The sequence below is a fragment of the Pararge aegeria genome, chromosome Z, assembly GCF_905163445.1.
Source record: "Pararge aegeria chromosome Z, ilParAegt1.1, whole genome shotgun sequence".
NCBI classification, from domain to species: domain Eukaryota; kingdom Metazoa; phylum Arthropoda; class Insecta; order Lepidoptera; family Nymphalidae; genus Pararge; species Pararge aegeria.
The window spans coordinates 17,462,968-17,577,977 of NC_053208.1; the positions used below are offsets into that span (position 1 = coordinate 17,462,968).

Below are 115,010 nucleotides of genomic sequence, written 5' to 3' on the forward strand. Positions count from 1 at the left end.
TATAGCAGATAGCAGACGCTCAAGCACTGATAAATAACTAGAAGCCAATAAATATAAAAACCTGTTGAAGGTACCGCGAAGGATACTTAGGTAGCGGGCGAAACACTTCGATAGCGCGATCTAGGTAGTACAAATGACGCCATCCAGTATTGGAGTAAAACAACTTCAATATTTTTACTAAGTATATAATAATAGTTAAAAGGGCATTAGAAAACTGGGCCGACCAAAGGTACGATGGGCAGATGAAATTGAATGTGGATGGATTTATCTTCACAACTCAATTTGTCAAAAAAAAAAAATTATCTAACTAACAAATTTGCAAAAGCTTATATTCTTATCTATTTTTATTATGTTTATATTTTCAATCAAAGAATAATAAAAAGGCTTTTTTATTACAGTAATATAGTAATTTTAAGCATATTTTAACTTAAGTAAATTACGAGAACTAAGTAATAGGACAATACTTCATGATTAAAAATATTATTCCTGTCCTGACTGGATAAATAACACGTCCCAGGTTTGACACTTGGATCTGTATAGCTAAAAGGCACTGAGGTTTTTCTATGATGTTGACAAGGCCGGATTTTACGAAATTCAATCCTCAGGGGGGTAAAATTGGGGATGACAGTTTTTGCTTTAAAGCATAGCTCAGTTAATAAAGGAATTTATCCAAATCTACCCTCGGGGAGTAGTTGGATTCATAATAAATGTGTTGTTTCTTTTATACAATTTGGCCAATAATATCGGTTTTTACATGAATACTTATTTATGAAGTATTTTTCAGTAACCTCCATATGGAAGTTTCTTATGAACGCCGACGTACGAAGTAGCAGGCATCTATCTATACATAAAACGAAACCTACTAAACCGATTTTGAGGTTTACTGTTTGCCCGGAGCCTGCTAGGGTAAGCGTGGGCGATTTCAGGTTTTTTTTTTTTTAATTTTACGGAAAATCTCTATGGGACCTAGTTAAGCACAATAAATTGCTTAACTTATCGTTTTAAGAAGGTAGGGCTTCCTATAATGTGCGCCTTCAATGCTACTAGCAGAATAACTATAGTTTCAGGTTGAGCCAAGTGCATAGTTTATAAGTAGGATTAGTAAATAGGCATACTTATTAGAACTGTTCAACATTAATAATAGGTATAGTAAAATCGTAGACTAGCCGTGATACAAATATTGTCCGCACACACTTGAGCCGATTGAAGAAATAATAGTTTCTTTCCTTCCTTTATTTATCTAAATATAACCGGAACTACCCAAAACAGATAATATTCTGGAGCAGTTGTTTTAAGTGTGAGGTCCTGTCCTGCGACTCCGGGCGTGCAAATTATAATTCTATATAAATTCTTAATATTCTCTGGTCTGATCTGGTGAGAGGCTTCAGCCGTCGGTAGTTACACTACCGACAAAAACGTGCCAACAAGCGATTTAGCGTTCCGGTACGATGTCCGAAGATTACGGGTAGGGTTAAATATAACTGTCATACAGGTCACAATATTTTCATTAAGTTCTTTGTGAAAAAGAAAGCACTATTTTCGGACCTGTGAATTTATTTTACAAATTTATGAACAAACAAATTTCCAACAATGTGTTAAAAGACAAAATGCATTTCGTGTCATACAGAACAAAGTTCTTGTATGTACCAACAATGGTGCTAATTCTACCTGGACCTTGTTAATTTTATGTAGGTAGGATATAGATAAGAGATTTTTGTACAATATCAAGGTATGCTTGCCAAGCACAAATTTCTATTAAGGTAGATGTTTTGTAGCGGAAAAAAATACATTTTGTAGTAGTCATAATGGTTTATTGGAAAATAAAATTAGACTTAAGACATAAAAAATAACGATAGTCAATACATCGATATAAATCAAATAATAAGTTTAAGTTATCAATAACAGTAGTATGCATACGTAACAAATAATAAATGTTTATACAAAAGTCAACAAACTATAAAGAATTTCAAAGCCATTCATTTTTGAAAAATACACAGGGCAAGGTACATAAAAAGATTTAAAAAATATGGCCATCTGGCTCAACGACAAATTATTACTGTACATATTTTTGAGCATTTTGAATTTATAATTGATAAATGAATCCCTACTATAAAATAGGTACATCACCATCTAGTCCAAGGAGCTTGTACTATATGTGTTGTTTCAGCAGAGGTCATAGGCAAGTTAAAAAATGTGGGAAACAATAACTTGATATAATAATCAGTAAGATAGGCTCGGTACTTTTTTTAAAAATTAGATAATTAGAAAGACCATCTTTTGCAAAATAAGACATTATTATTTAAAGGAAATCAATTTATAAAAACAGGAGCTATAATTAATACAAAGCTTGTAAAGAAATAACGTGGACGTCGAAATGATATATGTACATATTATAAGAACTGAATTTATTGTTGTGACTACACAAATCTGGTAATACTTACACAAGTCTTATCTATTCTTGTCACAGCTATCATATTATACACATGTATCTCAAATGTTGTCAACATTCGTATTACGCTCGCGTAAACTCTTGTATTTTTCCGAACAAAGTTATGATCCATAAATAAAGAAGAGTCCGTTAATGAAGATTTGCAATCTAAATATTATAATCATGTTTTATTTTTCACAGGGACTACGTGCCGTTTAAAGCCACAATCTACGTAGCGACAAAGAGGTGGCCACGCGGTAATAATTACAAATGTCGTCTATAATTGCTGCCTAGTAGTAGATTACGAATACTACGAATATTAGATATCGTAATCCTTTTATAATATGTAATTCTTCGATATGTTACGGGCAAAGTTTTTAATGAGGCATTATTCATAATTGAGCGTCAACGCTTTAACGCTCCCGTCACTCTTTTGTGTTCTTTTGTTTTTATATCTCGATAACAATAAGTGACCCTAATTTCAGTCAGGCTGTATATGACCAAACGAACTATGGAGATGAACATCATTCTAACTCTACCAAGACGTACACAATTCTAATTGAGATTGATCGTTTTCAATGCCATAGAGAAAATACTCTTATGAACACCTACACAGGAAATGCATTGTTCTTTTCGAAACGTCTTTATTCAACTTTGTCATCAAAGTTGGGGCTGCGAGTTTCTTAAGATTTTGTAAGATATCATTGCTAATAATTAAAGCCCAGTAAAGACTTTTTGTATTAATTGTATGACCTACTTACTTGTGTATTATTTGAGTTGCTCGCGATATATGAATAACGCACGATTAATCACTTTGTCTGATATATAAAAATCTTCCACGATACGTGACGATTCAATAAGCACATTTGCTACCTATATTTTCGACTAAGAACGTTTATTCTATTATAATCGAGTTTCGTGTAAGGTTTCGTGTGAGCGATCATAGGAGCGGTGATCTGCGGGGTTATGCTGCATGTTTTCAAAGTTTTGCAAGTTGCAGTTGTTGTTGTTATCGTAACTTGTAATCTGATACGAAACTGTAGGTGTATCCAAGCAATTGCCAATATCAACATTTAATTTTTGTGTTAGATGACAAGTTGTGACTCTAGCGCGAGAGTCTCTCAAGTAATCAAAGGCGTTACGAGGAATTTCAAATAAACTCTGACTAAACGCGATTAAGAAACGGCTCCCTAGCCACCTTTTCTCGTAATCCATAATTTATTTTATTCTGTTACTTTCATCTTTACTATAACAGTCCACTGTTATACACAGACTGTTATATTTTGTCTCCCAACGGGAGGGTTTGCCCCAATTCACCACGCTGGGCAGACGGGTTGGTGACCACAATAGATGGTAGTACAAAGGCCGCTGCTACGTTTTCCCCTTTTAGTCCCATAGTCGGCCTCATAAGACACACACGGGAAGACACACACACAGAGTGCCTTTACTTCAATTATGTTTATTTTGCCCAAAATGTAGTATACTATTTACGTTAATACTATACAAAATGTTATTATACCCATCATTATGGATTTAAAAACAATAAAATTAATGACAATGTTTGTTTGGACGATTTCGCGGAAAGCGGCAACCTTTGTGAAAAAAAAAACACACAGCGTAACCCTGTTTGATAGACGCGACCATTCGCCTTAATACTCTCAAAAACTTTACAAATGACTGTTATACTAATAAAAATATAGTAATATCTAAATATGGGTTCTAGAGCAATAAATAACAGAGGGATCATCTTCCGGATTATGTTTGTATGGAGGATCTCGCGGAAAGCGCAATCTTTATGTCAAAAACATAAGTCCGATGACAGATGTGACCAATCGCCTTAATACTCTCAAAAAAATTACAAATGACTGTTATACTAATAAAATGATACCTATATTTTTTTATTTAGCTAAACTGTCGTTAACATTTTAGGGTATAATGCAAATATTTGGTGTTCAAACAAATTTCTTATTAGAAAGTAAATAACTAAATTAGCGTTTTGTAGTTCTTATTGAAGTCATATTGCTTTTCTAAACATAATATAGATTTTCCATTGATAACTGTAGCTTATATTTACCAAAATATTGATTGCGTTTATTAAAATATGGTACTTTAATATTAACTGTAATTTTCGGATAAGTGCCTTTTGGCTTAATATTGTCATTTGAAATATAGATATGTATAAAACAACAATTTGCCGTCTTCTTCCGAGCAAGGACATATCCGATATCACTGACATTCGATATATTCTGTTAAAATACTTAATCTTTAAGTGTTTAAATAATATCGTTATTCGGAAAGAAGCTTGTTGACATACGTATTTACTAATGGCAAGTTATTAAATGTGCTAAAAGGTACTTGTATAAGATAAGAATAGTCAAATTAAACTGTTTGTGAATTTTCGTAGTAACATAGAACCGAATCAGTGTATATTATCTTGCTAGCATTTGTATTTCACTGAGGAGCATTCTTATCGACGTGTCGAAAGTGAAGCAATGTTCTTAGTCGGTTCGCTCCTCGCAGGGCAGTTACTTTGGTCGTTAGCACGTTTGCCCATTTATCTCCACTGTCTGACAGCTGTATTTCTCGTGCTCTCATGTATGCGAACGTCCAAAGCAAGAATTTAACGAACATGGTTTCAGGAAGCTAGAAAGGTCACTATACGGTGGCACTTTCAGGAGAGTGTCAGACAATAATCTCAGCATAATTTTATCTCGAATTCCTTAGCATAATTTCCACCCATGCTCCCTTTACACGGTGTCTGACTTTCCAATAATATAATCTGTGTGGTGTTCTGAATTTTTCAGCAGGTTTTGCATCACATGGCTAACTGTCTACCCTTGCTTCTATTGCGCAATGTTTATACGATTTTTCAATACATAAATGCAGAGTTTGCACGCGTTGTACTCGTACCGTCTTACTCTGCTAAAAATCTCTGGGTCTAACAAAATCACATGGCGTGCTGTAATTGAGTGGCTAAGGTTGGGAAGAGGAGAGTCTGCCTTATACCCAGATCATCGTGATCTTCTTCGGTTTATAAACTTCAGAAAACGTCATACAATTACTATCTTTAGTATAGTTCTCGTAACATTCAGAAAACTGCTGATGCGAGACCCTTTCACCTATTTCAGTGTCTTACCCTCCCAGAAGTAAGTTTCTAGTTTAGAATCAATTTATCTTTTTTTATTTTATTGTTGCGGATGTTCTGGTGTTATACTTATGCTCGCGATAATTACTGTCATAAGTAAAGTAATACCGTATCGTTTTCCATTACACGGTGCGTCCTATTTGAACTAAAACAATGTTCTACAATATTCTATTTGTAAATGGTTAAATTCTTGAGATGGTTTTATGCAACAAGAAATACTTCAACAACTTCGAGCAAATTCAAACATATTGCTTTTTGTTAAAACATTTGTAATGATTCAAATGCGGCAAGTATGGTAGCACGGCTTACAAATGTGGGCACACTGGACAAAAGAACTGACTTTTTCCAGGTCTGCCCACATACGATACTAACTAGCTCCTCAGTCAGCTATCTAGGAATATATGGGGGCCATTTTGAAATATTAGGATAACATTATAACCTCAAGATTCTAAATCACTTGGGACCACTATGTGAACTATGGCGGAATTCGAAGTTAAGCTGCCCGACTAAAAACTTTGTTGTTAAATATGTTACAAATGTTTTACTTGCATGGAGGCGTCAACAAAACGCAATATGTCGAATATGTTTTACCACAATGTTTTTTTTTTTTAAGTTAGGCGCGCCATAACGATCTAGCTAGAATCCATTTATGCGAGTGAGGAGACGAGGGGATTGGTGCAGAGACGTGCAGGAATAGACCTATAAGGCCATTTTCAGTTCCACTTCTTTCTATTCAAATGGCCTTATTCTAATTAAAGGTGATTATCTATGCAATGTTTCTCAATAATTTGTGATTCGATTGGAGAAGCAAAACAAAACATTGCGTAACAATGCAACCACTTTACAATTTTTTTTTAACAAATTCTATGACTTGACTTCTGTCAACCACAGATTACAAAAATAACTACGTCACTGATCAGTACTACGACTATCATTTGTGAGGACGCGTCGCAGATGAATCACATTATTTGCACAATTAACGGATTGGTCTATTCGTACACGTGTCCTCTGAACATAAATTATATCCTTACACGTCCTTTCCAGTTTCGCGCGTTGTACCGATCTCTAGTAATAAATGTTATACTATAAATTACTAAAAATAATATTAGCTGCCATAACTAATACACGCAAAGAATATTGTTTAAGTAAGACATTTTGAGAACTTTTAATGTGTGTTTAAAAAAAAAACTTAGCTCGTTAATAGATATTCCTGTCTTCATAAAATAACGTACAAATCTTTCATTTACCGGTTCGTAAGTGCTTCCAAAAAAGGAAATACCACTTTTCTTCTCCGTACAATGTCTTTTCTCCTTATCTATGTAAGATTTTATTTCACTCGTCGTAATTTATTATTATTACCTAGGTATACTATAGCAAATTATTTACTTATTTTTATTTGTTGTTATATTTTAATTTATACACAGTTTATGAAAAAATAAACGAACATTATTCATATTATTATAAGCTAGGTACTCAAGAAATCAATATTAAGATTTGTTATAAACGTAATTATACACGTCTAGGTACATGAATTTTTTCAAAATTATTCTCGGTGTATGTTGCCATTAAATAAAATTAAAATTTGTTGGTACTTGACATGCTTACAAAGTCAGTACAATTAATCCGTCTTACCAGCAACGTGTTTATGAAATAATGTCAGAACTAGATAATATTGTTTACCTCAATAATTTCATGGCTTCCGTGCCATAATTAGTATTTATATTTTTATTCAAGTGTTTTTACCCACATCTCAAATATATAAATTTTAAATGCATATAAATAAATCGGAAATTAAACGCGAATCGCACCGGCAATCGCAGCCTTAGCCAATGTCAACAAAATAGTTTAAAGGTATAAATATTAATTAAGGCAATAAAAGCTCTTGCCAATATTATTAAAGGTTTTTTATCAGCCTTATAGCGATTGTTTGCCGCAGAGATGTGGCTTAAAACCCTGCATAGTTCCAAAATTTTGATATGCATTTTTAATTAATATCTTTGATAAATATTATTAAATGCTAAGCAATTATTGTATTCGTAGGTAATTTTTAAACACTATTTATACTTATTTACATTAGCTATATTTATACTTAATATTATTCTATTTTGATCCGTGATTTCGTTTTCATCTATTTTTGGAGAAACCTAACTACGGTCGCTACTTTGTATTTATGATTCGTTTATTTTGGAGGAGATCTTTAATAAATGCCGAAAATCTTCTTTGAACCTCCAATTTCAACGTTTACAGAGTAAAGTACAACTGTCGAGACTTTTAAGTTAAATCAATGCCTGCTCCAATTTACTTCTTGGGCACTTCACTTCGTTGTACTGGACTATCCAGGGCCAATGTTGGTTCAACATGGAGACAACCCCGAGTTAGATTGTTCTTTAGGTGCTGTGTATTCCATATAAAGGTTAGTTTATGTTAGCACAAATATAGTTTTTTTTTTTTTTTGTAATATAATAAAACTGACTCTCGTAATTTGTCTTAAACTATGGTGTTTTGTACAACTAGTCTTAAGCTATTTTCTGAGCCGCGAATTAGGTAGATATTTATAAATAAATATGATGATACCAATTAGACTTGCGTAAGATAAAAAATGATTATGTATATTTTTAGTATCGGTGTTTATACAATTGTGTCGATGGTAAAGTAATATAGAGCTTAATCTTTACCCTTATATTGCAAAAAAAAAAGCTTTGGCACACTTAGGCACACAACTAAAATTTCCTCTCATAATATTTATTTTTATAACTACTTAGGTATTTTTTATGAACATTTTTTTGTATTATATTATATGGTTAGTATCTATGTATTTGTGTTAATGTATGTATAATGTATACAGTCATATCTACTGTAGTTTACTGCCCTACTTATACTCTTATTTTTACCATTTGCATAAGTCCTACTTTTTATTATTGTTGTACCTATTCAAATGCCGAGGGTCACTGGATTAGAGATAAACACTTCTCTATAAGAGTATAGAGAAGTGTTTCCTAGTCCACAAATATTCTTGTTTATGATTATGTCATACCTTTCGTAATTATATTACATTCAGAGGGATGGGTAATTTAAGCTCATAACGCCAACAGCTTTCAGCTATGTTTGAGAAGCTCCTTAAGAAGGTCATGATTAATATAGTCGAGGACAACCTTTATGAGGTTAATTGTAAGGGGGCGTTCATAAAATACGTGAGATGTTCAAGGGGGGGAGGGCGTCGAGTCAAATCTCATCTAATCTTACGTTAGAGGAGGGTGGGGGGGCAAATATCTGATTAAAACAAAAAAAAATTATACTATTTTGGTCCATTGGTCTTTTTACAATAACAATCTAACGCGTAATCGTTAGAAACCCACATTTTGAAAAACTCACGTGAGATGAGGGGATGCAGGAGAGGGTTAAATAAAATGTCACGACATCTCACCAGGGGGGAGGCGAGAGGGACAGAAAATTTAAAAATAGTGAAGGCACATCTATATAAAAAGGAACCATCATTTTATAAACATAAGATGCATCGAACTTATGATATTCAAATGATACGTAGGGACTTTTCCATGACATTTAGCTGGACGGTGTTGGTGGTTAGAATAGATACCATAGTTTGCCCGTCCTATTTTTGCTAAATCGTACATAAGTAATAGGAAAGTAGGTTCTGTTATTGCGGGTGTCCGTTAAAGATCTCGTAATTGAATCGTTTCAAACTTAGTACACCGTGAGCAAGCAATTCAATGACGAAATCTATAACGAATGCATAGGTATAATGACGTATAAATAAAAACACCTGAGTAAGCAGCTGTCAAAACTGACAGATGTTTAACTTGTTGTTCTCAGTACAAAACTAATAATTACGCGTTTGGCATCTGTAAGTATATTGCTGCGAATTATTTCTGAGTATTACGCATACTAAGGGCTTACTATCAAGATTTACTTTTTGTTTAAAAACACCGAATTAAACTACAAGGTTAGTGTTAGTTTCGATCTAAAATTACCGGTGATACTCCCTTTAAATTATACCACTTGAGTTGACTGATACTCTTTAATCACTCGGTCTCTCATGACAGTTTCGTAACCACTCCCATGGCGAATAATCTTTCGGTACCTGATGATATCTTCATCAGGTCCTATTCCAGGCCGTTTGTATTGCATTTAAGAAGCTACGGGCAATGTTGACCGAGTTGAAATCTGCCACGTCGTCAGCCTGCCTCATTTTGAACTATTATTGACTTTCAGTGCTCTCGTTTCCGCGGCGTTTATAATGTCCAAAATCATGAGAGATACAGTAGTAAGAAGTTGTTAATCTCGAAATGTGATAGAATTGGTGAATTTGTGTCCGCTACACTGGTAGTCTACTGTACGCGTTTGCCTCATGCACCAAATATCGAACGTATCAAAGAAATATATATAAATGCACTTTATAGATGAGAAATATTGCAAGGTTGTGATTGCGTCTAATTAATCGCGTCATCCGTCCCGAATATCATATAAACATGTTAACGTCTGAAGAATACCATTACGTCAAATAAGCAGCGCGTTCGCAACCTCGTTAAGCTAAGAACGGTTTTAGAATATCAGTTTCACTTAATCTATGCCAACAAGTATCTGTAAACCTGCTTCTTCGATGAATAATACACTTATTCATAACGCTCGCTTCCGACTGTGTCCGCGTACTTTTGAATACGTCCAATTCTCCCATATAAACAAAAAGTCTAGATAAACTCTTTATTTGCGGAAAACAACGCACAAAAGGAACCCTACCTTCTAATTTTGAAAAACATGGGATCCTCGTACAATCCCCATTTCAACCACTTATAATCAATCCCCCGTTACACAGTACAATAATTAAATCGTAGCAAGAATGATTATACTGATCCCCCTCTCGAATCATCTTCACGAGAAGTAGCAGAAAATGTAGTTCATTTGTTCACCTAAAACAAATCATAATAGTTAAGACATAATGGGAAAAAAAACTATGATAGTAAGCCCATAGAGCATTGATACATATTGCTACGCTGTATTTACAATAATTAATAATTAGAGCTAACAAAAGCACTTGTATTCATTATAAGAAATTACTTACAAATTATATTGACTTATGATTAGGCAATAAAACTTAGAAGAAAGAACGCTTATTTTGTACGCTTGACGAATGAGTAAACTTTTTTTTATTTTGTACGCCGTAATGCAACATGAGAATAGCCAGATATGTGTGGTAGGTTTGAGGTTATAGGTTACTAAAGTTTTCTTGTTCATTAATTCCCTATCAGAAAGTGTAACTCTTGTTACCTCGATTTTTACTATGCGCTCGCTGGTTGTATGTGTGAATCTATTCAGTATCTCAGTGGACAAAATAACGTTGGAAATGGAAAATTCTCACGAACTACCATTGAGTTACAGATTAAAACTACCGGATACCGGTACCGGTGCTTAGACAACGATATCTACCTGGCTATTCTCATACACATGTTAGTGAACAGTAGTTGTATATTGACGATTTTTGTTTAAACTAAAGTAGATACTAATATTTTAAACCATACCGTTTGCCAAAAGTTTTGTATGAATGCACTCTGATAAGTAATGCGCACTGAAGTGATGTGTTACAATTTTATTATTAATTTTATTTTTGTGTGCATAATCTTTTTATTAATGTATGTAAACTAATGTGGTTTTTATTAATAATTATTCAATAAAATTACTAACTCATGGGCTGTTTTATTTATATATTTTGCCATTTCTCACTAATATAGTTGCCAGTCATTCAGTCGCAAACAACGGCCGAAATAAACATATCGTTGATCTTAGAATATGACTGAACGAATTTGAATTTATAAAATTATAGCTACTAATTTGAATAATAAGTATCCTATTTTTTAATCCGGAATATCAGCTAAAAAAACTCGTGCACTTAATGTTCCTCAACATTGTTGCATATTCTAAAATTAAGCCATTTCAGTAAGTTTTACAATAAGCTAAACCTATACTAATGGTACACAAATATGGTACGTGGGACAGAGCAGTATACTATTGTAATCTTTGGGCAGAGCTGAGAGCAAACATTGGATTACGATCTGTCCAGCGAACGTCTCCTAAGCTATAGCAGATAGCAGACGCTCAAGCACTGATAAATAACTAGAAGCCAATAAATATAAAAACCTGTTGAAGGTACCGCGAAGGATACTTAGGTAGCGGGCGAAACACTTCGATAGCGCGATCTAGGTAGTACAAATGACGCCATCCAGTATTGGAGTAAAACAACTTCAATATTTTTACTAAGTATATAATAATAGTTAAAAGGGCATTAGAAAACTGGGCCGACCAAAGGTACGATGGGCAGATGAAATTGAATGTGGATGGATTTATCTTCACAACTCAATTTGTCAAAAAAAAAAAATTATCTAACTAACAAATTTGCAAAAGCTTATATTCTTATCTATTTTTATTATGTTTATATTTTCAATCAAAGAATAATAAAAAGGCTTTTTTATTACAGTAATATAGTAATTTTAAGCATATTTTAACTTAAGTAAATTACGAGAACTAAGTAATAGGACAATACTTCATGATTAAAAATATTATTCCTGTCCTGACTGGATAAATAACACGTCCCAGGTTTGACACTTGGATCTGTATAGCTAAAAGGCACTGAGGTTTTTCTATGATGTTGACAAGGCCGGATTTTACGAAATTCAATCCTCAGGGGGGTAAAATTGGGGATGACAGTTTTTGCTTTAAAGCATAGCTCAGTTAATAAAGGAATTTATCCAAATCTACCCTCGGGGAGTAGTTGGATTCATAATAAATGTGTTGTTTCTTTTATACAATTTGGCCAATAATATCGGTTTTTACATGAATACTTATTTATGAAGTATTTTTCAGTAACCTCCATATGGAAGTTTCTTATGAACGCCGACGTACGAAGTAGCAGGCATCTATCTATACATAAAACGAAACCTACTAAACCGATTTTGAGGTTTACTGTTTGCCCGGAGCCTGCTAGGGTAAGCGTGGGCGATTTCAGGTTTTTTTTTTTTTAATTTTACGGAAAATCTCTATGGGACCTAGTTAAGCACAATAAATTGCTTAACTTATCGTTTTAAGAAGGTAGGGCTTCCTATAATGTGCGCCTTCAATGCTACTAGCAGAATAACTATAGTTTCAGGTTGAGCCAAGTGCATAGTTTATAAGTAGGATTAGTAAATAGGCATACTTATTAGAACTGTTCAACATTAATAATAGGTATAGTAAAATCGTAGACTAGCCGTGATACAAATATTGTCCGCACACACTTGAGCCGATTGAAGAAATAATAGTTTCTTTCCTTCCTTTATTTATCTAAATATAACCGGAACTACCCAAAACAGATAATATTCTGGAGCAGTTGTTTTAAGTGCGAGGTCCTGTCCTGCGACTCCGGGCGTGCAAATTATAATTCTATATAAATTCTTAATATTCTCTGGTCTGATCTGGTGAGAGGCTTCAGCCGTCGGTAGTTACACTACCGACAAAAACGTGCCAACAAGCGATTTAGCGTTCCGGTACGATGTCCGAAGATTACGGGTAGGGTTAAATATAACTGTCATACAGGTCACAATATTTTCATTAAGTTCTTTGTGAAAAAGAAAGCACTATTTTCGGACCTGTGAATTTATTTTACAAATTTATGAACAAACAAATTTCCAACAATGTGTTAAAAGACAAAATGCATTTCGTGTCATACAGAACAAAGTTCTTGTATGTACCAACAATGGTGCTAATTCTACCTGGACCTTGTTAATTTTATGTAGGTAGGATATAGATAAGAGATTTTTGTACAATATCAAGGTATGCTTGCCAAGCACAAATTTCTATTAAGGTAGATGTTTTGTAGCGGAAAAAAATACATTTTGTAGTAGTCATAATGGTTTATTGGAAAATAAAATTAGACTTAAGACATAAAAAATAACGATAGTCAATACATCGATATAAATCAAATAATAAGTTTAAGTTATCAATAACAGTAGTATGCATACGTAACAAATAATAAATGTTTATACAAAAGTCAACAAACTATAAAGAATTTCAAAGCCATTCATTTTTGAAAAATACACAGGGCAAGGTACATAAAAAGATTTAAAAAATATGGCCATCTGGCTCAACGACAAATTATTACTGTACATATTTTTGAGCATTTTGAATTTATAATTGATAAATGAATCCCTACTATAAAATAGGTACATCACCATCTAGTCCAAGGAGCTTGTACTATATGTGTTGTTTCAGCAGAGGTCATAGGCAAGTTAAAAAATGTGGGAAACAATAACTTGATATAATAATCAGTAAGATAGGCTCGGTACTTTTTTTAAAAATTAGATAATTAGAAAGACCATCTTTTGCAAAATAAGACATTATTATTTAAAGGAAATCAATTTATAAAAACAGGAGCTATAATTAATACAAAGCTTGTAAAGAAATAACGTGGACGTCGAAATGATATATGTACATATTATAAGAACTGAATTTATTGTTGTGACTACACAAATCTGGTAACTGAACTCAGTCGACATTAAAAGTATCATGCTTAACACTGTTCTCTATGACAAGGGATACAGGTATTTTAGGCCCGTCAAATAAATTTAGTTCAGAGATTTGTGTTCCCCCAAATTTTCACCAATATTTCAATGTAAGTTAAACTTCTAATATTTTTTGTATAAATTCTTTGTATAAAAAATAAATTGTAAAATTTGTATTTTTTTTATATTTATTATGAGACATAATTTAATATGTTTTGTGCTAACAGCTAACTTGCCCAGAATGGGTTGTATAAATATTTTGATGGAAAGACTTTTAACGCGCGTTTTACTTTTTTTTTTAAAGTCCAATCACTGATAAAATATGATAATAGAGGCTATCGAGTGTTATACAAGCTATGGAAAAAAAGATATACTTATTTATATTTCTATTAACTTTTTTGCTGTGGCGTTTTAAATGTACGTTGAGTTATAAAAAAATTTAAAAAGTGCAGGTTATGATTTAAGAATATATTTACTACGGAGTTAAATAATTGACTCGCTTAATCCCACTTTTTTGTTGCTTATGGAGGAATTACATGATTGTCCTTAAAAATAATTATACTAAAACTATCCATATGATTGAATGAATACAATATGGCGTCTTGGAACTGGGCTCTTGTTGATAATACTTATTTCATGTACCTGAAAATTAAAAGACTTTATTAGATAAGTGTTATATATAAGTGTGTTGCGTCTTTGGCTTCTTTTGTTAACAGGCCTTCCCATTACCGACACAAAGCCGGATTCTCATTAATATTGTGTGCGACACTAATATCAATTCTCTATTATTGGGATAAGAGTAATATTGGTACTTATTTAGTTATCCGCATCATACATTTGATATGGAGTTATGCACAGTACTTGTACGCTTGCAAACAAAATATATAGTACCCGATCTGGTAATGAATTACAGCACAACCCAATACTCTTATGTGAATCCAGCTTTTTATCCAGCTAAAAGTAGGTGTAGAAGAAAGGTACTTTTAATAAATCTCTAGCTCTTCTGTCTTTTTTACTATTACTACATAATATTATGTTTATACATGTCATCCGGAAGGTCTGTTACCATTTTTCTATTTGAGCAAACATAAACTCTTGGCAATTCGATATTAGATTATTTTTTACGGTACATTGTTATTAAAATTGATTTAACCATTACTATCAAGATATTGTGTAACATTGCAAACCACTTATGAAGAACAACACATTTATGAAGTTAGGTATCATTTTTTGTTTGGCGATTTAAAAATTATTGTGCAGCCTGTAGATTTAATAACTTCATCATATTCAAGTTGTTAAAATAACATAAGTACTTTTGCTAGGTAAGAGGAGGAAGTTTGTGGAATTTTGTGTTTCTTTCTACAATGACGGTCGATATTTTTTTGATATAGGTTTTCTTTTACAGTTTTACCGCAAGGCGTGAACTTAATTTTAACGACAGTTTGGATAACTTAAGGTCGCCGCTAAATCGATATTATAAGGACGAGGACTAACATTTTGTCAAAATTATTTATGTACCGTTATAAGTATCTACACTATTAGCTTGTGAGTTCATAAAATCGTGAGGGGTACAAGAGCGCGAAGCATTTACCTGCATGAGCTCGGTCTCGTAGGTTCCGATCCACGTATTGGATATGATACAGAATTGATCACGACTAGGAAACACTGGCGCTATTAACTATGACATTTCGAAAGCACCGGAAACGATACAACGAAGATTTGGTCACTAAAGTGTCCGGAGAAGAATAGAAGCTCAGCTCGTATTTGCTCGAGAAGGGCCTGAACCTGAGAAGACTTATCTTCAGGACTCTGCCCCAAAACGGACCAAGCCCCAGCTCATGTCTTGAGTGGACTGTTTAACCAACAAGTTCCAATATGTGCAATCTGGAGCGGATAATCTAGCACTATTCATACGCCCATGTTCCCTAGTTTAACATGCACATATACTCATTATTAAAGTAGACGACTATATAAAGTAACAGCGGCAACTTTTTTCATACTTTGTGTGAACTTCAGGGCCTTGAATTCTAACCTTGAATAACCAAGAATGCATCCTAATAATTTGTTATAGATTTGTTCCAGACAAGTCTATATCTCACCAATCCTGGACAAACGCGATTGATAGTAATGGACAGTCTCTAGCAGTAAGCTTGAACATCGCGAACGCCCTTAACCTGGTAACCAACCTTCTCCGAGTAACCGTTCTCCAAGAAACTGTAATTGGATAAGCAAATCAATAGCAAATTTGTCCTGAATTGAGTGTTCCCTGCACCTAGTATCCTAAAGGAGCGCACAAAATATTGCGCTCTACGGACCCATCAAAGTCAACTTCGCATTTACTGCTGAAACAAGACCCCTTAGCATTTAGCTCGTGATTTAGTTTACTGCTTTAAAAAAATCACGAGCTAAATGCTACTTTGCGCTCAAGAACCAACTCCACTACTGTAGAGCCTACTACTACTGTGCCGACTTCTGTCAACTTTAGGCTTGGGCACCTCAATATCAAATCCTTCTAATTTACCGGATACAAAAGCGGGCAGTTTAACTTGTTAATGGCATAAAAAAAACACGCTACTATCATGGCATTTTTATGTTATTACCACCACGCACTTTTAGGAATTGTATACAAGATACTGGCATGATATTTCAGTATTTACATATTATCATCTCCACACCGACTCCCAGTAAGTGGCTTGCTAGTCATGTCTCGCATGTCATCTTTAGGTATATGTTTATTTATTACGGCCACAAGCCAGGTACACATACAAAAAAGTTCCCGGTTATATCGAGTAATGTTTTAAAACATACAGAAAAGTTATGAAATAAGACTTTTTTAGAGCATTCCCATATCGAAAACAACTGCATTTTTAAGTGAGAAGTTTATTTAATTTAGGTTGTTTGAACGAATTAGGAAAACCGGTTAATATTTTTATGCATTCGCGGTTATTAATTAAATTGCATCTTAGTGGTTTTCGTATTTTTAACCGATTTACAAAAATGGAGGAGGTTCTCAATACAGTTGTATTTCTTTGTTTTCTTTTTTTTTTTAATTTGTTATTGATTGATTTCAATTTTTTTTTTGTTTGAGACGGTATACTTCCCTTGTTGTCCCATTTTCATTAGGTCAAGATCTGTTGAAAGGATCCTGCCGAAATTGAGAGAACTCTTCAAACGTATATCGATTTGAGCATTTTATAAACTGTTTGTATAAAATATAAAACTGATGGTGAAGACAACGGAACCATCGGAACTTCGAATATTATTATTTTACACTGGTTGCGTTTCGATTATTGTATAAACAATTTATGCTCGTCACAATAAAGGAGCTGATGGTGAAGTGCCGGTAGAACTCCTCAAGCATTAAAACCCCGGCATCGGGAAGCAATATTTTGTAGCAGTTTATGCAACAGTTGACATTCGGCTATTATCACTGAGATATGATTGCAAACCTACCCATAATAAGCGTAAAAAAAACTTTTTGTATAAAACTAAAAAGCAAGAAATAAATATTTTCTACAACATTTTTAAATTGGTGCCATATAAAATGTAAAAAATTACTACCGTACCGTTATTTTTTATTTTACACTTATTCTAGCAGGTTTTTTTCATTTTATACTATCTTCCTATCCTTGTCAAAAACCTTGTACACGCCACAGCTTTATCATGTACTCCAAATTTATTAAAATTAATAAAAAGAACATTAAGGACGTTAACAAAAGCGTACGTCTAAAGCACATACCGTTAAATTACGATACAGAAACTTAGCATACAAAGCAGAAAATAATTTCAAGCATACATAATTTAATAATATTAAGTTTATTAATAAAAGCGTTGGTTATTATCAATTAAACGAGAGTTCGTGGTGTAAAAAATAATAATAAAACAAAAAAAAAACAGTTAGGTAAGTAACAATATTGCAACTTGCCCTCCACCGAATAAGCTTACAAAAGACTTATTGTAACTGACCTTAACCTAGATCTAAAGTTGACTATCTCTCCAGAGGCGGTGAATCAGACTGCTTAAATGTAAGACAAATGCATTAGTTTAATCATATAAAATTACATGTCAGTTTCGTGAATGAAAAAATATCATATAGAAACACAGCTACTTTTCCGATGGATGTTTCTCAGTCTTAAAATGCATTTTAGGGTTCCGTTAGCTGCATAGTACAAACTAACCCTTGTGATGCAACTTTATTCATCTTATTTTAATATAATTTTAAAATTATCGATTTGGTAATAATAATTGTAGATAATGCTTTGCATAGGAAAAATAAAAGCACCTTTGTTTTCATTATAAAAGTAGCAAAACGGGAGAATTGAAATTTTAAGATTGGGATACTAATATTAAAAATAAGATGGGGCTGTCCCAAACAAAGTCAATTTAAATTATAGGTTTGCATAAAATTTAAGTATACCTTCGGGGATGTTTGCCATACGAAAATTCAGAAATAAGTAGTTTTGAAATTGAACATTATAATATGGTTTTTTCGATCTTTGTGCCCCGAAACGGAGGCTGAAGATAAGCCACTAGGATTACAAGCGCTCAAAAAACTTTAAAACTTAGTTCTTAAGCTTAATCTAGTATTAAAGTACTATTTATTTGAACAAGTTTACGTGATCCTTAGACATCAAAAAATATTTTACGAGCTATCACAGTTTTTTACAGAGCCTGAAATGGGTAATTTTTTTCATAGTGGGTATACTAGATTAATTGGAGTTCTATATTATAAAATACAGGTTTACTATTTATTTATAACCCATAGATTTTTAATCATCATAAAGCTGTCATACAGCTTATTTGCAAATGTGACAGTCTGACAAGTAGTGTGTATATCACAGTAAAATGAACACCATGTCTCTACATAGCAAGAACTCTTTACCAACCTAATTTATATAAGTGGTTAGGAGTCGAACCTGCGGAATAATTAAATGTTTAAATAGTTATTGGGTCAAGAGCCAATAACTATTTATAAGTTTCGTTCCAACTTACAGAACCCTCAGTGCGCGCGAGTCTGACTAGCACTAGCCGATTTTATTTCAAATCTCTTCTGGAATGGTTCCTCTACAGTATAGAAGAATTTCTAAAGTTTATTGATTGCCTAACATAATATTTGCATTTTGTATCATTAATGAGTTTAAATCTACTACCTGAAACCAGATCATGATCCCTACTATGTAAAAATGTTTTAGCAAATATAAAACTTTGCTGCCATAAAATACAAGTATAGTGTGTATGAACACTATATATTTTATGATAGCTAATTATTTATTGATGTGATAATTCCGTTCTCACATTTTATAATATTATTTACTATCGACTTAGACAGAATTCAGGGTATAAGAATGGGGAAGACTATTGATTATTATATTAGGTAAGTAAAACCAAAACACGAACAGAAAATTAAACGTCAAAACAGTAATAAAATACTTCGGTAATAAGCGCAGGGTTAAGTAAAAATCTTATTTGACATTCGTTCGAAAACCCTGTTTTTGTTTTCAAATAAGCAAACCAACGCGCGCCTGCGTTTTCCCCAATGGGACTCCCCATATGAGAGCAATAAAAAAGCTTCGTGCTCCATCTACGACGTTTGCGGTGGGTCATAGATCTATACGCCACAACGGACTTTAGTATCCATATATTATCTTCTCTGACCTAATGATCTCATTATTGAATTGATTATTGAATTGATGAAAGTTGTTTTTGTTGGAAATACCATATTAGATACAACCCAAAGAGATATTATGAAAAAAAGAATTAGATAAGTAGAATAGATTACAACAATACTCCTCCGCTGAATTTTTCTAAGTGCTCTGATCATTTGAAGCGGTTTTAAGCAATGGATAACAATCTGAATGATTCATCCTGCGATTTAAACTTCTAATTTATATTTCTAACGGTTTGTATAGTAGAATATGACAAAACGTGAAGAGTTATTCTGTCCAAAATGTTTTTTTAAAAGCACACAACTCTATATGATCATAAAGAGTATACGTATATATGGTATACTACGATTCACCCTCAATAACAAAAAAACTATCACAAAATTCTTTTTTTTTTGATTCAAAGATTTAGACAGAAGACTTGGCAGGGTAGGCTATGTACCTAAAATAGGGAATAGGGGAGTAGGTAACTGTAACATCATATAAATGCGCAGTCTTATACCTATACTTAATTATATCCCTGTAATACAGTCATGTATCTAAAAGTAATGATAGTGTGTGTGAGAATGTACCTAATTATGAAAAAGGCAAAAAAACTGGTTCAACTTATGTGATGCATTGTTCCTAATATACACTCTTTTTCAAGTAGGCCCTCTGTAGCACGAATATTAAAGTTACTAATATTGCAAAACCATATACCTAGTTCCTTCCGGCTTTTTCATAACAATACCTTAACGATATTAATTGTCATCTATACCTACTAATATTATAAAGACGAAAGATGTGTTTCGTATATGTAGGGTTACCGAAATCAAAAAAGATATATAGCTATATCCGGCTGATACTAGGTATCCAGAAATACGCGCATTCAAAAAATAAACAAAAATACTCATCAGATTTATTATTATATGTGTATAGATATCAAGTACTCTAACGTTGTTTAATAACAGAGTAAAGTAAATTTTCCTAAATGAACTATGTTTAACTTAAATTGTTTAGAAATAGGTTCTTAAATAATAGGTAATATATTTTTAAGAGCTTTTAATTTACTCACTAGATAGGGACTGAAAGAAAATCTTATAGTTGTGATTTCAGACTGTAGATGTTGCTGTAAGCATTGTCAGAAAGTATGTCACTGCTTCAGGTTTTGACTTGAAGGTACGAGAAAACTAAGCAAGGTTCTGTTTTACTGTCAAAGTGTTAATTTAGTTGAAAAGTCACTTGCAGAAATACTTAATTTCGGATAAAATAAGTGAACTACTAAAACAATGTTTAGAAAACAATAAAACAAAAATTGCAAGGCAACACCAAATAGCACAACATTAAAAGATGTGGAACCAGTTATTAATTTTATATTAAATTTGTTAATTGTTTAAAGTCTGCCCTAATAACATAACACTATAATTGCTAAATTTCTTGTTTAAAAGTTATCACTGCCACTTAAATTTTTCTGTTTCAGTAATAGAACTAGGTTATGTAAGGATGCCAACAAGGATGCCTAAAGTTTTTGAGCATATTAAAATCTTGTCATGTTTACCTTAGCATAAAAATATATACAGGACAGATTAAATGTCTTGAGGCTGATACTGTGTCACTGAGCATATTATATTAATAGTTACTATAGACAGAAATATTGCCTGGTTGATACATTACAAACATAAACAGCTAAAATTTTTAAAATAGTGAGGAGTAAGATCAATTTTACTTATAAAATAACTGGATCCACATTACAGATATCTAACATCAAATAGCAATTTAAATGAACCCCTGTTATGCACAGATTATTATAGTGAATCTAGTGAAATTGTTTAGTCATTTAACTGTTTGTTATACTTTACCCCATGCTTGTTTGTATCTGTGTTTTCTAAGTAAGTGTCTAGAAACAAAACATTTTATAACTAAGACAAGCATAGTAAAAAAAAATATGTACAGGAAGCTTAACATCCCAATGTGCAGGTTGGAGAGTGGGCTAGGTGACCCCGCTGCTGACTCTGTCGTGAAATCTTTAATATTGTTGGCACCATAGATTCTCTGCAAATAGTCATACACCACAGGCAAGTTCCAAGCTCCCCTATCTTGTCTACATTCAGGACACTCTGTTACACTTGGGAACTGTATTTTGGGATGTTTTGGATCTTCAGTTACGTCACCCGTAAGTCTCAAGTTAACTTCATTGTGCGAAATCCACAGCCAGAGTACTGCTTTATTATTATCTTTTACATCTAATATTCTATTTCTGAGAGACATGGCTTGAAAATGTTCTGCACATTCAGTACAACCAAAGAAATGTTTAACATAGCCATGTATAGCTCTCAGAACTCTTGGGCCTTCAGTGCCTGGTTTTTGGGCAGCATTAACTGTAAGTGTGTGGAACAGAGTCCAAAGACCACAAGTATATCCACGATAACCTGCTTTACTACCTTTACACCTCACGTAATCAAGATCTGGAGCAAACACAGGGGCATGTGTTGCTTCTAGTCTTATCACTAAATCATATACTTCACTTCCGCTCCATTGGTTCTTGCTACTAAGATTGCCACGTAAGTCTTCAATATATTTCTTAAGGTTTTTTCTGAATGGAAAAGCCAAGATTATGACATTTAAATATTCTATGAGCGCTTGCAGGGGCTCATTATTTAAAGTCTTGTGCCTCGTAATCTCTGTGTGTAAACTAGTTTTTAGTGTCTTTTCTAAATCACTATAATAAACCATGTTAGGATCTAGCATTTTAAATTCGTTGTTTTGATATGATTTTCTGCTTTCTTCGTGGACAATTTCTCTTAATGGGAATGAATAGTTTTTTAATTTTAAAAATGTATTTATTGCTTTCAGTAAGTCTTGCTTTAATAAAGTTTTTGGACTGAGTACATTGTTTTCCATATTTGCTCCCACTGCAACTAGACCAGGAAATTTTCTGACTCCAACAGTATCAGCCAATTCACTGACATCATATACCCTCTTAACTATGACATGCTCATAATCATTCATATCAAGAGCTATCTCTGAACCAATTGTTGAGTTATCATTCTCAAATATTAGGAAAGTGTAAATGACATCCTTCGGATTTTTGCTTAGAGCATCTGTTAATTTTGTATATGATGCAATATTAAGTGCTGGTGCAAAATCTAAACGGCCCATTGTTTGTTCATTTTGCATTTTGTTTATTAACTGTATTTTTAACTGCTCAGCACTGTCAGTAGGCCGAAATTTGTCACCCACATTAGCATTGCTTTTTACATAATTTTCATGTAAATATCTTAGGGATGGATAAGCCATAACTTCGTATTGCCGGCATATCACATTATTTTCCTCAATAGAGCAATCAAGTGCTGCCAGCTTTACTATGCTTTTCCAAGGATCCAATTCAGCTGCTAAGCTTTTAAATTTTGGTGCAAATGCTCTACAGTGACCGCAATAACTGTTATAAAATTGAAGTATAAAAGCATTTCTTTGCCCATAAATTTTTTTGTCGAAATTTTTATTAGTTAATATAGTGACATGATCCGACTTACTGTATAGTCCTTGTTCGTCAATATCATCATTGTCGGGAATAACTGCCGCTATAACAAAGAGACCGGAAAAATTTGTAATTACGAGTAACTGCCACCAGTACATTTTTAGCTTTACGCTTTAACAACATATACACAACGCTGGTGAATGGCGATAGCCACTTATATTTTTCAACAAAGCACTGCCGCGGGCCACTAACCACTAACGAGTAACAAGAAATTTATTAGCAAATAGCAATTATTCAATTCGGTAGGTCATAATTCGGAAGTCATAATCAAAGTCATTCAGCGCTATCACATTAGAGTTACTATCATAAAGAGCTGTAGCTCACTGTGCTCTCAACTCTGTAATTCTGTACTTTAGTCATAATCGTAGTTTCATTACTTTATAACTTTACTTTAAGTCTAAACTACTCAGTACTTGTCGAGATAAGACCAAAACTCGATTATACAACAACTCTCTAGAGTAAACCAAATTAATACTATCTATCCTTTTCCACAAAGAACATAGTGAAAAGGAAGGCACTAATCTAAGACATGTCGTGTCGTGTGTTTAGAGATTTGTGTACAACAGAATCGGCACCATTATTTTATTAACTTGGTCTGTGTCAGAACTTGTTACCTGAACCAAAGAAGATATCAACACTGTGTTATATATATATATATATAAGAATAGAAACATGATATTGTGCTTAAAACTATAAGGCGTCCGCATTGTGCGATTCTTCTTAATCTGTTTTTCTTGTTATGTAAAATATCTTTCAATTACTTTTCAGTGTTTAATATCATTTTGAAAATATTTAAAGATAATAAAAGCATACATTCATAAACAATATCTCATTTTACTTCATTTATTTTTCTTCTATTTTTTATTTTACTTTACACTAAAAAGTAATAAAAAATGGGTACCTTAGACCATTTAAAAAAGTTTTCCCTATATAATACTCACCTTCGAGGTTCCTGGAATGCGGTGTGGACTGAATCGAAGACTATTCAAGGCAAATCTTTTTCATCAGTTCAACCAGATATATAACGCAAACCATGGTTCTTTATGTTCCGTAATATGAATCGTTGGGTGTCGTCCACAGTAAGCCGCTGCGTATCGGTCACGCCTGCACTCCAGTACATCTCTGTAAATTGAGAATAAGGGACCACTCACTGTGTGAATGTTGTCTTGACGAAGGATCGGTCGCTCATATTTTGTTTTCCTCCCCGAAAACTTTATAAGATTTACGACATCCTATCTCCTAATATTTCCCGTCCATTAAATGTCCAAGGTATTCTTATGCTAGTTTTTAGTCGCTATGTAAAATTTGGATGTAAATATATTCAATCCAACAAAATGAAGCTCTAAATATAATATTACGATTTATAATTAAAAAAAAATCTTTGAGTTATAACACTAACCAAAGACCACACTCTATTACAAACGCCTTATTTGGTAATACTAAGGGCCAATTTCACCTATAAACTCGCAACAATTTTTCAGCCAACCGGGCATAAAACATGAATGTTAACACAATTTACGTTTTATGACATACATTTGACAGATCATCAATAAATTAAGCATCAGGCGAAAGACAAACTCTCACATTACTCCATGGTTTAAAACTACCAAATAGAAATGTCTGTTTTTTATACATTGGTCCTTCATAAGCGTAATACTATTTTATTTAGTCGGATAACATGTTAGACGTAAAACGTTTTTATTCGATAAATGTCAAATTTGGAGGCTTGACTTGAAATTTTGCTTATTTTGTGGATGTTTTTTTTTAAATTATATAAACGTTCGCATTTATTAAAGTATGAAAGTAGGGAACACTATACATGAATAACTGACACGGGTGATGCCGCTAATAGGTATATTTTTATTTGTGTATCAATGTTACACGCAGCAAGGATAACATTTACTATGTTAGTGTAAAAGTAAAGAACCGTACTTGTATATATTGCGAAGCGGCGAAACTAAAAACTACACATATCTATATCTAAAGTTACCGTATGTTAGTGTTCACTATTATAAAAAATATTGTTAAGGGATTTATTTCAAATTTTTACACGACATTACATTTCTATAAAATAATGTTTGTGTATACCTACTTTCATTTTACTCTTTTTTTCGCCCCGAGTTCTATATAGATACTACTATGGATATAATGAGAATTATATATTTCACTAAGCAATAGTATAGCCATATGAATTAACTGTTTTATTGGTCAACTTCTTATCACGATTCCCTGGTTCGATTCCCGGTTCGAACCAAAAAGAAATGTCAAAAGTTGTTAAGTATTGGGTTTTGTACTAAGACATTCTCAAAGCTAAACTTTCTAAAACAATATTTTTTTTAAATAGTGTCCGTTTTGACATATGATTAATCGCTAATCACTTGTTATATATTTAACGGACCTATGCACCAGCAATTAACTTTAGCGGCCCGACAGGAAAGATAATCACTTGTTGGTGCGTGGTGGGACACTCGTTTACACCAACAGTCCGTTGAAGTACTTAATGGGCCACTAAAATAACAAACATCGATTAGTGAAATCGGTCCTAAGATTTATAAAAAGTATAGTGCTATATTTATATAATGTTTATTTTTTGACAATCCCCTTTGTGGATCTTCCAAGTATAGGTGATATTGGCGAATCACAACGTGTTGATTTGGCACACCTTAAAGCCAAAAAAAGCAAAAGAAGAAGAAGATTGCTTACATAATAGAACAAGTTAGAAAAAAATAGAGTATAATTTCAAATGTATTTTAAATTTTGTAAGGTATATTCCATTCATCATAACGTGTCACGTGATCAAATTGGCAAGATTGGAAGATTCAGCGTTGTATGTTTCAGTATAAATTGCAGTCCCAAAAATCAGGGGCAAAATACATAATTATTGTTTGATGTTGTTAAAGCAAACACCGTCCAAGTAGCAGCTAACTGGCATGTCGCCGAAGTGTGTGTTATATTATAATCTAGCTAAATTCCAAACATAAGCCATATCAGTTCGATTGTGGTGAATTAATGTGGACTACGCGCACGCGCAGTGCACATGTATAGCACCATGTCGAGCCCAAGAAAATCCCAGTCTGATCCAAGCGTGGCAGAGGTACCAGTAGCAGAAGTGCAACGCTACGCTGGGTTTGCGGTACTCATTAAGAGATGCCGCTTAGACGCTAACCCATACTGCTACTGGTAAATGCAACAATGTACCTTATTAAATTCCTTTAAAATAAACAGTTCGTCACAAAGTAGTGTTTTTTTACTTTGCCTGCGTATCATTTATGAATTCTTGTGAGTGCTTTTTGCCCCCGGCGACCCGCTTTTGGTACTTCATAATACGGCATGTTTTAGATACACATTATCTTCGATAACTTTCAAACTATCTGTCCTCATTATGTACTTTAAAGGACAAAGTTATTATGAAACCTAATATTATTAGATGGTGCTGTTTTCTAACTTAACCAAGTTAACTTTCAAATGGCAGAATTTATTTCGACTTACTTGACACCTTGACTAATTTATACAATATATTCATCAATAATGGGTAATCCGTCAATTGAATGCATACGCTACATTACTGTCAAGTTTTATTTAAAATTCAGTAGTTCTGGGGTCGAAGAGTAACAAACATTTGTTACTTCCGATACTTCTTCACAAACTTTTAGTATATGTACTAAAGTCCGTTACATGGTTTAAGAAAGCTAGCGGATGAACAGAAAGCGGATTTATTTTGTAAATACAGAAAAGTAACCTAAAAAATAATTAATAACCGCTGTTTAAGATAAATTACTGCCAAAATAACATCCTTTTTTTATAGTTATAAATTATCCACATATAACTTCTAAAACAAGTATTATATGTGGAACACTGAAGTATACAAACTTAAAGCACATTAAATTAAGATACAATTATAATACAAATACAATCTATAAAATCCCAAAAAAAACTGATATATTTTGTCAGCCCAATCCAACGAATCATTTATTATTATCTGTAACTAGCTTTTGCCTCAGTAATCCCGGAGTTTTTTTTTTATTGATTAATAATAAGTACTATATGTAGTACATAGCTTTATGAATTATCAATGATTTTCTCAGCGTAAGCTAAATTATGAATTTTATAGAAAAAAAATAAAGCTACTTTAGGTAACATTATTACAAAATTCTCTACATCTCTAATTTTTTTTTCTGTAAGGTACAAAATCGAAAAATCTTTCTTATAATTTCAGAGCCTACGTGGCTCATTTATTGCTATTGTACCCACAAACAAAAAAACAAAAACATCTTTGATTTTTATAATCATTGATGGTACCTCAAAAAGTAACAATCAAATTGTAAAATGTAAGGAATTTTAACGTTCGAGCGATAAAAACTAGTAGTAGCCACGCAAGTTGGGACCACAGAACAATATTACTCCAAGGAGGTTGGGACCCTGTGTTAATCAAGGATTTTCTTAGCTGCCTACTCTGTCATCTAGCAGTCATTCAGCTGACAGTGAGTGCTGAGGTAAAAAGATTTACCTATCATTTAAGTACTCGTCTGTAAGCTGTGGTGTACTGGTTCTGCGAGTTGTGTGTTTTTATTCGTCTTATCAACGTCTTGGTAGGTATTTTATTTTAATTTGATTAGATTTTATTTACCACGTCGTGTTTCTATTTTTAAAATTTTCTCACAGGTACGTTGTACATAAATATTATGTAGGCACTATAGCAGTGAGAACTGCTGAGAATTAAAGGCGCTTGTTAAAATGGTTCGCCCCGGTCTGAGACCTAACGTTAGAAATAATCGTATTTTTGATAAACTTTTGAAAAAATCATATATTCGTAAACTCACACTAAAACGATGCGATGTTAATTACACCTTGTGAACTATTGCCTACCTTAAAGACAAAATTCAACCCACCCATATCACAGTGCACAAAAGAAAATCTATTCTTTCAATATGTCCTGCTAAAGATTAATTTTTGCACTTCATAAATGTGATAAAATTAAAATATGAAAACTGATATTTCTAGAAAGATCATTTATTAAAATGATAAAAATTATAATTGAAAATATTGTTTCTTATTTGAAATGCTACAATTTTTTTTTTTTAAATTAATTTTACTTAAACAGAAATTTGCTTTTTGATTATTTTCTTGAGTATCCACTCTTTGGGAGTTTTGTGATGTGCAATAATCTGCCCTAATGAAAATAACAGTTCTACAAAATGTGTAATCCTACATTAGCTCTGACTAGGAACAATCTTTGTAATTTAGTAAGGGCTCTAAAGTGGCATTTTGGACAAAGGCAAAACATGTAAGTCTAAAGCTCTGGGATACAAACAGCTTAGGTTTTAGGTTCAATATAACCAAATCACAAATAAGTTAAGCTATTACCATTATAGACTACATTATAATTTACCACAAGGAGGGCTAGCATGGGCGGGAGATAAAAATTTTATCCCCCGATTATATCCTTGACAAGGGATATAATGAACGTGCCCACCTGCTAAATCACTGGAACATGGAATAGGAGAAGTTTACCCCCGTTTATTAATACACATATGTTATATGGATATTAGTTACTCTGAGAGTTGATAAAGCGGTGGAAGAAGATTAATTTATATCCTTTCCCTGGGTATATAGTTGTCTCCTGCCCATCCAAGCCATGCAGGGGAGATTGCAATTTACAGGTGATGGTTAATAGTAGTGAAATAGTAAAAAAAATGCAGACTTTATTGTGCGGTGGTGAAGACATTCTATGCGTATCATCTGTCACTGCCACTGTACCACACTAATATCCTAAAACAGTTTAGGCTAAGCAGGCTATAAACAACTTGTAGCAAAGAAAGAGCTTCAGTTTTTGGCTGCTGCCAGTATCAATGTGGAACTAGTGGCAATCACAATTAATTAGTAGTGGTTGAGCAGCAGTTGCGTGCATAGAGGGTATGCACAGGGTATGCAGATGATATAAAATGAAGGAAATCTTGAGTATGAGTTATAAATACTTAAGGGTAGGCTTTTAATAACTCTTACAACGCTAATCCTTAAGTTTTTTATAACTTGGACTGGAGATTTTCTTCATTTTATATTATCTACATACCCTGTGCATACCCTCTATGCACGCCACTGTTAAGCAGGGATCACATAAGCCCTCAGATGCTTAATTTTAAAGAAGTGGCTTGTTTAAAATTAGGAATCTGAGCCAATTGTTTTATTCCATACTTTACTTTTTCATATAGGTGCCAATCATGTCTAGAAGACATTTAAGGAAGGTATTTGGGAATTCATCCAATAGTACGGATATCGTTGTCTCAGACAGTGAGGAGTATGAGTCTGATACGCCTAGAACTAATTCATATGCAGTTGTAAGTATAGAAAGCCCTTATTGTTGTTAGTATATAAGTATAAACAAAAGTAAATAACTTTATTTGTATCTAATTTCATATAATTGAATAGTTGGACAATAACTCCTCTGAATCAGAATCTGAAAGTGCAGCAGCTGTTATAGAACCTCCCATAGCTAAGTCTGATATTGATGAAGGGAAGAAGAAAGAGAAAAAGAAGAAAAACAAACAAAGACGAAAATCAAACAAATCTCAATCTGGTTTGGTGAGTTTCAAACCCTATTGTTCAATTTTTTCGTTTACATCATGTAATATTCATATGAATAATTTAGATTTTTTATCTTGGTCCCCTATACAGTTTCATCTAATATGACCTCTAAATTGTATACATTACGTTGTTGTACTTGCTTCCTGTCTTTTATCATTTTTGTATGGCGTTCCAGATTTACAAGATCGATCAATTCCTAAGATTGGTATGTAAGATAAATTATGGTAATAACCTTCGAGTCAATACATTGTGTGCTAGCCTGAAATACTCAACTACAGTTTATAATATTCATATAAATTTGATCCAGACGGTTACACAACTTCTTTGTATTTGCAAAGCAAATTTTATTTCTAAGAAAAAATTCACTATTTTATTTTTAAATTTTATTTAAGCTGATCCTGGTTAATCATAAATCACCATCACTTCAACCGATTGTCGCCCACTGCTGGACATAGGGCTATTCTTCTTCTTCTTCTATATAGGTCTATTGTAGGGAGTTCCAAAATCCACGGTCCTGGTCCGCTTATTTCTAGCAGCTCCCAGCGACTCGCTCGATCTCGTCTGTGCACCTCGTTTGGGGCTGACCAATGGTACGTTTACCGGTGCGTTTGCCATTTAGCTTCGCGACTGGCCACTTCAGCTTCGCGACTCGCTGAGCTTTGTCGATCGCGGTTATTCTCACTACTATGATATTAATTGCTAAAACCTGTTAACACTGTTAATTTGGGGAGCCTAGATAACACTTGTGTCCAATTGCGAGACATTGACTTTATTATCCTCAGGCTGTTGATGATGATACTGAAATAACCCGTAAGACTAAGAACGCACCACGATTTTACTTTTTTCTGCACGATTTTAGGCTAAGCATTTGCTTAAAAATTCAATGAGAACCAGGTATTAATTTCCAGACTAGTAATGTACAGGGTGGTACTTAGATCATTACTATGTAGACTTTACACGCCTTTGAGAACCTTATGGAGAACTCTCAGGGATGCAGGTTTCCTCACGATGTTTTCCAAGTGTTTGAATAGGCACACTATAAAAAGTTAGTGTTAAGTGTTATAGACACACTATAAATTAGTGCTAGTGCGCAAGAACTAAGCAATTTATAGCTACATTATTTATTTCATAACTCTAATCTTATTAAAGCAATAAAATTATAAATTTTTCCGCAGGTTGAAGACATTGATGTATTAGTTCGAGAGGTCAACGCAGTACTCGGGGAGCCTTCTTGCGCAGTGATACCTGAGAAGGAACCGAAACAAAATAAATTTGAAACATTATTTTCAATTAACAAAAAACATCTTAACTCGACAAATGAACTGGACAGATTTTTTGGTGCTGAGAAGTGCGTATAATAAATATTATATTATTATAATTCAATAGCTGTCATCATTATCATCATCATTCTCATATCAACCAATTGACGGCCCACTACTGGGCACAGGTCTCCTTTAACAATGAGAAGAGATTAGGCCATAGTCCATCACACAGTCTAGCAACTATATTTTGCTATTAGCACTTCTACTTTAAATGAAGGAATAAATGCTATAATGGGAATCCACAGCCTATGCTGATCTCAAAGGGCGCCTGGCTATGTCAAATTCAAAACAATCAATTGTTTCGTGATTTATAAGTAGTTAAAAGATTTATTATAAATTATGGTTATCACCTTCTTTATTAATCTAAGGCAAATAAAGCGAAAATAAAGGCGTTTGATAAAGGCGAAAATAAAGGATAACCGGCTATACTAGCCGGTTATCCCTAAAGCGTCCTAGAAAGAAAGTACTGTTTCTAACTTTGCAATAAGTATTTTGTTAGTTTTTTTTATTATTACAATTTATTTTAACGTTTTGAAAATGAGCAGGATTTTTTTATTTCAGAAAAAAACACAACCAGGCTAAAGATAAAGATACTTTAAGGAATCAAATTGCCCCTTATAGTGAAAAGTTTAAGGTTAAGGGTAAGTTATTGTATAAATAATAAATATATATTGTATTGTATTGTATATCTTTATAATATGCCTTTACTGTTTTCAAAATGTATTAAAACAAATACAACATTTTAATTTCCAAGATCTACAAAATTACCAGCGGCAATTATTTTTGGAACCAAAACAGACACAATTGCAAAAGGTTGTTAGGACAAATGGTTGGACATTAGAGTACAACACATGCAACCCATGTTTTGGGTTTAAAATCCTATTCTATGGGCCTTATAAGAAGGCTCTGAGTCACTCAGTGGGCAATGGAGAGAGCTACGCTAGGAGCATTTCTACACCATCAATTTAGAAATGGGGAGATCCATACAGAGTTACCGACATAGGTCAGCAAGTCGCGAAGCTGCAGTGTCAAAGAACTGATAATCGATGGACGTTGGGGTTATAAGGTGCTCGAAAGGCGACCTCGCACCGGTAAACACAGTGTTGGTTGGCCCCAAGCGAGTTGCTGGGAGCCGCTGGAAACGGCTCCAGCAACTGGATTTTAGAACTCCCTACCCACGTCCAGAAGTAGACGTCAATCGGTATAACTGAGGATGAGTTAAAGCCTACAATAACCTATGCTTAAATTTTTTCTCTTTCAGGAATGTCTATGTCCGTAAATCGCATAGAAAATGGGTTCACGTATTACTGTTACGACCACAGTAGCGATTACCAGCAACGGCACAAAGATCTGTTACAGGATATAGATGAGAGGTTTGTTAACTTATTGGAACCACATTTTTTTTGCAGGTATAGAAGTGGAAATAGAAATAGTATTTATTTGCTTGAATATGTGTATGAAATGTTATTCTCAATAACTTTTCTAATTTAAACATCTTCTACCATTTCAGCATGCAAATATACAAATAATTGTTGAAAATTATGTATGTATCAACTATAATAATGACAACTTACTAACTCAGTACCTATACATCGTAAAATAATAGTAGCCTACATAGCTAGGATGCGATGATTATTATGTTAGCATCAGATCTATTCTAGCTTCTCGATTGACTCATACGCGGACCAAGTCACGAAGGTCCGCTAGTTACTAATATTTTCTTCTTTTAATACTGTCTTGGGTCTAAAAAATGGTTTTGGATTTTTCTATGAAAAATTAAATCCCCGAATTTAGCAGTGGTTCATCCCCGAGTCTTGAAGAGCACGTTAATCTATCGGTCCTACGCCCGATCCCTTTCCGGTCGTATCGGAGCTGCTGTCCCATACGGACTATGATAGTGTGGGTACAGAGAGTTCACCTGTGTTTGCGTGCATAACTGTGCGTACGTATCTCGCGCGTAGTTGGAAAATCTATCCCCAGGTTGACTTCCGTGGCCGAAATCGCTCAGGGAAAACTGTGTATAAGCGACTTGTTGAGAAATAGACCGTCCGGACCGGAAGAGCTCTGGCACACAGGTCGACTAACAATGTTTTCCTACACTGCTAAGCAATTGATATCTAGTTACTCAAAACGTGCGTACTTCGAAAGGTTCGGTGCGCGTAATATTTTATTGTCTTTTGCAATGAAATTTTAATTTCAACGTTTTTCCAGGCAGGATATATTGGAATCTCCATTGCAAACATCCTTGAAGAACATGCATGTCGAAGGAATACTAGAGGTCAGTAATATTGCACCGGCAATTGTCAGCATGCGGACAAGATATGATTATATGCAGTGGCGTATGATATAAAATAAAGAAAATCTCCAGCACGTGTTATAAAAAACTTAAGGATAGGCATTGTAAGAGTTATAAAAAGTCTACCCTTAAGCATTTATAAGTCATAATCGAGATTTTCTTACTTTTATATCATCTGCATACCCAGAAAATTTTAAGAGTTCATCAAACAACATCTGAATTATAAACATGAATTTGATTCGCACGTGTACTTCGCTTTCTCAGAGATCTTGACTTAAAAACCTTGACACCGTTGCTGCGTGAAAGAAGGACAAAAAAACAAAACCATTTTCTCATTTATATTCTTGTTTTAAAACTAGTTGTATTTGTGGACAGGCTTTCGTGCTGTTCTGCCGAGGGGAGGACTACAACGCCGCCAATATGGCTCTTGAACAAATAATCTCGTACCTACAGTTTGTTGCACATCCCTTCTTTAACATAGCTAATGTAAGTACATTTTATCTCCCAAAATAATTTTACTACATATAAACGTAAACTACGATTATATAACCGTATATTTGATGAGTAAACGAAGGATGACTTTTATTGTTTTTAATTACATCCGCATGTCACAGTCTTGTTCAATTGTTTTAAATTTAATTCGCATATCGCTGTCTTATAGTAACTAAAAATTAACCATTTTATTATTTACTAGCTGATCCGCGCAACTACGTCCGGTCCTAAGACCGGTTCTAATTGTATTTCGGACCGAAAAAAGAAAAATAAGACTCAAAAACTTGCGCGCCCGACGACTGTTCTCAAGAGCTGACCTGTTGTCGGCAGCGACAGCATTAATTTTAGCAGCTTTTTTTTAAATTTCTTTCGTTATTCCGACCTACTCCATCAATTAGCATTCTGTGAGAAGTAAAGTTTATCTTCATGAAAGTTCGATTTCGGTTTAGCTTACTGTTTTTATTAGAATTTGTAAAGTACACGTGAACCCTGTATCCAAAACTAGTAAATCGACAGCCGGGATTAGTGGGGATCGGCCCTGTTTTATGAGCACAAGGCTGTGGGTTCGATTCCCTCAACTGGAAAATGTTTGTGTGATGTACACGGAGGTTTTTAAGTGTCTGGGTGTTTATCTGTATATCATAAGTATTTATGTGTATTATATTCATAGAAATTTTCATCAGCTATCCAGGTACCCATAAATCAAGCTACGCTTACTTAGGGGCTAGATGGCGATGTGTGTATTGTCTTAGTATATTTATTTATTTATTAAATATGGTAAAATTTATTCATAGGGAACTGAGTTTTGCTCGGTACTTACTCGTTAGATTTTCTTTTATCGTGACTATCTGTTTCGCTATGAATCCGCGCATAAGTAACGAATAAACAAAATAAAGTTGTCCTAATGAAAAAATATCCTATGCTCACCTCTAGCGTACAAGGGAGTTGAGTGGAATATAAAAACAAACATAAATACAAACAGATTTTAGCATTTATAAGATTAAAATGGCTTCGGGTATTAGATTTGAACATTATCCTGTTTATTTTCAGCTCAAAACTCGATTGGAATACAGAATTATGGAGAACAGGCCCTTTCACATCTCAGTGCTACTATATAGCCACATTTTGAGTAACAAGGCATGCCATAGAACGGCTCTGGAGCTAGCCAAGATGCTCTTAAACCTTGATCCTTCGGACCCTTTGGACATTATGTTCATAATAGACACTTTTGCTATAAGAGCTCGTGAATACGCATGGTTAATAGAAGCTGTAGACTGGTTCGACAAAGAATTGAGTGTTAAATACCTATTTAACATAAAGTTGTCGTATGCCCTGGCACATTTTCACATTGCAATCAAAAATAAAGGTAAGTCTAGTGGAACACTTTTTGCTTGTGTAGGAGGCTCAAAGTGGGCGATAGTATTTATTTAGTAATAAAAGAGTCACATAGAATATTGCCTTATAATCCCGGATCACGAGCGTCACTGCAATTTAAACAAAACGCGAGCGTCACTGCACTTTAAACTTTTTTCTCTGTTGTACAACCATTTCTCGAGAAGGAAGTGTGCAAAAAACCAATACATTATTAAATACGTGATATAAAAATATCATACGTAAATGAATATAACAAAATAAGTATAAACAAATACGTTGTTTGTGTCATAAGTTCATAAATAAGATGTTATATAAACATTACGAATTAAAAGCCTTATTCTAAGTGACATGTTAAAAGGAATCTTCTTTCAGTTTGTCTTGCTTTTAGTGTGCTTTGTGTACTATGTTTTTTTTTATTATATAAGCATTGCGATTTCATGTGTACGTTGCGTTTCCTTGAATTATACATTTTTCTTCGTATGCATCCCTTGCCTTTGAATGAATATTTTTATGAAAGAGTGTTCAAGCATGCTTATCGCATTATCAAGTAGTAAAAGATTTATTAAAACATTTCTCTCAAAATGACATCCGAACAAATTGTTCCATTGATTAAAGATTCGAAATAAGTCAAAAGATAATTGATTTCGTTAAGTAATTGAAGTTCTTATTCAATTCAAAATTCATTTATTTCAAGTAGGCCTATTTTATAAGCGCTTTTGAAAAGTCAAGTCAGTCAGCCTACCTACGGTTTGGAAAGATGATTCTACCGTGAAGAGCCGACAAGACAGTATAATGATATGATGGTTATTTCTGGAAACAAGCTGATCTTATCTTATTTGGCAACTGTGTCAAATGGGATTTCATATTATAATAACAATACAATCGTTTTGTAGACGTAAATACGACTCTTAAGAAATGCAAATCTTCTTTATCCTTATTGTCGATCGATGTACAATATGGCGAATATGTTATAAAGGTCATACTCGTTGCCTTAGGCGATTATCCAATGTTATTGAATGCGAAAGTGCTGGTGAAAAATCACACAATTTGCTTACGCCCATAACTGCTGTATAAGTGTAATACAATATCTAGGCTCAGCAGCTGGGCAGCGACCATGCTTTCTGAGTCCAAGGCCGTGGGTTCGATTCCCACGACTGGAAAATGTTTGTGTGATGAACATGAATATTGGATAAAAGCAGGCGTTACTTTGCGGAAATCCTTAATATATTACGAAAATTTGGCTTAATTTGCGATATTGCGTAATTTATAATTTCTTCAATCCTTATAATCCACACCAAACAGATCTTCGGACGTTTCGCCCCGAAACCGGACAGATTACAGGTTATCCTCTCCAGTATAGCAAATTAAGCTTAATTTTCATAATGAACATCAATGATTTCAGTGTCTGGGTGTTTATATGTATATTATAAGTATTTACGTAAATTATTTATAAAAATATTCATCAGTCATCATCATCTTAGTACTCATTGTCGTAGTATATTTATTTTGTTTATTTATTTATTATTTCAACAACACACAACCTACGAAATACAATACAATCGTAACGAAATACATACGTTATGAATTTCGTAGCGATTTCCACTCGCTACGGTTTAATAATAACGAATCCCGTATGGTGACGCCAGAACAGAATACAGTTGCCCTTACCCTTACGAGGCGACTGAGGGAATTTAACGGAGGCCCGGCAGCCGGTTCTCCGGGCTACTTCTACCATCTACTTCGAACACCAACCCGTCTGCCCATTGTGGCAATTACGGGCAAACCCTCCCTTTGGGAGAACCTTTTGATCCAGCAGCGGACTGTTACAGGCTATTGATCATTTTGATACATAGGTTATTTTTTTAACTTATATTTGTACAGAACATTTAAAGTGTAATGTTGTCCATGAGCAATGTAAGTAACGGCTTTATTTATAACAGTATCTTATAATACGTTGAATACAATAGGCTATGTTAATAAATAACATGGGTCATGTGATAAATACAGCATAACGCTGAGACGATACTCTGTTTGGGAGAAAACAACACCACAGATATGTTAATGTAACATAGTATTATGTGTTCATAACATTTTGTTAATTTATGTTCGGTTTTCTGTGTATTTATTTTTATTTAATTTAATTTTATGTAGTTACCTAATTTTAAGATTTTCTGTTAAATACTCCCTGATATATTGTTGTTATATGTACTTTATATGTTGTTTTTTCCAAATTAAAGATTTATTATTATTATTATTATTTATTATGTGTAAGCAGTTAATGAAAGCAGCCAATTGCGAATCAGACTTGCACCGAGGGTTCTTTGACTTGTGAATGTAATTACTTATTTGGCAACATTGTATTACGAAAACCTCAAAATCAAAAAAGACAGTGGAGGATTTTCGGTTTTCAAATTTCAGAGATTCAGAGAAAGGCGTAGGATGTTTTTTTTTAATATTAAATAAACTGTTATACTAATAAGCGAGCATTGCTATGATCTATATTAGCTTTTGCTTTGCGTCAGTAGGTCTGAATTTTTATTATTTTTTAATTATTTTCCACTCATACATTATAATTTATTTGTTATTATATCGTTTCCTCTCACTCTCACTCTGAATGAAGATTTATTTTTATTTATTAATAATTAATTTTGCAATGTTTTTTTTTATGAATGTGCCTTTTTATATTTTTCACTTACGCGTATCTTTTCTACAGCTCGTGATCCGGGATTATAAGGCAATATAGACTTTTCTAGACTTATGCGAAGTTTTAGCTCAAATGATTTAACACAGAAATACCCCAGTACTAGTCCTTATTGTATTTTCCAGAAGATTTACAGACTGCAGATAACCTGCTTAAGAAGGCGTTGATAATGTACCCAGTGGCGCTAAATCTGCTTATTCCCGCCACCGCACACAAAGACGAAAAATCTAAAATACTTATTTCTCACCCTATCTTCAATTACCGAGCTATTAACGAGTAAGTAAAATATTTTTTTTATACGTTCTATCTCTTTTGAGGTTGTAGAAGAGTGAATAGGCATCTTCTAGGCAAGCGCGCTCCTACTAAGGCTACATCATCACTTACCATCAGGTGTGATTGCAGTCAAGCGCTCGTCTATAAACATTAAAAAAAAGCTCTTTGGAGTTTTTTGTACGGGTAAATTTATTTGCGGCATATTTTACCGTCCTTCTTCGATATCTCCTGTGTGACACAAATGTAATGTTCATATCTGTGATCAGTACATACAACATGCAAGCCTATATGCAGGTTTATATAAAAAAAAACTAAATTTCTAGGCCTGTAGTTGTTTGCATTAAATCTGTACGGGAGCTATGGTGATACGCTCGACGTAACAATAGGAAGATCTTCCTCCGAGCGGGTGATCCTCTATTTATTACTCGGATGGACACTTGCCGATAACCACCTGAGGGGTTGCTACGGCGTTACCGGGGGAGTGGGGCGAGCGCGAAAGCTCGCCATGAGAAGAGCCCTAGGGCTCGACGACATCGGGGGGCAGGCTCGAAAACATCGGGGGGGGAAAGATAAATTCATCTTACAAATATCTTCCTGCGCGAGAAATATGTAATAGTTTAATTAATTTGCAGAACATACAAGCCTCTGTACAACTTTTGGAAGTTGTATATATAGTCAATTTTTGCCAACACTTCGCTAGCGCGATGCAGGTATTTTGTAGCGCCATCTAGTTCGGTAATGTGGAGACCGCTACAAATCTATAAACTTTTGTTCTAAATTTTTTTTAACACGATAGTTTGTGAATTATTAAATATTCAATATTTTACATAAATACTCTGCTTGTTACTACTTGGTAATGTAACTTCGGGGATCTTTCTTTCTAAGTTATGTGCGTTTTAAGTATCACTTGCTTCAACGAAATAACACTTCGTGAGAAAACTTGCATACCTGACAGTTCTACATAATGTTCTGAAAGGTGTGTTTTCTCCTTATTGTCCTCCTCATTGCGGGACCCGTACTTTGTTTCACTTGTAATGTCACTTTAAGGAATAATATGATTTATTAATTCTTTTGTATAAAATAAATTAATACTGAATTTGGAAAAGTCGTAGAACAAAAGTTGTTAGTTCAAAATTCCTATCACAGCCACTTACGAAGAGTTCATACATATATGTTTACATAATTGTAAGGGGATGGTGATAACTTCGTTTGCCAACTTAAACCTAAAGCTACGAGGGTTCCAAACGCGCCCTGATCTAAGAAGAGCCCACAACAAACATATTGTAATTTTTTTTTGTTTTCTAGCTAAAAAGAAGCTAGTTTCAATGATACCACAAGGCTGAGAGTTTCTAGTGTTTATTATTGAAAGCTTTTTAATATATTAGTTAGAAACTAAATTTAAGTTGATCGCACAATACGCTTCTTTCCTCGGCATGCTTCGTAACACACCCGCGATAATGGGAAGGAATAGTGCAAATAATTTAATGTGAGAATAGTATATTGTGCAACAAGTGCGACAAGTTGTCGATTGCCCACGAAAGCGAAGTTGAACGGTCACTCGCTTGAGTGGGTAATTAGTCTTTACAAGCAAATAACAAGTTTGAAAAGAAGAAAAAAAAATATTTTGAACAATAAATATAACTTTATTAATATTAATAAACAAAAAATATTTTTTTTGAATTTTTTAAAAGGGCGAAGCCTTCTCAGACCAGAAATAATAGCTGAAAAATTAAGCATTCAAAAAAGTATCAATTAATTACAAAATTAAACTGTCAGACGCGTCAACCTCAATTCAGTTTTAATATGTCGATTGTGTTTTTTTTTGTTATTATTTTATATATTTTAGCAATTTTATCTAAATTTGCGTGTGCCGTGAATAATTTACGTGCGACAAGTAAACTTGTCGCACTCAAATAACAGTTTTATTTATGAAAAATCTCACGCGTAATTTTAAAATGGGCAAACGGTTCTTTTTCAACCGCAACAGCGAGCGTCAAGATACTACTTTCCCCGCATGAGTAATACAAAAAAAAGTGTGTAACTCAAAGTCTAAAACTGAAGTAAGATTGAGTGAGTGAGTGAGTTAAACGGAAAATCTGAAGTGCTTACTTTTAACGTATCTTCCTGCGCGAGAAATATGTAATAGTTTAATTAATTTGCAGAACATACAAGCCTCTGTACGAGTTGATCGCCCTGTACGCAGCGTTCCTTGGCCCGCGGTGGAACGAGCCCGACGTGTTGAAGTGGTTGGTGCGGAATGCTCTGGAGTTGATCGACAAATACGATAACGATCCAACTGTAAAGGTAACTAGAACACGAAGCCAACCTGTCCTTTTTGGTATATGATCCTTAACGCTTTATTTAGGAAACTAAATAAATTAATAGATATTATTAAGTCACGTGATTACCACGTTATGTCACGTGACTGCCTCTGTATGTCTGGCCGGTAATTAGTTGATGATATTAAAAACTAACGCAAATCAGAAAACTTAAGAGCTACGTTCCGGGGATCGAATTAAGTCCCTTCGAAAGGAAGGTGTTACCAATAGGTTATCCTCGCGCGTTTTTTTTTTACGACCGATTGGCGCAGTGTGCAGCGACCCTGCTTTCCGAGTCAAAGGCCGTGGGTTCGATTCCCACAGGAATATTTTTCAGTGTCTGGGTGTTTATATGTATTTCGTAAGTATTTATGGATATGTTTTTTTAAGAATATGATTTTTTTTTAATACTAAAAAAACATTCTTCAGTCATCTTAGCACCCATAACACAAGCTACGCTTACTTTGGGGCTAGATGGCAATGTGTAAAATAAATAAATAAATAAATATACTACGACAATACACACGTCGCCATCTAGGCCCAAAGTAAGCGTAGCTTGTGGGTACCAAGATGACTGATGAATATTTTTATGAATAATATACACAAATACTTGTTATATACAGATAAACACCCAGACACTGAAAAACATTCATGTCCATCACACAGACATGTTCCAGTTGTGGGAATCGAACCCACGGCCATGAACTCAGAAAGCAGGGTCGCTGCCCACTGCGCCAGTCGGCCGTCAAACGTATAATGTGTGTATTGTCGTGGTATATTTGTTTATTTAATTGTACATGTTCTATGTTAACTAGGAGGCGTTTGCAAGCAAGAAATTGGTGCGTCAGTCTCTGTTCCGCACGTGGCCGATTCAGATGTACCGCCATCTTTGCCTGCTCAAACCACTCTCTAACTTGCTTGTCGATGGGGTGAGTAGCACAGCTTTCGCAAAACAATTAATTGTTGTTGCATATATCATATACGTGTAGGTGTTGAGGAGAGTCAGGTGCTCATAATATAATTATGATCGACAAATCTTAACTTCCAATAGTAAATGGACAACAGTGGATAATGCGAAAAAAATATGATAAACATATAAGTTGTTAACGTATAAGTTAACTTATAAAACATACGTTTTCAGGATGGAATCTTTAACCAACTAAACTGTGTGGAATAAATGAAATAAAAAAATACTTATAAATCAGGTTAATAAAAGTTATACGAAATAAACAAGACAGTTAAGATATTGGTAATCTTCGTACTATGAAACTGCAAAAAATGTGCTAACATAAAACCTGTATAACATCTATTTACTAACCTAGTATTTATTATACTATAAAATACTACTTTTATATAGGAAAAAAAGATAACGGTATAGGAAAAAATTTAAATGCTCACAAAAATCACTTCATTCGAAATAATATAATAAGACGCAAATAATATGTCATTACCTACCAATATGATTATATCGTAGCTAATTATTGATAACCTGTTTTTGCTAAATATGCAATAAATCACAGCTAAGTTAGCTAGTCTAGCTATGTTTGCATAAGAACAATAACACTTTTTTTATTATATTAAATTTTACTTTGATAAAATATATGATTACTTTTAGATATACGAAATTTCGAAAGCATTTATTATTATACTAGGCAGATATTGTGCAGTTTTTATTATAGGTACTCGTAACAATTACATTTCTGATAGGCGTTTATTAACAGGCATCTTCATCCAATATTTGTTAGTTTTTACGTATCTGTCTTTTGACATTACTGCGTTATATTGAATTGTATTGTGTTAGAATACTATGTGATTTTCCTTTTTTCTCTAACTTGACAATATGTTCCACATATCCAAGAAAAACAACTAATGAAATAGGGGCGTTATTACTACTCTTTTTTTTTTACCAGGCAATATTTTTTATACAAAAAAAAAGACAAATTTATTATTTAAATTACGATGATTTTACCTTCAAAATTAATATAATTATACAAATAAACAGTCGAGCATCCAAAGCGTGCAATATTTTAACACTTTTAGGTGGTTAAAAATAGAAGATCCTTAATAGTTTGGAATATTTTTGTAGGAAGAGTTATAGATTCACCGTGTGTTTTATAAACCTGTGTAATATATATTTATTTATTAGATTTTTTATAAACCTTTAGTCCTTTTTTAGTAACCTTTATATATTAGAGTATTATTTATTTATTTATTTATTAGCTTTTCAAGGGAAACAAACAGTATAATTATACATAAAAGTAATGCCGTATTTTTGTATCACATAGACCAATGAAGTTTCCACAACTTGGTTATACATATAACACGATAACATTAACCACAATTGCTTAGGAGTAAGTACCTAGCAAGCAATTATTATACAAAAAAAAGAAAAAATTATAATAATGTAAGTAAAACAAAAATGAAAAACAATAACTTTAAAGCTATAGTACTTATTTTGTCAAAATTATTTTTCTAAACGTGCCAATTTTAACATGAAAAATGTCCGTCTCACAATATTTGTTGTTAAAAGCATTGCACGCACGAGATAAAAAGTTATTTGCCGAATACCTTGTCTTCCATCTAGCCTACGCAAAGGGATATAAACTAACTTAGCTGTGATTTATTGCATATTTAGCAAAAACAGGTTATCAATAATTAGTTACGATATAAATTGTTATTATATCTATATACATCGTGTAGCAGAATTACGAAATAATATTTAAGGATGCATAAGTACATTTCATAAGGAATCACCGTGTAAAATTATTACATCAAAAAAATGCATATTTATTTTTCCGTACAAACTAAATCAAAACAAAAACAAGGGCCGACAAGCGCATTGTACCTACGCTACGCAACGCGTGTAATAAAGTGACAGGAGTTACATGATTTCAATTTTGCATGTGATTTTAGGGCTGTATCTAATTTCTTTCAGTGAAACAATGCTTACTCAAAAACAAGCAGTGGTTTACTCAAAAACTATTAGGTTTTCGGTTTAACAGATAAGTCTCAGAGACAGTACATAATGCACCACTAAAGCCCGTGAAGTATTATTTCGATTTTCATTTACACGTTGTACGTTGTAATCCAGTCAACTGATAATAAAATCATTTTTATTTTTCTAAACACAGGCAGTGCCATACATACCTGGATATGAACAAGTACATTGCTTCAACCCCGCACCCGATGATGACAGCGTAAATCGCTATAAGTACAAGGACTCTCGTGTATTTATTATGGATTAAACTGTACCACACTACTGTTAAATGGTTATTCTATTTCACGAAGTCCGTTCAGCCTAGTAAAAACAAAATGGCTTACGAGTGTAACGAAATTTTATACTTCAAGAATAAGAAATCAATCATGATGTAATTTTAGTGTTTCATTTAAAACTATTTATAATCTATTTTACTATCATTGACGGCCGTTTGGCGCAGTGGGCAGCGACCCTGCTTTCTGAGTCAAATCCGGGTTCGATTCTCAAATCTTTGCGTGATAAACATGAATGTTTCATTTTCAATGTACAAGTATTTATGTACATTGATTCATAAAATTATTCATCAGTCATCTTAGTACCCCTAACACAAGCTTCGCTTACTTTGGGGCTAGATGGTGATGTGTGGTATTGTCGTAGTATATTTATTACTATTATTATTATTTAATATAAAATATTCTATACGCAACATTTTTATGCAGTGATATAATTATGAATTTTAAAATTATTTTCTTAGCAGGGCTTAAAATAGTCCATCCCTTCTCCACAAAGACCGTAGTGGAAAGAACGGCGTTACTTTAAGTTCAGCTAATTTAGTTTTTTTTACAGAACAGGATAGGATTAGAATTAGGTAGAAAATCTCACAAATTTTAGACACACCAAACTAATGTTTAACAACAAGAAATTTAGACAAACGGTCTTCGTGACATAGATCAACTATATGTAAGGAAACTACACTTTAAAGCAGCCAACCCGCCAGCTTTACATCATTGCAAGTAGATTGCCTATACTCTCAATATTTGAAAGTAGCCTGGAAATTTTTTCTAATTTTTTAAAATCAGCACTGGTGTAAAACCGTCGGGTTAGGTTGAACATCTCGTTTAGTAGTAATTTTTAATATGAACTGTATTGTGTAATCGTCTGTATGCTTTACTTATAAGTACATAAAAAGAAATTTTGTACAACTTAATATAGTTTCGGAATTTTTAAAATAATTCTGATATTCGATATATTCTTATTTTGTGGGTGTACTTACTACCGTGAACACAAATATTTGTATGAGGGCTCAATGTCGCCGCACATCATGTCGGTTCATCATTTACATTATTGAAGATGAAGGGATTTCATAGTGATGTTTGTTAACACGTGTATTTGCATAATATTTTTAATTTTAGTCTTAGGAATGATATATACCATATTATGTATATTAGTATTATAAATGATATAAAAAAAACACAACCAAGGGCGACTCAGACTACTGTATGGAGGGGTTCGTACCTTGGAGGTAATATATTATTTTTAAAAATATATTAGGTACGTACGTATACAAGAGGTCCGCCTCTAAAATAATAAAATCTCTTTGTAAAAAATTTTTTAGTGATTTTTATCGGAAGCTGTATATAACTTTATTTCATTTTTTTTTATCCATTTATGGACATTCGCATCTACATGCAAATCGAAATCATTGATTTTCAGATTTCTCTTCACTTCTACATTAAATAAGTGTAATAGACCAAAGTAAGCAAAAAAATTTTCGTTTTCAATCCGTGCTTTCTTACCTTTACTAAGAAATACTGAAACTGAAACTTGTAGAGTGAAAATGCTTTGACACTAGGACGGATGGACAGGCAGATATCAATTTGATTCTATATAGTTTTGTTATTTGATTATTAGGTTCGGTTCGGATACCCTAAAAACAAATATTGCTTTTTAATGCTAGTAACTAAATGTTTGTAACATTTCGAAGACATTGCAAACTGCTACCTTTAAATATGTGTATAAAATATAATTTATTTGTGGGTTCTCAATATCTAATATATATGAATCGTTATTATCATTTCAATCGATGGATGCTAGCTGCAAGGCATAGGTTATTTTATGGGTATTTTAAAATTCTGCATCCCGTGTGCAGTACTATTTCGAATCGTTTGATGTCGTTTGTCCATTTAAGAGGAGGTTGGGGGCTTCCTACAAAACGCACCGTTCCTTTACCTCGGGGCTAACTTCCTTCGGTTTCCGAGGTCTGAAGCCACTATAGTTTCGCATCTGCAACTAAATATACATTTTGAAAGACATACATAATAAATATATTGAACTGATACTTGCATAATAATTATTATCGTTTCACGGATTTTTGAATATATGTCATCTAGATTAAGATTTAAAAAAAATGTAGTTGCTTAGTTGTACTTTTTAAATTTTGGGTAATAATAATGAAGATCAACGTAACCATCATACTTTATAAACGTTCCAGTTTATGTAAAACGGTCGCATTAACTATAGATCCATTTAATAAAATCAAATACTGCGGCACCCGGTAACACGAGAAACGTTTTGCAGGGCAGTGTCGAACTATTAAATTGGTGTGATTATAGAGTACAGCTTAAGACCCCTTATAGACCGTTTTTTTTTTTTAAATGTACCTTGTAATGTGACAAGTTTACGCTGATAGTGATGGCGCGTACGACTTGTAACCTTTTCTATCAACATTATCAATATTAGCGAAGAATTTTAGGACTACAGCGTGTCTTTATTGTCAACGCCATACACTTTTCAATTTTTTTTTCGTTAAACCATACCCCCTCAGTGAATTTCTAATGCTAAACATATGTGTATATAAATTTGGCAGCGACCCTGCTTTCCGAGTCCAAGGCCGTGGGTTCGATTCCCACAACTGGAAAATGTTTGTGTGATGAACATAAATGTTTTTCATCGGTCTGGGTGTTTATCTGTATATTTATTATAAGTATTTATGTATAGTATTCATAAAAATATTCATCCGTCATCTTAGTACCCATAACACAAGCTACGCTTACTTTGGGGCTAGATGGCGATGTGTGTATTGTCGTAGTATTTTTTTACTGATCGTTAGAAATTATGTATATGCATCGGTAATGATATTACTATTTGGTTATCAACAGCTAACTGTGGATTATATTGATTTTATATTATTATTCTGTTTTGTATTGATAGATAAGAAGGTTAAAGTTTTTAGTGAATAATATTATAAAACCAGAGAGAATATAAAATAAGAATATATAGAAAAAGTAAAGATAAAAATGCGCAAAAACGGTCATTAAGAATCAAGTTTTGGAATACGGGATAGTGCAATGAATCAATCAGTCAATAAAAACTATCATAATACATAAATTGCTCGTAGATATGTACACATTTAATAAAGAAGTATATATGCGTATACATACAAATATATACCAAAGTATGTAAACATTTTACCACACAGCCGACAGGTTATATTCTTTTGAGCGGTTTTTGAAGATGCTTAATTAGACTATCTAATGTTAATCGACAGCTCATTGTGGAGTATAGAGTAGTCACTCGCGACTTCGCGTTTAAATCGAGTTTAAAAGATACACATATGCTGTCGCGGCCTTTTCTTAGAACTTTTAAAGGGTAGCAACTTTTTTCAAGAATTTTATCGAAACTAACCGTTTACGCAGCGCACCCAACGTAAGGAAAAACCCCCGATTTTGAACTATGCTTCTATTGGTCTCGGCGTGATAATATATAGCCTACTGGTTGGGCTATCCAACACAGATAATTTTTCAAATCGGATCAGTAGTTCCTGATTCATCGCTTTCAAGTAAACAAACAAAAAACTCTTCAGTTTTAAATATTAGTTATTATAGTCAGCGGAGGTATAGTTACCAAAAAGATTGCCGCTCTTTAACTGAGAGCACCTTGCAAATGTCAGAGCGTGGTAAAACACTGTTTTACTATTCGGACGCTGTCCCACGAATATCTTGAGGCCCTTAACGTTTATAAAGTGATTTAATATTTGCTTTATTTAACCGTTTTACCGTATACTTTGCCCTTATTTCAAAGCGAGCTCAGAAAAATAACGGGTAAGCGAAGTGCACCTACAGTTAATCCGACCGCTATATATTATGTTTGTGTTGCTATTTTGTTTATGTTTAGATAATTCTATATTAGCATAAGTTATATGAATAAAGTGGAAGTTATTAAATGTTGTTTTTTTAAGCACCTGGTTATTTTTCGTCTTGATTTAGGTTATACAATCTTTAAATTAAACTTATTTACTTTTTTGACTGGCTTCAGTCATGGTACCACCCGACCAGTGGCGTGCATAGAGGGCGTGCACGGGGTATGGAGATGATATAAAATTAAGAAATTCTCCAGTACTAAGGGTAGGCTTTTTACAACTTTTACAATACCTATCCTTAGGCTTTTTATAACTCGTACTGGAGAATTTCTTAATTTTATATCATCTGCATACCCTGTGCATACCCTCTATGCAAGCCACTGCACCCGACTGACAAAGACGTGCCGCTAAGCTATTTAGCGTTCCGGTGCGATGTCGCGTAGATGATTGTTGGTTTAATATAACTGCCATACCCGTAACAGGACAGCCCGTTGTCCTCCTAGACTGCATCATCACTTACTACCGAATGAGATTGCATTCAAGGGTTGGCTTGTAGGGCCGAAGGGGATAAAAAAAAATGGCCAGATAATATAGCGCTGAACCGACTGACGTTTCCCGCTGTAGATAGGCATTTTGTAGGGTGTTCCCCATCCATTCAAGGAATTGCCTAATAATGACCACGCTTGGCAGGCCAATTCAAAATTAAAGTCAAATATTTCTTTAATCAAATAGGCACATAGATGGCACTTTTGATGCGTTATTATATACAAAATGTGTACATAGCAGTGAGTAGTGATGGCGATAACTACAATCGTAGTTAAGAAATTCGAAGTGGTTATACCGCAACTTGTTGGGCGCCCAGCGACTACGGCGCACCACGGGCGGGTTAGGTCAATTTCGGAAGCTGGCTGGTACTAGCCTCTCATTTACACTATCTATGCTAGCAATATGATAAGGCTTGTCAATTATGTTAAGTTTAAAGATTTATATAACTTGCCACAGCCGAAGCCCCCAGATTGCCAAGTGTTATTTTCTACGTTCATTTATTCGAGCGCGTGAAAGTTAACCAATAGTCGCCATCATCATCATATCAACCCATTACCGGCCCACTACAGAGCACTGGTCTCCTCCCATGAGGAGGGGTTAAGGCCGTAGTCCATCACGCTGGCCCAGTGCGGATTGGTAGACTACACACACCTTTGGGAATATTCAGGTTTTCTCACGATGCTTTCCTTCACCGTTGAAACGCACATAACTTAGACTAGTTAGATGTGCGTGCTGGAATTCAAACTCGGCCCCCCAAAACTGAAGTCAAGCTATCACCGCTTCAACTAGTAGTACCTATATTATGCTTATTTCGTTATTGCAATGTTGTGTTCCAGTCCCCTGCGTAATTATAGGCACATGTGGCTTAACACCTACGCCTGAGGTTGATGGACACCGGCGGCACGTTACAGGCATTACGCAGGCGTGGGTGCCTGCGTAATTATAGGCACATGTGGCTTAACACCTACGCCTGAGGTTGATGGACACCGGCGGCACGTTACAGGACGTGTTCTGAAATACCTACCCTGCTAAGTGTTGGTCCATTTATAGGCGATGGTTTTCCACTTACCATCAGGTGGGTCATATGCTTGGTCCGTCAATTATTACTGTATAAAAAAAATACTACGATCTATATGGAATTGAAACAGCGCCATCTAGTAGAAAATGTCGACAAGGCCCTCAGATCAGAAGCAACAGAGCAGACCAGAGAAAATTCAAGAAATTATAAACTGTTCCAAACCGTCCCTCCACAGCGAACACAGTGCCAGAGAGGTCGACGAAATAAGTAAGCTAACATCCAATTGACAATAACGAAAAGTTACTTTATCTGGCAACTGTTTCTACATTCTTTAGAGCTTCATGCCGCCTGGGCCTTAGGAACTGCCCATCTAACACAAAAGTTGATTTTATAGCCTATTTTGTTGTCTACCATAAAGCATAATTTCGAGAAGCTTGCCTATTGCAATGTAGCATATTTACTCGACTACCGAGTAACAGCTGCATTTGACTAAATGTTCACGAAATAGTTTTAGTTTCTATAATTGCTTTCCGTAAACGTCTATGGCTAGGTAAAGTTTGGATTAACTTTACCTAGCCATAGACATCGTAGCAACATCGTATATTTGTCGCCTTAATATTTTTATAATATGTTTAGGAACCTTTTTACTACTGAGACTAAACAGATAAATTCTAAAGATTGTTAAACTACAAAATTATGTTGGAAAAGAGCAATCTGCTGAGTTTCTTGCCGGCTCTTCTCAGTGAAACCTGCATTCCGAACCGGTGGAAGAGACACTACAAATAGACTGACTTGACGTTTCAAAAGTTCTTATAAATAAGGGCTACTGAGAATAAATGAATTTTGAATTTTTGAGGGCTTTTGCAGAAAGAGCTGAATAGCTTTACCTTTAATTATACGATTCCTATGTTACTGTAACATTTAAAGTAGTTGCTGCGTCTTAACATAGTTGTCTTTAATGTTCTCCAATTATTAAGACTACAATAAACACACAAAAAGGAAAGTACAGTTCTGCCTCAAAAATTAAAAAAAAATTAGCTCTTGTAATCTAATACCCACTTCAATTTTGAAGCGGCGGTGGTGATTTTGATTTGATATAAACAAGCAAATTTTGATATATTGTTGTTAAAAAGGATTTCATAAAGAAAATCCCTTTATTTCATAGGTTTTCCTAATCATGCTTCTTCTCTTCTCTCTTCTTCTCTCATCTTTGATAAATAACGCTTTTAGGGTTTTAGGGTGTTTTGCAGATTTTTATGCTCTAAATTCAAACCATTCATACTAACTTCGACACCCGTTTAAAAAACTGGACTTTATTACTACTTGTGCAATTAAGTCTATTTTCCTGCATGTTAAAGTCCCGATTAAATCCGTCCAGCCGTTTTGGAGAATAAACGGAACAAACAGTCAAAGTGACAATCATTTTATGTTCTTTATATTTTCAAATAAAATATATAACACTAAGCAAAAGTTATTTTGCTATTAGACACAGCCATATCAATTTTATTGTAACATCATGAAAATTTTTACTGCTAAAAGAAAAATACCTATTCAAATTAATAAATAAATAAATATACTACGACAATACACACACCGCCATCCACCCCCAAAGTAAGCGTAGCCTGTGCTATGGGCACTAAGATAGCTGATGAATATTTTTTATGAATATAATACACATAAATACTTATAATATACCTACAGATAAACACCCAGTGAAAAACATTCATGTTCAGCACACCAACATTTTCCAGTTGAGGGAATCGAACCCAAGACCTTGGACTCAGAAAGCAGGGTTCTGCCCACTGCGCCACTCGTTCGTCAAATTATACTTACATTATATTCAGAGGCGTGCACTAGGTTTCTTACCAGGGTATGCATACAGCAGTGAATTGCATAAAACGGTAATAAATCTCCTCCATACGAGTTATATACACATTTTAGGGTATGAAGTGCACGCACTGATTATATTATCGTTCACTCTTTAACAAAAATAGCCCGATAATGCGTGTCAGTGAGACGTTAGTAATTCGTTGCATAATCGAGGCCAGTGGTAGCAGCCCTTGTAGTACCTTTATGTCACTGAATGTGGTGAACAATTACACTAAGAGCTGTTAAAAGTTGTGCCCACGTTTCTCTACTTCGGTTGTAAAAGGCCCAGAAGCCCCAGAGAGCACTCTTCATCGCTTAATCGTAACACCTTATTTCAAGGTCACACCAAGGCTTTCAACCCAAAAAGCTTCAAAGTTTGCGTCCTGCTTGCGACTATCACAAGACTTGTTCTAACGGACATGTTCTGTGATTGGGCGCACATCATTATCAACCCATTACAGGGTACGGGTCTCTTCTCAGAATGAGAAGGGTTTAGGCCTACGCCCACTACGCTGGCCGGCAGTGCAAATTTGGTAAACTTCAAGCGCCTTTTAGCAAGTTATTCAGAACTCTCTTGCCCATTTTCACTAAGGACTAACAAAGCAAAGCCTAAATAAGTAACGCCAGGTATTTTAAGGGAATCCTAGACATATACCTTTTAATCGCTCACCAATAGTTGGCATGTGAAAAGAAACATCGGGCATGCAGGATTCCTCACGATGTTTTCCTTTACCGTTAAAGCAAGTGATATTCTTATTGCTTAAAACGCACATAACGTAGAGAAGTTAGTGGTGCGTACAGGGAATCGAAATCGGCCCGTCAGAAATCGAAGTTTTAATCACCCCTTCTTCAATATATATATGTATACTAGCTGACCCCAGCGCCATCTGTCGGGCTGATTTGTGAATCTAAACCGTCCAGGGTGCCGCTCAAACGCATACCGAAAAATTTATTCAAATCGGTCCAGCCGTCTAGGAGGAACAAACAAGAAACATATATATGAAGATATATTAAAGAAGGGGAGAAATCAAAATATATATATTTTATATATATATGTATAGGTATTAATATTTTTATATCTCTTACCCACATACAAACATATATACAGATAAAGTAGTAACATAATTTCTTGCATGTAATGTACGCATCAGAAGTGCCATCTATGTGTGCCTATTTGAATAAAGATAAAGTGAAGAAGTATTTGACTTTACATTTGACTTTGGAGTGCATGCCACAGCGTTGCAGCTATATAGTAAAGGATTCCTCGTAGCTTTGAGAGTTAAATTTTACCATTCTGAGTATATTCTCCATAGTTCTGAGAGCCTTGGGATGTACATAGACCGAGTTATTTAAAGCGTTGTTTAAGGTAGGGTAGTGTCCAAGAATAAGAGAGAGTAGAGTGTAGTATAGAAGGGACATTTGGAATGTAGCTGACAAAGTTTTTTGTCGTTTTGTCCTCCGAGGTTATTCCACATATAGACACATTTACACTTAATAAACTTTTAGGCAACTGTTAGATTAATTAATTACTTAATTGTAAATTCGATCACCCTACAAGTTATATTTAATTGGAAAAAGCGATTTGCTGGAAAGTTATTGTTACTCGTAAAATGCTACTGGCATGTTGTTAACCGTTCTGAAAAGCAAAAAGTTCGTAGAAATTTAAAGCTTTTGGTGCTTTTACACCGAATACTCTCATTTTAGCCCGATTGTTATGTATAAGGAATAGGTGCGATAAGAAAAAAACGATAGGTGCTAACAAAATTATATACTAAGTATAGTTAGTTTATTACTAGGACCTAACGTGTAAGTTACCTGTAAGTTGTGTCATTATTTAGTCATGTTTTGGTTGAAATATCATTTATTGTATTCCAGAAAAAAACGGTACATTTTTAGCCCGGTTTCACGAAATCGCTTGATTTGATAGGTAGGTACAACGAAACATTAAAAAAATAATAAATCAAATATATATAAAATATTGAAATAAAGCTTTAAATTTCTACGAAAGTTTCCCTATATGATACGGGTTTCTAGTACTGATGATTAATTAATGATTTCATGAAAATTAATTTATTTCATACGACATGTACCAACTGGGCTATTTTAGCATATTTATATTAGATAGACGATAGGTATTCCTATATAACACCGTTAACGTTACTATGTAGCTTTTTGACGTGACAACGTCTTATAATTCGATGGAGCCGGCTGCACGCACGAAAAAACATGACGTGTGCGGCGTTACCTCGCTCTGAGGCGTTCCATTCAAGGCTTGAAGTGCAAGCGAGAGCGCAGAACGAGCGACAAAGAGGCACAGTCGGCCTCCGCGTTCGACATCTGTCTCTCTCCTACTTGAGTGAGCGATGCGTCCGCGTGGACAGCTTCTATACAATAATGTTTTCGGCAAGGATGAAGTGCAGTGAAAAGTGAATGTGGTGTCAATTGTTTATAGCAACGATAATATCTATCAAACAAATAAAATTAAAATTTTCTTTTGAAAAATGCCACCATTCCATCAGTATTTTCTTACGACGTTGTCACGTTCAACTATCTTCAGTAAGCCGACTTCACAGACAACCATTTTTTTAGAACTGCTTAAGCCCAATATTTTTGTTTAGATAGAAGGTATATTTTACGTATAATGTTTAATTTAGTCAGCGCACAATAAATAAGCTTTGGCATTTTTTCTTCTGGCTTTCTTTACAAATAACATTATTTCGGGCTGAGCCTAATTTGAGCCTATGTTACTTCTAGATAAAATAGCTTTAAATTGGCAAAAAAAAAAGTATAAATCGGTCGAGTAGGTACTTTCAGAAACTTTTCGGTACGAACACACAAACAAAACAGCAAACAAATAATACTTAGCACAGTGGAAGACAGATAGAAGTTTGATTAACAAGTACAAATCGAAAAGATGCAAAGGTAAAGATACTAAGTAGTAAGTAGCTTTGAAGCAATCTCGTTTGTATAGTTTTGCCAGTCGCCTAATACTTCTGTACGTCTCACCTAGTAATGCAAATCCTCTTTTCTCTGAGCTGAACTTAGTGTTTATATTTAGGTTTATGTTGTCTGTGTTTGAAATCGTCTTTGCAACGCAGTTATTATTTTCTCTTTGATCTTTGCTTATCTGTGGTGAATAAACATAACAGTTTTAAATTATTTTAAATTTCAATATAACTTCTTTATATTAAATATTTAATAACTAAAGCTTTGATTTTATAAAGAGTTTGTCTACATTCCGTAGGAGCAACAGTGATGCCGCACGGTCATCCAACTTCGATATTTTGTATCATTGCAACAGAATTTTGCGAGCGGTTTTCCTTTTGCGGCTTAAGAAGTAAGTTATAAGAAATTCAACTTAATTATTGATTAGTATTTGGAATGTTAGAGTATGTCTGTTTGTTTGCTAGATTATTTATTTGTTACCATTTGCAAGGCTCACTTCTGTAGAAGAATACAGAACAAACCCTATATTCTGTGGGTTTGTCCGATGCGCTGTGGCGATCTTAGTTAAGCAGGCACAGATATAGATTTGGGGTATCGGATTATTGTAAATCAGAATTGAAATCGTACCTATTCAAAATGGTCCTTATTCTAGCTTATGGCCTCGCGGCCTTAAATTTCTACTGTTACAAGCAGGTTACAAGTAACTACAGTGATCGGAATCGGCTAGGTAGTGCAATCTATAGTCGGTGATTGTATTATTAATATGGATAGGATGCTGTCACGTAACATCGACACCAATTTTTTATTCCTTTTCATTAGCCACCGCAAGCATACAATGTTTTAACTAAATAACTTCGATAGCTTGGTTATATTAATTTTATTTGACGGCATATCCGCATTATTATATCGTAATGAAAAATGCCCTACCAATTCCAATCACTGGTTCTAACTCTTTAATCGAACCGTCATTTTATTCTACACCAAAAATGCACGTAAGTGAGAAGCAATTTTAAATTGAAATGCCAAAACCTGGAACCAAAGTTCTTTGTGAAAAAAATACTAACGCCTGAAACGGGGTGGCAGAGAACCTGTTCGACGGTTTGGCGAAGCATAGTGTATAGAGTTTCTAATTGGGAGTTCTGGGGTTCCCCACCAATCTCGGTCAATTTGTGAATTAATAAATCGGCTCAGGTCTGACAGGTCATAGACGATACGATACCAAGTACAAATCGTCCCTTGGACCGATTTAGGCAGGTAGTCAGGAATGACAGGCAATTACTTTTCCTATGAAATATTTGCCATCTCAGTTTGCATCACATAAAGTTGATGATAAGCAATCGTTCCTACTATTCTGCCTTCTACTACGCCGCTCTACGCTTTGTCATAACGTGCTGGCCACGGGACAAACCGCGTCACACCAATTTTCGCGCTATGTTATAAATGTATGGGTGCCGCGTCACACGCCGAAATGCCAGTCGCCGCTACCCGTGGCAAGCTTGGTTTACTTCCATAAATTTTTTCAATGTTTAACAATCCGTACCACGATGTCGCGCGAAGCACTACCTTGGATCGGAGAAATAAAACTCTTAAAGTGACCACGGTGGAAATGTCCAAAATACATTTAGATAACAAAGAATTAAATCAATTCGTGCTCTTGGGGTCTTTGTACCTTATATCTACTATGAAATCAGTGGCGCGCACTGGGTTTCTTTCCAGGGTATGCATAAAGCAGGAAAATTGCATAAAGCGGCTTAAATTCTCCCCCTATACGAGTTATATATCAATTTTAGGGTAGGCAGTGATTTAGTGCATGTATGAAGTGCACGCCACTGTATGAAATGTACCTACTTAGACTTAATTCACTTCGAGGTAGCAGCAAAGCGTCGTGTAATTCCGTGTCATAACATCCGCGAAATTGTGAACTTTATCTTAGTTACTAAGCATAATAAATTAGAATACAAACACTGAAAAACCCCACTGGGGTGCCCCGCGGCATTGTGATTAGTCCAGCAACCATTAGCAAAGGCTACTTTAGCATTAGCTACCCGTTAGTAGTCATCTCATCTCATCTCACGACATTAAGGCTTTGGTATACGTCAAATGGGCTTCATTGAGAGTTAATTAAAAACCGGTTTCCTCCGAAAGTTAAGTTAAAGAAAAAGATTTAAAAAAAATGTTAATGTACCAGATACAAAGCATGCCTCCTGCGCTTCAAAATATATAATGCAATAATATGTAATTCTCGATAGCCGATTGGCGCAGTTTGCAGCGACCCTGTTTTATGAGTCCAAGGCCGTGGGTTCGATTCCCACAACTGGAAAATGTTTGTGTGATGAGCATGAATGTTTTTCAGTGTCTGGGTGTTTATATGTATATTCTAATTATTAATGTATATTATTCATATAAATATTCATCAGCTATTTCAGTACCAGTGCGTGCGTACAGGGTATGCACGTGCTAAAAAAATATAAAGAATGGAAGGAAGGCCAAGGTATTCACTTATTCACTTCAATACCAACAATGTTCAGGATGGCACTTAGATCTTTCATTAATTAACAGTATTATTGAAGCTAAATACCTAGTTTCTCATATTAAAGTATTAATTTTATAAAAGACATCATTAAAGCCCACCAACCTGCTTTAGAGCAGTGTTGTGGGTCTGTACTCTATAAACCTGACTTCCCAAGGAGTGAAATAAAACAACTAGACTGACTCTAATACTGTATATTAGGCTTCTCTATAATTCATATTACTTATTACCTTCAAATGACTCTACTACCAGTTCGGAATGCTGTCTTCGGCAGAGAAGACCACTGGCAAGAAACTCTACCGTTGCTCTTTTATTCAATCAATTAAAACAAGACTTATAAACACAATTACAACATTATCATATGTTATAACGCTAGGCCCTTTGATACAAGACATATAAGACAGGTCAAACATAACTATTATTATCACTAATAACATCAGGACTTTTGAAACAAATTGTTTGTATAGAGCAACGTATGCTACATAAGCTATCTGTATGAAATAATGCTAGGGCTCCATATATGATACCTGAATAACCCAAAGGATATAAGAGATATACTTATCTGATGCTACATCAGGTACAACCATAGTACCAACAACTTTTAACAACTTATCTCAACTCCATTGCCAGTATATACGACTCTTGTTTTGCCGCAACAATATTTCGTTAAGTATGTCGTTTCCATTATAAATCATCTATTCCCAATTTGTAACGTTCTATCCACAATACTTTACTTAATCTTCTATTCTCAATTCATTAATTTAAATCCGTCCTCACTTTTCTTTGCCGCCAATCTAACTTGTCAAACTCGCGTCTCCCGCCATAGATCCTATACTTTTATTTGACAGTCTACTAAAGTCCATTATTCTATTTTCAATACATTATCAATGAGTATACAAACTATTATTTGTTGATATATTTAATATAATCATCGGGTTTATCATAGATAAAGTGCTGTAATTCCTTATTTCCTAACACACGCAACTTATATTATTATTATTACTTATATATATCTTATCTTAATATATATAAATCTCCTGTCACGATGTTTGTCCGCGATGGACTCCCAAACTACTTAACCGATTTAAAATTAAATTGGTACACCGTGAGCAGTCTGATCCAACTTAAGAGATAGGATAGCTTAGATCTTTAATTAAAGTCGCAATTTTATTTTATTTCAAATTATTTGTCTATAATTAATTGGCAGTCACATGTTATATATATATATACTACTATACTCATTTAAAGCTTAGCGATACTGAATACTTTAAAAACAAAATCAAACGCAGACGAAGTCGCGGGCAACAGCTAGTTTTATTATATAATCTGCCCGCTTAATACATACCCACTAAGCGGGCAGATTATATAAAATGAGAAAATCTCCACTAGGAGTTGTAAAAAACTTAAGGATAGTTATACAAACCTACCCTTAAGATTTTATTACTCCTACTGGAGATTTTTCTATTTTTATATCATCTGCATACCATGTGCATATCCTCAATGCACGCGACTGAAAATAGGTATTAAGATCCCAAACCAAGGACCAGCTTAACACTCTTATAGCAAATATGGTTTTAGAGCAAAGTCCACCCACTATGGTCAAATCCGTTGGTGGGCTCCAACTACAGCTGTTAATAACCTGATCCAAATGATAGATTTGCTCTCTGAGGCATATGGCTGGAGAACAAGGCAGTTGCCAATACATTTGCATCTGTCTTGTTTTGCTTATAAAATTACATATCAGAAAATTATGAATATGCCGTCTTATAATCTTACCACGTCAAATAAGTCATACCTTTATCTTACTTTGTCCTTATACCCAGCTATTCTGTCGTTATATCTGCGAAACGTTCTGTGTCTCCACGAGAACGCTGCCACTGTGGTCTACCATATATTTATCATGATGTGTTATACTATGCCTCTGATGGGAGCTATACTGGCGGACAACTTTATTGGCCGATACAGGTTAGTGTTAAAAAATATATGTACCTTCTTTTTGATATTAAACCATATGTTAAAAAGAGTCCGATTTTCTTGCCGGCTCTTCTGGGTAGGATCTGTTTTTCGAATCAGTGGTAGTCAATACAAACAGAATAACTTGATATTCAAAAGTGCTTATAAAGTAGAAAAACTTGAAATTAATTAATTTTGAGTAAGCGGCATAAACCTTATGGTACCTTTTTATATATGACGGATGCAATCAGGTGCAACAGGTGAATATCTCGGGGTTTTTGGTATGTAAAATAGCATAGAATTTAATTTCTTTGTGTCATAATCTTATACCGTATTACGATTAAATTACTTAAAAAATTAATTATTATTATAAGTAGGTACCCAATTAAAAAGAACCGAAAAATATTATCTTTTATCTCAATTTGATAAAAACACAACTTCTCAGGCAATATAGGTTGCGCCACGCTCTTATATTCTACCAGTGTAGTTGACATTTTTAATAATTGCATGCGCCTGAGTATAATTTATCATCATCATCCATATATGCCAACCGACCGAAATAAAGGTAACAGATTGTCCTATAACTAGGCTGGGATATCCTATAAAACAGTATTACAAAAGGTATCATGGGGCTGGCGAACTACGTACGTAAACTCTCCCTTTATGCATTATTTGCTGGCCCACTCAGGTACACGTAGATCGCACGCTTTAATCCCATAAAGTGACGGTGTTAACATAATATTTAAAAGACTAGAATCAATATAGGCTTTGTATGCAATGCATAAGTTTGAAGGCTCGAAGAGAAGAGCAAATTCTCTCGATGAAACTTACTGAGAGCTGCCAAAGTCGACCGATCCAGGTTGATATTAGCCCCATAAATAATCACATTATTTCTGCCTGAAATCACTGAAAACTGAATAGGCTCTGAAAATAACCGAATTCTGAACGTCCTTTCATTAATAAAGCGCGAGACACTTCGCGTTTAAAAACTAGAAATAATTCCATTTAGTCATTCCGTATCGTTAAACCGAGGACAGATCGAGACACTTAGACAGGCAGCGGTTTAATATAACACCGCAGTTAAAAAAAAATTGATATTGTATTTCTCTCCGAATGCATGACGGGAGAGCTAACAATAGAATATATTTTCCACAAACAAGTGCAGCCGCAACCAGAATACCAACAATGTGTCCGTTCGTCAATGCCGGAGCCTTAAATGAAATAAATAATGATCAATTTTATAGACAAAAACCGCATCTTATTTTAGTCTAAGAGTAATGAAATGGCTGCCATTTAATTTTTAATATTATGGAACCACCGGTGCGTTTTTTAATTTCGTAATACTAACCTATGTATGAATAGGTATTGGAAACACATAAGAGTATTTATTTCATAGCCACTTGATTTAAAAAAAAAACATATAGCAAAGATCGCTTAGAGCATTTCACCAAAATATTTTTAAAATTGCACAAAAATAATAGAGAGAAAGGACATAATAAACACAGTTTCATAATTTTCACCATCTTTCCATAATAGCAACTACGAGTGGATTAACCTTATATTACTCATCGAGTAACATAAGGAGTAGTAGTAACGAGTAAGTAACCCTTATATTAGTCGAGCTGGAAGAAGCAGTGAGCAAGTTGCGCTGGAGTATCATGGGTTTATCTGAAATCCGTAGAGAGGGGGAGGACACGATAATCCTAAAATCCGGCAACTTGTTCTACTACCGGTAGGGCGAACAACAGTCCCAAGGTGGTGTCGGATTCATCGTCCACAAATCCCTTGTCAACAACATTGTTCGAGTCGAAAGCGTGTCGAGCAGGGTAGCGTACCTTGTACTCAGAATAACCAAACGGTATTCCCTGAAGGTTATACAGGTCTACGCACCCACAACTGCGCACTCCGACGAGGAAGTAGAGGCATTGTATGAGGATATTTCGAAAGCCATACATGCCTCGAAAACCTACTACAGTGTTGTGATGGGGGATTTCAACGCGAGGCTGGGCAAGCGAAGCGGTGCAGAGCTGAGAGTGGGGCAATTTGGATATGGGCAACGGAACGAACGGGGCCAAATGCTGGCCGACTTTATGGAGTAGGAGGGCCTCTTTATGATGAACTCCTTTTTCGAAAAGCGGCCGCACAGGAAATGGACCTGGCTGAGCCCCGATGGTTCGACGAGAAATGAGATCGACTTTATCATGTCGACCAAACGGCATATATTCTGCAATGATGTCTCTGTGATCAACAGGGTGAAAACCGGGAGCGATCACCGTATGGTAAGAGGCACATTGAATATAAATGTAAAGCTGGAAAGGGTCAGACTGGTAAAGTCTACGCTCCGGCCTACTCGTGCTCATATCCAAAACCCCGAGAGCTTTCAACTGGAGCTGCAAAACCAGTTTGATTGCCTGGACTGCGATTCTGTGGACGATCTTAACAACAGGCTTGTGGAAACTGTCCATACGGTTGGGTCCAAGTTCTTTAAGACCCACCGTAAACATAGAACCAAAAAGTTCTCAGCCCATACACTCGGGCTTATGGAGAAAAGACAAGAAATGAGACTACAGTCTTCAAAAGATGCGTCTGAATATCGGCGTATTAATAGACAGATCTCGAAGTTGCAGACGAAAGACTTGCGACACTTTAACACTGAGAAAATTAAAGTCGCCATTGAGCGCAACAAAGGCTCGAAAGTGTTCGCAAGAGATCTGTCTATCGGACAGAGCCTGTTGACTCGCCTGAAGACTGACAATGGTAGTCTCATATCTTCTAAACCAGAGATCCTGTGTGAGGTTGAGAAATTCTATGGACAGTTATACACCTCAACACAAAAGCCTGTTGAAAGTTTGGCTAAAGACCCTAGAGCCAAATTGACCCGACACTTCACTGAAGATATCCCGGACGTCAGCCTTTACGAGATTAGTATGGCTCTCAAACAACTTAAGAACAACAAGGCACCGGGTGATGACGGAATCACAGCAGAACTCCTGAAAGCGGGTGGAAAACCGATACTTAAAGTCCTTCAGCGGTTGTTCAATTCCGTCATTCATCAAGGCACAACGCCAGAGGTATGGCATAGGAGCGTGGTTGTTCTGTTCTTCAAAAAAGGTGATAATACCTTGCTGAAGAACTACAGACCTATCTCGCTGTTGAGCCATGTCTACAAGTTGTTCTCAAGAGTCATTACGAATCGTCTCGCGAATAGGTTCGACGACTTCCAGCCTCCTGAACAAGCCGGTTTCCGAAAGGGCTTCAGTACCATAGACCACATACATACGCTGCGACAGGTTATACAGAAGACTCAAGAGTATAACCGGCCACTTTGCTTAGCGTTTGTGGACTATGAGAAAGCCTTTGATTCGGTGGAAACCTGGGCTGTGTTAAGGTCACTGCAGAGATGCCGAATTGACTACCGGTACATCGAAGTTTTGAAGTGTTTGTACAAAAACGCCACTATGTCAGTCCGTATACAGGACCAGACTACGAAACCGATCTAACTGCAGCGAGGAGTGCGACAGGGAGATGTTATCTCCCCGAAGCTGTTTACCGCTGCGTTGGAGGACGTTTTTAAGCTTCTGGATTGGAACGGGCTTGGCATCAACATTAACGGCGAGTACATCACTCAACTTCGGTTTGCCGACGATGTAGTCATAATGGCAGAGACTCTGGAAGACTTTAATGCGATGCTCAATGACCTCAGCAGAGTTTCTCAACAGGTGGGCCTTCGTATGAACATGAGCAAGACGAAAATTATGTCTAACGCTCATGTTCCGCTCCACCCAATAATTGTTGGGAACTCTGCACTCGAAATTGTAGACGAGTATATATACCTAGGACACACGATCCAGTTAGGTAGGTCCAATTTCGAGAAAGAGGTAAACCGCCGAATCCAACTCGGATGGGCAGCGTTCGGGAAACTTCGTGACATCTTCTCGTCCAAAATCCCCCAGTGCCTGAAGACTAAAGTCTTCGAACAGTGCGTGTTGCCAGTGATGACTTACGGATCAGAGACATGGTCGCTAACTATGGGCCTCATAAGAAGGCTCAGAGTCACTCAGCGGGCGATGGAGAGAGCTATGTTAGGAGTATCTCTACGTGATCAAATCAGAAATGAGGAGATCCGTAGAAGAACTAGAGTTACCGACATAGCTCAGCGAGTTGCGAAGCTGAAGTGGCAATGGGCGGGGCACATAGCTCGGAGAACCGATGGACGTTGGGGTCTTAAGGTGCTGGAATGGCGACCCCGCACCGGTAAACGCAGCGTAGGTCGGCCCCAAACGAGGTGGACAGATGACATCAGGCGAGTAGCTGGGAGCCGTTGGAGGCAAGCGGCCCAGGACCGTGCATTGTGGAACTCCCTACAAAAGACCTATGTCCAGCAGTGGACGCTAATTGGTTGAGATGATGATGACTCATCTAATAAATACCTACTGCAGATTTTCATAATGTAACAATACTCACGAACCATTATACGGATTATGCGGATTGCCTTTTAATGGAGTCTAAAACGACATCGACTCATGAAATATGTGGATATTTTACATAATAGTACCTGCTTCAATGTAAAATATTTCTGAAATCGTTGCAGCGTCATTGGATTCCTTGAAACGCGTAGGTTAGAGTCTATTCACATAAGTGGACCTGTAACAGCGAAATAAAGATTTTAATAAGTTTAGAAGCTTCTTGGCCACATTGCCCGCTCGACTTTTTAGCAACGTTTTGATGACCTTTCAGGCATACCGCTGAACTTGGTGTTAAGTTGGAGGCCCCGGGTTCATTTCGAATTTAAAATTTTCCGATTTTTGTCTGGTCTGGTGGGAGGCTTCGGCCGTGGCTCGTGACCACTCTATCGACAAAGACCTGCCTCTTAGAGATTTAGCGTTCCGGTACGATACTCTACGATATCGTGTAAAAGCTGATTAAGGGTCTGGTGAGCCCGCTACCATCTTAGACTGGATAATCACTTAGTTGAAGTGAAGGGTTAACTTGTCTTAAAAATCAAACGATATAAGCAATGGAAAAAGGCTACAATATACTTACTAGGTCATCGTCAACCTACTCACTGAGCAGAAGCCTCCTCTATCTCTCTCGGGAGAGGGTATTAAAGCATATAGATCCAAAACACTGCATCAATACTGGCACCTCTATACTAAATAAATACTAGGACAGCGACGCGACTTATTTAATACTGTGGGCCCATTGCAAATTAGAAGTATTATGCTGGTGTGACCAACAAGAAAAAAAGATTAATAGTCATAATGTCGTGCTAATCTGGTGTGACCCTGTGTAATGTGTCCACAATCCGAAAAACTGTAGATGTAGTAACGTATGACGCGATAATCTTCATAGTAAAAGTACATTATATTACAATCCTGTAGTTAATTAATAAGCTCCTTGTTGCCAGTTGCTGTGTGAACCAGTGACCACACTTGCACATTGCTTTATCCTTACGTTTGAAAGTTAAGAACCTAAACTATTTTCTTAGGTATTCCACAAGGCTCCTCGTACTGAAACGTATTACTAACTTGAACATATTACTAACTTGATAGTTGAAGAAGCTACTATTTAGATGCCTATACGGCCGACTGGCGCAGTTGCCAGCGACCCTGCTTTCTGAGTCCATGGCCGTGGGTTCGATTCCCACTACTGGTAAATGTTTGTGTGATGAGCATGAATGTTTTTCAGTGTCTGGGTGTTTATATGTATATTCTAAGTATTTATGTGTATTATTCATAAAAATTTTCATCAGTCGTCTTAGTACCCATATCACAAGCTACGCTTACTTTGGGGCTAGGTGGCGATGTGTGCATTGGCGTAGTATGTTTATTTATTTATTTAAACTCATGTAATTAATTTTGGATTTATTATTCTGTTTCAGAGTAATTCTATATTTCTCTGCGGTCTATTTTGTTGGGACTATACTCTTGTGTTGTTCTGCGATACCTCCATTAATGTTATCGCCAACGTAAGTAACTAACGAATAAATTAACACGCCTTATATCATCAACCAACGAATATTGCGCCACTAACAACTACGAAGATGTTAACTTCTTTTAGAAAACATATCTTGTTGATTAGTGAATTTGAGAATTATAACGCTATTCAAGAAAATATGTTTTTTAAACCATTACAATATAAAGACTGCATGATCACTCAGGTGGGATTGCAGGGCTACTTTAAATGGAATCCCACTTAAGTGATGCAGTCTAAGATTGTAGTGGGCTAATCTGTTAGGGTAAAGTTATAATAAAGTTTCTCCGCTGCATTGTACCGGAAAGCTAAATCGCTTAGCGGTACGTCTTTGTCAGTAGGGTAGTAACTAGTCACGGCGGAACCCACCCACGAGACCAGGCCGGAAATAAAACAGTAATTAAAAATCTTAAGTTGACCATGTCGGGGATCGAAACCAGGACTTCCCACATACGAGGCCACAGCCCTTTGCTCAACACAATCATCTCTTGTTGCTCTTGAAGTGGTTTACTACTATTTCAGGAGTAGCTTTAGGTACCTACTTTAAAATATTATTTGAAATTTAACCGCATTTGTATCTACCGCGGTTTATATTCTGTATGTCTTCCTATTAATATAAGTATAAAAGGTACATATAAAAGTTTAGAATTGCGAGTACATAATTTTTATTTTATGAAAATAATATTTTACTGCCTTTAAGATCATTTTCGTTTGTGGCCACTTTTACATAAATTTTGTCACTTTTGTGACATCTTTTTCGCTTATTATCACTTAGTTACATGAGATTTTAATTGTTCATGCCCACCCTCATTGGAGCTGTTTACCTATATATGCTTTAAATACCCAGTTTTGGAATAGAGGTCCGTAATTAATAACCAAACTAATAAGATGACAGATTAAATTCAGTAGTTTACATAATTCAAATTCAAATTCGAAATTTCTTCATTCATGTAGGCCTATCACAGGCACTTATGAAGCGTTCATACTTATATTTTTACATAATTGTATGGGGATGGTGATAACTTCGTTCGCCAAATTAAATCTAAAGCTACGAGGGTTCCAAACGCGCTCTTGTCTAAAAAGAGCCTACAACAAACTTAGCCGGCTTACTTCCGTGTAGATGAATTTAATCTTCTTTAAAATACTTTTGTTTTCATTGTTATCAACAGCGTTAATCTTTCCAAAAGCCTTGGATCTCCCTTCTACGCCTAGCATTTATAAAAGCAGTGTGCTAAAATAACTAGCTGTGTCGGAAAAACGGTCAAACATATCTGTAGCCTAGTTTTATTCATTTTAGCTCAATGTCGATGATTGGTCTGGCATTAATTGCTACGGGTACTGGAGGAATTAAGCCCTGCGTGGCAGCCTTTGGGGGTGACCAGGTAAGCTAAAATCGATGAATTTCACTTATTTCAGTTTCATCATACTCCCACTTTAATAATTATCAAACATTATATTTAGAATATAGTGCATTGTTTTTATATTGTGACTTTCATCTGTAGCCTATTAATATTTCACCGTTGAGCGTTTTGGGTTGTATTGCTGAAGTGTGAAACAACAATTTTCTGAGAAATCAAAGAGGCACACCGAATTTATAAAAAAACTTAATGTTTTTTTTTTGCTGAATCTTCAGAACCTTAGTAATGCATATTCCCTTCTGTTTCGTTTGGGGAATGTAAATATTGTATCTATATAAGTATTATTGATATTCATTGTATAGGTATATATTAATTATCAGTACATTGTATATATAATATTATGTTTATGTTTTATATACATGTTTATACAGTATTTTTAAATATATATATGTACATATATATGCACCACCTTCTTCTTGTTGGACGCCATTGGTTGCCTGGAAGAGATTGCTATGTAGCTATAAGGCCGCCGAATTGTATACTTTGTGTAAAAAAAATTTTTACAATTTATCGGTATTTTTTGTAGTGCACAATAAAACTGTATTCATTCATTGGTTCATTTTGTACGTTTCTTTGAATTTATTATTACTAACAGATTTGAAATTCAGCGTGTTCACTAAATTGACCGATCCTACATAACACCTGATAGTTTTCTATAATGGTCATAAAGGCGTTTGAAGTCCGCCAATCCGCTCTTGGCCAGAGTGGTGGACTGCGGCCTAAACCCTTCTCATCCCCCTTTTCATTCTGACCAACCCCACGGAACCCGTGTCCTGTAGTAGGCCGATAATTGGTTGATAATGGTTATGATGAAATTTAAATCGAATCCGCTCATCTCACGAGCTGACGGAGAACTAAGGGCTACTGAAGACAGCGCCACTCACGCATAAGGAGTTCTGAAAGTCGCATAAAGAAGGTCTCCGACACCATGTCACAGGATAACTAAGTTCGAAACAATTAAAAAAAAAAACGTTTTTCACAGTTCCGGTTGCCAGAAGACAACAGCCGTCTACAGAAGTTTTTTTCAACATTTTATTGCATCGTAAACCTGGGAGGCTTTATGGGTATGATTGTTACGCCGGCTCTGCGAAGGAGTGTCATGTGTTTCGGCGATGATGCCTGCTATGCACTCGGCTTTGGGTTTCCGGCGATACTGGTTTTAATTTCCATCGGTTAGTAGAAAAAACTATATTACCTGACGGCCGAGTGGCGCAGTGGGCAGCCACCCTGCTTTCTGAGTCCAAGGTCGTGGGTTCGGTTCCCACAACTGGAAAATGTTTGTGTGATGAACATGAATGTTTTTCAGTGTCTGGGTGTTTATCTGTATAAGATAAGTATTAATGTGTATTATACCCATAACACAAGCTACGCTTACTTTGGGGCTAGATGGCGATGAGTGTATTGTCGTAGTAGATTGTCTAACAAGGGTGTAAAGCGAGGGTCAGAACGGGGAAATCCTGAGCGTAGATAGAGGGCGCCTAAAACGAAAGTGTGAAAAGTAGAGTATTAAACTCGTGTAGAGTTCGCGAGGCAATAAAATCAAGTATTGGATGGTTTTTTTGCTCTGGTTCGCGCTTCACAGGCTTTGGTGAGTGAGCGAGATAGCAATATAAGAAAGAACAGATTTTATTCAGATACGCCATGCGCGTAGTTCCATATTCAAATCATATATAAAAGCTCCTAGTGACTCCAGTGCAACATTACTTACCCGCTAAGCTTATAGGAAATATAAACGTACTTGAACTTTGAATACTAGGCTATGTCATAAGCATTGTAAAGCGAGATATGTGGAAAATTATTTGCGTTATTACGGAAGTGTCTATGTAAGACTTTCGCAAAAGTGCCAGTACTACCTCTAAGAGTATTAAAGAGACAACCGCCACAGCAAGCGTGGTCTGCGGCAAAGCCGGGCATCGAACTTTGTATCTATAAGTACATAGTCACCTAGATTTTGCTCGTAACGTGTCCAGCAAATTAGCTTTAAAAAGCTTTTGGTATTGGTTGGCAATGACATCGAACGAATTCAATATACTACAATTTAATAGAAGTGCTACATTTATTTATTTTTGACAAGTTCCAGTACAAGTTAGCCTTTGTTATATGATCCGGTGAAAGGTAATGATGCAGTCTAATATAAGTAGGCTGACCTATTAGGTGACCAGCAGTTAAATAAAACCCATACTTTTACTTTCGAGGTCTACACTGCATCGAACCGGAATGCTAAATCGCTTGACGGCAAGTCTTTGTTGGTAAGATGGTAACTAGCCACTGCCGAAGCCTCCCAACACCCATGCCGGAGAAAGATCAAAATACCTGTGCCGAGTATCGATCCCAGGACCTCCAGGCCTTTACCACTAGTTCTATTTGAACAAAAAGCCATTTCTTCTTGTTCACATATAATCAATACTAATATTATAAATGCGAAAGTGTGTTTGTTTGTTTATTTATCTGTTACCAATACCAATCAACTTGATTTTTTTGCCATAGAGTTAGTTGAAAGCACGGAAAGTGAAGTAGGCTACTTTTTTCAGGAGATTTGTAACATTTTGTTAACAATTTGTTCAAAGAAGACACAATAATCCATTCATATTTGTGAAGCTATTTTTTACCTACCTTAAAAATTTCAATCTTATAAGATTGTAATGAAACTCTTTTGAGATCATTCTTGTGCCGAATTGTTTTTGTATTTATTTTATTTCACTGCAAGTTAGCTCTTGACTGCAATTTCAATTGATGGTATGCGATGCAGTCTAAGATGGTAGTGGGCTAACCTGTTAGGGAGTATGATAGTCATACCGCTTTTCACGCGAGACCGCACCGGAACACTAAATCGCTTTGACGGTAGGGTGGTAACTAGCCACGGGCCACGGCCAAAGCCCCCAACCAGAAATAAATATGTAAATGTATAAAAAGTAACAGTTTTTTGTACGTTTGTTATAAAATTATTTAGCGTTTATGACATAAAGATTAGAATGAAATGAAACAACTTCATTCAAACGTTATATGAGAGGTCTCAATTTAAAGTTCGCGTGCATTTAGACTTACTGAGGTGGAAAACTTTTATTGGTGCTCACTCGCTGAAAAACATAGTTGTAATACATTTCAGAACTTTGTTGCGTGCTCCATTATGATATCGCTCCCATTCCATTACGATACTTCACTGTACCATTTTTTTGTTCTACAGAATCACAAACATTTTGCAACAACTTCAAACAATGATTTTGTTATACAATCCGTTTTTTAATCATTTATCCACTATTCCAAACATTATACCGCGATCCACAGCTGCACATCGACCGCCCGTGCTATAACTTTTTTTTTCGGCAATGTCCATATCTAATGCAAGAAAGGTCAAGTGCGTGACGGGCTACTCGCAGTGTAGGGTTCCGAAGACCTATTTTATGACATCCAACACTCTCAACATATGGCCTCCTCATTAAGTAAGTTAGTAAGCAGAGGAAACGTTAATATTTTTTTTCAAGATTTTATATTTGAGTCGACGTGATTTATACAGTACAATAACCAATTGACAAAATGTAGTAATAAATTAGAGTCTCTAAGTTGAGCCGTAGACGAATGGACATGGTTCCACAGATTAGCACATTCAAACAAAAAATAAACTTCAGGTTTAATTAAAATTCAAAATTTTGTATTCTATATAAATAGCCTGTGTCATGTTCAAGCCCGTTAAATATTTCTTTGTAAACATCACGCCAACCCGTTGTTTGGTTGGTGTGTTAAAGAAGAGGATTATTTAAAGTGGCAACAAATAGCTATTTATGTAACTGTCACGTAATGAATAGATTGGTTTAATGCAAGTGCACACAACGACCCGGCAAATAAGTTTATGTAACCAAAGAATTAATATATCAAAATAATTGTAGCCTATGTGATAAATAAAAATATTTTGCGCGGAACAATTACAATTTATGTCAGTTGGAGTATTTTCAAATTTGCTGTTTGATCAGATACAGGACTGTTTGAGAACACAACGTTGTTTGTTGTTCGTTTGTGACTTTTTTGTTCAAATCAATCGACACATAAAAAAATATAAAATACTAAGCCCTTATTTGCCGGGCCAATGAAGAAGTCCCTACTAAAATAAATTAAAAAAGTTGCATTTGTAAAGACTCAAGCCCACAGAGTGAAGCATTCCGTAATAAAAAAAAAACTGTTTATTGCGTTTGATGGCAAACGAGGTTCAGACTGTACAGGAGGATTTAAAGGTACCTTGCCCTTCCTCCCTTTTTATAGTTACCTGTATTAAAATAGCTCCCATTTCAATACTGCCATTTGAATACCGAAGTATATAAATTAATATTTCACTTCAATGAGGGCGCACCAAGGTACAAAAAGTCTCTTGCGATTTAATTTTACTTCATTCACTTTGACATAATATCACCCTGTCTCACGCCAAATAAACTACAGGTGCTCTACGTTTGCCGTGCGTCCAACTGGATGAGAATTTAATAATACTTATAGCTCGTATAACTAAAGGCTGCTTTGAATGGCTTTTTAATTTAACATTAAATGAACACTACTTAAGTAAAGTAGTGGAGCGGTGATACACTAGTTATGGGCATTTTAACCAATTGAATATCACTTGCCTTCACTGCTAAGGAAATCTTGTATGCCCTAGAGTTCTCCATTCTGTTCCCTGTCCCATGGCGTGTGTCTGCGCCTTTCGAGTCACATTGTAGGTACCTATAACTATGCTCATTGTGTAAACAAGCTCAAGTCAATTCTATTAAAATAGGTATCCTAACTCGATAAAAATTTCTCGTAACATTTCGCTCTTCAGTTCTGAATATTCCGTTTTCATAATAAAGGTGACCGTTTGAACCGTGAACAGAGCGAAAGTTTGTAAGTAGTATGTTGAAATTTTTTTTTTTTACAGTTATTTTTGTGATGGGAAAGCCCTGGTACAGGATTAAAAAACCACGAGACAATGCAACGTTGAAGTTTGTTGCTTGCGCATGGGTAAGTTCCAATTGAATTGTTTGCGTACCTAACTAGTAACTGCAGTAATTGAAATGTATGTATGCTATTTAGATTTCTGGGAGCCTAGTTCTTGGTTCGTTATCGGTTAGAGCGACATCACTTGATTATAATAATGATTAATGAATAAGTTACTAAATCATTATTTCATATCTCATGTTCGGAAAATTTGGCGTTCTCTCTCCAAACTACGGATGGTAAATATAGTAAAAAATAGTTTCAGCTACTATTTTTTTAATTTTTCTCAGCTACAACAGGAATCCAGAGCCTAAAATGAGTATGGCACGGTTCCCGCCAAAGATAAAATAAACTCTACTCGTTAAATTAAGATAAGCAAGTACCTAAAAATGAACAAATAGTGTTACTCGACTGAATAGGCTGTACGGTCAACGATCTCAAAAAACAACAAATATGTTATATGACATATTTTCAGAAGTATTTCTTATTGTTTTTCATCTCATTCTTTTTCCTCACGATCGATATGAAAAGTACTATGTTCAACTTATGAACTCACTCTATTCTTACGCGATATATTTATTTGTCGAACCTCCTCGGCACATAGTTTGATGGTGAGAGGCATTTTCCGTCTCGTCTATTAATAACTTAATCAATAATAATTGATAATTAAGCCCGCTGACCCTGGCTCGCCTCTCATGCTCTCTCTTGGGGGGGGAGACATTTATTTATGTTAATGTAGTACCTGTGAACGTAGCATTACTAAGAATTTACACATTTGGGCTGCGTGAACATGTAAAAATACGCCCAATCCTATCGGGAACAATATTGTCTCTAACTTTTTTTTAGAAAAAAATCTCAACTTCATTATTTTATTCGCATCTTCTATCATAATGAATTCAAACCCCTGTAAGACACAGGTGATTTGATGTATTAATCTATATCTATACTTCTATACTAATACTATAAATAGGTAAACTTTCTGAGATTGTCCGGGGTAATCTCTGGATCTTCTGGACCGATTTCGAAAATTCTTTAACCAATATAAAGTCACATTATTTGTCATTTCCTCAGGATATATTTACCTTTCAACTGAAAATATTTTTTCCTGGTAGTCGGATTTGCATAGTAGGTCGGAGAAAAAATGAAACAAAACGCTTCTTACAAACGTTGCTTTAACGATATATGATTGAGTTCTATAGAAAAGTTTGAGAGTTTGATAATGTCTACAAAAAGAACTAGCAAGACTGAAAGATTTACCGACAACATATATATATAACTTTTATATTTAAGTAGCAAATACATGCATACATACGCAGTCAAAATTAAACCCTTCTTTTTAAAGTCAGGAAATAAATCATAGCACTCAGTGCTAACCACACATTCTAAATTTCATCACGAGTAAAATGAAAAATATATCTGTACGGGACAGATATATTTTTATAAAGCTTTTGAGTTTGTTTCGTTGAACGCGCTAATCTCAATCAAACTGCTGGTTCGAATTGGATTTTTATATAGTCTATTTATCGGCTAAAGGCTATATATTATCACGCTACGACCTATAGATACCGCGACCACGCTACTCAATAAGAAATGTAACAAAAACAGAAGAAACTATCCTTTTGGAGAGATTCCCATGCGTGCGGTGTGAACGGTAAACTTTACGCCAAAACGACGGAAGTAAGTAAGTAAGTATGACGGGATTGTTCCTCTTTAAAATAGAAAAAACCAAAACACTTGTCACATATATGTACTCATATCTTCCTTCCTTTAGTACGCTCGGCGTTCAAGGTGGTCTTCGCCTTGTAAATTTGTATGCAAATGATGCAGACACAGACAAAATAAATTAAATGAAAAATGTCATCTAAATTAAAACTCCGCGTAGAGTTTTTATATAAATTTGCTGTTTGCATTCTGTTGAATATCGCTTCGTCACAGATTTCATCAAGTCACTATGTCAACATTTATCTGCATAAAACGCATCAGTACGTGCATAGCTGTTGTATATATTTGATCGCAGACTGTGGTAAGGGCTCGGAACCGGTTTAAGTTTTCTGGAAAATTTTGTTTAGTAACCGGTTTATTTTAATGTCCTGCATTTTGACGGTTGAATGATTGAACGAACCGAAATGCTATAAGTTACCGTTCTAATTGAGCGTACGACTTCATATCGCTTAATAAACCTAAATTAAACGGTTCACGCACGACATTCGTGGCACGTGCGAGTCTTAATTCGCTGCGAAGAACAAAAATGGTATAAATTATACATCTTTTTAAATAGATTTGTGTCAATATTGATACATTTTGTTTTAATAGAAAAAGCTTAATCTAAGTAATAAAAAGCACTTAAGTACCCATAATGTGTTGTATTTAGTATAATATATAGTACTTGGCTAGTTTCAAAGAAAAAGCAAGCAATTTAAAAATTACCATCGAAACATCCTGCGGATTCATTTTACTCGTACTCATAGCAGTGCGCAGTAAATCACAAAACTGAAATTAAAGTTGATAAACTGTTTAATTTCAATCGATTGAATGAAATTAAATAAGATTCACTGTTTAACCAGTTAAAAAAAAACGATACCGAAACCTTAACCGAAATGATTCCAATACCGGGTTAATAACCGAAGCTGGTTTGCAATTTTTTCCTGTTTTCCGAGCACTGACTGTGGTTAAAGACATTTTTTTATAAGTACGAGTATGTATCGAATAAATATTAAATGTTTGGTAATAATTTATTTCTCGTATTACCTTGGTGTAAATGGGGTTTAAATTTTTGAAGTGGCAAAGATCTTGGATAAAAAATAGGTTCAAATAGAAATAAATAAAATCGTTAAACCAATAGTCCTGAAAAGTTAACAAAGTGATAAAGCCTAAAGATAATCCAAATTATGCACTTATGTATAACTTATACCTAAATTATATTCTTCTTAAGCCATGTGTCGTGGTTGCACATAAGTGGGATTTCATTTTGCGGTTTAAGTTGCAGTGTGAAATCACCTGACCGTGTCCCGCAAACTTTCATCAAACCACGCGTAGCTCGTAGCCCGTAGCCCGTAGCCCTATGTGAAGTCAAACGGTAACGTGAATTTCGATCAAATACTTTCAAAGCATCGTCCGTAGAAAAAGCGATATCGTTGCAATAGTATTTTTTTAACATAACTCTATAATTTTGTATTGTAGGGACTCTTCAACATTCTGTGCATGCAAAATTCAAATTTGGTATAAATAGGATTTTTCTCTAGTGTAGTTTACTTCCACTTTAACTTCCACTTCTAATTATATTCTAATATATTTTAACGTGGATTTCTTGTATACATTTCGTGTTTTATAGATGCTTTTTAGATAAGTATTTGCTGCTTTAGTTTATATATGGGTTTCTTAAAAAAATTGCGATACGATGTAATTTTTTTTATAATCCCATCTCGCAGGAGCGAAAAATTAATGAAACGCATAATTGATGCGACTTAGTTGAATACGTATATTTTGGATGGAACTTGAATCAGCTGTTCTGAAAAAACGCAATTTCCCGAAACGAAACTAGTTTTCCTAGGCACTATACATTTTAACATATAATACAATTATAATACATTCAGCCGAGCTTTCAGATTCAGAAATGAAACCTCCATTTATTTTGATTCAATTTCCTATAAACTGAATTTATATGCATGTTTAATCGCAACAATATCAAATGGATCAGACCCTGCGGCAGGCAACACCCGATGTTCACTGGTCATGTACAAATCGCAGTAGCGTGACAAAGGACACCGGCCAATAACTCGCTCACAACATGGCACGGGCACTCTTTGTTACACGTCACCCGACGTTGTATTACACGACGCATCTTGAGTCCAATCAACTCGTAGTATTTTCTGTAATAAGAAATACACGTCAGTCGTGTCACTTTCTGTGTTTTATTTAATGTGGCCCGTCTTGGCAGTTAAGACAACCCATATCACGTTACGGCAGACGTCATGACGCTCTCTTATGCCGTCATAATACTGTTTTCGACTCTTCTATTTATAAAATGTATAAGTTAACTTTATTTTTTTTATAATTAATATAATATAGGATGAACAAAAAAAATTTTGCATTGCATTTCTAGAAAAGACCTACTTACAGCTATAAATATTCCTTGGGTTGGATGATGAAACATTCTAAAAAACGTATGTAACGTTAATTAAATATTCAAAATACATTCCGATTAAAAGAGCATATTTATAATTTTTAATGTTTCAATAGCAAATAGATCATCTACAATACAGTAGAAGTTTAAAACATGAACGTACTTTAATTATTTACCTGTATATACATAACAACATAATATAGACGTGGTGAAAAAAACATAAGTGAACATGAACATGCATATTAAATGCCCTACAGTAATTAATGTTACATATTTTTGTATATGTTTTTTTGATGTTACAAAGCAATACCAATACTACATAGAACCATATACAACATCTTAATGTAATTTAAATAATTGATGAAAACTTCATGAAATAAAGTTATACACTTATTTGGTAACTAAAAATCTGTTTATATGTACCTTCTTGTTTGTGGAGTATTACAGATTATATGCTAGGTGTTATTGATGGCCCGGTGTCGATACATAATGCCAAAGGGTACCCGAGCTCATCCATCATTTCAATAGAATTGGTGTAGGAAAATAGTATCAATCAATTTACTATTGCCATGCACTGTCCTCTAAATCGGTAATAAATTATAACGGCTGTACAGCTGGCTATTTATAAAGTATGTTATTTGAGATTTTATACACCGAAGCTCACGTCAAAAGAATATGAAACTGAAATATGTAACGGAAGGGATTCCAGGATATAAACGCGCCTCGATGATATTTAAACGGAAAATTCTATACACTAGGATATAGGATCGCACTACGCTGGAGCGACCCCATTGAGAGTTATATTTTATTTTATTTATTAAATATCTCAGTGGTCTAATATGCGACAGTGCATCGTGATTCGTGACGCCCTACGCGCGATTTTCGAGTGTTCGATCAAAAATTTTCAGTGTTAGTGGGTTATTGACTTGGTCCTTCCCTATGCATCGGCGGACATGTAAAGCCGTCGCATCGGTCGGCGTCGGGCTTAGTTCTAAATTTTTGTTTATGGGAGAAAGTCTCCTATGGGATGACTTGTGAACATTTATACGCTTAAAGCAAACTGCAATTAGTTTATAGCCTATTTAAAACCGCATTTGTGCAACGTTGTGAGTCTATGCTCTAATACCGATTTTTGTTGAGAGAGGAGAACTGTGCCCCGTCCCAACATTGTGACATTAAAAGGCTGAGGGATTTATTCCCTTTATTTCTCTGGAGGAATATCACTACTTGGGTTTTAGCATCTCACTGCAGGGTTCCAGCTATAGTTACCAAGAGTTTTTTACGTCTTCGTTATTTTTTTCCTCGTCTTTGACTGCAACATTAATCCTAAAAGCATAATGTGGTCCGAACTTTTGAGATTAAATGCTAATACTGTCCTAGTACATTGAACAGTCGCCATATTCAGTAAGTTTCATTATTAGGTATGCTTTGATGTTGCATTGAGCTACAGACATAGGGGCGGTGTTCATTAGAGCTTCATTAGCTTGTATCAGCTAATAATGCTGTGATATATATATATCGCATATTCTACATATACACATTCTACATAGACAACAATGGATCCATGCTTACGTTTTAAAACATCACATTAGTTTTCCATTTGATTGGTAAGGAATCGTAATAGATATTTTGGATATGAGAAGGGGTTACCCTTCTCATATCCAAAATATTCTCTATAAAAATATTTCCTCACCTGCACTCAGAATGATTTTTTTTATAATTAACAAAGGTTTTTCAGTTACTCTGCTGGGTTTAGTTTTTTGAAATATTTATTTTGATTTAATATGGCATCACACTTCCACAGCAAAGAAGAATATGAATAACGTCACGTTTTACGCTTATCACGTGACAGCGAAATTTTAATTAATTAATTTAGTTTTCTAATGTGTTAACGATTATAGGTTGTCAACTAGAATTCAATTTGATAGTTTAGTCCTTAAGGTTTTTAGACAACAAAGATAAAACAATAGATATATATACTAATATTATAAAATTGCAAGTGAAAGTTTGCATGAATGTTTTTTACTTAATATGTCTGAATGGATCTGGATGAAGTCCAGCATAGAAATTACAGTCTGGTAACTTGTCCCGAAAAATGTACACTTCCTGTAGGATAGATTTGTTTGGTCGTTTACGGAGAAAGAAATCGATATATTTTTTAATAGATTTAGTAAAGCGGTCAGAAATAACGTAGGCATACATAACAAAAGTACCAAGCCGCGGACAGCAACTAGTAAATTATAAAAATTAAAAATAAAATTTATTTGGGTAAATAACATTACTGTTAATGACAATGGCAGGAGACTTCTTTCAAGAGTAGCATATATATGACAAGAAATAAACTTAAAAAGGAGTGAAGGTATACTGTATACAAACAGAATATAATTTGTGATGATAATAGAATTAATTGACATATAGTAAAAAGATAAGGTAACTAAAAATAAAAATTAAAAAAAAGCATGTTACAATATATTTAATGTGCATAATAGGATGCTTTCGTGTATGCATGCGTGTGTATGTGTGTGTGTGTGTGTGTGTGTGTGTGTGTGTGTGTGTGTGTGCGAGGGTGTGTGTATGCGACTTTTTTGTGTTAGTGCCTGGCTGTATGATTAACCTCTATTATTATACTTAATATTAACTTGTACATTTTAATAAGGATTCCTATGATTTAATGTTAATATAAATTTATATAATTATGTTTTTCAGTTTGCTTTCAAAAAACGCCTACATTACGACAGCAGTGCTGACGGTCCGCGTCTGGAACATTGGCTGGATTACTCAATTGAGGAGTATGGAGAAAAACTTGTTACCGATATGAAAATCGTATGCTCCATATTATATTTGTACCTGCCTGTACCGATATTTTGGTCGCTCTTCGATCAACAGGTTGGTACTTTTCTATTCAGAATCACGTCAAGAACGTTAATCAAAAATCAGGTAGGTTCTTTAAAATACAAAACAACCTTTGAACTCTTTGAAATGAATCTTGAATCACCATCATCATCTTCATCAACAAGGCGGCACGGGTCTCAACGATGATGGCCAAGTGCAGATTTGATAGATTCAAATTGGCTTTGAGAACATTAAGAAGAATGAAGATTTACAGAAATAGGAATAGTTACTGTAGCTTCGCAATATATTTTTCATAACATAGTATTTGTAAGACAATATAAAAGTGGATATAAACAGTCGATTTACAAAAAATGGTCCAGAATTCTTTTTTGGGATTGAGTATACGCTTTTATAATAAGATTCCTTTGATTTTTTTATGAATTTTGGACCTAGTAATGCATAAGTTTAAAGAATACACAATTGATGATTTTTTTAAAGGTTAAGCAACCTTGTCATCATCCGGAAGCATCCGGCTCCGCTTTCATCTCTCATAGAATAGAAAAATGAATATTAAACGTAAAATGTAAATAGTCGATGTTGGAAAAGAGCAACTGCTGAGTTTCTTACGGGCTTCTTCTCGGTAGAATCTGCCTTCCGAACCGGTGGTAGAGTCGTTACAAACAGACAGACTTGACGTTTCAAAAGTATAAGCAATACTTGAAATAAAACCTAGGCCTACTTGAAATAAATGAATTTTTAAATTTAGAATTTCGAAGTTTGCCTTAATCATTCAAGCAAATGATGTTAAATAGCTTCATTTTAAAATTTGCGTGCGAGTAATCGAATTCGGTTCCCCGAAAGGAAGCCAGTAGGTGCCTTTTACATCACCGCATATTTATTGCTTGCACATTATTTTTTTCCAAATGTCTTAAATTGAATTTAATAAATATATACTACGACAATACACACATCGCCATCCAGCCCTAAAGTAAGCGTAGCTTGTGTTACGGGTACTAAGATGAATAATTATATGAATAATATACTTAAATACTTATAATATATAGATAAACACCCAGACACTGAAAAACATTCATGTTCATCACACAAGCATTGTCCAGTTGTGGGAATCGAACCCACGGCCTTGGCTCAGAAAGCGGGGTCGCTGCCCACTGCGCCAGTCGGCCGTCAAAATTATCTCTTTCCGACAGCGCCACTTACCTATATTAGGGATTCCAGAAGAGTGCAAAATAAGAATATTCTAAGCTAATATAAAATATTTAATATCCTTAAAAGTTACATCCCTATTCAGCATGAAGTTATTGCATTGCATCTATTTGCATAGTGGTTTCACAGAGTAGTCTCAAAAATATAAATTCAAAATTCGAATTAGAATCTGGTAATATTTACTCAAAATGGATAGGATTGATGCAACAAAACAGGAAATTTATGCTAAAGTAATTTTGCATAAGCTGTCGTATTCGATAGATTGTAATTCTAAATTCATACGTACGAGAATACCGGTAGTGCGGGCCCCACTTCAATAGAAATACCACATTGATGAAACAGATTTTAGAGTAACATAATATAATGATTCTAAAGCTTATAGGTGTAACCAGTGTGTAACAAGTACTTTGCGCTCGGATGCGGTGTTTCATAACAGTATTTGTGAATTTTGTAGTGTTTGTGGCGCATCCTGTCTTCTATTATGAATTCTAAATTGTTTTTGTTTGTTGGTTGGCAACGTATTGATGGCATTTTATGTTTTTATGTTCATTCTAATACACAACTGCCTTGTTTGTCTATTGGTTCGCATGTTTGACAACATATCCCAAAATCATGGGTTCGAATCCCGGGTTGATTCACAATTATTAGGTATTGAGTACTTCTCAACATACATAATCCTTAAGTAGGTATCAGGTACCCGGGGTTAGGAAGTTGTTGGTGTCAACCCCCATGCCCGATGCAACACGATAAGCCATCGTTCCCGGTGTTATTAATTATCACATGTTGTGTATCGTGTGATCGACTATCGTTTAAGTCCGCCAAGCTCATGTGAGCAGCACGGTGGGTCAATGCTCTAAATGCCTCTTCTTCGAGAGAGGTGGTCTGAGTGTATATGCAAGATTAATTAGCTGATTATGATCTTAACTTTTATCTATAGTGTATGCTAACTAACCTCTTCATGCTTACATCCTTTAGGATTTCGGTAGGTAAATAGGAATAAAGAAGTTACGTACTGCTTACTAACTTCTCCCGCTAAGCAGTATTGTTGCAACGCTGTGTTTGGGTTAGAGGGCGCGGTTGCCGGTGTAATTTCAGGCACATCAAAATAATATAAATAAATATACTCCGACACACACATCGCCATCTAGTCCCAAAGTAAGCGTAGCTTGTGTTATGGGTACTAAGATAACTGATGAATAATATATTTATGTATATTATTCATAAAAATTATAAACACCCAGACACTGAAAAACATTCGTGTTCATCACACAAATATTGTCCAGTTGTGGGAATCGAACCCACGGCCTTGGACTCAGAAAGCAGGGTCGCTGCCCACTGCGCCAATCGGCCGTCAACATGACGCTTAACACATGCGCCTCGGATTGATGGAGACATAGCGAAAAGTTGCAGGACGAGCTCCTTGCATGCAAGTGATGTGTTGCTCTGGTTATAGGTGATGGTTTCCACCTACCATCAGGTGGGCCATCTGATTGGATTAAAAAAAAACTACCTACTATATATGAATCGTCTTACAGGGATCTCGCTGGACGTTTCAGGCTTCCAGATTGCGAAGCGAAGTTTTTGGTATAACTCTAATGCCTGATCAGCTGCAAGTGATGAATCCTGCAATGGTGTTATTCATGATACCAGTGTGTCCTGGCGGTGTCTGGCCAGTTTTACCTGAACTCTCGTCTCTTAATAAAATGTTCATTGGAGGAATACTAGCGGCGATGGCTTTCTTCTGTGCTGGCATACTTCAGATAAGCATAGAGGTACTTGATTTGCTTAACTATAAGACTTGATAATATGAGTAGGAAGTAAATGGTAGAAGCGCGAAGGTGTTACGTGTTTCTATAAACGATGGAAGCGGTGATAGCCCAGTGGGATGAACTTCGTCTTCAGCGTCTTCTTCGTGGGGCCGAGTTCGAATCCTACGCACCTATAACTTTTCTATATTAAGTAATTAAAATATCACTTGCTTCAACGGTGAAGGAAAACATCCTGCCTGAGAGTTCTCCATAATGTTCTCAAAGATGTGTGGAGTCTGCAGAGATTGCAGCTGTAATAGCGTTTCAGCTCGATAACTGTTTATTGCTCGTAGAGTTGTAGGTCAGGAATCGCAGGGGCTGTTGAATATATAACTTCTTTTAACCAGGCCTCGGAACCGGTTTCAATGTACCGGAAAATTTTGGTTTATAACCGGTTTATTTTCGTCCGGTTTAATGGTTGAACGAGTCTGCTATAGGTTACCGTTCTTAATGAGCAAAGGATTTCATAACGTGTTTAATCGTAAATTATTTTTATGCAAGAAGTCTCTTTGTCGAATGCCTTGCTCAGTTCGGGACGCGTGCGTGAAATACTTCGCTGCGAAGAACAAAAATGGTATAAATATAAATATCTTTTTAAAATGATTTTTGTCGATTCTTGTAAATCAAGATGTTTAAATAAAAAAGCTTAATTTTAGGTATTAAAATTACTTAGGTACCCTTAATATGAGGACACTTTTGGCATATTAATTTTTTTTATTTATTTATTTATTTAAATGTCCTGCCGCTTCAGATTACACGTACTGCAAATCACAAAGAGAAATTGAAATTCGTAAATCCGGTTAATTTCAATCGATTGAGTGAAATTAAATAAGAACCGGTTTCTCTATCATTTGATTTCCCTACATTAGACCGCAGCGTTCATTAGTAAAAGCTGTAGTAAACAATTGAGTAAATTATTAAAATATATCCCCTTTTTATAGCCCCGTTTTTGAAGTCGGTAGAATAAAAATATACCTAATATGGTATTTTCTTCAAGGTGATGTAATTCAAGTCGATAAATATAAGCATGTACGTAGTACAGGGTTAGGTGTGTTTATCTAGTAGATAAATATGAACCAGTACCCTACGGGGCTATAAATGTCATGAAAAACAAATCCAAACAAGGAATTCCGAATCGTAATGTTTGACCGGACATCGAAAAGGAAAGATAGCTAGTGAAAATTAATTGTTTAAAGTGTTGATTTTAGCTTGGGATGCTCTCTGAATTATTAATTTACTTTAACTATACTAAGAGTTTTCCTCACGATAAAATATTTGCTTTAAATATTTGTTTCTACTATTTTGAAGAACGTATTTCATCTAATAATGGAAAAGAATATTTTAGTTTAATAAGCTCGCACTGCGCTTGGGACAAAATATAAAATTACGAAAATATAATCATTATAGATTAAATGTTCGAATGAACATGAGCAAGACGATAATTATGTGTAACGCTCATGTTCCGCTCCACCCAGTTATTGTTGGGAGCTCTGCACTCGAAATTTTAGACGTGTGAATATACTAAGACACTATCCAGCTAGTTAGGTCCAATTTTGAGATAGAGGTTCGGGAAACTTCGTAACATCTTTTCGTCCAAAATATGTCAGTGTCTGCAGACTAAAGTCATCGAACAGTGCTTGTTGCCAGTGATGAGTTACTAGAATAAGAAGCGTGGTCGCATTCTGTGGACCTCATAAGAAGGCTCAGAGTCACTCAGCAGGCGTTGAAGAGAGCTATGCTAGGAGTATGTCTACGTGATAAAATAACATGAGGAGATCCGTAGAAGAACTAGAGGTACCGGCACAGCGAGTCGCGAAGCTGAAGTTGCAATAGCGCATTGAGGGGCACAAAGGGGGCTTAAGGTGCTAGAATGGCGACCCCGCACCGGTAAACGTAGTGTAGGTCGGCCCCCAACGAGGTGGACAGATGACATCAGGCGGGTCGCTCGGAGCCGCTGGAGGCAAGCGGCCCAGGATTGTAGTTTGTGGAACACCCTACAAAACACCTATGTCCAGTTGTGGACGTCAATTGGTTGAATTGATAATTATGATGATAATTAAAGTTCTACTTGTTGATCTGAGCTCTGCAAGTTATCCTTCGGCTTCAGTACATTCTTCAACAAGAACTGAAAGAGGCCGTCAACATCGCATGAGAGTCGTTCTGGCAAAAAATAAGTTTTTTGTTTAATGAGAATGTGAGTTTTTATAAAAGATGTAATTTTTTTAGATTTATTTGTATAATAGTAAAACAATTGCAGCGATCGACATTACAAGTACCAGGGCAACATCAAACGGGAATAATTTTGCTCAACACTCTGGCGTGCTCGATGGAGTTGGAGGTGATGGGGGAAGGCCTGGTTCTTGTCGAGCAAGGCGGCACGGCCCTCATGACGCCACTGCCACGTCGCACCTACGCCATTGTTGCAACCTGCCCGAGGGATTGCGCCGGCAGGATTATGAAACGACACAGCATTAAACTTAACTTGAGAACTGTGGCGGGAATGGTGAGTACCTAATTTAAAATACCTTTGTATGATCTATGTCACATATAAATCAAATAAGTCTCTTTGCGGGGACTTTTGAGATTATTCAATCATTGTTGTGCGGGATAAATAACGTAAACGTATCAACATGAAATAAAAGAAGTTTAGCCCCGTTTATTATTACACATATTATATACTTATTATTTGGATATTATTTCCATTTGTGCGCCATTGCTCTTTCTAGAGTTTTTGAAAATAAATTTTGATCCTCTGATCCGTGCTGGTCTGAAAAGAAGTAGATACAACTTACGAGACCACTTTTTTGTTTCTTTTTGAAGACTGCCCTGGCGCAGTGGTGAGCGGTGCCGGTGTTATTATATATAGGACGTCCCGGGTTCGATCCAATAGCAATTTAGGAATATAATCCAAAATACAAATTAACTAAGAAAATATCCTGACACACGTAAACCACCACTTTTCTTGCCGGGTGGGAGTTTCGCCCTTGGCTGTGCTCCAGTACAATGCCACATAAAAATATATACCTGATGGGGATTGGTGTAATGTAACTGCCTGTCCCTGACAGGGTTAACCCGCTAGTGCATCATCATTCATCACATAACAATAAGACTTACTAGACTCACTTAATTTTTTTAGAGACCTAAATACTTTTGAATTGCCAAATACCTAATTATAAATTATTAATTTTGAATATAATAATACCTACTAGTGCAATCATAGCAGCGGACTGTTAGTAATCATATCGAAGTGCAAATGTATTTTTTTTTTGTTTGTTTTATGTCTCAAATCTCACGAATAAACAGAAAAAATTAAAGTAAGATCAGTGCTTTCACTACTGAAACTCCATCATAACCACACACTGGTCCCATTGGCGTGCATTAAGGGTATCCACAGGGCATGCACTAAGCGGATAGATCATATAAAATAAAAAAATGTCCAATCAGAGTTGAAGAAAATTAAGGATAGGCATTGTATGAGTTATAAGAAGCCTACCAATAAGTTTTTATTACTCGTACTGGAAATTTTCTTCATTTTATATCATCTGCATTCCCTGTGCATACCCTCTATGCACGCCACTGACTGGTCCTTACAACTTTACTAAAGTAAAGCACGTTTTCCTTAGCCCCTCGGGAGTTGCTTATCGTTGTTTTTAAATTTTCATTGTGATAAAATATTAACAATACCAAACACAGTATTCAAGATATGTAAAATATTCCCAAAATTTATATAATCGACTGTAAATTATTGTTTTTAATTCATAGCCATATGAAAACAAGGTAACTGGTTAGCCGATAATTTTAGTGCTATTAATGAAGGGGGAATTCCATGAGTGTTATTTAAATATAATATACCTTCGTTTAACATAATGTAACCACAGCTAACAATTCCATAGTTGCATTCATACCAGTTAGTACTGACCAATAGCCGTTTTTCGTGGTTACGGTCAGCCACATATACATTTGAATGGAAAATATTCTGGAAATCCCGTATCAAATTATGCTTTTAATTAATTATTTAATAATAAATCATTTCCCCATATCTCCTACAGGCTACAATTGACTTATTACGATATTGTTGCAGATGATGAAGATCGCACAATTTATTTTTCTGTCGCTCTAGTAAGATTTTCTTGTTCGAAGTACAGCAGATGATTTAAAGAGCCACTTTCTGAGTGCGGGCTTAAAACGTTTAATAGGATTAAGGCCCGGTTGTGTCAAGCACTGATTATCTTAACAAACATTCGCCATAAATTAATTCATTATATGAATGGCCATTTAGCCTAATTTTATAAGGGTATATTTCTGCAACTCTAATAAAACGAATGCCAATAAAAAGCCAAAGAGAGGGTCGTTTTGAGTTAATTTCATAAGTTCGGCAATTAAAAATTCAAATAACGTATTAGTAACAAGCGACTATCTTTCATACTATCGTGGGTAAAGTTCATTTTTATTATGTTGGTACAGTTTGATAGTTATAAATATCTTCTACTGCCTCAGTACCGATCAATGAACGCATTTTCTCGATATAAATTGTAATTGCAAATGTATTTTCGCATTTTAGACGCCTTACTATTTTTTTTACTGCATCATAATGATCTTAGAAAAAAGGAGCCAGAAGAAAGTATCATTTCATACTTAATACCAGTACTCTTTAACAAAAAATTTTTGACTAATTAAGGTGGTATTAGTGGATTTAAGTTAAAATATTTCGCAAGAACATTTGGCAATAATCAACACATAATAGAGCTGACGGATGGTAAAAAATACTTTTTTTTTGTCTTTAGTGCGTTAACGCCTTATTTAAAAGTTATTTTCAGTCATAATTCGTTGATGCAACCGGCCCTAAGTGTTTGTTGGGAACCGCAAGGCAACAAATTGAATATTTTGATAGCCATCAAATGACTACTCTATAAATAAGAAGCAGTTGAGTTCTGAGAAATGTTTTAAAACCAATCTTTTAGTATTTCTTGTATTTCATTAAGGTCCCTTTTTGTATAATTTGATTTTATTGCTTACAAAAACCGTCATTTGAAATACTTTTACATGCAAAGCACATGAGTCAACATTTTCAAATCGAAATTTGCACGAATAGCACAGGAAGGCTACCAAATATTGGACGAATGATTCAAAGTCAAAGTCAAAGTCAAAAATATCTTTATTCAAGTAGGCCCATAGGTGGCACTTTTGATGCGTACATAAGAATTACACGGTAGTGAGATGATGGCGATAACCACATTCGTAAACTTAAAACTAAAGCTACGAGGGTTCCAAACGCGTCCTGGTCTAAGAAGAAGCCCACAACAAACTTAGCCGGGTGTTTTTTTTGTTATCACCATCTCACAATGTTATTATAAATTATTAGAAGAGCAACCTGGTTAGAGCAATAATTTACACCCAAGCTTTTTTATCGTTTCCTATTATAGTATAAAGGACTACGCTTTATACTATAATAGGACTTTTCTATAAGCTGACGTTTAATACAAACTTTGAACTTTTTAAGAGACATCTCCAAGATGTCAATTGGTAGTTTATTGTAGAATTGTATGCAATTTCCTTTAAACGAATTATGAATTTTATGTAACCTAGTATATTGCACTGTAAGTTTATTCTTACTTCTAATGTTTAAATTATTGCAGTCACATTTTTTCTTAAATTTAGAAATGTTTTTATGAACGTACATTAAATTTTCAAATATGTACTGACTATACACTGTCATTATTTTAAAATCTTAAAATTTATCTCTCAATGACTCTCTCGGACCCATTTTGTTTTTGAGCTATGGATTTTTTTTCGAGCTATGGAAGCTCTTTCTTTCGTATAGTTCATTGCTTTGGGCTATCGTAGGAAGGTCAAGATATCTAAGGAGGACTATGTGGTTCAAAAGAAAATGCACCCCAAGTACACAGACATATAATGCCTGCACAGCGTCTTGGCTGGCGAAGACGAGGTTCCCGATTTCTGAGGACATCCAGACGTGGGTCTCTCCTCAGTCTCGGCTAAGCCCTAGTCCAAATGTATAAAAAAACTCAGTCCAAACGCCAACCCAAACTGAAGAGCTCTTCCGGGGAAGTACTACTGCCATGCTTATTTCGACCATATAAAGCAGCATTGTTGTAATGCTGTGTTCCGGTCTGAAGGGCGTAATATCAGGCACGGGAGGTTTAACAGCTACCCGTCAGGTGTATGGGCGGCACGTTGCACGACACGTTTCTTTCATGCCCTGCGCAGTGTTGCTCTACTCAAAGGCGAAGGTTTTCAATTGATCATCAGGTGGGCCATCTGCTTGGTAAGTAAATTATTACTACAAAAAGAGGTAGGAACCTCACAGAGAGCAATCAAAAAATTCAAAATTCATTTATTTCAAGTAGGCCTAATATAAGCACTTTTGAAACGTCAAGTCTGCCTGTTTGTAGTGACTCACCCACCGGTTCGGAAGGCAGATTCTACCGAGATGAAGCCGGCAAGAAACTCAGCAGTTGCTCTATTCCAACATCAACAAATTACATTTTACATTTTAACATTCATTTTTCTATCTTGTGAGAGATGAAAGCGGAGCCGGATGCTTCCAAGCAACGTTGTCATTAAAAAATTCATCAATTGTATAGTAATAAAAAACCTTCCCGGATATGTGCTCGCCCCAAACACCCGCTGCTGTTACGGTCTTTTATCTGTTTCTATTTTGTTTGTTGGAAACCCTTGTCGTATCACCTCTTCACTTTTGCGGAGTTTTGCGTCATACCTCTAGCTGTTATGACAAATCATTCACCACGATTATGGAATATAAATACGCTGCCTTCCGTGCGTGATAGTGCTTCTCTGGATGTCTTCAAGAGAAGATGGCAATATGTACGTGTATATGTATAAGTTATTATGGGTTAAGTTTTTCAAGTTAAGTTTATAAGGAATAAATATTTTTAAGTACAGTACTTATGTACATTAATAAAATACCTACTTTTAACTTGTATCTATAGTTATCGAAATAAAATTATAAGTTCTTGACTTGACCACGACTATGTGACCCCATCCTGGCGCCAAAGCTGGATGGTTGGATTGGCCTTTGTTGAGACCAATGGTGGTTATGACCTTTCGAAACAAGCACGAAGCAAAATATACAACTAAGTACGTAACGTAAAAAACTGCAAAAAATTATGCAGTTTAATAATAGGTTCACTAATTACGAGTGATTTTGTACTGTCTATTGTGGAGTACGTACCGTATTGAATCTAGATTGAATTAATATTTTTATCGAGCACTATGGCGCTACCGCAACATATCTATCTACTGTGTCCAATTAGCAATATTACAATGCTTTAAGAACTGCACAGATACTCCATAGTAGGATTTTCATTTAATTTATCTACACTCTTTGACATCAATATTATCATACACGAATTGTGACATTTTGTTTTATAATTCTATTCTGATCTCCGATATAGTTCTTTGTTTATTGCTATAGTTTCTTATTTAAAATAGCTTAATAAGGCAAGTACCTACCAATTATTAGTTACTCATCATCATCTCAACCAATTGACGTCCACTGCTGGACATAGGTCTTTTGTAGGGAGTTCCACAATGCACGGTCCTGGGCCGCTTGCCTCCAACGGCTCCCAGCTACTCGCCTGATGTCATCTGTCCACCTCGTTTGGGGCCGACCTACGCTGCGTTTACCGGTGCGGGGTCGCCATTCCAGCACCTTAAGACCCCAACGTCCATCGGTTCTCCGAGCTATGTGCCCCGCCCATTGCCACTTCAGCTTCGCAACTCGCTGAGCTATGTCGGTAACTCTAGTTCTTCTACGGATCTCCTCATTTCTGATTTGATCACGTAGAGACACTCCTAACATAGCTCTCTCCATCGCCCGCTGAGTGACTCTGAGCCTTCTTATGAGGCCCATAGTTAGCGACCACACTAACTCGCTAACTATTAGTTACTAAATGGTCAAAATTTCGTTATTACCATTTCATTTCCATGTGCAATTTTTAATATAATTTTCTGGGAGTCTCCGTCTGTGGCTATAGTTCCCATCGTACCAACAAAGTCGTGCCTCTAAGCGATTAAGCATTCCGATACGACGTCGCTTAGAAACCGATTTGTGGTATGGGTTTAATATAACTTAAGGTGTTGAGATGTATGACTGATATAAAATTTTGTAAGCATTGTTCTTAACACAGAATAAACGAAACTATCGCACTTGTATGCAGTGTATTGTGTCCAAAGACAGAGAAGGCGGCTCGAGCACGTCTCACTTCACATCCGCGGAATGTTGCTATTTCTAATTTTTTTCCATTTTCCACATTTATTGGTAAAATAATTACTGTCAACTGTTAAATGAATTAATTGACTAACCCCTATTCAAGAAATACTACTAAATTGGAGTGATTTTTGATGATTCAATATTAGTCTTGTACACGGCTTCTGTAGGTTCTTAGTTCTGTGACAGTATACTGACCAAACACGCGTAGCGTTGCATGGGCTAAATCGTGATATTTTGTCACTGCGCCTTCATGGTTTAATTTTTATATAAAACCTTTAACGGTTTTTAAAGTTATATATATGTTTTATTTCCAGTTCATGCCATTAATCATCGGGCAAAATTCTGACGACCAGTTATCATTTTACTTCATGGACCCAGGACCGTTTTCGAAGTCACTTACTGGTAAACCAAAGTTGAAGTAAGCATTTATTTTATTTTAAAAGTTCGCACTGAAATGTTTCTAATTGTATAGAGAGCATACATCGAACAGAGTGCATAAGATCAGCACAAGTCGAGCGTAAATGGCATGTTCACGTAAATTTCCCAGGGATAATTAAATATCAACCCTATCCAACTCTAATAGAGTTGTAAATAGTTATATGTTAAATTTAATTTGATGTAGTAGACAACGCACGGTGTGGCTTCGAGAATGCTTTGAGAAGCATCGGAAACTCGAACAGAAGTGAACATCCTTAAGGAAGAGCATTGGGGACAGAGCGTTGCGTTTATTCAATTCCAAAAGAGTACCAAAATATATAAGTAACAGATTGATTACACGTATTCTGTTTTAAAGTTTTTAAAATACAGGAGCTTACTTTCATCGCTTAAAGTAGTATTAGTTTTAAAAAAAAAATTAAATTAAATACGTTGACATCTTAAAAATAAGGATCATAATTATGAAACAAAATGCCAACAATATTACTGTATGGACCGCAGCGTATTTTTACGGTTCCACTTAATAAGATCTCATATAAGAATGTTGCTGCAGTCCTAAAGAAGGTCATTTCATACCTATACAAATATACTGCGTTTATACACGTAGAGGTGAATAATATTGCTCAATTTAAGGGTCGTGTACATAGGCGATACCGGACCTAACAAGAACGTTTCTATAGAGGTGGAATCTGAGAAGCAATTATGTGATATATACTACGTTTCGGACGCGCCCGTCGATCATATCGGCGAGTCTGCCTACATGTGCCTTCAGCCGGGAAAGTAAGTATAAGACTGATTGTTTAATACAACTCAAGTCTAAATGACTTTAGACTTGAGTAATTAATGGCTTTTATATGTGCCAACTTGGTGCCAAAAGGTTTTTTTTTCCACAACAAGTTTGCCCTTGACTGCAATCTCACCTGGTGGTAAGTGATGATGCAGACTAAGATAGTAGCGGGCTAACCTGTTAGGGAGTATGGTAGTCATATCCCTAATCGGTTTCTACGCGACATCACACTAAATCGCTTAGCAGCACGCCTTTGTCGGTAGGGCCGTAGGTACTAGCCACGGCCGAAGCCTCCCACCAGACTAGACCAGAGAATATTTAGAAATTATAAGTTCCCAAATTGCCCCTGATAGGCAGGAAGGTCATAATATAATACAATAAATAAATCAAAATAATATCTTCTTTTAAATATATAAAAAAGAAAGTGTGTGGGTATGTTCCGTATAGGCTCCGAAACGGCTAGACCGATTTCAATGAAACTTTCAGGGAATCTCCGGATTGACCTGGCGATTAATCCTGGCGAGTAGTTTGGTGTCGATCGGAGCACTACCGTCATTTTGAACTGTCAAACTGTCGAATACAGCTTTTATTTGCTATGATGATATTCTATTGTTGGGTGTACATAATGATCTTCACCCGCTCGAGAAGAGAATAGAAGCGAATGAATACGGAGGGAAATAAATGTTTTAATATATTATGAGACTTAAATTAAAAATTTAATAATGTAAGTTTACTGTTTAAATAATATAAAGCAAAATCTAGCCCGGCAAAGCGGGCTGGGTACGCTATTAGTATATATTATTACTATAAGGTACTTTCGGTTCATAATAGATTCACAACTCACTAGGTATATGGAGAAGACATGAAGTACATATATTGATCGGTAAAAATAGTGAAAGTTAATATTGACTAAGGACTCTAAAGAAATAGTTGTATATGATTGTTAGTTCTTAAAATAAGACAGACCAGACAAAACAAATATGAAAAATAAACTTATTAAGTACTTACTATGTCTATTGGTAGTCCTATTAATGGCTGGTCATATGACATGAAATCCGGAACCGCCGGATGCAAGCGGCAGTCAGGGTGAGACTGATGAAATTGGATCTCCCCAAAATAATTCTCTAAGAAATCAAAGGATTCGATTTTTCATTACAGGCGGATTTCCGGGATAAAAAGCAGAGTAAATCCCTCCTGGTATAATTCTCTACCTGCCCGTAGAAAGAGTGTACCGTGTACCGTAACAAAAAGTCCAAAATAAAAAAAAATAGTAGGTATTTGTTTCGATCAAATAAAGAAAGTGTGACTCAATTGGCCTTAATGCGTTTTGTTTTTCTAATAAATCTTTTTTGTGGATTGGAGAGTGTGCCGAACCTACCACCACCTACAGTGAGAAAGATAAATATGCTTATATAAACTGAAAAACTTTTGGCTGTGTCAAATGTTGCACGGTTTCAAATAATAAAAACTAGTCACTTTATCTCAATTTTGAGTAGATTGTGTTTTTGTTAGAACCATCACATCAACCCATTTCCGGCCCACTACAGAGCACGGGTCTCCTAATACAATCAGAAGGGGGTAAGGCTGTAGTCCACTAGGCTGACTCACGTAACTTTGAGAACATTATGTAGAACTCTCAGGCATGTGGATCATGCCTCACGATGTTTTCCTTCACCGTCAAAGCAGGTGATTTAATAACATAACTTAGTAAAGTTGGGGTGTGTGCTAGGATTCGAACTCGGCTCCCCGAAAGTGAAGTTGAGCTCCTACCCGCTATCGCCGCTTCCGCTTCCGCTTTTGGTTAGAACATTCTCGGATAACTACTATACGTTCAATTTATTCTGTACACTGTTCTGAGAACGAACTGATAGGTTCGCATTCAATTCAACCATCTGCATTGGCATTTATTGGATAAGTGAACACTCTTCACTAGTAATTGCCGATAGCACACTTCGGCTCTCGTTAAACTGGTTTAACTTGGTTAAAATTGCATTGGTATAAAATTGGTTGGTATTCGTTTATTTGGTGTAAAGTCAAACTACAAAGAAGCACAGCCAAAAATGTTTTTGGTCATGGGAAACAAGGTTTCATTAATAATAAATAAAAGGAAGATAACCCAATCTTTATTGCATTGGATATGTCATAATAAACAATGGATCTTAATCGAATTATTATACGTAAAAAAAATCATAAGCAACACTAATTAAATCTCGACATTTTTGTGAATAAATCCACGATCCACATATTACCGCGGCCCAGCCGCCCACACCTCCCTCGGCCCTCGCCACCAGTTGCTATTTCTACCTCACCGGCTCGAATTATCAATGAAAATCTCTATAGTGGCGTTGGTCTAATATAGCCAAAACTTTGTTACTTTCGTACTTCAAGGCACAGTAAAAGTTTTAGAACATAACAGTTCTTTCTGTTGACGTATCCTTTGTCAGTAATGCACTGGGCTCAAATGCTTGTCTTGCTTTCGGGGTTTCAGATTTTCGCTTTTCTTTCGCTATAAGATATTTCTTCTTGTCAGATTTCTGGGTTCTAGATCAGTGGAAAGTAGGTTTTGATTTTTTTTAAGTGATAATTTCAACTTGATACCTCCCAGACAGACCTAAGAGAAAAGGTTTATTATTCCTTTTGATGAACGGAACCCTAAAGAACAAACCGACTTCCATATTTCATGTAAGTAATGGTTAAAAGTACGCTGCATGCATGCTGCAAATTAAACTAAAGAAGTAAATTATTGCATTGATTTTCTGCTGCCCAAGAAAAGTTTTAAACATTGAAGCTTTTCTATGTACTGTGTATTTATTGTTATGTTTTCGTTCAAATTTATGGTCACATAAGTATGCATTAAAAAATCTTAGGTATACATTTTGAAATCACAGACGGCCTGTCGGTTATTAATTCGTAAATTGCATACACGGTTCTCTATTCGATCACCAAACAGCCTTTGGTGTTGGCCAAAGCGTATCGTTTACGCTATAAGGGCGTTATCACATCGGCTATTTGTAGAGATTTCAAAACGAGACTTTTTCACATAGGAATCGTTTCTTTCAGGATTTTAAGTCGAATAGTCGGCAGTACAGCTTACGTGTGAAGGGATAACCTCACCTTAAAAAATAATAATAGAATGATTATAAAATGAGCTGTTCCGCAATAATTTTGGTGCGATACAGTTTGCAATGATTTTGGGTACACCCAGAGAAGTGGTTCCCTGCCACCATAGACTGTATTGTAACTTACATCAAGTGAGATTGCAGACATTGGTAACTTGTAGTGGAAAAAAAAAGAGGGACACCAATAGACCGAGGCAGTGGCGTGCACTGGTTTTCTTACCAGGGTATGCATACAGAAGGAAAAAACAAAAATCCTTATACTATACGAGTTATTTATCAATTTTAGGGTAGGCAGTGCTTTTGTGCATGTAGGAAGTGCACGCCACTGGACCGAGGGATATGACCAAAACATTTACTATGTCATGACTATATTATGCCGTGTATTTAAATAAGTTACTTATAGCATTATTAGTAGAAAAGAGAAGTCGTCCGGAATAGTGTACACTAACGCAATGTTTTTTTTCTACTGCCAAGCAGATTTGGTTGCCGGTGTATTGACAGGTACATCAGTCTTATCACCTATACGCCTCAGGGTTCTGGATACAGGGCGGAATTTTAGAGAACGTGTCCCTTGATTGCTGTACGTGTACGGATGCTATGTATAAAGGCCATGGTACTTTTAATCAGGTGGGCCATCCACTTGATCCGTCTATCATTTCTATTAAAAAAAAAAAAACAAAAAAATGAGAATCAAAACATGAAAAACACCCATGACCAGTCCACTACAGGGCACGGATCTCCTCCCACAATGAGAAGGGCTTAGACTGTAGTCTGTTGTGAGTCTGTCGTACTTTGTAGTCCACCACGCTGGCTCGTGGGACTTCACACGCCTTTGAAAACATTATGGAGAATTCTCAGGGATACAGGTTTTCTCACGATGTTTTCCCTTCACCGTTGAAGCAAGTGATATTTAAATTACTAAATTTAAAAAGTTTGAGGTGAGTGCTGGGATTCGAACTTTGAATTAGGTGGGCCATCGGCTCTGTTTATCATTTGTATTAAAAAAAAAATAATCAAAAGTTTAAAAAAGTTTACTTTTTTATTATCAACAGATTTGCATGGCGTGCCAACAGCGCTGGTGGCGAAGTATCGGGCAATGGAGAAGGGGAACTTCGTGCTGGAGGTGTATACGTGCTATGCATTCGTGAGCGGCTCGGCAGACTCGACATGGCAGTATTACACGCGCCCAACCCCCCTAACGAATTGAATCTCGCATGGATAGTACCCCAATACTTGCTAGTTTCAATGGCGGAGATTATGTTTGCAGTGTCGGGCCTCGAATTCTCGTTTACCCAAGTATTATCTATGATCAATATCTAGCATTTGGAAATAGGGCCTTATGCATACGAGGCCATTTCTACGCGGCCATTGAATTACGAGTGATGGAAAGTTTTTAGACACCGTAAATAAAAGGCTTAGAGCCCGTGAAACATTTTTACGAAGTTATTGGCATGGTGCGTAAGTCCACAAAATATCTGCGCATGATTCAATTTAAAACTTGCCTATATTACTACGAAAATTTGTCTGAGTGTAAAATGACATCGTATACATAGGGACCCTATAAATATTTTTTCTTTTAAAGCTTTTATCCCTAATCATTGTTTACCGCCCAAAATTAAAAAACAGAAGGTATTATATGAACAAAAATTTTGCAATAAAAACTATATGGGATATTAACCAAAACGTAGGTAAAATACCATGGCATATATCAATAATTTATTAATCCTCAGATAGCAGATGGAATTTAATAATGCTACTTTAAAGGAAAGAGGAAAGAAAGAATAGCACTTCTAATTTCGAGCGTCGGTAACATACAAAATTCTGATAATTAAACTGCAGGTTTCAAACGCTCAAAGTTCCCACTGTGTCCCGAAGTGTAGCATATAAAAGAACAATCACCACGTCACTTAATTAGCGGAAGCATGTGATGCAACTCGAGTAGTGCGCTGGAAAGACGCTTTTGATTACCACACGTTCGAAAGTTACATACGAGTAGGTATAGGAGTATGGAGGAGGTAAAAGCTTATTGAGCAGGCAAACATAACGATGACATCTTGTTTACAGGCTCCGAAAAGTATGAAAACGATCACAATAGCCGCTTGGTACATGTCCGTTGCGATTGGTAATCTCATCGTGATACTCGTTGCGCAAACTAAGATATTCGAATCTAGAGTAAGATTGTATTTATATTTCATTTTAACCCAGAGACACCCAATGTTTTGCCGGTCCACCGCGGACCCTTATGCAGTATTTCTGCCATAATTTCCTAGTTGTTAATGGCATTATATTTATGAAATATTTTAATATAGTAATTAAATAATATCAGGCACGTATAGTTCGGAGACTACCACAAAACGATTCCCTCCGACTACGCGGATAACTTGTGATAAGTAGGTGCATTTTTCGCATATCAACTTTCATCTGCTCTTCTTGGCAATATACCACGAAATATCAAGTCGCATCGCCCGCTCGTTCTGCTCTTACACGTTAAGTCGTAGGTTAGTTATTACTTACTACACAGATTATGATCGTTCCAGTGGAGCAATGAGAGGGATGTAGAAGGTTGAAGCTTATTATATCAACCCATTAACGGCCCACTATAGGGCACGGATCTCCTCACACAATGAAAGGGGCTTAGACTGTCCACCACGCTGTCCACCACGCAGTCCACCACGCTGGCTCGTTGGGATTGGTGGATCTCACACGCCTTTGAGAACATTATGGAGAACTCTCAGGCATGCAGGCTTTCTCACGATGTTTTCCCTTCACCGTCGAAGCAAGTGATATTTAAATTACTTTAAACGCACATAACTTTAAAAAGTTAGAGGTGCGTGCTGGGATTCGAAGTCGGCCGATTGAAATTGAAGCCGAAGTCCTAACTACTAGGCTGTCACCACTTGTTCCACTGGTTTTTGCACCGATTGGAGCTCCCACTTCGGTTAACCTAAGAAGGAGGATACCTATGCCATGTGTAGCACAGCGGTGAGGCTTTAAAACCTGGGTTGTAGCCATTTTAAACTTGGGACTGTGGCATTAAAATCCCTTGCTCGAAACTGAAAAGGTTAATTCATTTGTATTTGAATATATTAAAAATAATTGTTACTAGGTATTAACAAATATATTATATTACACAGTTATCTTAGTAGACCAATGTAAAATTTATAGTTACTAGATTGTTGCGAGTTCGTCCGCGTAGGTTCAACTTTTGATTTGGCATACAAACTTTCTCCCGCTTCAAATCTACGCCCGTCCGCCCGTGCTATTCGGTTCCACTAGGCGTTATTACTGACTTTCTAATATGTTGTTCAACTCTCAAGGGCCGTAGCGTATTTTAAATAGCGTATAACATTTTCCAAGAATAGGGCTATAAAATAAAAAAGATATTTTTCACATCCAATTCGTAGTTCTAAAGATAAGATTGTTCCAACAAAAAAGTTATATTTTTCTAGTGAAAGAAAAATAGATAGATAAAATTCATTGTTAAAGTTAATTACTTAATTATATAAAGACTGATATGTTTCAATGAAAATGCAGGCAATGGAGTTCTTTGTGTACGCCGGCGTGTTGACAGCTGCTATGTTGATATTCCTGCGTCTAGCTCACGGTTATTGTTCAAGAACAATGGAGGGCGATGGCTCCTCAACTGAAAGCCATCCCTTACTGCACAGACATTCCAGGGTTAGACATATCTTATTACCCATATCATGTAGATAACCACGGTAAGTAAAAGTGGGTATAAAAATATAAAAAGGGTTTTATGAAAATCGACTATATATTTTGGGTAAGTAAAAGTGGGTATAAAAATATAAAAAGGGTTTTATGAAAATCGACTATATATTTTGGTTTAGTATTTTGTAGCAAATTTTTAAGGGTATTGTTACAGACATCATCATCAGGCCAAGCGCTGCTGAAAACAATTGCAGTAAACAATTCACACTTAACTGTCACAAATATTCCTATTACTAAAAATAGCTTGAAATATAATATCATCATATTTACTCATTACCGGCCCACTGCAAGGCACGGGTCTACACACATGCGAACGGCCATAGTCCACCACGATGAACCAATGCGGAATGGTGGTTAAAGTATATCATCATCAACATCATCACTTGAACTGATTGAAGTCCACTGGACATAGGTCTTTTGTAGGGAGTTCCAAAATCCACGGTTCTGGGCCACTTGTTTCCAGCCGCTCCCAGCGACTCGTTTGATGTAGTCTGTCCACCTCGTTTGGGGCCGACCAACGCTGCGTTTACCTGTGCGGGGTCGCCATTCCAGAGGTGTAATGGGGGATTAGTACCAGCCTCCCCAACCGTCACCTTCAAATGCCCGTGGCGACTTACCAATGAGGTTCTGCCGACCGATTAATGGCGGTATAACCATTTTTATGTCCAGCTGGTCCAAATTCTACTGACTGGTAACGGGCAGCAGAGTTACCGGTTCGAAAGGATCAGCACTGCGATTATCAACCCGCATGCCAAGCGTGGTGATTATTGGCATAACTTTGTCATGGGAAAAATACCAACCACAGCCCCTAGTAAAATTTATATACTCGTATCTACTAAATTAAATCTACAAAACATTACATAAATCTCTCTCAAGGGTCTCTCAAAACAAGTGTCTTATAATTTATAGGTCTCTTTATTTGGAAGAAATAGTGTTTGGCTGGGTCTGATGCAAGCCCAACCGAATTCGCTAACTAGAAATTCTCCCCGTAAGTTCGTTTACTCCTACCCTTTAGGATACATTCAAAACCTGAATTTATTGCTAGCATTTTTTTTTAAAGATTGTAGTTTAACTAGAATTTCGGCCTCCCTTTTAGAGGGATCGAATTCGATCACTGGCACTTTTATATTGTTTTTATAGTTTACCCAATTAAAAATCACTTGTACTAACGGTAAAGGAAAACACCGTAAGGAAACCTGGATGCCTGAGAGTTCTCCCTAATTTTCTCAAAGGCTTCTGAAGTCTACCAATCAGCAAAGCTGGCCAAGGCCAGCTTTGTGGATTACGGCCTAAACCGATCATTCCGAGAGAGACCCGAGACTTGTGGTTGAGAATGATGCTAATGACGGTCGATATATTATGTATTTTTTTTAAAGTACTTTAAAATATACATTACACTAGAATGTAATGATTTTTTTTTACATTGTATGCATGGTTAAAACAAGTAATTATTAAGAAAATAACATTATTTATTTATTATTATTCTTTAGCCTGCAAATAGTCTCTTAATTTAGTATTATTTCATGTTGTTCTTATCCTAGTGTAAAAACTCTGTTACACTACTCGGCACTGTATAGTGTGAATGGATGTCAGTTCAGCATAATATGTCACACATCATGTACCCGTACAATAGGTACACGACGTTGACATGAAACCCGAGTGAATTCACAATTAAAACTTTTGCGTGAACATGCGTGAATATGCTATGTTCACGCATACTTAGCAAGTACAATTTTTATTGAATCGGCTAATTTGTACCATTCCATTGAAATGTGGCTTCAGGAAGATCCCATACATGGAATCTTCCTATTTGAGATTGTATAAAGATCTGTATGCTGCTTTTTATTTATTTATTTCTACTGATCGATAATTGTAAATCTAATATTTTGTTTTAATTTTCTTGTTTTATTACAATTAAAAGTAAAAATATTATTTATTTACAATGATAAAAATATTGGAGATATAATAATTTTTGACTTTTATGGTTAAGGAAGTTTAATAACTATAGGAGTTAGCTTTACAAATGCTAAGTTCTTTCCTACGGAACGCTGAGAGTTAAGGGATGTGCACGGGCCGAAGGAGGTAGGGCGGTGACCAATTATGGAAAAGAACAGTACACAGTAGAGAGAAATATTTACTTTTTTTGTACTCTGCTGCATAAATGAACCCAATAGGCGCTACAGCTGCTTGCGCCGTTACCAATTTTTCATTGTTCTATTTTGTTGCACAGCGTCACGCGTTAACATGAACTATAAATTGGACTTGAACTATTGGTGCCAAATGTGTATTCTGTTGTATTGTCTATAGTTGTACGGTCTTAAACAAAACTTGATTGAAATGCCTAAAAATAGTGCTATCCTTTTCCACAAGAAATTGTGGGAAAAGGCAGTACTATTTTAATAAGTGTCAATTAAGTTTGGATTTGAGATTTGTGTAGATATAAAAGAATCGGCACTACTGACTGCTCAAAAAAGAACTAGGTAAATTATTTGCAGACGAACAAATTATTATTGGGTACTCCAGTTACTTGAGACGTGGTCGCTAACTATGGGCCTCATAAGAAGGCTCAGAAATGAGGAGATCCGTAGAAGAACAAGAGTTACCGACATAGCTCTGCGAGTCGCGAAGCTGAAGTGGCAATGGGCAGGGCACATAGCTCGGAGAACCGATGGACTATGGGGTCTTACGGTGCTGGAATGGCGACCCCGCACCGGTAAACGCAGCGTAAGTTGACCCCGAACGAGGTGGACATATGACATAAGCTAGTCGCTGGGAGCCGCTGGCGGCAAGCGGCTCAGTGGAACTCCCTACAAATGACCTATGTATTGTCTTGTAGTGGACGTCCATTGTTTTAAATGATGATCTAAAAGAGTTATTTACTATTAATCTGTTTTTTTTATTCCACTACAAGTTACACCTTTACTGCAATCTAGTGTCTGAGGTTAGCGAAACAAAGACGTTTTTGTTTGTTTACTTCTTTTATTATTGTTTAATGTTGATTTTCCCGTATTTTATAGTAGTTCATCAGTATAACAATCAGTTCATCGAATGTTTAATTGTAAGTGTATTTATCTGTACTTAAACATACTTAATTCAACATAAATATACAAACACATTTTGTACACTTGAAATTTACACCATGTTAATCTTTAATTTGATAGGTGGGATAGAGTAACAAGCTCGATCGAGGAAGCCAATGTTTATTAAAATAAATTATTAATGACTAATATCAGTCTAATAAAGCCGCCATACAGGTACTAGACCCTGGTAAAAATATCAAGCCAGTTCTGGTTCTGAACCATTTAAGTTACGGCCCCCGTGGCCGTTCTTTTATTTATCCTGTTAAATAGAGAATAAGTTGCTAATTTAAATTCGAAATTAATTTTTTTTTTTTAGATTTCCGTTGCTTACATGTTTTTTAGTTACAAACCGGTAAAATAAAGATAAATACTTTAACTGGTTAATTAATCAGAACTTATCACAATATTAACTTGTTCCGAGCCATGCTGCCATATATCTAAGTAAGTAGACTTTAAAACATATTACCCCCCATAGTAGGGTAAAAAGTAAAGACAAACAGTTTCGTCATTCGTGCCAGTTTTCGTGTCACACTTTCGCTGTAATCAACAAAGAGCTATACCTCTAAAGCTATACGCTCGTATCACAAAAGAAAATTTCTGTCCTATTTATGCTCCGCACATTATTTTTTTACCGACTTAAAAATAAGTAAAATCTCAATTTGTTCCAAAAGTATGATAGAGCGATTGTTTTTTTGGGTAGATGTCAGTAAGGTCTGCCTTTGTGCGACTCATGTTTATTTAATTTATTTAACTAAAGAGTTACCATAACATAAACATATACAAAAATATCATAAAAACAGAAACATAAAGATATAAGTAGAATACAAGAGGCAACCTTTGAATTAGAAAAAAAGAAGAGGAGAATAGACCGCCGGTAGTACAAATTATTAAAATACATACATGCGAATAACTCTACATACTTATACATACATACCTACATGTTCTGGAGAAGATCGTAACGAAATTATTTTCGAGATACTATCATAGAGATTTTAAGATTCCTATCACTTATGTCGGCTTTGTACGCGGCACTTTCCGTATTAAATATTTTCCGTATTTAATATTTTGTTAATATTTTCGCTTTCTTATTGATTATTATTAATTTAAATGAACAGCTTAAGTTGGAAAGACTCTTTTAAATTAAAAGGTAAATAAAAATAGGTACTTAGTATTAAGTATCTGCACCCCTTGATTCTCTACGCACAAGCTTACACTGCAGACGTAGCCGAAGCCTTTTTTCAGCATTCAAATTATTGAAGGAAACCATTGATTTAACCATTGAATATGTTATTTGGAGGAAACAAACTTTGGTAATTAAAACAGTTCTATTGTTTTTAGCGTGGGGGTCGCAACCAAACTTTTAACGAATCTGGTTTGACTTATTGTTTAGTTTATCATTTGGCAAATTATAAATTTCCTAGGTACGTGTGACACCTAAACGTAATATGTTTATTATTTCACCTTAACCATAGTAAGTTAGATATTTTAGTTATATTTATCTATAATTCTGCTGGACATTAACTTCCGTCCGGATTCTTTGGGTACTTTTTACAAAACCGGGACGGTTCGCTAGCAAGCTATTAACAAAAATCTGATATGATTACTTAGTAGAGTTACTAAGCATCAGAAATTTGCTAAAGGAAAATTAATATAGAAATTCACACGAACACGTCCATTTGTAACGGATGCTTTTTCTTTGAAATTTTTATGAAAGACTTCGTATTTTATTTGTTTAAGAATATAAACGTACTAATACAGACATAATGCTGTAAAGGGAAATGAGTTTAAGAATTTTAATTAAATTTTTTCATGAAAATGCAATATCCCGGATGCAATGTTACAAGTAGGTACATTGAATTCTATCCAACATAAAATTTAATTACGCTGTAGTATCCTCTCAAAGTAAATATTTGAAAGGAAGAATATTATGAAGTGCATACGATCTTGCAATAATGAATTTTGCAATACCTACATTCCTAGGAATCCTTTTGAGTTACAGTTGGCTGAACTTTTAAGTGAATTATTACAAAATGTCCTTTCAAAATATCTAACTATATTTTGAGTTTATATTTTAATAATTATATTCTGAGACATCGAGGAATAAGTAGTCTTCATATATAATATTCATTTCTGTCTCTTTTACGATGGCAAAATTAAGTTTTCGTATGACTGTACGTAAAAGGAGCAAAGCGCATTATGAATGAAAGGATCCGTTACAGTTTTGTTCTATTTGTCGCGTATTTATTAAAATAGGAAGCAACTAAATAGCTTTAGCAGAATTTCTGAAGCTTATGAAGTCTTTGACACTATTGCCCCAGACGGAAATGTAATATTTCTCGGGTGTTTCTACCTATCTAAGTATCCTCCAACGAAGTGTTGTTTACCTTTTGGAGTTTTTTATTCTTTATACAATAAAAACTAAGCTTAAGTTGCTAAACTACGTGTAATTTATATCTTTTCAAATGCTCCACACCAAACAGATCTTCGGCAATGTATTCTTCTCTACGCACGTTTCGCTTCGACACCGGACATGTTGACTTTACAATTAATAATTGTTAAATGAACATTTACATTAATTGTAATGTCAACATCTCCTACGTATGTGAGATGTAGGGAATTTAAAAACATCAAACATTTAGAATTTTATAATATGAAGAACACTAGACTAAAATAATGAGGATCCAAATTGTTGTTTTTTATTTTTTTCTTATTTAATTGTCGATCTTTATCGTAAATCTATAAAATTGTCTAACTACCTATCTGATCACTGGAAAACACTCCAACCAAATGCTTCTACAATTAGTCTCTAGCTATTTACGAAAGTACAAAACATGTGCAATGCTGAAATGCTGAGAGTCGCAGCAATATTTTCATCGCTCATTTGTAAACCTAATACACATAGAAATAAAGCTTAATTTTAGTAAATTTGTCAAAGCCAAAATTACAGCTAATTTAGTTATAGTTACATTAGCTGAAAATTTGTCGTTTCACTTTACCTCAAAAACATCAAGTTTGGTCATACATTATTCTAGCCTAGTACCTTTCATATATTTAAATGTCGTTATTTAGTATTCATGCAATTGAGTATCATCTGAGCGCGAATGCCGAGTAAAATTAATCCTGAGTTAAATTAAGTTTTACAGCTTTTGTCCATCCACACATTTACAGCCAGGTCTCCTAGAAAATATTGCTAGGGGCCAGCTCCTATAGAACGTTGGGTCCAACTTACTTTGATGTATTGTTCGATTCTCGAAAACGATTCTACAATAGACAATAGCGCGCGTTCAAATCTCATGCTATACGGACACGGAACTCATAATTAATTTCTCCAAGCATACTACGAGTGCCATGGACTTCCGGAAGCTTGTTGAAGCTGTCCGCTTGTTAAATAACTTTCCTTTGAATTCGTGAAATTCTGACGTGTTGAAATGAGATTGAATTGAATTCAAGAGTACATTGTTACCTGAATTCACGTAGCAACCGAAGTGATATGTTTATAAATTTTAACAGTCTACGTATGTGTGCTTGCATGTAGGTATAATTGATTACAGATTTGTTATTGGTCCTCTTCTGAGTGCCCAATTAATGAATTTTCTAACGACGTTTACTTTAACTAAGTACGATTTGAATGAAATCGAAAATGTTAACGTAAGTAGAGAATCTCATACTAGGCACCCAGGATTGAACCTCTATTCGCTTACATGTACTCAAAGGAAGTATACTTAAAGTTATAAACATATGTCTGAAAAAGACCTAAATTAGTAGATAAGCGGTTAAACGTAAGGACGCTAGCTCTTAGTGACTACATTTTATAGGTGTTCCCAAAACCTTATACTGTTTTGCAAGAAGGGTATTCTTGCAAATAACCTCATGTAATTATTGTAAAGAGGATTTGTTTGTTTATTTGTAATCGATAAACTTTGCAACTACTGAACCGATTTTAATAATTCTTACACCAATAGAAAGAATCAGGCTGATGCTTTATGGTACAGTTGATAATTTTGTTTTTATTCTGAAGTAACACGGGCTGTACATAATTTCAGTAGTAATAAGACGTAAGCCGGATAATGGTATTTGTAAACCATGTTGTTTATCTAGACGCATGGTTTCGGAGATGATGAAAAAAATATTGTACGGGGCTTACGAGAAGAGGTGTTTGCGTCTATCAGTTTATTATTCGCGTGGCCAATGTAAAATTACGTTATAACCTCTGATTAATACGGATATAACTACAGTTATTGTATTGCATATATTTCAGACTACAAAGGTCCATGTGTTAGTAATTCACATTAAACTTAATATATTTGTTAGTGAATATAATTAATGTTACCACATATTCAAGCTGACATCGAGTGCGCTTTGAAAACACTATCCTGCCTGTCAGCTAAAAATAATAATAATCAGTTATACTCCTACTGCAACACGATCATTATCAACCGTGTATCGGCCCACTGTACAAGAGTCTCCTCTCTTTATGGAGGAGGAGGTATATATCTCATTACCATCATCCGCAGCCCAAGTTGATGGAGATCAACGTCCCACTGATGGGCACAGTCCTTTCAAAGTGATAGTGGAGACGGTTTAAGAGCATAGACCCACCACGCTGCTCCAATGGGAATGAATGGAAAGAAAGAAAGAAAGAAATAAATTTAATATTTTCCCACGTAATTGCTTACAATTGTACACAAAAAAAAAAAACAAGCATGTGGACAAATAGGGTTCCGCCTCAACACGAAGCAGCAGCGAGTTGCGGCGCTGGTTTTCAGGGGCACCCTCTGTGCTTACAGACGTGTTTGCGACTGCTTCATCAATGCCAAAACCTTAAGTCAATAGATAATAAAATTAAATCTAAAATAAAACACGGTACGAAATATAAAATTTACAGAGCTAAACTAAGAAGCTTACTACAAAGTCGGCTAGTGTCCATGGTAATAATGGTACAATCCATCAGGAATAAAGTACGGCCCTGCTACTTTAGTGTTTTACACACACAAACGCATACCGAAAAATTAGTATTTCAAAGCATAGTTTCATAATTATAATTTTAAGAACTGTTAACTTTTTGTTGCTCTAACAAATGTGCTTCGAGTTTCAAACATTATCAGCCTTAGTAAGTGGTAATGCTCTCCTGGGCACATGGGTTGACATTGCTACTGTCCTAACCCCGGACTGGCACTGAAACTGTTGCTAAAAACACAATACAATTTTGGCCAGACTCGAAACTAGGGTCTCGTGATCCGTAGTTGAACATGCTAACTACTAGACGTTGGTCTACGAGTAGCAGTTGGACAACGAGGCAGAAGGTCCGTAGGTACTTAATAATATTTGATTTTGTTTTTCTGTCCAGGCTCTATCAGTTCACTCTGCGACTACAAGTTCTCGTCCATACAGCTGTGTCAGCCGCGACAGTAGTGCGGCGTCGTGCCTGGGCCATATGGAGCGTTCACGAACAGCAGCCTGGCCCATATATACTGTTGTACATGTTGGTACACCTACTAGTAGTACCACCGACAAGAAGGCGACTACTTTGGCGAAGGATTAACTGTTTGGCAACGACAAGTTTAAAACGGCAGCAGAATGCGACAATGTTGACAATCTACACATTCATATATTATCTAGCCCACTAACCCGCATTGGAGCAGCGTGGTGGGTCTATGCTTTAAAACCGTCTCTCCTAAGAGGCCTGTGTCCTGCAGTAGGGTATTATGTGCTTGGGGATAATGATAATAATTATACATCTATCTATACTATCAGCTACATACACATATTAAGGTTTAAGCATATAAAACGTGTGTTACAAAAATGTGTCCTGGTTATTGCACTAAGTGATATGATGACACACGTTAAAGCCCACCCACCCGCGCTGGAGCACTGTGGTGGGTTTGTGCTTTAAACCCCTCTCTTTTATGAGACAAGTGCCCAGTAATAGGATAAAAATTATAAATAATATTAAATAAATCATATTTATCATCGTCATTATTATCTTCACATTTACCTATCGACGTCCACTGCTTGACATAGTTCTTTTGTAGGGAGCGACTCGCTTTCCGCGTCCGTCCACCTCGTTGGGGGCTGACCAACTCTGCTTTTACTGGTGTGGGGTCGCCATCCCAGCACCTCGGGAACCCAGTGTCCATCGGTTCTCGGAGTTCCGAGAATAAATCTAAACAAATGAGAAAAATTGAATTGCCTGTTTGTAATGTTAAAATGACAGCTTATTAGTAAATGCATATCTTTATATATATAAATATATTTCTTGTGTGCGTGTGTATGTCACTTACCTCCTCCTAAACGGCTGGTTCGATTTGAATACATTTTTTGGTATGCGTTTGGGTGGCACCCTGGATGGTTTAGATTCACAAATCAGCCCGACAGATGGCGCTGGGGTCCGCTAGTGTAAGTATATAACTAAGGTATGTAAACGGAACAGTTGTTCAAAGCATTTATTTAATTACCGGTCACTTAGACCGCTTTACAAAAGAGTAGAGTATAGAGGTTTAGTAGCAGGCCTTATTACAGAGGCCAGCAAAGGTTCTTACCTCGCCCCTCACGCCTTTACGGCCCGATTGCTCTGACGGCACGATTACTCTGATAGACTAGACGGCTTCGTCGTAGCTCTGTGTGACTATCGTTGCTTTGTATCAATCAACAAAGCAACGATAGTCCACCGCTGGACTAAAGGCCTCTCCCAATGGCAGGGTTTGCCCATAATCACGACGCTGAGATGGTAGAAGTAGCACAGAGGAGGCTGCTGTCCGATCTCTGTTTCATTCCCTGAGTGGCCTCGTAAGACACCCGCGGGTGGTGACATCTAAATCCAGATCTGCAGGCACCACAAGGCATAAACTTGGCTTAGTGGACTTTGTGATATATCGGTACTTTTAAGGTACAAATAATCTTTTAAGTTATCTGTCTGTTTATTCTAGGCTTTTGTTAAAGTAGTAAAGAAAATCCACTTGAGACAGGGAAGTAGGCACCATAATATATGACAATAAAAATAATAAAAGGATATACAGGAAGTTTATGAAACATTAACTTAGAAAACGAATTAACAGCGCGTGAGGTACATGTGACGCGGAGGGTCGGTATATATTCTACTATTCGTTTAATGTACAATAGCGACTGAAACTTTGTTCAGGAGAAAATAGGTAGTTAGAATGTTAATAATTGGTACGCTGATAAAAGAGCAAAAAGAGTCATATTGAAGGTTCTGTATTGTGTTGCACATAAAAAATAAAATAATATTTTGACTTTATTCTATCCGTTTTCAAATTAACATCCATGCAGTAAAACATGTATGTATGCATATCAATAGCTGGAAAACAAGTTTACAAAATAAAATCACATGAATCGTCAGGTTTCCGAAATATAAGCTGCAAATATTTTACCCGTGAATCCCACTAAAGACCGCTTCATTTTAAAAGATTTTGTTTCAAACCATTTTTGTATAATACAGCTATGGATTAATAAAGATTTTATAGATGGTTTCTATTTTGCAAATAAAACAGGAAAAGGCGGATTTAGTAGAAGGTAATAATAAAGCCAGGCTCCTAAAATATACAATCCTCTTACATCGTACATTATTTGCCTAGTTCTCGCGGATTACTGGTTAATTGAATATTACGGCAGCTTTCGTTGGAAGATAAAATGTAAAGCTGCTTAATGGCTTTTTTAGCCGATTACGGCAAAGGCAAAAGGAAGGGTAATGATAATAGCAATCTATGTACCTATGTATAAAGGGAAAGCCGCGTCCTCGTGGCATCAATATTTTATTGCGCTAATAAGATGCATGACATCGGCCGCTATTTATAAATCTATTCTTTAATGCTTCGTCTATCTTTGGAGCCCTTAAGAATAAATAGTACTTCAGCTATCTAAGTACAGTTTAACAATACCCTTGACTTGTGTTTAAAATATAAAAATCACCTTAGAATTCGGTTTGTACGGGTAAAAGCCCCTAGGCCGATGTCAATAAAACAAAGCCTATATGTTGATCCAAGCTAAGTTTATTGGATATCTATTTGTTGTTTGTTTATTACGAAACGCAAATATTCTAATTTATTTGTCTAATTCTAATTAATTTTACTTTATCAACTGGCGCACATGTGGATTATTTCTACGGGGGTAAACTTGTCCTATTCCATATTCTCATGCTTTAGCAGATGGACACGCTAATTATATCCCCTATCAAGGGATGTAATCGGGGGATATAACTTTTGTCTCCTGCCTGTGCTAGCCCTGCAGTAACATCAAAACTCTTACCTAAATAAATGTAAGCAATTTACACGTTACTTATTTTTTATTTATTAAGTTTTTTATTATTCCTAGTAACAGGATTACGGGTTTTATACAATGTTTTTGTTTACTTTCCGAACTAAATTAAAAAGTATACAAAGCGGATCAAGAGAACCCTAGTTCAGCAATAATAACGTAGAAGCTTTAAAATCTATAAGCTCAGCCAAGGAAAATATAAATTATTATCAATCATGTTTTCATCTTGTGAATCCTGCAAGAGAAAATATTCTAATATTAAATCTGTAGTGCGAGTAGGAATCTTGATTGTAACGGCGTGAAACCAACAAGCGTTATTGTGTGAAATCGTTTGAAAAAGTATGTCACTTCAATTTAATATCTTTACGAATATTGAGAGATGTTTAAAATAAACCCCGGACTAAAAAGATGGCCCATTTAAGGTTAATTATGTGTGATGTGAAGCTGTCGTGGCGAGTTACCACCCTACCGACAGAGGCGTGCCGCTAAGCGATTTAGCGTTCCGGTACGATGTCACGTAGAATGCAATTAATAAGGGTACGGTTTAAATAAAACTGCCATACCCCTAACAGGTAAGCCTTGCTTGCGTGTGTGCGTGTGTGCGAGCGTGCGTGTGTGCAAGTGTGCGCGTGGGCGCGTCAGTGCGTGTGCGCGCGTGTGGGTGTGTGTGTAAGTCTGTCTGGCTGTGGCTTTAAAGCTTTTTGTTTGAAAGGTGAATATGCCTGGAGAGTTCTGTCGGGGGTTTTTAAATTTATATATTTAAATTTGTTATTGTTGTGCTAGCAAATCTGTGAGCAGTTATTTCAAGATTTGACAAAGTTGGCTTTGCTAATCTACGATGTAATGCGGTACATAGCGTGATAATCGACCTATTGCAAAACAAAGTTAAGTTTACCAAAACTTGTCCAAATTGACAGATTATATATGCACAGGGTATTTGACCAGGTAGGGAAATGGATAAATTATCTGCAGGCCACTGCAAGTCCAATGACCATAAGTAGGTACATCATTAATCTTAGACAACCGTTTCCGTGAAATAGAGCTCCATATCATGTAGAAAGACACAAAATATCAAGATGTTGCATCTTCACAATAAACTCTTACAAGGAATTTCTATTACATTTTGCAATAATATTGCCTTATGTACTGAGATCGCAGGTATAAAGGGTATTTTGCACCGTTTCACTTCAAAGCTATTCAGTGTTTCTAAGAAGCTCATCCTGCTGCAATTCGTTTGAAGTAGGTATTTATGTTATTAAATTTATATCGCGGGAAAAATATTACCGTGCATCGTTTATTACGTACCTACTGGCTAAGGCTTCCCTTTCGAGGAAACCGAGTTCAATCCCTCCTCTAACTTTGCAGAGTTAAATGTATCTACTAATATGTTAATACTATCTGGTATTGCTATATGGTAGAGTCATTACACACAGACCGACTTGACGTTTTAAAAGTGCGTATAAACTAATCTTACTCGCAATAAATGAATTATGAATTTTATTCAATTGAGAAGGAAAACATCGTGACAACCCTGCGGCTCGATTTCCATAATGTCGTCAAAGGCGTGTGAAGTCCACCAATCCGCACTCGGTGAGCGTGGCGGACACCGGCCTAAGCCCTTTTTATTCTGAAAGGATACCGCGCTCTGAAGTGGACTGGTAATGGGTAATAATGATGATGATGATGATATTGTAAAAGCCACATAGTTCACATAGTAATTAATTGAAATTGTACTAAAATTGAACTAATTGGTTTAATAAAATGAAAAAATATTTTCCGTTAAGCTGTCCTGGCAATTGCATACTGCTTTTATGAAGGGTAAAACGCCCAATTATTGATAGTCAAAATAAATTGTATGCCGAGTTTCTGGTAAATTAATTGCTTTTGCAATATTGTATACCTACAAACGATAAATAGTAATTAACCATTTCTTATCTCGCCAATAATTTGCTGAGTTATTCTTGTGATAGAGGAACATAATAAGATATGAACTTAAAATTCTTTTAAGTTTCTTATTAGTACTAAATTATTTTAATTGAGTGTTGTTGTATCACAATAAAATTGGTTTATAGACAAGTTTACACTAGATGTTTCAAAAAACACGCAGCTTCGAATCCCATCCTTCAGTCCAAATTATTGTAGTCTTATAAAAGCATTGCGCTTACTTGGGGGGGGAAGTAGGTATCATCATCTCCATCTTCTGAACCGATAGACGTCCACTGCTTGAGAAGCTTAAACTATGTGTTTAGCAACTTATATTTTGATGTCATCGTCTTAGTGGGAGGTCAACCAACAAGTGTTTTCCGGGGCGGGGTCGCCACTCAAGCAGAAGACAAGTATCCCCCGTCAATTGTCAATTTAGACCCTAACCACCGGCCTTTGTCGGTTACTTAGGTTCTCATACCGATCATCTCATTTGTGATTTGATCACGTAGATATAAAGCGAGCAAAGCTCTCTTCATCGCCCATTTAGTGACTCTGAACTTTAATACTAGCCCATAATGGGTTATCAGTAATTGCACGCCTCATAGCGAAGCGTTGAGGTGGGTATTACTGTCAGTTTACCGCACACCGAGTGATTCTCCAACTTGAAATGTCACTTTTTATTCTTTATTGCTTTTATAAGTGAATATAAATAGACAAATGTTTAGAAAAAACACTATTTTTGACACTCATGATATTTTTAAATCTCTTTTTATTATTTAAACTAATTAAAAATTGTCGGCGGCTATTGATAATCTTGCCGTTGCCATTGATAATATTAATACTGATTTAAATAAAATTGCGGCTTGGTGTCGGTCATTTGGTCTCCAAGTAAATCCAAGTAAATCTCAAGTAACTATAATAGGCAGCTCTTATTTCCTTTCCTCTCTATCATATAACAGGTTACCACCTGTTCTATTTGAAGGTACTGTTATACCTTGGAATAGTGCAGTCAGAGACCTTGGGCTAATTTTGGACAATACAATGTCTTGGGTACCTCAAGTTTCTGAAATGAGTCGCAAAATTTTTGCCGCTGTTGGATAATTGAGACGGTGGAAGAAGTTTCTACCGTTAAAAACTAAAATTCTCTTAGCTAATTCTCTTCTATTACCTATTTTAGACAATGCTGATATTTGCTACTTGGATTTATCAGAGACCATGCTCGATAAACTGGAGAGGCTGCAGAACGTATGTATACGGTTTATCTTTGGTATACGTAAGTTTGATCATGTGTCCGAGTATCGTTCTCAGTTAAACTGGCTACCAATTCGATCACGTAGGAACTTGCACGCTCTTTGTCTTTTATATTCTATTTTATTTTATCCTCAGACGCCACCATATTTAAAAGAGAGATTCAACTTTCTTGGTAGCAATGTTCAGTGCTATTTGAGGGCTAAGGATGACAACAGGTTGCATGTTCCTGCCAGTCACTCGCATGCGTATGGAAATTCTTTTACAGTCAAGGTGGTTATACTCTGGAATGGATTGCCAAGAGACATAAGACAGTCTAAATCATTAAGCATCTTCAAAAGTCGTTTAAAAGAATATTATTTATCTACGGAGTCATAAACTAATATATTTGCTCTGTATGTATTTGTGTATATTTATATTTATATATATATATATATTTGTATATATGTTTATATGTGTATGTATTTATTTCTGTATTATTTGTATTTGTATTAACTGTTTATGTATTATTGTTATATATAGTAGATGTAGTTTATGTTATATATTTTTAAAATTGCACTATCCCGTTTCCATACTCCTGTTCTTCTTTCATTAAGGGTTGTCTGGAGGAGATCGCTTAAAGCGATAAGACCGCCTTTGCGCATTGTTATTCTTCTTGTATTTATGTTTTCAATTTATATTATAAATTGTGTGCAATAAAGAATTTATCTATCTATCTATCTATCTATCTAAAAAATTGTTCAAAAAAGTTCTGTCTTGGACGTCCGTGTGTCTGTATGTGCGGATCCCGTATCTTGTGGTCAGGATAACGAGCGAAATACCTCACTTATCGAGTTGGTTTTTTTTTATAGGCTTCAGTATTTTGAGGAATAGAAGCCTCTTACTTTTCACGGTATAATTAGATGTAGGTTAATTATTATTTACAAATAACCTCAATTGTATGTAAAGAATGAGTTTATGAGGCGTGCACGATTCGATTTTCCAACTATTATTATTTGCTGTTCCCCGCGACAATAACAAGCGAAAAAAAAATCTTAACGGTAAAATCTCGTTTTTACCAGGAAATTATCACGTTTTACAGTTTTAATCACGTTTATTTCAGGAAAGTAAACATTTATGAAGCACTAAAATTACGTAAGTAAAAGGGCAATCTGTATCGCAACAGTCATAATTTTTTTATCGGGCTGATAATGTCTTATATCGTAAATGCATATCTCCTCAGCTCTATACTATTAGTATAGATGATCTAATTAGTATATTTTTTATAATACTGGTAATTATTATAGAGAAACCTATATAACTGTAGTGGATCGGAGGTGCTATCTTGTGGTTTTGTGTGCTGATTGTTCTCGTAATGAAAGATACTTGTATTATTGAGCGTTCGTTATCAAATTTATTTTGTACTATTTATTTGCATACGTCAGTTATTATATTATAATTTAGTTTTAGCGCGGTTTACCTATTCATCAATTATTGTTATAGTTTTATAAGTAACACGTGTAACAATAAAAATATGCTATTATAATTTGTCTTTTTGTCTTCCTCTAAAAATTGCCTCACTTGTGAACAAAAGTGACTTTTTGCACGTTCACCATTGAGGTAGCTCCTTTAAAGCTTGCACGCGTAGGAGATCTCCTCTCCTTCTAGTCTTTATCCCATGTTATGTGGGGTTAGCACAACACGTTTTCTTTATACCCGAAGAATGACTTGTTGTTTTGGTTTTGGATAATTTTTCGACTAACTGCTCGCTTGACGTCAACCTGACCTGACTTAAATGAGAAAAAAAAATCCTGGATCGCCCTACTTAATTTATGTCGTATAACATGATACTCTAACGGTGGCCAACATGTTGTTTAAGTACGCAATTTTTTTAGGAATGGTTTTGTTGTTGAGATACCTTTTTTTTTAATTTTTTGGCGTGGTGGTAAAGCTTTATTGCTACCTCCGACCCTTGGGCAGGACGGAGGTAGGTATTTAGAGGTTATGTGGGACGCCCCCCTTCAAAGGGGGTATAACCAAACTAAAAACCACCACGGTATGTCCCTCTTGTTTGGTATGCTAGACGCCCGGGTAACCCGTTGTACACCCCCCGGACATCTACCAACCGATTGCTAGGGCTCCCGCGCTTAAGAGAAGGGGATCAGTACAGCTTTAATTCCCCCCCTCCCAGGCCGTAGAGAGGCTTGTGTAGTGATGGGTAGCTAGCCCAATAGATACCCGCCGCCTCCCTAGAGCGCGTCTGGAGTCTCTTCATGCACCGCTCCACGGGTTGTTGAGATACATTAACCTTTATATATATATATATATATATATATATATATGAATACAGAATAACCTATGGGTTCAAGGGCAGTAAGGTTGTTATGTACTTTTCATCGCAAACACAGTTAATCACCCAGAGCATCCGAATGAAAATTTTGCAGTAATTAAAAATAGTTTGGGAGAAGTTCCTTTTTGGATCAGACCAATACTTAATTGTATTTAGGTCTTATTTGCATTTTGTGAAAAACAGGATTTTCTTTTTTTGAATCGTTCATCGTGTTCTGGTTTATTACATTACGTATAGCGTGTGCGCGCAGTTATGAATACACTCGGAGCACTCGCTGTTTATACATAGCTTTTTTAGTTAATTTTTGATTTAGTTACCAAATACAAATGCTTGTCATGAAAAACTTGCAACAAATAAATGCAGGGAACAGGCCTGCTCTATACATAAAGGGGAAAGGGATTAAGATCTTCCAGCTATCATGCTGCTCTAATACCTACAGGTTGGTGTGCTTTCAATTTCATCCTGCAACGTCCCGGGATAATTTCATAGTAAATCTTTGCACTTAACCGCATCGCCGGCGGAAGCTTCGTAGCTTGAGTGGTTTAAAAAGTTTTTATATATTAGGTTTTTCGATAGCTTAACGTTCTCTCTGACAGTTTCTAGACAAAGAAACCAAATTATCTGATGAAACAATCCAGAACCTTGTGATAAGTGCTTCTACTTAGTCGAAAATGCTATAGTTGCATTTATATGTGTGTTATGTTCCTTCGGAAAACGATTCTTTATTATACGTTAATATGTATAAACGTATACCTACTACGGGTATACATCTATGTCGTATAGTTATATTCTTACCTCCATGAATCTATAGAAAACATCGACGGTAGTTCAAAGCCTTTCATTGTCGTGCGCCAACGCGGCGCC

General features: G+C 35.6%; 2 protein-coding genes across 3 annotated transcripts; one reads left to right on the top strand and one right to left on the bottom strand.

The window, feature by feature from the left end:
- Positions 1-13,736: 13,736 nt before the first annotated feature.
- Positions 13,737-23,811, bottom strand: LOC120636278 (sulfhydryl oxidase 2-like). 2 transcript variants are annotated; one of them, XM_039907689.1, is made up of 3 exons: positions 21,713-23,811; positions 18,086-18,134; positions 13,737-14,761 (listed from the first exon to the last, which is right to left on the bottom strand). In XM_039907689.1, the coding sequence occupies exons 1-2, from the start codon at positions 23,395-23,397 to the stop codon at positions 18,098-18,100; spliced, it is 1,722 nt and encodes a 573-aa protein (XP_039763623.1). In that variant the 5' UTR covers positions 23,398-23,811; the 3' UTR covers positions 13,737-14,761; positions 18,086-18,097. The 2 variants fall into 2 exon arrangements, with proteins under 2 accessions (XP_039763623.1, XP_039763624.1); XM_039907690.1 differs by lacking the exon at positions 18,086-18,134 and having other exon boundaries at positions 21,713-23,810.
- A 3,990-nt stretch (positions 23,812-27,801) lies between these two features.
- LOC120636616 (solute carrier family 15 member 2-like) lies at positions 27,802-106,075 on the top strand. The gene is made up of 29 exons (XM_039908176.1): positions 27,802-27,888; positions 29,509-29,634; positions 29,726-29,878; positions 31,057-31,229; positions 31,765-31,844; positions 32,465-32,576; positions 33,415-33,481; positions 33,875-33,985; positions 35,042-35,357; positions 38,192-38,342; positions 40,502-40,643; positions 41,473-41,586; positions 43,789-43,896; positions 53,824-53,830; positions 54,450-54,542; positions 58,505-58,646; positions 64,516-64,602; positions 65,905-65,989; positions 67,008-67,197; positions 70,923-71,005; positions 77,811-77,990; positions 80,696-80,932; positions 83,226-83,471; positions 89,537-89,640; positions 90,291-90,437; positions 94,616-94,859; positions 95,628-95,735; positions 97,098-97,241; positions 105,720-106,075. The coding sequence occupies exons 2-29, from the start codon at positions 29,518-29,520 to the stop codon at positions 105,912-105,914; spliced, it is 3,936 nt and encodes a 1,311-aa protein (XP_039764110.1). The 5' UTR covers positions 27,802-27,888; positions 29,509-29,517; the 3' UTR covers positions 105,915-106,075.
- The last annotated feature ends 8,935 nt before the right edge of the window (positions 106,076-115,010 follow it).

What these genes read in the sequence shown, in the direction of transcription:
- LOC120636278 (XM_039907689.1), bottom strand. Translation starts at nt 23,397, where the DNA reads ATGTACTGGTGGCAGTTACTCGTAATTACAAATTTTTCCGGTCTCTTT. An exon ending in ATTGGGATGTTAAGCTTCCT is followed by an intron (nt 18,135 to 21,712) that starts GTACATATTTTT and finishes ACATTTAAGCAG; the next exon opens with TCTGATTCACCGCCTCTGGA.
- LOC120636616 (XM_039908176.1), top strand. Translation starts at nt 29,518, where the DNA reads ATGTCTAGAAGACATTTAAGGAAGGTATTTGGGAATTCATCCAATAGT. An exon ending in TTCCTTTTGCGGCTTAAGAA is followed by an intron (nt 54,543 to 58,504) that starts GTAAGTTATAAG and finishes CCTTATACCCAG; the next exon opens with CTATTCTGTCGTTATATCTG. An exon ending in ATGTGCCTTCAGCCGGGAAA is followed by an intron (nt 90,438 to 94,615) that starts GTAAGTATAAGA and finishes TATTATCAACAG; the next exon opens with ATTTGCATGGCGTGCCAACA.